General features: G+C 41.0%; 3 protein-coding genes and 3 long non-coding RNA genes across 9 annotated transcripts in view; 2 read left to right on the top strand and 4 right to left on the bottom strand.

The window, feature by feature from the left end:
- Positions 1-26,786: 26,786 nt before the first annotated feature.
- Positions 26,787-28,236, bottom strand: LOC133570791 (uncharacterized). 2 transcript variants are annotated; one of them, XR_009810243.1, is made up of 5 exons: positions 27,909-28,236; positions 27,588-27,771; positions 27,440-27,523; positions 27,027-27,222; positions 26,787-26,937 (listed from the first exon to the last, which is right to left on the bottom strand). It is a non-coding gene; the product is annotated as an uncharacterized lncRNA (long non-coding RNA). The 2 variants fall into 2 exon arrangements; XR_009810244.2 differs by having other exon boundaries at positions 27,930-28,236.
- Positions 28,237-30,227: 1,991 nt separating this feature from the next.
- Positions 30,228-31,908, bottom strand: LOC133571126 (uncharacterized). Its single transcript, XR_009810285.2, has 5 exons — positions 31,350-31,908; positions 31,029-31,212; positions 30,881-30,964; positions 30,468-30,663; positions 30,228-30,378 (listed from the first exon to the last, which is right to left on the bottom strand). It is a non-coding gene; the product is annotated as an uncharacterized lncRNA (long non-coding RNA).
- Positions 31,909-33,649: 1,741 nt separating this feature from the next.
- LOC133571125 (uncharacterized) lies at positions 33,650-42,911 on the bottom strand. 2 transcript variants are annotated; one of them, XR_009810284.2, is made up of 6 exons: positions 42,895-42,911; positions 34,793-35,082; positions 34,451-34,634; positions 34,303-34,386; positions 33,890-34,085; positions 33,650-33,800 (listed from the first exon to the last, which is right to left on the bottom strand). It is a non-coding gene; the product is annotated as an uncharacterized lncRNA (long non-coding RNA). The 2 variants fall into 2 exon arrangements; XR_009810283.2 differs by having other exon boundaries at positions 34,772-35,082; positions 42,895-42,910.
- Positions 41,710-49,833, top strand: LOC133571124 (uncharacterized). The gene is made up of 6 exons (XM_061924209.1): positions 41,710-41,889; positions 48,332-48,658; positions 48,796-49,033; positions 49,098-49,181; positions 49,397-49,592; positions 49,682-49,833. Exons 1-5 carry the CDS (start codon positions 41,806-41,808, stop codon positions 49,576-49,578), a joined length of 915 nt encoding a protein of 304 aa, XP_061780193.1. The 5' UTR covers positions 41,710-41,805; the 3' UTR covers positions 49,579-49,592; positions 49,682-49,833.
- Positions 49,834-64,290: 14,457 nt separating this feature from the next.
- LOC133571122 (cholecystokinin receptor-like) lies at positions 64,291-108,436 on the top strand. 2 transcript variants are annotated; one of them, XM_061924206.1, is made up of 5 exons: positions 64,291-64,572; positions 84,660-84,908; positions 94,731-94,992; positions 102,858-102,988; positions 107,607-108,436. In XM_061924206.1, the coding sequence occupies exons 1-5, from the start codon at positions 64,413-64,415 to the stop codon at positions 108,149-108,151; spliced, it is 1,347 nt and encodes a 448-aa protein (XP_061780190.1). In that variant the 5' UTR covers positions 64,291-64,412; the 3' UTR covers positions 108,152-108,436. The 2 variants fall into 2 exon arrangements, with proteins under 2 accessions (XP_061780190.1, XP_061780191.1); XM_061924207.1 differs by lacking the exon at positions 84,660-84,908 and having other exon boundaries at positions 107,607-108,433.
- A 15,306-nt stretch (positions 108,437-123,742) lies between these two features.
- The window catches only part of nalf1a (NALCN channel auxiliary factor 1a), a 20,674-nt gene continuing 16,050 nt past the window's right edge, over positions 123,743-128,366 (bottom strand). The window contains exons 2-3 of the mRNA XM_061924208.1: positions 125,980-126,151; positions 123,743-125,896 (exon numbers count right to left, since the gene is read on the bottom strand). Coding sequence (XP_061780192.1) covers positions 125,607-125,896; positions 125,980-126,151 — 462 coding nt within the window. The 3' untranslated portion in view covers positions 123,743-125,606. The remainder of the gene's footprint in view (positions 125,897-125,979; positions 126,152-128,366) is intronic.

Raw genomic sequence — 128,366 nt, 5'->3', positions numbered from 1 at the left:
GACACACGGGTGCAAAACAATTATGCAAAAATGTATTTGTGTGGACTATATTGAGTGAGAATTGGGAACAGATTCAAATTAAGTTCTCAAATTGCCATACCATGCCTTTTTGGAGTCCAAATTTGAACCAGCATGATTAATGGTGCATTATTATAATTTGTATAATTTATATTTGATATCATTTCTATTTCGTTTCAATTTCTATTTTTTACATATATATAGTCTCTATTTTGCTATTTATATATTTTATTCAATTTTATGTCGGTCACAGGTTGATTGAATAACAACATCACTGTCTCTTTAAATGTGTGTCCATTTTGGAGCTGATGACGTCATCCTGCTAGACTGCCGTCAGTGATAGCCTAGCCCCGGTCGGGGGTGCATCTCCACCGGCGGCGATGGCTGCCACTCACAAGTTTGTACTTACCATTGGCCTGAAGAAGACTTAATAAAGTCGAAACGTTGCCTGTTCACATGGATGGTAATTATTATATTTCATTTATTCATTTTTGAGCACTACACTAGTCTGGTGGAGGCTTGGGGCCTACTTAGCCCCACAGCTAGTTAGCGGTGTTTACACACAATTGGCTCACCAAAATCAATATTTTTGTCCTCTATAACCTCTTGCTGCTTCAAAGATAATGTTAAGAAGTTTTTTGACTGTGAAATGGCTGCATTTGGCACACTCAATGAGGCCATAGCACCACGAGGTCCGAATGAGGGTTGCCATGGCAACCCCCAAAATGGCCGACCCCTACAAGCATTTTAAGGGCCCTTAAGGTCAGAGGGCTGTCCCAATTCGCCCTATTGTTATTATTTGGACTTATTTTGAACATTAGCAGCAGTGTTGCAACACATTAGCAACTTGAACACCACAGAGGTTTCACTCACCAATTTTTTGCCACCATTTTTTGCTATAATGGATTAAACTTCAACATACATCAAGAATGTCAGCAAGGACCACCAGACTTTTAATGGACATTGAGCTCAATAACATACCTGCTACCCCGAAGCAAAGCCCAAATTGGCAGCGTGAGGGCAAAGGCTTACCGCAGCAAAAGGCCGGAAATACAATGGCGGCGCGAAGGGCCACCCACGACAAAAGGCCAACAATCCAACGTGGCAGCTCGAGGACGACGGCGATGACCTCTTGACCCCCGATGAGCGTCCCCCTGACGCCTGCTGCGCACCTGGAGGGGCGGAAGGACAGACGACAGCACGGCGTGTTTGCGGCTGACACTGCTGCAAGCCGCGCCCACTGACAGCACAGCAAACTTGCGACCGACCAAAACTGCCACCCCGATGCCAAAAAGCCAGAAAGGCAGCGTGAGGAAGATGCCAAGAGAGCCACCCACAGCAAAAAGCCACAAAGACGGCAGCGCGGGGACAAAACGCAGCGGACCCGCAGACCGGGCCAGCTGTCAGGACGGCAAACCTGCGGTGGAGGAGACCTGCGGACCGCCGGCTGGAGACCTACTTGGTGCTGCTTCCGATGCGCCGGGTGCAGCGGACGACATCCGGAGGGCCAGCGCAACTTGCCATCCTGCAACAGCCGTGATGCAATACAAGACACGGCGGCGCTCACCTACAAACGACTTTGCTGACATCCGACGACAACGAGCCCTCCAGAAAGGTCATCTGGAGAGGTCAGCACAAATCGACATCCCACGACAGCCGTGGTCAAGGTCCATCCGACTTGACACGGCCTTGCTGATCCAGGCTCCCTTCGTCGTGTGCCTGTTGTCTCTGGTCGGGGTCTCCCGGGGACCTTGCGTGCGGTTTGGGCGCCGTCCTGGCTTACCATAGACGGACCGTGCATACCCTCCCCCTTCCCCTAACCCTAACCCTAACCCCAACCCTAAACCTAACCCTAATTCCTAAACCTAACCCCCAACACCTAACCCTAACCCTAACCCCTAACCCCTAACCCCTAACCCTAACCCTAACCCTAACCCCCGATGAGCGTCCCCCTGACGCCTGCTGCGCACCTGGAGGGGCAGAAGGACAGACGACAGCACGGCGTGTTTGCGGCTGACACTGCTGCAAGCCGCGCCCACTGACAGCACAGCAAACTTGCGACCGACCAAAACTGCTACCCCGATGCCAAAAAGCCAGAAAGGCAGCGTGAGGAAGATGCCAAGAGAGCCACCCACAGCAAAAAGCCACAAAGACGGCGGCGCGGGGACAAAACGCAGCGGACCCGCAGACCGAGCCAGCTGTCAGGACGGCAAACCTGCGGTGGAGGAGACCTGCGGACCGCCGGCTGGAGACCTACTTGGTGCTGCTTCCGATGCGCCGGGTGCAGCGGACGACATCCGGAGGGCCAGCGCAACTTGCCATCCTGCAACAGCCGTGATGCAATACAAGACACGGCGGCGCTCACCTACAAACGACTTTGCTGACATCCGACGACAACGAGCCCTCCAGAAAGGTCATCTGGAGAGGTCAGCACAAATCGACATCCCACGACAGCCGTGGTCAAGGTCCATCCGACTTGACACGGCCTTGCTGATCCAGGCTCCCTTCGTCGTGTGCCTGTTGTCTCTGGTCGGGGTCTCCCGGGGACCTTGCGTGCAGTTTGGGCGCCGTCCTGGCTTACCATAGACGGACCGTGCATACCCTCCCACTTCCCCTAACCCTAACCCTAACCCCAACCCTAAACCTAACCCTAACCCTAACCCCTAACCCTAACCCTAACCCTAACCCCTAACCCCTAACCCTAACCCTAACCATTCACAAATAACGTTACCAAAAGTACCCGAAGTACCAGAGGCGGAGTTATGGGGGGGTGCATTTCCCACCTGCCACAGAATACACCCCCCATCTATCTCTGGCTAGGAAGATCCTAGAGACATGAAACTCACCCTGGTTACTCATCATAGCCCCCCGGGTATACACTGAAAACCATGTGATGATCGGACTACCAGAAGTGGAGTTATGGGGGGGTGCATTTCCCACCTGCCACAGAATGCACCCCCCATCTATCTCTGGCTAGGAAGGTCCTAGAGACATGAAACTCACCCTGGGTACTCATCATAGTCCCCTCTGTATACACTGAAAACCATGTGATGATCGGACTACCAGAAGTGGAGTTATGGGGGGGGGGTGCATTACCCACCTGCCACAGAATGCACCCCCCATCTATCTCTGGCTAGGAAGGTCCTAGAGACATGAAACTCACCCTGGGTACTCATCATAGCCCCCTCTGTATACACTGAAAACCATGTGATGATCGGACTACCAGAAGTGGAGTTATGGGGGGGTGCATTACCCACCTGCCACAGAATACACCCCCCATCTATCTCTGGCTAGGAAGGTCCTAGAGACATGAAACTCACCCTGGTTACTCATCATAGCCCTTTCCTTGCAGTGGGGGGGGAAATTGCTGTTCTAAAAATGTCTATATATGTGTATATATATATATATATATATATATATATATATATATATATATATATATATATATATATATATATATATATATATATATATATATCTATATGTATATATATATATACTGTATATATATATTACACACACGCACGCACACACTGCTGTGTCAATCCAAAACACACAATTTATTGGTCTCTTAACATGTTTCCAGAAGAAAATAAAATTATGGTTTCAAAGTTGGTTCTTTTTGGATGTTCCAATTCAGAAGAAGTGCAGTGTTATTTCTATGTAACACAAAATAAATAAAAACCTATACCAAACTTACTGCGTTTGTTTTTATTTGCCAATGATTTTGATAGGAAGCCATATAACTTCTCACAATTTACGTTTTCTTTTCTTGATTAAACTCTAGAGTACATTTGAATAAACTAATCATAGTTGATTTTACGTTATTGTGTATCAATGTATGTCTTTGTGTTCACTTTATTTGACGTTTGACTTTGAATATTGTATATATAAATTATTTAACTATTGGTGGATTTTGTTATTTGTTTGTATTAAAATAAATTGCATTATACCTTGTTTGATAAGAAATTATATTTCTTCTCCTCTGACCTGAAAAAACCTATTTAATTACGAGACTGGTTTCAGATTATATTATCGTAATACCGATGTATTTATGATGTTTGGTGTGACAGGGACATTATCTCTATTGTGAGGTAAACTTTGTTAGAGAAGTCCCATGTACCAAGAGCTGGGGACACTGTACATACCAAGAAAAACATAGGGGGTGCATTCTCAGGCAGCTGGCCTGAACGTCCTGCCTGAAAATGCAAATAACTCCACCTCTGGAGGTCCAATTTTCACATGGTTCTCACTGTATACAGGGGGGGCTATGATGAGTAACCAGGGTGAGTTTCATGTCTCTAGGACCTTCCTAGCCAGAGATAGATGGGGGGTGCATTCTGTGGCAGATGGGAAATGCACCCCCCCATAACTCCGCCTCTGGTACTTCGGGTACTTTTGGTAACGTTATTTGTGAATGTTCAATTTGAAACTTCTTAAAACCAAATCAAAGGTAGATATCAGATGCATTAATTTATTTATTCATCCATCCACCCATGAGCTCCTAATTAAAGTTAAAGAAAATGTCATATTTTTAAAATACGAGTATTGGATCACGACAACACGTCGAATGAAGCATTTAAAATACGAGTATTGGATCACGACAACACGTCGAATGAAGCAGCAAACATTCGTTCTTCTTGATGTCTCTAAAAAAGTACATATAGAGGTTTACTTTGGTGTACATATTCTTTACAGTATAGCTGTCAAGGTAGACAATACTACATTTTCGGGACAGCAAATATTCAAATATTAATTGGTTATTGTTTTCGCCTTATCTGATCTAATGACGGCGAAATCATTAAATGCTCACAATTTGGAATCCATCCACAAGTAAGGATCATTTCACTTTATGTACTTTATTATGCCGAAAGAGGCGATTTCAGCCACTTGAATGACGGCGAAATCATTAAAGGCTCACAATTTTTAATTCATCCACAAGTAAAGCACAAGTAAAGAAAACTTGGATTATTTCACTTTATGTACTTTTTTATGCCGAAAGAGGCGATTTAAAAGAGGCGATTTCAGCCAACAGCCGAGTTAGATATACTTTTCGAGACGAGTGACGCAACCGAGTGACGTAAGCGCGCTCCCGCGTCAGGGGGTTCATATTATGGCAGGGGTGCGTTTTCCGGCACAACACCGGACCCATCACTATCTTGGTGTACCTGCCTTCCCGAGGACATCTCCCGTTGTGTTTTTGAACTGCTTTCCTCGTTTCCCGCCCCCGGACTTTGACGTCTCTCTATGCCCCACGGACCCCTGCTCCCTCATCCAACAGTAGTGATGGGTCCGGCAACACTGATGCATCGGCGCATGCGTCGAGCTCATAGAGCAAAACCCTGTGTCGGTGCGCGTACCGCTTTTAGAAAGTCACGTGACCGATCATGAGCTGTTTTGGTCACGTGACCGATACGCCAACTGTGTCGCACTGACGCCTCCTCTGTGCCCTGTGAGCGGCTCTTTTCTACAGCCCGAGAAATAATAACTAAGAAGAGCAATCGTCTAAAATGTAATACGTCGGAAAAACTTTTTTTTTTTTTTTTTTTTTATAAAAATGTGTAAAAAATAAAATTAAAAAAATTCCCAGTCCACAATCATCCACAACACGTTCTCTTAGATTTCCATGTTATGATACATGTTCACATTATCTATTGACTGTATCTAAAAAATAAAAAAATATATTTTTATTTAAATGAAGATATGAAATAATCCTAAATGAAATACAATGACTTGGTTTATATTATTGTATATACTAGGGCAGGGGTCACCAACGCGGTGCCCGCGGTCACCAGTAAGGACCAGATCAGTCGCCCGCTGTCCTGTTCTAAAACTAGCTCAAAGAGCAGCACTTACCAGTGAGCTGCCTCTATTTTTAAAATGTTATTTATTTACCAGCAAGCTGGTCTCCGACATTTTTAATTCTAAAAGAGACAAAACTCAAATAGAATTTGAAAATCCAAGAAAATATTTTAAAGACTTGGTCTTCACTTGGAATAAGCGGTAGAAAATGGATGGATGGATGGGTCTTCACTTGTTTAAATAAATTCATTTATTTTTTACTTTGCTTCTTATTACTTTTAGAAATACAATTTTAGAGAAAAAATACAACCTTAAAAATGATTTTAGGATTTTTAAACAAATATACCTTTTTACCTTTTAAATTTCTTCCTCTTCTTTCCTGACAATTTAAATCAATGTTCAAGTAAATTTATTTATTTTTTATTGTAAAGAATAATAAATATTTTAGCTTCTGTTTTTTCGACAAAGAATATTTGTGAAATATTTCTTCAAACTTACTATGATTAAAATTCAAAAAAAAATATTCTGGCAAATCTAGAAAATCTGTAGAATCAAAATTAAATCTTATTTCAAAGTATTTTGAATTTCTTTTAAAAATTTTGTTCTGGAAAATCTAGAAGAAATACTGATTTGTCTTTGTTAGAAATATAGCTTGGTCCAATTTGTTAAATATTCTAACAAAGTGCAGATTGGATTTTAACCAATTTAAAACATGTCATCAAAATTCTAAAATGTATCTTCCATCCATCCATCCATTTTCTACCACTTATTCCCTTTTGGGGTCGCGGGGGGTGCTGGAGCCTATCTCAGCTACAATTGGGCGGAAGGCGGTGTACACCCTGGACAAGTCGCCACCTCATCGCAGGGCCAACACAGATAGACAGACAACATTCACACTCACATTCACACACTAGGGTCAATTTAGTGTTGCCAATCAACTTATCCCCAGGTGCATGTCTTTGGAAGTGGGAGGAAGCCGGAGTACCCGGAGGGAACCCACGCAGTCACGGGGAGAACATGCAAACTCCACACAGAAAGATCCCGAGCCCGGGATTGAACCCAAGACTACTCAGGACCTTCGTATTGTGAGGAAAAATTACTAATGATGTTCCATAAATTCTTAAAGATTCAAATAAGCTAGTTTTTCTCTTCTTTTTGTCGGTTGAGTTTTGAATTATAAAGAGTCGAAATTGAAGATAAACTATGTTTAAAAAATTTATTTTAAATTTTTTCTTGTTTTGTCCTCTTTTAAACCGTTCAATTAAGTGTTTTTTTCATCATTTATTCTCTACAAAAAACCTTCCGTAAAAGGGAAAAAAAATGTACGACGGAATGACAGACAGAAATACCCATTTTTTTATATATATATATATATATATATATATATATATATATATATATATATATATATACATACATATATATACATGTATTTATTTAGCTATTCTTGTTTAAATCACACTTACGTGTAACTTACAAATGACAATATATTTATTTATTTAAGTGTGTATCAAACTGGTAGCCCTTCGCATTAATCAGTACCCAAGAAGTAGTTTTTGGTTTCAAAAAGGTTGGTGACCCCTGTACTAGGGCATCAAATCAGTGTCAGTTGAGTCGGTCCATAGGTTGCCTGTAGGGATTTTTAATGTCCAGCAGATGTCAGTATTTAGTGACACAGTATCGACACAGTATCAATACAGTTTTGCAATGTGTCGAAACGCTTCATGATGCCTCATCAACCCATCACTACTCAACAGCTAACTACACACATAGTCTAACACCACTCACTAGGGTTTTGTCACACACTCAATTTCATTAGTTTAGTTTATATTAGTATTGTTTTATTATTATATATATATATATATATATATATATATATATATATATATATATATATATATATATATATATATATATATATATATAAATATAATAAATTGTATATACTGCCCCCTGGTGTCTGTTTGCCAGCACCTCCCCTCAGTAAACACAACAGTAAGTTCCCGCCAAAATTATTAAGGACCTGACGGCACAGTTCCTTAGCCCCGCCCCTAGTGACTTTCGTTCCGCCCCGTGACAATTTATTTATTTATTTATTTTTTTCTGCCTCTTGCCCCATTCACCATGTCTTTTTCTTTTTTTCACTCCACACCGGAGGAGTCGTCTTGTCCTGCCAAACTGTCGTGGAAAGGCATGTTTAGCAGTGATGTGAGCAAGGAGGAATTTACCCGTCGCCTGGACACCCTCCTCCCACCCTTAGTGACTGTTCCTCAGCCAGAAAGAAGCGTCTGGCATCCGCTTTCGGAGAGGGGGGGTAGTACTGGTGGCTGTGCTGATGGGGTGGCGCAGCTGCACCAAGACAGGCTACCCTCTGCCAGACTAATTCCACCTGTCTTCCGCTTTTCCCAGCCGCAACCACCAGTCCCCTGGCTAGCGTCCGAGCTAGCACCAGTCCCCTGGCTAGCGTCCGAGCTAGCACCAGTCCCTCGGCTAGCGTCCGAGCTAGCACCAGTCCCCTGGCTAGCGTCCGAGCTAGCACCAGTCCCCCGGCTAGCGTCCGAGCTATCACCAGTCCCTCGGCTAGCGTCCGAGCTAGCACCAGTCCCCAGGCTAGCCTCCGAGCTAGCACCAGCTCCCAGACTGGCCCCCTCGTCTCCGCCAGCTCCCAGGCCGGCAGCGCCGGCCTCTGCCCCTCAGCCGGCAGCACTGACCTCTGCCCCTCAGCCGGCAGCGCCGACCTCTGCCCCTCGGCCGGCAGCGCCGGCTTCAGCACCTCGGCCAACTCCTCAGCTGCCCTCCTCGGCGCCGATGACGTCTGCCGCTTGTATGTATGTATGTATGTATGTATATATATAAATATATATATATATATAAGTGTGTGTGTATAGGTATATGTATGAAATACTTGACTTGGTGAATTCTAGCTGTCAATATACTCCTCCCCTCTTAACCCCGCCCTCAACCACACCCCTGTCCTCCCCCAACCATATATTCAGTTATAAACATTCATTCACTTTCTTCTTTCCTTCATGGATCTAAACTTTACCGTTTTTTCTATGTTTTTATTTAATAAGTTGTAGGTGTATTTATTTCAGTATAAAAGTGTAAAAAGTGTTTTGCTTGGCTCTTGAAATGATGATAATGGTGTGCCTGGGCATACATACATTTTATATTTAACGCTTAAATCTCTAGAGTCAACTTCAGATCTATTCCTCATTTCAAAACGTTTGTTTTTTTATGTTGTTTTTTTGTTTGTTTGTTTTCCGCCCTTTTCTGTCAAACAAAACTATGTTTTTAATGGCAAACACACAAAATATGCACAATCTTCCACCAAAAATATTTTTCCAAGTGGAATATTTGATGTGAAGTAATGGGAACCTTGGATAGGACAATAATTCATAATAACATTGGTTTTGATTCAATATTATGTTTTGAGCAATGACAGTTTGAAAGAAAAAAAAAAACGGCTTTGTTTTCTTCGTCAACATTGCAACTTTTTCTAAATTACATTTAACCTTTAAGCTTTTTTATTTCACTTTTGTCATGTTTTTGTTTATTTTAAAAGTATTTTTAGAATGTGCCGTGGGCCTTTAAAACTTTAGCTGTGGGCCGCAAATGGCCTCCGGGGCACACTTTTGACACCCCTGCCATAGATAATAAAAAATGAAATGTGATAAATCTATGGATAAAAAGCAGAGCCTGGCGACGCATGCACGTTTATCATGACTCTCTCGCTCTCTCTGTCTCTGCCCCTCCTTCACGAATGCTGCTGTTTCTTTTGTTTTTAACCCCTTCTTAACCCTGAACGTACATTGAAAATACACGCAACCATAACTCAAAATGCCGGACATTTGAGGCATTTAAGAAACTCCGCCCAGACAGTCTGGACAGGCCCGCAAAAGAGGACATGTCCGGGGAAAAGAGGACGTATGGTCAGTCTATTACTATGCTACACTGAGGCTAGTCGGAATAAACACATTGCTTGTATAAACCGTCTGATCATTACAACCCATACTACGACAAACACTGATCAAAAGTGTCGATACCATGAATTGATTAACGTGGACCCCGACTTAAACAAGTTGAAAAACGTATTCGGGGGTTGAGACTTTTATTAGTAGATTGCACAGTACAGTACATATTCCTTACAATTGACCACCAAATGGTAACACCCCATTAGGTTTGTCAACTTCTCTCAGAGAAAGTCGCGGGAAGAAAGAGGAGAAAAGGCCTGAATTGAATGGGACACACAGGGCCCTGGAGGTCTTCCTTCAAGCCAGAACCTCCAAAAGGGGTACATATGTGGAGAGACACTGTCTAACGCAAGTTTGACAATTTGGAAGCTCTCAGAGAAAGTCGAGGGAAGAAAGAGGAGAAAAGGCCTCAATTTAATGGGTCACACAGGGCCCTGGAGGTCTTCCTTCAAGCCAGAACCTCCATAAGGGGTACACATGTGGAGAAACACTGTCTAATGCAAGTTTGTCAATTTGGGAGCTCTCAGAGAAAGTCGAGGGAAGAAAGAGGAGAAAAGGCCTAAATTGAATGGGTCACACAGGGCCCTGGAGGTCTTCCTTCAAGACAGAACCTCCAAAAGGGGTACACATGTGGAGAAACACTGTCTAATGCAAGTTTGACAATTTGGGAGCTCTCAGAGAAAGTCAAGGGAAGAAAGAGGAGAAAAGGCCTAAATTGAATGGGTCACACAAGGCCCTGGAGGTCTTCCTTCAAGCCAGAACCTCCAAAAGGGGTACATATGTGGAGAGACACTGTCTAATGCAAGTTTGACAATTTGGAAGCTCTCAGAGAAAGTCGATGGAAGAAAGAGGAGAAAAGGCCTAAATTTAATGGGTCACACAGGGCCCTGGAGGTCTTCCTTCAAGCCAGAACCTCCAAAAGGGGTACACATGTGGAGAGACACTGTCTAACGCAAGTTTGACAATTTGGAAGCTCTCAGAGAAAGTCGAGGGAAGAAAGAGGAGAAAAGGCCTAAATTTAATGGGTCACACAGGGCCCTGGTGGTCTTCCTTCAAGCCAGAACCTCCATAAGGGGTACACATGTGGAGAAACACTGTCTAATGCAAGTTTGTCAATTTGGGAGCTCTCAGAGAAAGTCGAGGGAAGAAAGAGGAGAAAAGGCCTAAATTGAATGGGTCACACAGGGCCCTGGAGGTCTTCCTTCAAGCCAGAACCTCCAAAAGGGGTACACATGTGGAGAAACACTGTCTAATGCAAGTTTGACAATTTGGGAGCTCTCAGAGAAAGTCAAGGGAAGAAAGAGGAGAAAAGGCCTAAATTGAATGGGTCACACAAGGCCCTGGAGGTCTTCCTTCAAGCCAGAACCTCCAAAAGGGGTACATATGTGGAGAGACACTGTCTAATGCAAGTTTGACAATTTGGAAGCTCTCAGAGAAAGTCGATGGAAGAAAGAGGAGAAAAGGCCTAAATTTAATGGGTCACACAGGGCCCTGGTGGTCTTCCTTCAAGCCAGAACCTCCATAAGGGGTACACATGTGGAGAAACACTGTCTAATGCAAGTTTGTCAATTTGGGAGCTCTCAGAGAAAGTCGAGGGAAGAAAGAGGAGAAAAGGCCTAAATTGAATGGGTCACACAGGGCCCTGGAGGTCTTCCTTCAAGACAGAACCTCCAAAAGGGGTACACATGTGGAGAGACACTGTCTAATGCAAGTTTGACAATTTGAAAGCTTTCAGAAAAAGTAGTGGGGAAAAATAGGAGAAAAGATGAGTTTGGGCCTAACTGTTTGAGTGAGTGGGATTACTAGGCCTGTAGAGGTCCACTTTTGCCACCATGCACCCCATGAATGCTACACATGTGGAGACTCACCACCTGATCTAGTGTTGAAAAGCAGAGTGTTCTCGGGCAAAGCGCTAGTGAGATATCTCAGAAAAGGAGGCGTAATTCCTCTCAGGTCAAAGGTCACCAGCATTCATATAGCCGGTGTGTGGCCCCCTTGGACCCTACATTTTGCACAGAGGTCATGTTCAGACCCCTCTGTCAGACGGCAGTGAAAAAAACCCAGGGTTGATGGCGTCCACAAATTTTGTCCTAAAACTTTCTTCAAAAAGCTCTTAAAGTCCTACACTCTAACAAGGTCCTGCTGGCCATTTTGAAAAAGTGTCGACAAGGTCACACGGATCTGATATTTTAATATGTGGTTTGGGAATGCCAGACGAGTAGTTTGACATCTGTCGGGTGTCGGTGGCACTTGTACTTTTTGATTGGCGGGTCATCAAACGCAAAAATCGTCTATATTCAAAACACCACCAATTGGACAAATGTTAAAGTAATTGGTTCAAAATTGCTTTAAAATTCCGAGAGATGGTTTTGGACAAGAGATTTGAGGTTAGGAGTCTCTAAATCTTTTTGTTAGCTACTTAGCTTTAGCAACGTGCTATCAAGGTGCAACAAAGGTTTCCTTCATTGGTGGACTAATCTGAGTGACATACCGTATTTTCCGCACTATAAGGCGCACCTAAAAACCACAATTTTTCTCAAAAGCTGACAGTGCGCCTTATAACCCGGTGCGCTTTATTACGATTCATTTTCATAAAGTTTCGGTCTCGCAACTTCGGTAAACAGCCGCCATCTTTTTTCCCGGTAGAACAGGAAGCGCTTCTTCTTCTACGCAAGCAACCGCCAAGGAAAGCACCCGCCCCCATAGAACAGGAAGCGCTTCACCCGCCCCCATAGAACAGGAAGCGCTTCACCCGCCCCCGGAAGAAGAAGAAAAAACGCGCGGATATCACCGTACGTTTCATTTCCTGTTTACATCTGTAAAGACCACAAAATGGCTCCTACTACGCGACAAGGATCCGGTTCATAAAAAGACGCAATCTCTCCATCCGCACACGGATTACTACCGTATTTCACAGCAACTGATATTCCTGTGAACTGCACTGTGGAACGGGAGCACGTACGGTGAATATTCGCACCACAGGGAATGAGAAGTCATCCTTCACTGTGGTTCTAGCTTGCCATGCTAACTTCCTCCCATGGTGATATTCAAAAGGAAGACCTTGCCAAAAGAGACCTTTCCAGCTGGCGTCATCATAAAAGCTAACTCGAAGGGATGGATGGATGAAGAAAAGATGAGCGAGTGGTTAAGGGAAGTTTACGCGAAGAGGCCGGGTGGCTTTTTTCACACAGCTCCGAAGGCGAACACACCTTCACTAAGACGGGCAGATAGCGCCGGTCGACATACGCCAACATCTGCCAGTGGATCGTAAATGCCTGGGCAGATAGTTTCGGTCACAACTGTGGTCCGAGCTTTCCGGAAGGCAGGATTCACAGAACTGCTGCACAACAACAGCGACACTGAATCCGATGACTTCGACGAGGCGGAGCCGGCCATTTTTGGATCCCACGCTTGCGCAACTTTTCAATTCGGACACCGAAGACGAAGAATTCGAAGGATTTACGAATGAAGAATAACTTCAGAAGGTGAGCGCTATGTTTATTTTGTGTGTTGTGACATTAACGTTCGAGCAACATTATGTTGCTATTTATTGCTCTACACCATTTTGAATTTTACTATGTTTGTGATTGCACATTTGCGTACATTTTGGGACAGAGTTGTTAGAACGCTGGTTTTCAATATATTATTAAAGTTTGACTGAACTATCTGACTGTTTTTTTGACATTCACTTTAGCGCAGCGTTTTTTTGACATTCACTTTAGCGCAGCGTAGGCGCGGCTTATAGTCCGGGGCGGCTTATTGGTGGACAAAATTATGAAATATGTAATTCATAGAAGGTGCGGCTAATAATCCGGTGCGCCTTATAGTGCGGAAAATACGGTAGTCAAAAATCATCTCAAACTTCCAAGGGAAAGTACTTTTTTATTGTGTTGAAATGACCACTGCAATGTCTTGACCTCTGACCCCTAGGGAAGGCACCAGCAACTCTGCACTCTGAAATTGTTTAGGAGTCCTACCAGTCAAAACCAGAGGACATAGAGCCTCTTCAGCGGCAGGGCCTAGACCGTAGAACAACCTCACATTATCTGTCAGATCCTCCCACTTCCTGAGCTCATTTAAATCTAGGATAAAAACATATTTTTATTCCCTGGCGGTCAAATTAGATTAGATGTCTTTATTTGTACCCGCAGTAAATGTGGCTCTCAGTGAGAGACTTTCATACAAAACAATATAATAAATAAATAAAACAGTAATTAAAATAATCAATAAAGAAACAAAATCCAGTAAGGCAGGATATATTGGTCATTATTTATATATACTGTACATTTATTTTATACATTTTTATTTATTTATTACATTTTAGTATTTTTATGTGACATCGCCTTCCGCCCAAATGTAGCTGAGATAGTCTCCAGAACCCCCCGCGACTCCAAAATGGACAAGCGGTAGAAAATGGATGGATGGATGGATCTTTTTGCACTTCTTTGAAGGTATATTTCACTATTGTAGTATTTTATATATCTATCTGTGTTACAATGTAAACGTGACACTGCTTGCACTGTTTTAAAATAGTTTCTTATGTTGGTACAGCACTTTGGCCAATTGTTTTTAAATATTTATATTTAAAGGAATACACTAAACTTAGCAAGATGCTATAAAGATGAAACACATTTATCCTCAATCAGTAGACAAATATGTGCAACATAGTACAAACTTCCAGGGAAATCCTGACTAAAATCAAATGTTGCCTGTGGCCCCTACCTGTAATGTTTGTTCTTTGGGGCCTGCAGGTAGTTACTTTATAAAGGATATTTAATTTAATTTAATTCAAGCAACTTGATTGGTTCCCAGTGAGGTAATTAAAGGCATAGTGACATATTAACACTACTGTAAGTAACTTTGACCTCTTATTGTTGAAGTCTGCTTTGGAAATGTGATGAGCATGAATGTTAAAGAAGTATAGTTTATGGGGAAAAGACATGAATCAGCAAAATTGATTAGGAAAAAAAATGCTCTACTGAGATACAAATGTATTTGCATCATGTTAAGTGTAATGATGCAGAACAATGTAGTGTATTTTATACATTTATTGATGAATGAATGTGACTAATGTGTTGTTCAGCAAACTTCAAACTGTTGATGGTGGGGGAGGGGAGAGTTTCACTCATGCAGTGTGGGGGAGGGGATCAATCAGGGTGATGCAAGGAGTCACAATATTCAAGACTTTCAAACTTAGACACAAGACCTGATTAAAGGCTGACATGTTGTAAATAAAACAACTATCACATCCAACAAAACAGTACAAGTAATAAGACCACAGAGGTTAAATTAAAAACCTTGATTAGGTAAAAAATAGCTTTAGATACAAATGTATTTCCTTTATATAAACTGTAATGATGTAGAAGTATGTAATGTATTTTGTACATTTATTGATGAATTCATGTTGAACACAACTAGTGTGTTTTTCAGCAAGTCAGTAAACTTCAAACAACTCTTGAGTGTGGGGGAGGGGCGCGCTTCAATCAAGCCACATGCAAGGATGCGTTCATGGCACAAGGAATTTTTTGCTTTCTTCATTGAGCCTTATTTATGCTTAAAAGCAGTATAGTTTGAGTTTCAAATGTTGGACTAATTATTTAATGAACCATTGTTAAACATAATCCTACTAGTTTACTGAAGAGTGTGGATTGTAATCAGTAGCTTAGTCCATGAAGTGTCACAACATCCGAGTGGACATGAATGCATCACCAGAAAGTGCGAGCCCGCAGATGCACATCAACACCACTGAAGCGGTGTGAAGAACTACTAACGCAAACAAAACAAGAAAACCACAAACAAATCTTACAACTAATCAAGGTAAGACATATTTTGTAAAATTATGCTTGTTAAGTGTTTAATATCTGTCCGTTACCATTTCTAACCGGAAGTAAAGCTGTGCTAATGATAGCTCATTTAGCTAACAATGGACAACATGCACACTAACTTCAGTTAGTGAGTAAAACTCCATCTCCATCCATCCATCCATCCATCCATCCATATATATATATATATATATATATATATATATATATATATATATATACATATATATACATACATACATATATAGGTATATATACATATATATGTATAGGTATATACACACATATATATATATATATATATATATATATATATATATATATATATATATATATATATATATATACATATATAGGTATATATACATATATATGTATAGGTATATACACACACATATATATATATATAGGTATGTGTATATATATGTAGCAGGTATATAATATATATGTTATGCATTCCACCAAAATTCCCTCACGTTTTATTTAATTGCTCTATTGTATTCATTGGCACTTTTATTTTGTAATTTTTTTCCAGCAAATAGTTCGTTTTGGGAGCATTTGTCATTTTATTTTGAAGTCCTACCTTCTTCCGGTAGTGACGTTGTCGTCCTCACTTGCTGTTGAGACATGCGGTGAGGAGGTGAGTGTTTTTCTCTTCTCTCGTGTTTTAAAGAGAATGTAACTGTGAAACGAGGTTATAAGTTACTCTTGTGCTGCTAATGTTGCTAACATGTTCATGAACACTTGTTTTGCTCAGAGTTTGAGTGTTTTAGCAAACGTTTTGCCAGTGTACTGTTCGGTAGCACTTCTCACTCACACACAGTGGCTGCGGCACTTCATTGAAGTTTTCCCTCCATTTTAGACTGGTGTGCTGCAGAGTCGTGTGTTAATGCTGCTGCATTATTTCCTGTGTATTTCATACAGGTATGTTTCTGTTGCTCCCAAAACTTTATTCTATTCTTCTGTACTATTTTAATTCATTGTTTATTTTGCTATTGTATATAATATTTGACGGTGGTATATTCATTTTCAGTGTATTTGTAATTGTGATGTATAGGATTTGTGAATGTTTTATATAGCATTTCTGGTCATTTAAGCTCACTGGCTGTTGAGACATGCCGTGAGGAGACTGGTGTGCTGCAGAGTCGTGTGTTAATGCTGCTGCATTATTTCCTGTGTATTTCATACAGCAATAAATTCGCCACCTGTTTCGGCTAAAGGCAACCACCGAGTCCCCTTGTCTTCCAAGCAACACCAGCAATACACAACGCAGACTCGAACCGGCTACATATATATATGTATATATATATGTGTGTGTGTGTGTGTATATATATATATTTATATATATATATGTTGTATTTGAAGTGACCTTTTGTAATCATAACCTTAAATAAGCTGTGAAACATGGGGAGCATATATATATATATATATATATGTTGTATTTGAAGTGACCTTTTGTAATCATAACCTTAAATAAGCTGTGAAACATGGGGAGCATATATATATATATATATATATATATATATATGCTGTGACTTGTTTCTAATTTTGTTGTGGCCTAGAACATGAAAAAAAATCTGCTCACTATTTTTACTGCACACTTTTCTAATTTGTTAGCATTGAGAAAGTGTTTATTTTATGGATAATACTTATGAGATGTTTTGGTAGATAATTATATTGTTTGTTTCAATCTTTCAATAGTTTTTATCTGACTTTTTATAAAGAATTCACAAGTTAGTTTAGCGTCAGTAAAATGTTTGATTTATTTCTTTATAGATGGACGGTGTTATAGATGGCTCTTTATCTGAATCCAGCAATGATCCAGAAAGTGACTACATGCCGTCAATTTCTGATAGTTCATCCTCAACAGTGGCACCTGGTCAAGAGTCACAAGTCAGTGGAAGTCAGGCTCAAGACTCAGATGGTAAGAAACTAATTTGGTTGAAACTGTTTAACTTGCATATTTTTTTATCTAATTATTGTCTCTAAATGTCATAAAATGAGACAGTTGTGTTGCCTTTTCCTCATCATGAGTGTATCAGGTACGTAGTAGTATCTAGTAGGGCTGGGCAATATCGTAAAAGGATCACAATTATTTTTGTTATCATCCCATCTCAATATCACAATTTGTAATCTTATTTTCAACCTGCCACTTTTAAAACATCTGTTCTAAAAAAACAAATAAACTAGAGATTAGTTCAACATTGTATTAACATGCTGAGTAAATAAAGTGAATTAAATGAGAAAAAGCACTTTAACATAATAATGTCATAAACTCTTTGAGTTGACATGCTTTTAAGTAAAAGAAATTACACACAAGGATACATTAGTTATTTCAACACTGGTGGCCAAACTATATCGTCTTAGAAGCTGTCCATTTATTGACTAACCAATGAAGACATTTAAACACACAGAAGATAATACAAATAATAACAGAAGAAATGAGCAAATTAAAAAGATGGTTTGACAAAAACAGACTATCCTTGAATCTCAGTAAAACTAAAATAATGCTATTTGGTAACAGTAGAAAAGAACATCATACACAAATACAAATAGACGGAGTAGACATCGAAAGGGTAAAAGAAACAAGATTTTTGGGAGTATAAATAGATGATCAAATGAACTGGAAATCTCATATACAAAACATACAACATAAGGTGGCAAAAAACATTTCAATAATGAATAAAGCAAAATACGTCCTGGGCCAAAAATCACTTCATATTCTCTACTGCTCGCTAGTGTTACCATATCTGAGTTATTGGTAGAAATATGGGGAAATAACTACAAATGTGCGCTACATTTGCTAACCGTGTTACAAAAAAGATCAGTTAGAATAATACATAATGTTGGATATAGAGAACACACAAACCCTTTATTTATTGAGTCAAAAATATTAAAGTTCGGTGATTTGGTAAAATTGCAAACAGCTAAAATTGTGTACAAAGCAAACTATAACCTGTTACCAAAGAATGTACAACAATTCTTCTCAACTAAAGAGGAGAAATATAACTTTAGAGGAAAAAATAATTTAAAACATTTATATGCACGTACAACACTGAGAACCTTTAGCATATCAGTATGTGAAATTAAATGATGGAATGGATTAAGTAAAGAAGTTAAACAATGTACTGATATGATCCAGTTTAAGAGGTTGTTCAAAATAATAGTGCTTACAAAGTACAAAGAAGAAGAATTATGAGAAATACTTTCAACCTTATTGAAAATAAGATATTCTTCATCTCAGTATGTTAATAATGACTGAATTAATTAATTACATATTACAAAACTGTTGTGTATACTAATTCACAGATGTTATTTTATTATATAAAAAGGTCAGTAAATGATTCTATTAATTTGTAAATGCTCTGAAGTGGGAAAGGGGTAGGATTAAATAAGCTTTGATTCTTCCTACTCCTTTTCGGACATGATGTAAAGTGAAATGATATGAAATTGTGTGATGTATTATACTATAAGTGTGGTCATGTTCGAAATAAACTAAAGAAAGAAAGTAGCAGTACAGTGTAAAAACAAGTTGACTTTATATGCTTAATTGTGTTTCATTGTATCCAGTAAACCATAACCAATTGTATTTAGAATCCACAAAGTATGTGAAAATACAGTCTAAAATGCCACAAATTCAGTCGGCCATTTTGAATATTCTGCTCCGAAAACTTTTGGTAATTTCCGTAGATTCTACGTCACTGGAGGAACGCTTCTGCACTTTGACCATTTTATTAGATCAGTCATACTGGAAATTCGTAACAATTGTAAAGAGATGTGCTGTTTATCATTCACAATCCTTATGTAAGACAAGAAAACACATGTTTTTATTTTGTATGCATTCTAAATGGTAAATAAATATCTAACAATTTAGTTAACAAATGCAGGGTCCTCTCATTATACTCTCTAAAAACATCCAAAAAGCACCAACAATACTCCATTTACATGTCGTGACTTGAAAATGAACCAAATATGAGTGATATTGTTATTATAAGCGCCAAGGCAGACAGACTATTTGGCGCATTAATAGCAGTGAGCTAATACTAGCTTATGCTGCTATTGTTGACACACTTTTGTGTGTCAACAAGTTTGGACTCAAACTTACTAAAAGTCAATTGTAGATTATAATTCATGCATCTCTCACCTGCTAGTAGACAAATGTGGCCATGGACCCACATGCTGACATTTATTTTGCTGCCCTCAGCTACATGTTAAGCTCCAAGTTTAGTCATTCTGTTTATTCTGCATAACTTGTAAACGAATGTTGGGCAGTAAAAGTTTGACTCTGATTGGCTGTTCCCTCATGTTAGATTGAGTTTATGTTTGTGCACAGCTGATCACCGTGATTGACCAGAAATGTATCACAATCATGTAATCGCCCAGCCCTAGCATCTATCCAGTAAGATAAGCTGATGTTAATGCTTCTTGTTATTTTCTTGTTGAACAAGACATTCTCATTCGAAAGACGTCACTATAAAGTAGAGCTGGACAATTAATCAAATTTTTATTTCAATTTCGATCATGGCTGCTTACTATCATGAAAATATAATAATTGAAGTGAATTATTTCTGTATAGTGCTTTTCTCGAGAGACTTAAAGTGCTTTACATAGTGAAACCCATTATCTACATATTTAAATTACACTTAAACCGATGTGGGTGGCACTGGGAGCAGGTGGGTAAAGTGTCTTGCCCAAGGACACAACAGCAGTGACTCAGATAGCGGAAGCGAGGATTGAACCTGGAACCCTCAAGTTGCTGGCATGGCTACTCTAACAACAATGCCAGGCCGTCCCAAAATAAAAAAAGAAAACAATTAATGTGCTGCGCAACGTGCATGCAAATTCCGGAACTGCTGACGGTAAAACAGACGAGGAGTGAGTGAGTGGAAAAAAAGAGCATGTCTACTAGAAGTGTGGGATGTCACCATTGTTGCTACCTTTTTTTGACACGTTAGTATGCCTAATTAATCATTACTAAACTCCACAAAAAAGTAAAGCATGATTTCCACGCACATGTAACTGCGGACTAAGTCACATAATTTGCCAATGAAACATAATTGGCTGTTAAACGCAGAAAATCAGTGAAATTGACATACATGTTAGTGAAATGTTGTCATTGTGATGAGAAGAAATACTGGTTTGGAAAATAATGTGTCTGGTAGCGCTCATTTATCCCCAACACACTCAACTGCCTCGTGCTAAACTAAACAATGTAGAAACGGCCCCTTGAAACAGCGACTGAACTAGGAAGCTAAAGCTAGCAAGAACAATCCATACACCCACAACACATCTCATCTGTTTGTGTTGTTGTGAAGGACATCATGGATGTAACATCAATGTACACACAATCATACACTCACAACACATCTCATCTGTTTGTGTTGTTGTGAAGGACATCATGGATGTAACATCAATGTACAAACAATCATACACACACAACACATCTCATCTGTTTGTGTTGTTGTGAAGGACATCATGGATGTAACATCAATGTACACACAATCATACACACACAACACATCTCATCTGTTTGTGTTGTTGTGAAGGACATCATGGATGTAACATCAATGTACACACAATCATACACACACAACACATCTCATCTGTTTGTGTTGTTGTGAACGACATCATGGATGTAACATCAATGTACACACAATCATACACACACAACACATCTCATCTGTTTGTGTTGTTGTGAACGACATCATGGATGTAACATTAATGTACAAACTATCATATACACACAACACATCTCATCTGTTGTTTTGTTGTGAATGACATTATGGATATAACATCAATGTACAAACAATCATACACACACAACACATCTCATCTGTTTGTGTTGTTGTGAAGGACATCTTGGATGTAACATCAATGTACAAACAATCATACACACACAACACATGTCATCTGTTGTGTTGTTGTGAAGGACATCATTGATGTAACATCAATGTACAAACAATCATACACACACAACACATCTCATCTGTTTGTGTTGTTGTGAACGACATCATGGATGTAACATCAATGTACACACAATCATACACACACAACACATCTCATCTGTTTTGTTGTGAACGACATCATGGATGTAACATCAATGTACACACAATCATACACACACAACACATATCATCTGTTTGTGTTGTTGTGAACGACATCATGGATGTAACATCAATGTACAAACTATCATATACACACAACACATCTCATCTGTTGTTTTGTTGTGAATGACATTATGGATATAACATCAATGTACAAACAATCATACACACACAACACATCTCATCTGTTTGTGTTGTTGTGAAGGACATCTTGGATGTAACATCAATGTACAAACAATCATACACACACAACACATGTCATCTGTTGTGTTGTTGTGAAGGACATCATTGATGTAACATCTATGTACAAACAATCATACACACACAACACATCTCATCTGTTGTGTTGTTGTGAAGGACATCATGGATGTAACATCAATGTACAAACAGTCATACACACACAACACATGTCAACTGTTGTGTTGTTGTGAAGGACATCATGGATGTAACATCAATGTACAAACAATCATACACACACAACACATATCATCTGTTTTGTTGTGAAGGACATCATGGATGTAACATCAATGTACAAACAATCATACACACACAACACATCTCATCTGTTGTTGTGAACGACATCATTGATGTAACATCAATGTACAAACAGTCATACACACACAACACATCTCATCCGCTTGTGTTGTTGTGAACGACATCGTGGATGTAACATCAATGTACAAACAATCATACACACACACAGCAATTATTATCCAGCCCTACTTAAAATGACCGAGAAAACGGGTCACCAGCTTATTTATAAACTGTCCCGATTTCCCTATTTGTTTATTTACAATATGCAGCAATAATTGAAATGACACTGAACAAAGAGAGCACAGTCTACCAAAAACATTCTTGGCCAATAAATCTGATTCTGATAATATTGAAATATATATGTTATTAGTAATTAATAACACATTTGTTTTTAAACATACATAAAACATTTGTTGTTTTAAAGAAAATATAAGCATCATTGCAAATCAATATGGCCTAGTGGCTTAGTGGTTAGAGTGTCCACCCTGAGATGGGTAGGTTGTGAGTTCAAACCCCGGCCGAGTCATACCAAAGACTATAAAAATGGGAGCCATTACCTCCCTGCTTGGCACTCAGCATCAAGGGTTGGAATTGGGGGTTAAATCACCAAAAATGATTCCCGGGCGCGGCACCGCTGCTGCCCACTGCTCCCCTCATCTCCCAGGGGGTGATCAAGGGTGATGGGTCAAATGCAGAGGACAAATGTCACCACACCTAGTGTGTGTGTGACAATCATTGGTACTTTATATATATAACCACACCACTAGCCACGCCCCCAGCCCCACATATCTAGGGGAAACCCTGTCATCCTTACACTGATGTGTGGTAACAATCCTGTTGTAAATACACTGTAAATCACCTTCAAGCTAAACTAGACTATGTATATTATTTTCCTTCTGCAAACTGACTTTAATGTTCTCTTGCTTTTTGTCTTCTCTTGAAGCATCCCCCAAAGAAAATATGTTGAGGAGGATTTCTGAGCCTGTTCAAGATTCTGATGGTATGAACTTCATTGCAGTGGCATGGTGATATGGTATATTAGTGTATTTGCTAGTAGGATGAGCTACACTTAATGATGATGCTTCTTTTCTTTCAGAAGAACTGGACATTCTGACTCAAAAGACCTCAACTCCAAGACCATCAGATCAGGCCTGCTGAAAAAGACTGAGAAAACAGGTAACCTCCATAAACTCCAGAATATTTCAGTAGTTTTTCAGCAGGTCTTGACCCTGAGTTTCTTCAACATTTCCATAAGCATAAATTCAGAGTGGAAAAATATTTACCAGTTATGCAGGACTGCTTGATTACCAGCAACTACCTTTTCTAATTTCTGTTTCAGGGAGCGATTGACATTACCCTCAAAAGAAGTTCCATGGTAGGCCTTGGTGTTGTGAAAAAAAGACGACAGTACGGCGACAGCACATCACTCTGAATAGAGTTCCTGGTAAAGAACTTAGTCTCAAGGCTCTTGATGCAGAACTGATACTCGCCACTGGAGAGATGTTAAGAACCAAATCTACAATTCCATCACATCCCAAAAAAGTCAAGTTTGAGTTTATCAGTCTATTGTCTAAAAAGTGTTAGGTAACACTTTAAAAGTGGTCAAGGAGGTTCTTTGCCTCACTCTTTGACTATTTCACTTCATGCTAAACTGCTGTTGATGCACTTAACAGTTGATGAATCTGTTATAGATCACTTGGTTACCTCATATTGATAGTAATGGCACTTTTTGATGACACTAATTAACCATGACCACGTGTATTGATGACACTTATTGATAATAATAATGGCAATTCTTATTGGTAATAGCGTTGATAATAAGACTTGATACTGACGCCGCTTATTGATAAAGTTAAAAGTTAAAGTTAAAGTAGCAATGATTGTCACACACACACTAGGTGTGGCGAAATTATTCTCTGCATTTGACCCATCACCCTTGATCACCCCCTGGGAGGTGAGGGGACTAGTGGGCAGCAGCGGTGGCTGCGCCCGGGAATCATTTTGGTGATTTAACCCCCAATTCCAACCCTTGATGCTGAGTGCCAAGCAGGGAGGTAATGGGTCCCATTTTTATAGTCTTTGGTATGACTCGGCCGGGATTTGAACTCCCAACCTACCGATCTCAGGACGGACACTCTAACCACTAGGCCACTGAGTAGGTAAAGATAAAGACCCTAATTGACAATGGCACTCATTGATAAGTACACAGACTACTTGACGACGATGACACTTATTGATAATAATGAGACTCATTGATAATATTGATGCATTGATTAAGACACTAATTGATAATGACCCTTTTTGATGATGGTTATTTATATTGATAATAGCACTTGACATAATGACACCTATTGATAATGACATTCATTTGTGATTACGACACTTAGTGATACTAGCATCGCTTATTGATAATGACACTACCGTATTTTTCGGACTATAAGTCGACGTTTTTTTTATAGTATGGCCGTGGGTGCGACATATACTCTGGAGCGACTTATGTGTGAAATTATTAACACATTACCGTAAAATATCAAATAATATTATTTATCTCATTCACGTGAGCGACGAAGCAAATGGCAGCCATCGTCACACACACGTCAGCAATCGTCACTCACACGCCAACCAATAAGAATTCGGCGGGGGCGGGTCATGGCTGAAGTGCATTGTGGGTCATAGAATGCTAACTGCTATATGCTATACGCTACTGCCTGAGTTATTAAAGTGGATCACATCAACATTGGCGGTAACTTATAAAAACTGAGAAGGACTGAACTAAAATGGCACTGAAAGGGAAATCATATACTGCAGATTACAAGCTGGACGTAGTGAAATATGCTGCAGAAAACTGCGATCGAGCAGCAGAAAGAAAGGAAATCATATACTGCAGATTACAAGCTGGACGTAGTTAAATATGCTGCAGAAAACTGCGATCGAGCAGCAGAAAGAAAGGACGCTAGTGGCGCATACCAGGAGCGACACTGGGGAGGAAGATTTCATGGGATTTAGCGATCGGGAGTGACAGATTGTTTGGTAAACGTATAGCATGTTCTATATGTTATAGTTATTTGAATGACTCTTACCATAATATGTTACGTTAACATACCAGTTGGTTATTTATGCCTCATATAACGCACACTTATTCAGCCTGTTGTTCACTATTCTTTATTTATTTTAAATTGCCTTTCAAATGTCTATTCTTGGTGTTGGATTTTATCAAATACATTTCCCCCAAAAATGCGACTTATACTCAAGTGCGACGTATATATGTTTTTTTCCTTCTTTATTTTGCATTTTCGGCCGGTGCGACGTATACTCTGGAGCGACTTACACTCTGAAAAATACGGTAATTGACGATGAATCTTATTGATAATGATGCTTATGGATGAGGATGATAATGACACTAAACAATAATGATGTTATTACTAATGGCACTTATTGATATTGATGATCAATCTTTCTATTCATTATACAGGTAAAAGCCAGTAAATTAGAATATTTTGAAAAACTTGATTTATTTCAGTAATTGCATTCAAAAGGTGTAACTTGTACATTATATTTATTCATTGCACACAGACTGATGCATTCAAATGTTTATTTCATTTAATTTTGATGATTTGAAGTGGCAACAAATGAAAATCCAAAATTCCGTGTGTCACAAAATTAGAATATTACTTAAGGCTAATACAAAAAAGGGATTTTTAGAAATGTTGGCCAACTGAAAAGTATGAAAATGAAAAATATGAGCATGTACAATACTCAATACTTGGTTGGAGCTCCTTTTGCCTCAATTACTGCGTTAATGCGGCGTGGCATGGAGTCGATGAGTTTCTGGCACTGCTCAGGTGTTATGAGAGCCCAGGTTGCTCTGATAGTGGCCTTTAACTCTTTTGCGTTTTTGGGTCTGGCATTCTGCATCTTCCTTTTCACAATACCCCACAGATTTTCTATGGGGCTAAGGTCAGGGGAGTTGGCGGGCCAATTTAGAACAGAAATACCATGGTCCGTAAACCAGGCACGGGTAGATTTTGCGCTGTGTGCAGGCGCCAAGTCCTGTTGGAACTTGAAATCTCCATCTCCATAGAGCAGGTCAGCAGCAGGAAGCATGAAGTGCTCTAAAACTTGCTGGTAGACGGCTGCGTTGACCCTGGATTTCAGGAAACAGAGTGGACCGACACCAGCAGATGACATGGCACCCCAAACCATCACCCAACCATGCAAATTTTGCATTTCCTTTGGAAATCGAGGTCCCAGAGTCTGGAGGAAGACAGGAGAGGCACAGGATCCACGTTGCCTGAAGTCTAGTGTAAAGTTTCCACCATCAGTGATGGTTTGGGGTGCCATGTCATCTGCTGGTGTCGGTCCACTCTGTTTCCTGAGATCCCTTTGTATCGTGCATGCGCCAGTCTCAACGTGCGGGATATAACCTGCCAATAAAAACAGCTACAATTGTAATAAAGAGGTTACTGTTTATTTGCTTTTCAAATGAAAAGAACAGAACATTTTGAAGCGCATCAACGGTAGAAAAATAGTAACAGCTTTTTTTTTAAAAGAAAGTAGCTAAGGAAATTGAGAATGCCATCTTATCCGACTCCCGAACAAAATACGAGTGTGATTAAAGAGACTGAAGAAGTGGTGCCACATGGTACCACACCTCTCTGCAGCACTGAGCCCATGGTACCGGTCCTGGAAAAAAGATGACAATCAGAATGAGTGAGATGTACACAATTATGTGTATGTGTAAGTAGAGTTGTGTGTGTTAATCCTGCTGCTACCTTATTTGTTCTTGTTATTTTTTTGTGTCTTTTTTGGCCGGCGGCATCTCATCGTCCGCGTCCTGGCTGGTCCCTTCACTACTATCATCTTTCTGACGACGCTCTTTGGGAACTCGAGTGTACTTCTTTCTTTTTGCCTTTCCCAGGTCCTGGCTGGTACCTTGATCAGGGTCATCTCTCTCGCGCTCTCTGGGAACTTGAGTCGTGGAGAACAAAGTTATCACAAAATACTTCTCCTGGTTGAAGAGTATGAAAACAAATACTCATGGGCGACTGTCCGCATTTTCCTCCAAGTTGTGTTTGGTAAGATACAGAAATACAAGTTACAGTTAAGGTAAGACATAGAAATGCAAGTTACAAATGAAACAGTACATTATCAGGCCACTCAAGGAGCTGATGTTGACTTCTCATACCTTCTTTCTTGTCTTCTGGGCGCTCAACTTCATCTTCTGGGCACTCAACTTCATCAACTTCACATTCTCTCTGAATCAACTTCACTGCAAGAGATGGCTTAAACTTAATAATATTGTAATGTTAGATGGTAGAATCTACCTTCCTTACTTTCTAAGTCGATAACTTTCTTTTTTAAGTCGTTAATCTCCTTTGTCAAACTGGTTTTCTCCTCTGGGTAGTCTTTCACCCACTTCAAGAGATCTGCCTTCTCTTGGCGTAAGGCCTTGTTCTCCTTTTCAACTCGCTTTAAGGCCTCTTTCTCTTTCAAGGCCTCTTCCTTCTCCTTCAAGGCCTTTTGATTGATTGATTGAAACTTGTATTAGTAGATTGCACAGTACAGTACACATTCCGTACAATTGACCACTAAATGGTAACACCCCAATAAGTTTTTCACACTTGTTTGAGTCGGGGTCCACGTAAATCAATTACCTCTTCTTTCTCCTTCAACACCTCTTCTTTCTCCTTCAACAGCTCTTCTTTCTCCTTCGCTGTTCGGTCTAAGGCTTCTTCCTTCTCCTGCGTAGCTTGGCGTAAGTCCGCTTTGCTTTTTCCGCCGCGCACTCTTTTTCCTTCTCCTGCAAGGCCGCATCATTCTCCTTCGTAGTTTGGAACTGGAAATCTGAAATCTCCTTCCTAGCGTTGAGAGAGGCCACCCGCTTCTCATACTCCAAATTATTAATGTAGGCCACCATCTTTTCCCTTTGGGTTAGGGTTAGCTCATCCAAGATCTGTTGAATGTCCTGTTCAACACCAATACACACACACACACACACACACACACACACACACACACACATTCACATCTACCTTTCATCAATAAAGATGATTAAAGGATTCTCTGGCCGGAATCTGTCCATCGTGTCCCAATAAAAGAACTACTATCCCTTCCTTACACAATGCGTTCAGATTTGATGCCCAATAATAATTTTTGAACATTGGAAGACCCAGTCCCCCTTCCTTTGTAGATCTGAATAAGTGCTTTTTAGATATTCTGCGTTTTTTATATCCCCACACAAAATCTAGAACTAAAGATTCAAGTTTTTGGAAAAATTCTGAAGGAATTAGATAGGGCTGAAACGACGCGTCGACGTAGTCGACGTCATCGGTTACGTAAATACGTCGAGGACGTTTTTGTTCGTCGACACGTCGCATATTTACGTCACACTACCGTCATGGCGGAGCGCAAAGCAGACGATGCGAGCGAGGGGAAAAAAGCACGCCAAAAGTCGTCAAAAGTGTGGGAGTATTTCAATAAACGGCCTAAGAAGAAACGCTACTTTTACTCCGCTACTTTTATCTACATTCAGCTCGCTACTCGCTACTAATTTTTATCGATCTGTTAATGCACGCTTTGTTTGTTTTGGTCTGTCAGACAGACCTTCAAAGTGCCTGCCTTACTGGTGACGTTTCACTTCGTTCCACCAATCAGATGCAGTCACTGGTGACGTTGGACCAATCAAACAGAGCCAGGGGTCACATGACCTGACTGGCTCCGAGCTAACTTCGGGTGTTACCATTTAGTGGTCAATTGTACGGAATATGTACTGTACTGTGCAATCTACTAATACAAGTTCCAATCAATCAATCAAAAGTGTGAAGGAAAAAAGACCCTTTTTTTATTTCAACCGTAAAGACTGACTGACAGTTCCTGTCTTCACAATAAAAGTCCCGCCGCTCCATCGCGCCTGCGCTTTCAAAATAAGAGTCTCCGAAAGCCAGCGCAAACAAGCTAGCAAGCTACGGAGTTTGCCGCCAATGTATTTCTTGTAAAGGGTATAAAAACGAATATGGAAGGTGGACAAATAAGATGCCAAATAACAACCACTTTCATGTGGTATTAGACAGAAAGGAGGAACTTTTTTTCTCCTGCATTTGAAAACGTGGACGTTACCAGCACTGCTTCCTGATTACAATCAATGCAAGTCATCAGAATCAGGTAATACACCAACTTATATTCTTGTCTTCATGAAAGAAAGGAATCTATATGTTAAACATGCATGTATAATTATTAAAACACCTTTAACATGTAAACAAAAACGGCAAAATAAATAAATATAAATTATATACTGTATATATCAATATATGTATATATATATATATATGTGTGTGTGTGTGTGTGTGTGTGTGTGTATATATATATACACATTATATATATATATATATATATATAAGGTCAGGGGGAGTTGGCGGGCCAATTTAGAACAGAAATACCATGGTCCGTAAACCAGGCACGGGTAGATTTTGCGCTGTGTGCAGGCGCCAAGTCCTGTTGGAACTTGAAATCTCCATCTCCATAGAGCAGGTCAGCAGCAGGAAGCATGAAGTGCTCTAAAACTTGCTGGTAGACGGCTGCGTTGACCCTGGATTTCAGGAAACAGAGTGGACCGACACCAGCAGATGACATGGCACCCCAAACCATCACCCAACCATGCAAATTTTGCATTTCCTTTGGAAATCGAGGTCCCAGAGTCTGGAGGAAGACAGGAGAGGCACAGGATCCACGTTGCCTGAAGTCTAGTGTAAAGTTTCCACCATCAGTGATGGTTTGGGGTGCCATGTCATCTGCTGGTGTCGGTCCACTCTGTTTCCTGAGATCCCTTTGTATCGTGCATGCGCCAGTCTCAACGTGCGGGATATAACCTGCCAATAAAAACAGCTACAATTGTAATAAAGAGGTTACTGTTTATTTGCTTTTCAAATGAAAAGAACAGAACATTTTGAAGCGCATCAACGGTAGAAAAATAGTAACAGCTTTTTTTTTAAAAGAAAGTAGCTAAGGAAATTGAGAATGCCATCTTATCCGACTCCCGAACAAAATACGAGTGTGATTAAAGAGACTGAAGAAGTGGTGCCACATGGTACCACACCTCTCTGCAGCACTGAGCCCATGGTACCGGTCCTGGAAAAAAGATGACAATCAGAATGAGTGAGATGTACACAATTATGTGTATGTGTAAGTAGAGTTGTGTGTGTTAATCCTGCTGCTACCTTATTTGTTCTTGTTATTTTTTTGTGTCTTTTTTGGCCGGCGGCATCTCATCGTCCGCGTCCTGGCTGGTCCCTTCACTACTATCATCTTTCTGACGACGCTCTTTGGGAACTCGAGTGTACTTCTTTCTTTTTGCCTTTCCCAGGTCCTGGCTGGTACCTTGATCAGGGTCATCTCTCTCGCGCTCTCTGGGAACTTGAGTCGTGGAGAACAAAGTTATCACAAAATACTTCTCCTGGTTGAAGAGTATGAAAACAAATACTCATGGGCGACTGTCCGCATTTTCCTCCAAGTTGTGTTTGGTAAGATACAGAAATACAAGTTACAGTTAAGGTAAGACATAGAAATGCAAGTTACAAATGAAACAGTACATTATCAGGCCACTCAAGGAGCTGATGTTGACTTCTCATACCTTCTTTCTTGTTTTCTGGGCGCTCAACTTCATCTTCTGGGCACTCAACTTCATCAACTTCACATTCTCTCTGAATCAACTTCACTGCAAGAGATGGCTTAAACTTAATAATATTGTAATGTTAGATGGTAGAATCTACCTTCCTTACTTTCTAAGTCGATAACTTTCTTTTTTAAGTCGTTAATCTCCTTTGTCAAACTGGTTTTCTCCTCTGGGTAGTCTTTCACCCACTTCAAGAGATCTGCCTTCTCTTGGCGTAAGGCCTTGTTCTCCTTTTCAACTCGCTTTAAGGCCTCTTTCTCTTTCAAGGCCTCTTCCTTCTCCTTCAAGGCCTTTTGATTGATTGATTGAAACTTGTATTAGTAGATTGCACAGTACAGTACACATTCCGTACAATTGACCACTAAATGGTAACACCCCAATAAGTTTTTCACACTTGTTTGAGTCGGGGTCCACGTAAATCAATTACCTCTTCTTTCTCCTTCAACACCTCTTCTTTCTCCTTCAACAGCTCTTCTTTCTCCTTCGCTGTTCGGTCTAAGGCTTCTTCCTTCTCCTGCGTAGCTTGGCGTAAGTCCGCTTTGCTTTTTCCGCCGCGCACTCTTTTTCCTTCTCCTGCAAGGCCGCATCATTCTCCTTCGTAGTTTGGAACTGGAAATCTGAAATCTCCTTCCTAGCGTTGAGAGAGGCCACCCGCTTCTCATACTCCAAATTATTAATGTAGGCCACCATCTTTTCCCTTTGGGTTAGGGTTAGCTCATCCAAGATCTGTTGAATGTCCTGTTCAACACCAATACACACACACACACACACACATTCACATCTACCTTTCATCAATAAAGATGATTAAAGGATTCTCTGGCCGGAATCTGTCCATCGTGTCCCAATAAAAGAACTACTATCCCTTCCTTACACAATGCGTTCAGATTTGATGCCCAATAATAATTTTTGAACATTGGAAGACCCAGTCCCCCTTCCTTTGTAGATCTGAATAAGTGCTTTTTAGATATTCTGCGTTTTTTATATCCCCACACAAAATCTAGAACTAAAGATTCAAGTTTTTGGAAAAATTCTGAAGGAATTAGATAGGGCTGAAACGACGCGTCGACATAGTCGACGTCATCGGTTACGTAAATACGTCGAGGACGTTTTTGTTCGTCGACACGTCGCATATTTACGTCACACTACCGTCATGGCGGAGCGCAAAGCAGACGATGCGAGCGAGGGGAAAAAAGCACGCCAAAAGTCGTCAAAAGTGTGGGAGTATTTCAATAAACGGCCTAAGAAGAAACGCTACTTTTACTCCGCTACTTTTATCTACATTCAGCTCGCTACTCGCTACTAATTTTTATCGATCTGTTAATGCACGCTTTGTTTGTTTTGGTCTGTCAGACAGACCTTCAAAGTGCCTGCCTTACTGGTGACGTTTCACTTCGTTCCACCAATCAGATGCAGTCACTGGTGACGTTGGACCAATCAAACAGAGCCAGGGGTCACATGACCTGACTGGCTCCGAGCTAACTTCGGGTGTTACCATTTAGTGGTCAATTGTACGGAATATGTACTGTACTGTGCAATCTACTAATACAAGTTCCAATCAATCAATCAAAAGTGTGAAGGAAAAAAGACCCTTTTTTTATTTCAACCGTAAAGACTGACTGCACAGTTCCTGTCTTCACAATAAAAGTCCCGCCGCTCCATCGCGCCTGCGCTTTCAAAATAAGAGTCTCCGAAAGCCAGCGCAAACAAGCTAGCAAGCTACGGAGTTTGCCGCCAATGTATTTCTTGTAAAGGGTATAAAAACGAATATGGAAGGTGGACAAATAAGATGCCAAATAACAACCACTTTCATGTGGTATTAGACAGAAAGGAGGAACTTTTTTTCTCCTGCATTTGAAAACGTGGACGTTACCAGCACTGCTTCCTGATTACAATCAATGCAAGTCATCAGAATCAGGTAATACACCAACTTATATTCTTGTCTTCATGAAAGAAAGGAATCTATATGTTAAACATGCATGTATAATTATTAAAACACCTTTAACATGTAAACAAAAACGGCAAAATAAATAAATATAAATTATATACTGTATATATCAATATATGTATATATATATATATATGTGTGTGTGTGTGTGTGTGTGTGTGTGTATATATATATACACATTATATATATATATATATATATATAAGGTCAGGGGGAGTTGGCGGGCCAATTTAGAACAGAAATACCATGGTCCGTAAACCAGGCACGGGTAGATTTTGCGCTGTGTGCAGGCGCCAAGTCCTGTTGGAACTTGAAATCTCCATCTCCATAGAGCAGGTCAGCAGCAGGAAGCATGAAGTGCTCTAAAACTTGCTGGTAGACGGCTGCGTTGACCCTGGATTTCAGGAAACAGAGTGGACCGACACCAGCAGATGACATGGCACCCCAAACCATCACCCAACCATGCAAATTTTGCATTTCCTTTGGAAATCGAGGTCCCAGAGTCTGGAGGAAGACAGGAGAGGCACAGGATCCACGTTGCCTGAAGTCTAGTGTAAAGTTTCCACCATCAGTGATGGTTTGGGGTGCCATGTCATCTGCTGGTGTCGGTCCACTCTGTTTCCTGAGATCCCTTTGTATCGTGCATGCGCCAGTCTCAACGTGCGGGATATAACCTGCCAATAAAAACAGCTACAATTGTAATAAAGAGGTTACTGTTTATTTGCTTTTCAAATGAAAAGAACAGAACATTTTGAAGCGCATCAACGGTAGAAAAATAGTAACAGCTTTTTTTTTAAAAGAAAGTAGCTAAGGAAATTGAGAATGCCATCTTATCCGACTCCCGAACAAAATACGAGTGTGATTAAAGAGACTGAAGAAGTGGTGCCACATGGTACCACACCTCTCTGCAGCACTGAGCCCATGGTACCGGTCCTGGAAAAAAGATGACAATCAGAATGAGTGAGATGTACACAATTATGTGTATGTGTAAGTAGAGTTGTGTGTGTTAATCCTGCTGCTACCTTATTTGTTCTTGTTATTTTTTTGTGTCTTTTTTGGCCGGCGGCATCTCATCGTCCGCGTCCTGGCTGGTCCCTTCACTACTATCATCTTTCTGACGACGCTCTTTGGGAACTCGAGTGTACTTCTTTCTTTTTGCCTTTCCCAGGTCCTGGCTGGTACCTTGATCAGGGTCATCTCTCTCGCGCTCTCTGGGAACTTGAGTCGTGGAGAACAAAGTTATCACAAAATACTTCTCCTGGTTGAAGAGTATGAAAACAAATACTCATGGGCGACTGTCCGCATTTTCCTCCAAGTTGTGTTTGGTAAGATACAGAAATACAAGTTACAGTTAAGGTAAGACATAGAAATGCAAGTTACAAATGAAACAGTACATTATCAGGCCACTCAAGGAGCTGATGTTGACTTCTCATACCTTCTTTCTTGTCTTCTGGGCGCTCAACTTCATCTTCTGGGCACTCAACTTCATCAACTTCACATTCTCTCTGAATCAACTTCACTGCAAGAGATGGCTTAAACTTAATAATATTGTAATGTTAGATGGTAGAATCTACCTTCCTTACTTTCTAAGTCGATAACTTTCTTTTTTAAGTCGTTAATCTCCTTTGTCAAACTGGTTTTCTCCTCTGGGTAGTCTTTCACCCACTTCAAGAGATCTGCCTTCTCTTGGCGTAAGGCCTTGTTCTCCTTTTCAACTCGCTTTAAGGCCTCTTTCTCTTTCAAGGCCTCTTCCTTCTCCTTCAAGGCCTTTTGATTGATTGATTGAAACTTGTATTAGTAGATTGCACAGTACAGTACACATTCCGTACAATTGACCACTAAATGGTAACACCCCAATAAGTTTTTCACACTTGTTTGAGTCGGGGTCCACGTAAATCAATTACCTCTTCTTTCTCCTTCAACACCTCTTCTTTCTCCTTCAACAGCTCTTCTTTCTCCTTCGCTGTTCGGTCTAAGGCTTCTTCCTTCTCCTGCGTAGCTTGGCGTAAGTCCGCTTTGCTTTTTCCGCCGCGCACTCTTTTTCCTTCTCCTGCAAGGCCGCATCATTCTCCTTCGTAGTTTGGAACTGGAAATCTGAAATCTCCTTCCTAGCGTTGAGAGAGGCCACCCGCTTCTCATACTCCAAATTATTAATGTAGGCCACCATCTTTTCCCTTTGGGTTAGGGTTAGCTCATCCAAGATCTGTTGAATGTCCTGTTCAACACCAATACACACACACACACACACATTCACATCTACCTTTCATCAATAAAGATGATTAAAGGATTCTCTGGCCGGAATCTGTCCATCGTGTCCCAATAAAAGAACTACTATCCCTTCCTTACACAATGCGTTCAGATTTGATGCCCAATAATAATTTTTGAACATTGGAAGACCCAGTCCCCCTTCCTTTGTAGATCTGAATAAGTGCTTTTTAGATATTCTGCGTTTTTTATATCCCCACACAAAATCTAGAACTAAAGATTCAAGTTTTTGGAAAAATTCTGAAGGAATTAGATAGGGCTGAAACGACGCGTCGACGTAGTCGACGTCATCGGTTACGTAAATACGTCGAGGACGTTTTTGTTCGTCGACACGTCGCATATTTACGTCACACTACCGTCATGGCGGAGCGCAAAGCAGACGATGCGAGCGAGGGGAAAAAAGCACGCCAAAAGTCGTCAAAAGTGTGGGAGTATTTCAATAAACGGCCTAAGAAGAAACGCTACTTTTACTCCGCTACTTTTATCTACATTCAGCTCGCTACTCGCTACTAATTTTTATCGATCTGTTAATGCACGCTTTGTTTGTTTTGGTCTGTCAGACAGACCTTCAAAGTGCCTGCCTTACTGGTGACGTTTCACTTCGTTCCACCAATCAGATGCAGTCACTGGTGACGTTGGACCAATCAAACAGAGCCAGGGGTCACATGACCTGACTGGCTCCGAGCTAACTTCGGGTGTTACCATTTAGTGGTCAATTGTACGGAATATGTACTGTACTGTGCAATCTACTAATACAAGTTCCAATCAATCAATCAAAAGTGTGAAGGAAAAAAGACCCTTTTTTTATTTCAACCGTAAAGACTGACTGCACAGTTCCTGTCTTCACAATAAAAGTCCCGCCGCTCCATCGCGCCTGCGCTTTCAAAATAAGAGTCTCCGAAAGCCAGCGCAAACAAGCTAGCAAGCTACGGAGTTTGCCGCCAATGTATTTCTTGTAAAGGGTATAAAAACGAATATGGAAGGTGGACAAATAAGATGCCAAATAACAACCACTTTCATGTGGTATTAGACAGAAAGGAGGAACTTTTTTTCTCCTGCATTTGAAAACGTGGACGTTACCAGCACTGCTTCCTGATTACAATCAATGCAAGTCATCAGAATCAGGTAATACACCAACTTATATTCTTGTCTTCATGAAAGAAAGGAATCTATATGTTAAACATGCATGTATAATTATTAAAACACCTTTAACATGTAAACAAAAACGGCAAAATAAATAAATATAAATTATATACTGTATATATCAATATATGTATATATATGTATATGTGTGTGTGTGTGTGTGTGTGTATATATATATATATATATATATATATATATATATATATATATATATATATATATATATATATATATATATGATATGTGTGTGTATGTTACTCAGTACTTGAGTAGTTTTTTCACAACATACTTTTTACTTTTACTCAAGTAAATATTTGGGTGACTACTCCTTACTTTTACTTGAGTAATAAATCTCTAAAGTAACAGTACTCTTACTTGAGTACAATTTCTGGCTACTCTACCCACCTCTGCTAATGTTGTTGTATGCACACTGTGTCGAGCGGAAATGGCCTATCATAGCAGCACAACGACAGCGTTCTTGCCATCACCATCAACTAGTCAATCGTCCGCGTGAGTATACGTTGTCATCATTACACAAAAACATGAATGTGTCATTTGTATCTGCGTTGTAAATTCATAAACGAAAGCACCGCTTCGCTCTGAGAGGAGCGTTTGGCGTGCCTGTTCAGTGTTTACAAAGACGCGCTCCTCTTTAACGCTAACGTTAATTAGTTGTGCAAATACCTTTTACAACATTAACAATTACGTATACTATGTACAAACCAACAATTAACTTTCACTTTAATCATACTATCATTGTTGTGTTATTAAGCAAAATAATCAAAAGTTTTACTTTTGTTGAAATGTTTACACTGTTGTTACAGAATATTTCGTTTTGCACTTTTTTGTATTGGATGTTTATCTTTATTTTTGCACATTTTAGCAAATAAGCAATACTTTTACTTTTGTTGAAATGTTTACACTGTTGTTACAGAATATTTCCGTTTTGCACTTTTTTGAATTGGATGTTTATCTTTATTTTTGCACATTTTAAAGCAAAATAAGCAATACTTTTACTTTTGAAATGCCTATACTATTGCAGAATATTAAAATTTGCACTGGATGTTTACTTTTATATTTGCACATTAAAAGCAAATAAGCTACTTTTAATTTTGTTAAATGTTTACATTGTTACAGAATATTTTGTCATGTTGTTGTCAATGTTGACTGAGTGGCCATACTTTTTTTTTTGTAAATAAAAGCCATGCCTTTTGAAAAAACTGGCCTACATTTATTTTTTCATCTTCATTTTAAATAAAAAAAATAATCGGTAAAAGGAAAAATAATCTATAGATTAATCGAAAAAAATAATCTATAGATTAACCGATTAATCGAAAAAATAATCTATAGATTAATCGATAGAAAAATAATCGTTAGCTGCAGCCTTAGAATTAGAATTGGTAAATTTTGAAAAAGATAGGTACATTTTGGCAGGGTAATCATGTTGATAGCATTCACTCTACCTAACATAGGGAGAGGTAGGGTCTTCCAATACTCTATACACACTTTCAGTTTCTCAAAAGCTTCAGTAAAGTTCAATTTTAGTAATGATTCATAATTTTTAGGTATTTTTAAGCCGAGATAGGATATATAGTTTTCTGCAACTTTTACTGGGTTTTGGCTGATCTTAACATTATCTCCTAGGAACATAAGCTCGCTTTTGGACCTGTTTATTTTATAACCAGATATTCTACCAAAAGAGTCTACATATTCCAAAAGAAGTGGTAATGCAATTTCTGGCTCAATAAGTGTAACAAGTATATCATCTGCATAAAGTGAGATGAGACTCTCTGATGTGCCCACTGAAAATCCTTTAATATTAGTTAATTCTCAAACCAATAGCCAGTGGTTCTAGGGCCAAATTGAAAAGTAAGGGCGAAAGGCAATTGCCCTGTCTCACGCCGCAATGCAATTCAAAACTATCCGATATTACATTATTAGTTATGACATATGATTTTGGTGCAAAATAAATTATTTTAACCTATTTTATAAAATTTTCTCCCAAGCCAAATAATTTGAGAACATGAAATAGGTAAGCCCACTCAATTGAATCAAAAGCTTTAGGAGTATCCAGAGTCAGGACGGCTGCCTTTTAGGCTGACTTTTTGTTTCCTATGCAGTCCGAGTACAACAAGTTCAATAATCTCCGTACAGGTCTGTCCGGGATGAAACCGACCTGATCCGGATGCATAATTTCTGTTATGTGGTTGCTTAACCTTGTTGCGAGTACCTTATGGTCTAGATCAGGGGTCGGCAACCCAAAATGTTGAAAGAGCCATATTGGACCAAAAATACAAAAACAAATCTGTCTGGAGCCGTAAAAAATTAAAAGCCATATTACATACAGATAGTGTGTCATGAGATATAAATTGAATTAAGAGGACTTAAAGGAAACTAAATGACCTCAAATATAGCTACAAACGAGGCATAATGATGCAATATGTACATATAGCTAGCATAAATAGCATGTTAGCATCGATTAGCTTGCAGTCATGCAGTGACCAAATATGTCTGATTAGCACTCCACACTAGTCAATAACATCAACAAAACTCACCTTTGTGCATTCATGCACAACGTTAAAAGTTTGGTGGACAAATGAGACGGAAAAAGAAGTGGCATAAAACACGTCCTAGCAAGTCGGAGAAAGTTATATATGTAAACAAACTACGGTGAGTTCAAGGACCGCCAAAATTAGTAGGACAAAACGGCGCTCGCCAAATACTCGAATCAGTAAGGCATGTTTAATATAAACAGTGTGCTTTATAACAATTAGGGAGGTTTGTGTCACGTTTGTCCTCCTACGGAAACCATGTTAAAACAATTTTTCATACATTTTTGAAAAAGCTCCAGAGCCACTAGGGCGGCGCTAAAGAGCCGCATGCGGCTCTAGAGCCGCGGGTTGCCGACCCCTGGTCTAGGTCGAGCAGGGCGATAGGCCTATAATTGGCTGGATCGAGTGGATTTTTTCCCTTTTTTGGTATTATACATATATGAGCTTCATACAAGGAGCTTGGAAGTTTATTGTTTACGAAAGAGTCATTTAACATTCTTAGTATTATAGGGGACAGTATTTCACTAAAAGCTTGATAAAACTCCGCACCAAGTCCATCTGGACCAGGGCTTTTATCCATGGAGAAAGATTTCAGTGCTTTTAGCAGTTCTTCAGTTGAAATAGTATTGTTTAAAGAATTCTGATGATGTGGACTCAGTTGAGGTAGGTTTAATGGAGTAAAAAAATAATTTAAATCATTAACTGATATAACTGAACTACATTTATATAATTCTGAACAAAAGTCTTTAAAGACATTGTTGATATCCTGTAAATCTGTACATGTTTCACCTGTTTTTGAGCATATTTTGTGGATAGCAGCCTTAGCTTGATCTCCTTTGAGCTGTCTAGACAAAAGTGTTTGTGGTTGATCAGATATTTCAAAATGTTTTTGTTTATTTTTCAGTAAGAGTTTAGATACTTCCCCGTGAAGAAGAGAATTGTATTCATTTTTCATTTTCAGCATCTTATTGTAGTCAGACTGCAAAAGAGAATTTATATGAATTTCTTCCATTTCTTTAATTTCTTTTTCCAATTTTTTATGCCTTTTTCTTCTCTTTGTTTTGAGATTTCAAATGAAATGATATATCCTCTCACAGTAGCTTTAAGGGCTTCCCACAATATAGAGTCTGAGACCTCTGCGTTATCATTCACCTCAATAAACTCTTGGATAATCTTGTTCATATACTCTTTAAAATCTTCATATAATAATAATTGTGGATTAAATCTCCATTTTTGTTCGGTTTTAAGGAAATCAATTTGGATATGCAGACTCACAGGGCTGTGATCTGAAATGACTCTACTGTGGTAGAGTCATACCAAAGACTATAAAAAAATGGGACCCATTACCTCCCTACTTAACACTCAGCATCAAGGGTTGGAATTGGGGGTTAAATCACCAAAAATGATTCCCGGGCGCGGCCACCGCTGCTGCCCACTGCTCCCCTCACCTCCCAGGGGGTGATCAAGGGTGATGGGTCAAATGCAGAGAATAATCTCGCCACACCTAGTGTGTGTGTGACAATCATTGGTACTTTAACTTTAACTTTAACTTTACTGACATTGGAGAGAGCAGAGGCTTCCACTAAAAAGTAATCGATTCTTGTGTAAGAATTGTGTACAGTGGAGTAAAATGAATACTCCTTTTATTAGGATGGTTTGTTCTCCATATGTCTATGATATTTCTTGATCTCATAAGATTATTAATGGTTTTAGTTGAATTAGCAATTACATGAGATTTAGTTGACAATCTATCTAAAGTGGGATCCAAAAGGCAGTTAAAATCACCACCAATGTAGATATGAGAGGTTATTGTAACTGCATACATAGATGTAGTGTTATTGTTTAACTACATACATAGATGTAGTGTTATTGTTGAACTACATACATAGATGTAGTGTTATTGTTGAACTACATACATAGATGTAGTGTTATTGTTTAACTACATACATAGATGTAGTGTTATTGTTTAACTACATACATAGATGTAGTGTTATTGTTGAACTACATACATAGATGTAGTGTTATTGTTTAACTACATACATAGATGTAGTGTTATTGTTGAACTACATACATAGATGTAGTGTTATTGTTGAACTACATACATAGATGTAGTGTTATTGTTGAACTACATACATAGATGTAGTGTTATTGTTGAACTACATACATAGATGTAGTGTTATTGTTGAACTACATACATAGATGTAGTGTTATTGTTTAACTACATACATAGATGTAGTGTTATTGTTTAACTACATACATAGATGTAGTGTTATTGTTTAACTACATACATAGATGTAGTGTTATTGTTTAACTACATACATAGATGTAGTGTTATTGTTTAACTACATACATAGATGTAGTGTTATTGTTGAACTACATACATAGATGTAGTGTTATTGTTTAACTACATACATAGATGTAGTGTTATTGTTTAACTACATACATAGATGTAGTGTTATTGTTGAACTACATACATAGATGTAGTGTTATTGTTGAACTACATACATAGATGTAGTGTTATTGTTTAACTACATACATAGATGTAGTGTTATTGTTTAACTACATACATAGATGTAGTGTTATTGTTTAACTACATACATAGATGTAGTGTTATTGTTTAACTACATACATAGATGTAGTGTTATTGTTTAACTACATACATAGATGTAGTGTTATTGTTGAACTACATACATAGATGTAGTGTTATTGTTTAACTACATACATAGATGTAGTGTTATTGTTTAACTACATACATAGATGTAGTGTTATTGTTTAACTACATACATAGATGTAGTGTTGATGCTCGCTACTTTTGCCGTGTAGCTTGCGACAATTCTCTGGAGATAGCTTCCCCCGTAGCTTAGCTACATTTCATGGAGACTAACTTGCAGCTTACATGTTCCAGGTATCTTGCCCATCACTTGGAGCCCACACAAGTTTGCTGAGTGTCTGAGGACAGCAGAGGAGGACAAGCAAACATGAAGGTGGAGATGCGGAAGGTGCACGCCACGCTACAGTCGGCGCTGGATGGCAACATGGCGATTTTGACACCTCCAAATGTGGTAATGAAACATACAATGCATGTTTCCATGAAACATCTGGTGTGTCATGAATACAATACTTACAGTACAAACACTTTATAGGACGCAACAAAACTAGCAGGGTACCTTAATGGCAAAGACTACTTCCTGCATACTTAGTCTACAGACGCTTTACCTACCTGCTCCCAGTGCCACCCACACTGGTTTGAATGTAACTTAGATATTGGGTTTCACTATGTAAAGTGCTTTGAGTCACTAGAGAAAAAGCGCTATATAAATACACTTCACTTCATTTCACTATTGCCATTTGATTTGTACTTTATAATACCCTGTACCTTTTTTGGTGGTGGTGGTAGTTATAAAAGACGTTTAAAAAAATGTAATAATCTACAGAAATGCTTTTCTATTTATGCGACTATAGGACATGTCAAATAGGCAAGGCAAATTTATAGGCAGGGCGTTTACAATCTGGCCTGTGGAGCGTCACTTCAATTGTGGACAATAAGTTTATTTGGGGAAATTTTGAGGCCATACAGCACGTCTGCACTGTTAGCCATTAAAGCTGTTATATAGACAGCCTTTCCCTCCCATGGTCACATTCATCAAAAACCAAAAGGTAATATATATATATATATATATATATATATATATATATATATATATATATATATATATATATATATATATAGAGAGAGAGAGAGAGAGAGAGAGAGAGAGAGAGAGAGAGAGAGAGAGAGAGAGAGAGAGAGAGAGAGAGAGAGAGAGAGAGAGAGAGAGAGAGAGAGAGAGAGAGAGAGAGAGAGAGAGAGAGAGAGAGAGAGAGAGAGAGAGAGAGAGAGAGAGAGAGAGAGAGAGAGAGAGAGAGAGAGAGAGAGAGAGAGAGAGAGAGAGAGAGAGAGAGAGAGAGAGAGAGAGAGAGCGCGAGCGAGCGAACACCCCCAGGAGCAGAAAACACCCCCTCCCAAATATGCCCCCCCAGAAACAACTATGACCAAACAAGAAATAAAGACGGGTCACAAGTCTTACAGCTCTGTCGCTCGCTGGGACTGTACATTGTCAACAGTAGGCTTGGAGGGGACTCCTACCGCTCATCTCTAGGTAATAGCACAGTAGACTACTTTATCACTGACGTCAGGCTAGTGTCTCTCACACTCAGCCCAACAACACCCCTATTAGACTACTTTATCACTGACCTCAGCCTAGTGTCTCTCACACTCAGTCCAACAACACCCCTATTAGACTACTTTATCACTGACCTCAGGCTAGTGTCTCTCACAGTCAGCCCAACAACACCCCTATTAGACTACTTTATCACTGACCTCAGCCTAGTGTCTCTCACAGTCAGCCCAACAACACCCCTATTAGACCACAGCAAAGCCACTGAACAGATAAACACCAAATTAGGAAGTATTAAAAGCCAAACAAACTACACAATATTAAAAAAAATGCTACAAATGGAACAAAAGTAGTGTAGAAGCATTCCAAAATGCTATCCTGCAACAAAAGGTCCCATCATGCTTAGACCAATTCCTGGAAAAAAACTTCCAATGCAACAGCGAAAGTTTAAACAGAGCGGTAGAAAGCCTGGATAACATATTTGACCTTACAGCTCCCTATCCAACCTAAAGGCCTCCAATAGAAAACTGAGGAAAAATATTAATACGCACGACAAATGGTACGTTAATGATTGTAAAACTCTTAGGACAAAATGAAGAAACCTATCAAACCAAAAACACAGCGACCCAGACAACCAAAACACACGTCCCCAATACGGTGAAACCCTGAAACAATATAAAATTACAGTCAGGAAAAAAGGGACCAACATGTTAGAAACCAGCTCCTGTATACGATATAGAGGATTCCATACAAACAAACAACTTCTGGGAAAACTGGAACAAACTAAACAAACAAAAACATGAGGATCTACCCATCCAAAATGGAGATGTATGGGTAAACCACTTCTCCAATCTTTTTATCCCAATACAAAAAAACAACAGCATAAACACATACAAGATAAACTACAAAGCCTAGAGTCAACAATAAAAGACTATCAGAACCTGCTAGACTCCCCAATTATTACAGACGAACTACAGGACAAAATAAAATCACTTAAGACCAAGAAGGCCTACGGTGCAGACGGTATCTTAAATGAAATGTTAAAATTCACTGACTCCAAATTCCAATTGGCTATACTAAAACTCCTTAACATGGTCCTTGGCTCTGGGATCTTCCCCAATATTTGGAACCAAGGACTGATAACAGCGCTTCACAAGCGTGAAGACAAATTTGGCCCCAATAATTACCGTGGGATCTGTGTCAACAGCAACCTCGGAAAAATCTTCTGTATGATCATCAACCACAGACTTGTACATTTCCTCACAAGCAATAATGCCCTGAGCAAATCACAAATAGGCTTCCTACCAAATCACCGTACAACAGACCACATGTTCACTCAACACTCTATTTGACAAGCAAAATAACTAAAAAACAAAAGCACATTAGACTTCCAAAAAGCATTGGACTCAATCTGGCATGAGGGTCTGCTGTACAAACTGTACAACTGTGAAAGTGGCACTGGAGAGAGAACATATGACATCATAAAGTCAATGTACACCAACAACAAATGTGCTGTCAGGATTGGGGAAACACATACAGACTTCTTCCCTCACTCAAAGCCGTGGGGTTAGACAGGGGTGCAGTTTGAGTCCAACCCTCTTCAACATATACATGAATGAATTGTCAAAAACATTGGAAGAAGCTACATCACCTGGCATCCCTCTAGTAGACACAGAAGTCAAATGTCTACTGTTTGCAGACCTTCTGGTGCTGCTGTCTCCAAGAAAAGAAGGGCTACAGCAGCATCTTCATCTTCTACACACATTCTCCACCACCTGGGCATTGACAGTCAATCTAAATAAGACAAAAGTTATGATATTCCAAAAAAGAGCCAGCCTCCAGCACCACAAACACAAATTCATCCTAGGTACAATTGCCCTACAACACACACAAAACTATACCTATCTCGGCCTAAACATCAGTGCCAACTTCAACCAAGCTGTGAACGACCTGAGAGATAAGGCAAGAAGGGCTTTCTATGCTATTAAAAGGAACATCAAACTAGACATTCCAATTCAAATCTGGCTCAAAATATTAGACTCCGTCATAGAACCCCGTATGGTTGTGAGGTCTGGGGCCCACTTGCTAACCTAGCTTTTGCAAAATGGGATAAACACCAAATTGAGACTCTACATGCAGCATTTTGCAAATCCATTCTCCGCACCCAACGGAAACCTCAAATAATGCATGTAGAGCAGAATTAGGAAGATATCCACTAATAATCAAAATCCAAAAGAGAGCATTTAAATGTTATAACCACTTAAAAGAAAGTGACCATAACAAAGCCCTTACCTTTAGAGAGACCCTAGAGCAGTGGTTCTTAACCTGGGTTCGATGGCGGAGGTCAAAACACACCGACTCATCGTGTAGATAAAAACTTCTCCTCATCGGCGTATTAAGGATACGGCAACAACAGAAGTCAGACTGATTTGCAGGTGTGTCATTTGTTGTGAGTTTATGCACTGTGTTGCTTTTGTCGTTTGAACAAAGTGATGTTCATGCACGCTTCATTTTGTGCACCAGTAAAAACAACATGGTAACACTTTAGTATGGGGAACATATTCAACATTAATTAGTTGTTTGTTAACATGCAAATTAGTAACATATTGGCTCTTAACTAGTCATTATTAAGTACTTATTCATGCCCTATTTGGCATGGCCTTATTATAACCCTAACCCTCTAACCCTAACCAAATAAATCTAAATTATAAGTCTTTGTGTCAGGAGTTTGTTTTCCCGGAATGCAAAGGAAAGTTGGCGCGGGCAAGGCGTGAATGTAAGTACATGATTTATTAAAACACTAACAAACTACAACTGTGTACAACTGGACAACACTGTCATCAGCACAGTGGTAAATGATGTGTTAATAAAAGCATAATGTATATGTAGTATTGAACGATTAATGTTTATTACTACATGAACACACACCAAAGTACTGAAAATTGATACCATTGAGTACTGATGCAGATTTTCAGTTAAAATGGGAACGGTACCGAGCCCTATGAATGTTCAAATTTGCATCACTAGCTATGACTCGTGCAATTGTAATAAGGAGAGCGGCTTAAGTATGAAATGAATAATAATATCAAAATCAAAATACAGGATGTTATTAATGTAATTTACTCATTTTTCTCATGTGGGCCAGACTGGTAAAATCATGGCATGATCACTTAAAAATAAAGATGACTTCAGATTGTATTCATTGTTCAAATATAGAACAAGCACACTTACATGTTGCAGTTAAAAGTATATTTTAATTTGTTGTTATTTATACTTTCTGAGTAAATAATGTGATAATAATCATCAGTCAAATAGGTGGAATTGAGTTTGGCAGAGTTTTAAAATGCTCCCATTGGTGTTCATTTTCACAATATGATATCAAAATCAAATTACAGGATGAATAAATAAATAAATTACAGGATGTTATTAATGTAATTTACTCATTTTTTTCAACTGCTGTACATGTGTACTACAACACAACTTGGGAATTTGGACTCATTTAATTAATCACACATGAAGTGAGCAGGAGATACGTATTGTTATTTCAGTATATTTATGTACCTTTAGACCATATTCAATTGTATTTACAATCGGCAAAGTATGTGAAATTACCGTCTAAACCTCACAAAATGCCACAAATTTAGTCGGCCATTTTGAATATTCCGCTCCGAATATCTCCGTAGATTCTACGTCACTGGAGTAACGCTTCTGCACCCTGACAATATTATCACATCAATCATACCGGAAGTACGCTGTTTCAAGCGGTAGAAAATGGATGGATGTATGGAATCCTTATGTAAGACAAGAACACATATACTTGGCTTTTTATGCATTATGCATAAATAAATAGTTAAGAATTGAGTCAACAGATGGAGGGTCCTCTATTGCGCCCAGATAACCCTCTGAAACACATCCAGAAAACGCCAACAACACTCCATTTACATGTCGTCACCCTAAAATTAACCAAATATGAGTGATATTGTTATTATTATAAGTGCCAACGCAGAGGGACTATTTTAACGCCGCAATGATAGCAGTGAGCTAATGCTAGCTTACGCTGCTATTGTTGATGTACTGAGCCGGCGGATGCTTCTGCTTCGTCTCAAACTTGCTAAAAGTCAGTTCTAGATTATAATTCATTCATTCATTCACCTGCTAGTAGACAAATGCGGCCACGGACCGACAGGCCGGTCGACTTTCACATCCCTCGAAATGGTGAAAAAGACGTTAGTTGCGGCAACTTTGAAAAAAATATTTTTGTGAGGATTGTGGTTGAATCTTCTGAGAACCATTTATGTTCGGAATGTGTTGTTTACAGGAAATAAATATAATACTAGCATTCAGATTGTGGGTGGAAAGTACAAATTGCACATAGAAAGGTGTTAAACTATAAAATCAGTGCCTATGAGAGTTCAGCCACCTGTTTGACCTGCTGCCCTCAGGGAGGCGCTACAGGGTCATCAGGTCTAAGACAAACAGACACAAGAACAGTTTTTTCCCGAGAGCCATAACCACGGTGAACTCTTATTGTCAGGTTCAAACACTGATGACATCTAATAATCAGACAAGAAGCAAGGAATCATGCAGAGACAGAGTTCAATTTAGATGATTATACAAAAATGCAAATATGTTGACACTTGGTGCTATCGCCCAGTCTCTGCTCTGTCTGCGTCCCGGTACTTGATGTCTGGCCTTGGCAGTCAGCAGGGCGAGTCTGGACACAACACTGATAAAGAGGCTGGCAATCTTTTGGACTGCCAGCTCTGCACAAATACAAAAATACCACTTCAGCACAATTGACAATACTTTATAGCAACGGCCCTTAAGCATAAAGTTATGATGATAATAAATACATAATTATTCTAACACTCAAAGGCACTGACTTTATAGTTTAGCACTTTTCACCCGCTATTTTCTGCCCTCGCCGAACTCTATCGATAAATCCAAAGAAAGCTAAGAGCCTGAGATTCAAGAATTAGATGGGTTAGTGTGGCTGACACGGGGCTCATTTAGGCAAAATAATTATTCCTTGATATAGACAGGGTAACTGCTAATATAGTCTTGCAAATATAAAATCAATATGTCAAAATAAACCCACACTGTCTAGCTTTTAATGAAATTACAAGTACATACTAGCTTGTTTTATCAAAGCTACAAGTATGTGCACCAATATATAGTTTTGTGATAATATGATGGCAGTTATATATTTAAATATTTTCACACATTCATCATTCAGTCACTCTAATATGTGTGTGTGTGTATGTGTATGTGTATGTGTGTGTGTGTGTGTGTGTGTGTGTGTGTGTGTGTGTGTGTGTGTGTGTGTGTGTGTGTTGGTGTTGAACAGGACATTCAACAGATCTTGGATGAGCTAACCCTAACCCAAAGGGAAAAGATGGTGGCCTACATTAATAATTTGGAGTATGAGAAGCGAGTGGCCTCTCTCAACGCTAGGAAGGAGATTTCAGATTTCCAGTTCCAAACTACGAAGGAGAATGATGCGGCCTTGCAGGAGAAGGAAAAAGAGTGCGCGGCGGAAAAAGAGGACTTACGCCAAGCTACGCAGGAGAAGGAAGCAGCCTTAGACCGAACAGCGAAGGAGAAGGAAGAGCTGTTGAAGGAGAAAGAAGAGCTGTTGAAGGAGAAAGAAGAGCTGTTGAAGGAGAAAGAAGAGGTAATTGATTTACGTGGACCCCGACTTAAACAAGTGTGAAAAACTTGTTGGGGTGTTACCATTTAGTGGTCAATTGTACGGAATGTGTACTGTACTGTGCAATCTACTAATACAAGTTTCAATCAATCAATCAAAAGGCCTTGAAGGAGAAGGAAAAGGGCTTGAAAGAGAAAGAGGCCTTAAGCAGAGTTGTGGAGGAGAAGGAAAAGGCGTTACAAGAGAAAGAAGAGGCCTTAAAGCGAGTTGAAAAGGAGAACAAGGCCTTACGCCAAGAGAAGGCAGATCTCTTGAAGTGGGTGAAAGACTACCCAGAGGAGAAAACCAGTTTGACAAAGGAGATTAACGACTTAAAAAAGAAAGTTATCGACTTAGAAAGTAAGGAAGGTAGATTCTACCATCTAACATTACAATATTATTAAGTTTAAGCCATCTCTTGCAGTGAAGTTGATTCAGAGAGAATGTGAAGTTGATGAAGTTGAGTGCCCAGAAGATGAAGTTGAGCGCCCAGAAGACAAGAAAGAAGGTATGAGAAGTCAACATCAGCTCCTTGAGTGGCCTGATAATGTACTGTTTCATTTGTAACTTGCATTTCTGTGTCTTACCTTAACTGTAACTTGTATTTCTGTATCTTACCAAACACAACTTGGAGGAAAATGCGGACAGTCGCCCATGAGTATTTGTTTTCATACTTCAACCAGGAGAAGTATTTTGTGATAACTTTGTTCTCCACGACTCAAGTTCCCAGAGAGCGCGAGAGAGATGACCCTGATCAAGGTACCAGCCAGGACCTGGGAAAGGCAAAAAGAAAGAAGTACACTCGAGTTCCCAAAGAGCGTCGTCAGAAAGATGATAGTAGTGAAGGGACCAGCCAGGACGCGGACGATGAGATGCCGCCGGCCAAAAAAGACACAAAAAAATAACAAGAACAAATAAGGTAGCAGCAGGATTAACACACACAACTCTACTTACACATACACATAATTGTGTACATCTCACTCATTCTGATTGTCATCTTTTTTCCAGGACCGGTACCATGGGCTCAGTGCTGCAGAGAGGTGTGGTACCATGTGGCACCACTTCTTCAGTCTCTTTAATCACACTCGTATTTTGTTCGGGAGTCGGATAAGATGGCATTCTCAATTTCCTTAGCTACTTTCTTTTAAAAAAAAAGCTGTTACTATTTTTCTACCGTTGATGCGCTTCAAAATGTTCTGTTCTTTTCATTTGAAAAGCAAATAAACAGTAACCTCTTTATTACAATTGTAGCTGTTTTTATTGGCAGGTTATATCCCGCACGTTGAGACTGGCGCATGCACGATACAAAGGGTCCTTTCCGGCCACGCACACCCCCTTCCAGAGATATGTTTTCCAATCGCGTTATTCAGGTGTGTTAGTCCGACTTTTCAAAAACTTAACACAATTGGATTAAGGTGTTTCCATGGGTTGTAGGAGGCTCATTTAGAGCCGAACTATTTGAGGAATCAGACTAATTTAGTGTATGGACACGTACTGATGGGACACTGGCTGATAAACCTGTCAAGCGATGCGTCGTGTTCAAACACACAGAGTACTTACAAGCAGACAGCGTGTAGACAGAAAAGCAAAGAAGCATGTTCACACACACGAGTACTTACAAGCAGACAGTGTGTAGACAGAAAAGCAAAGAAGCATGTTCACACACACGAGTACTTACAAGCAGACAGTGTGTAAACAGAAAAGCAGAGGAGCATGTTGGGCAGCGCACACACACAGAGTACTTACAAGCAGACACAGTGTGTAGACAGAAAAGCAAAGAAGCATGTTCACACACACACAGAGTACTTACAAGCAGACACAGTGTGTAGACCAGGGGTCCCCAAACTTTTGACTCCGTATGTGTATATATATATATATATATATATATATATACATACAGGTATATATATATATATATATATATGTTGGGTTAGTTACAGTTACTAGTTTCTTTATTTCAAAAGTAACTCAGTTACTAACTCAGTTACTTACACCAAAAAGTAATGCGTTACTGTGAAAAGTAACTATTTAGTTATTTCTTTGTTTTCCCTTTTTTTTAAGGCTCCCATTAATGCCCTTTTAGCCTTCATGTCAGTACTGTTATTGCACTGAAGAATAATACAATGTGTTGATCATCTTGACATGCATTTGCATCACTCAACTCCGCTAAGCAATGTGCTCTACATACAACACACTAACAATGTGGTCTACATACAACACACAAACAATGTGCTCTACATACAACACACAAACAATGTGCTCTACATACAACACACAAACAATGTGCTCTACATACAACACACAAACAATGTGCTCTACATACAACACACAAACAATGTGCTCTACATACAACACACAAACAATGTGCTCTACATACAACACACAAACAATGTGCTCTACATACAACACACAAACAATGTGCTCTACATACAACACACAAACAATGTGCTCTACATACAACACACAAACAATGTGCTCTACATACAACACACAAAGACAAAGAGGTTTCAAAAGGCCAATTTATTTCAGGCCAGAACAAATTGACAAAACTATTTTAAATAGATGCAACATAATGGAACTTTAACTTTAAGTAGATAGGATCTTTGATCCTAGACACAACTTACATTTGACTAAAATGTTATTTTCTTTGTGCTCGACAAAAGAAAAGTAGTGAGAATGTTAAGACACTCAACTTCTGGCTTCACCATGATGTCATGTTAGTTGTTATGAGAGTAGCTTGTGTGTGTGGCCCTTTAAGATATGACAGCATGTGAGGTGAGTGACGTCAGTGAGTGAGTGGGCGAGAGAGGTGAGGGAGCGGCGACAGTGAGCGCGTGCAGGTGCTCTAGCTTGGTGGATGGCTGCGTCCAATAAAGTCACAAAGTTGCAACAAACCGCCAGGCTCGTCATTCACCCTCAGCTGTAAAGACCCACTTCCGGGTAAAGTAAAGGTTGTTAGCCCTGAAGTACATAGGTGCTGGAGGAACGTCTCCCCTGCGCCCCTCAACTACGGTCTGAGAGCACATTGTGGAAGGGGCGTGGTCCACGCGTTCCCTGCGGGCAGGGCATGTGCGGGAGCCGGCTGTGAAGCAGGAGACAGGTGAGTGGATATCTCATCTGGAACGAGTTATCTAATCACTTGTCTCTTTATCAGCAGCGTCGGAGACCATGCGAGGGGAAGAGACAGAGAGTGACAGCGGGCGGAACGGCCAACACAGAAAAGACCAGACTGCTGAAAAGCACACAAGAAGGGAAGAGCAAGACTGTTAGAAAAAGCACATGCAAAGAAGAAGCGTGAGACTGCTGCAAAGCGTAAAGACTTTAAAAATAAAAAGCTGTTGTCACTCTGCCAACGAAGGGTGTGACTGTGTATTGTTGGTCCTCGAAGAACCCAGAGTTAAGAAGAACGTTACAAGTGGTGCCCAACATAGCAGGACCACAAAAATGTCGAACCCAACCCCCCTGGAGGCGCTCGGTCGGGTCCTGGCGGAGGTGTCGGCGGCGATCCAGCAGCAGACGAGGGTGCTGCAGACCGGCGGGAACATCAGAAGCAAGGACGACAACCTCCATGCAGCGCATGGCTGAGGCGGAGGACCCCCACGCATACCTTGACGTGTTTGAGGCCACGGCGACAGCGTGCAGATGGCCGGAGGAAGAGTGGGGCGTGAAGCTGCTGCCGCCCCTGGAGCTGCGACCTCGCACGGCCGAGCCACCCGGGTCCCGCGAGCAGGTCCCCCACTCGGACATTCAGCACACACGCACACCCACATGCACCCACATCAACACAACAAGGGGGTGAGGGGGCACGGGGAAATAATGTGCCTCTGCTTGTTCTCTCCAGGGTACCGGCGCTGCGGAGAGGGGGCTTCCCTCGCAGATGGCACCTCGGACACCAGGGCCGGTGTGCTGGGTGTGCGGACAACCCGGACACGTGCACCGGGAGTGCTCCTTGATGGAGGTGGGGCAGGCGATACGGGTTGCCGTGCCCCCAGCACCCGCCCCCGATCTGGTGGAGATGTATTGTGTCCCGGTAAGGGTGCAAGGGAGTACATACCGGGTGGGGTGGATTCGGGCTGAAAACAGTCCATGATCCACCAAAACCTGGTTCGACCCGGGGCGTTGAGGCAGGCGACACGGGGAAAAATTGGGTGTAGTCATGGGGATGTGCATGAGTACCCTATTGTGCCAGTGGAAATTTGGTATAAGGGTCAAAAGCATAGTGTCAAGGTTGCCGTAAGCACGCACCTTACGCACCCCGTAATTTTAGGGACAAATTGGCCGGGATTTAACCATCTGGTGAGACAATGTGTGGGGATGCGTTCACGGACCGTAGGAAAGGGGATTATCCGCGCAGTTCTCAGTGGCGACGCGGGTTCATCCGACACTGCCGAGTGGGGACCGGCGGGGGCTTCGCGGGAGGCCCCCCCGGTCCCCTGTAGGCAACCTACGGAGGATTTCCCCCTCGAGCAGTCCCGTGATGAAACCTTGCGCGTGGCCTGGGACCAGGTGGATTACATCGACGGTCCGCTGGTGCGCCCGGGGAAAGCACGGGTATTCCCCCACTTTTCAATTATTAGGGATAGGTTATACCGAGTGAGCCGTGACACTCAAACAGGGGAGGAATACACCCAGTTGTTGGTACCAAAACGCCGCCGGGAAATGGTTTTTGAATCCCATGTCTGGCCACATGGGGTATGATAAGACATTTAATTGGGTCATGGTCTGGTTCTATTGGCCGGGCAGACGTGCGCCGCTGGTGTGCTGCCTGCCTGGAATGCCAGCTGGTGAACCCAGCGGCCACCCCAAAGGCGCCTTTGCGTCCATTACCGCTCATGGAGGTCCCTTTTGAGAGAATTGGGATGGACCTCATTGGACCATTCCACCCGAGCACACGGGGCAACCGCTTTGTGTTAGTCCTGGTGGATTACGCAACACGTTATCCCGAAGCAGTGCCTCTGTGCTCTATCTCTGCTAAGGGTGTTGCGCAAGCTCTGTTTCAGGCCATCTCCCGAGTTGGAATCCCGAAAGAGATTCTGACTGACCAGGGCACGTCCTTTATGTCACGCACGATAAAGGAACTATACGCATTACTGGGAATTAAGGCCATCCGCACCAGTGTATACCATCCACAAACAGATGGACTGGTGGAGAGATTTAATATAACGTTGAAAACCATGATCCGTAAGTTTACGTACAAGGACAAACCAGCTGGGAGGAGGGTCCGAGCGCCAGCAAAAATGAAATTCAGTACGTCATGGACATGCACGTGATTGCTGTCGTTTCACATGAAATGAAAAATGAAATTCAGTACGTCATGGTCATGCACGTGATTGCTGTCGTTTCACATGGTTTCCTGTTTCACACGTCACTTCCGGTTTGGAGTTTGCGCGTGTCTGGCTGGCTGTTTTCGACGTGGGGCTGTCGAGTTTGGCAATCGCCTTGTGCAAAGCCAGCACATCTTTTTGTACTTTTTTTGGCTTCGCTGTGTCACTGTGCCGTGACACGTTGCAGTTTGTGTCGATCGGTGCTGCGAGCTAGCGCACCGAAGCCGGCTAGCATTAGCAGCCTGAGATACGGAGGTGGGATTTTTTTCTTCTGTTGCTGGATGCATCGGCAGATAGACCATCGTAATGCCTGCACCAAGAAAAAGCCCGACATCGGAGGAGATGAGGCTTACTCTTCACTCCCGATGTGACTGCGGTAAGAGAGCACCAGGAGCAGCTTCTGAGCCTGCTGGAGGAGGTCAAACAACTACGCCTCCAGAACGTGGAAAAAGACCGGCGCATTGTGGACCTGGAGCGGCGAGTGGATGAGCTGGAGCAATACTCCCACATGAATGATGTGGTCATCACCGGCATCAAAATCAATCCGCGGACAGCGCGGAGCCCAGCGTGCAGGAGCAGCAGGTGGCTTCCTATCTCCAGAGCAGGGGAATAGAGATGGACCTGGAGCACATGGAGGCTTGTCACCCACTGCCCATGAGGAACCAGAGACCACCAGCTGTCATCATGAGATTCACAAACAGAAAAAAGAAAATCGCACTATTAAAGCAAGGACGCAAACTGAAAGGTACAGATGTTTTCATAAATGAACACTGTCATGTGTGGGGCGCATGGTGATGCGGGGTTTTGTTCTCCCAGGAAGCAAAGGACGAATCCGGACAGGACTTACAGGTGACGACATGATTTAATAGAAAAATAACACAAAACAGAAAACGAACCGACAGGATGAGGTGCCGAACGCACTGGAAGCTAAGGCTAACACTTAGCACAGACTATGAAACTTAGCAGGGGCTAGGAGACAAGAACGAACTTCTGTGGCAGTCGCGTGATGCAAAAACAAAGAAGGCAGAACGTGTAATGAACAAAGGTGGGCTTAAATAGCGTCTCTGATGAGCAACAGGTGCGCATGCAAGGCAGGTGAAAATCAAGTAACTATGGTGACGAAACAAACTCACAGGTGCACAAGTAATAACAAAAGGAGTCCAAAACTAACAGAAAACACAAAAACATGATCCGGACCACGGATCATGACAAACACTTGAGCAAGAAAAATGCTGACATGGCAAGAATCGCACGACAACTTAAAAGGCAAAGCAAGATTCAACAAGATCTTCATCAAACTAAATGGGACGCCGGAGGAAGCAAAAGTCTTGGTGATAAGGAAAATAGAAGATCTTGAGAAGTATTGACATTGATGCAGTCCTTGGTATCAATGTAGCTTGTGACTCTTACATCATCTCAATGCTACCCACACCAAGAACACAGACCACACCAAGTATTGATATGGACATTCCATTACAGAAGATCCTACAACATCAACAAAAAGAAGTGGACATGTGTGAGTATCAAGAGGACTGATATGGAGATAGACCCTGATAATAATTTGTTCTCTGCGATTGTTAAAAACTAATTATTTTACCCGTGAACAATATGAAAACAGTGTAAAATCAGAAGATAGTCAAAGCATAACTTTGAGGCTATCAAGGATTACTTGAAAGAATTTAGTCATCCATTTACCATTATTGCAATTACTGAAACCTGCTTCAACAATGATAAAGGTATTGATTTTAGTCTGAATGACTATGAATGAAGATACATAAACAGAATAAATAAAATAGGAGGAGGGGTCGCATTTGTTACATTTAAAGTTTTAACAAACATGACCATAGCAGTCGATGGATTATTTGAATGTTTAACAGTGGAAATCCTAAATGACAAAAAGACAAATATCTTCATGAGCTGTGTATATCGAGCACCTGGTTCAAGCATAGAAACTTTCAATGAGTGGATGGGTAAACTATTTTCCCCTGTGAACCATAAAACCATGTTTATCTGTGGTGATTTTAACATTGATTTGTTAAACTCAACCAAGCAAAAACATGTACCTCCACCCCAGATCACACCTCACTCCTACCCAAAGTGGGCTGGCTCAGGGTGGAGGACAGAGTACAACAACTTGCACTGAGCCTAGTCTATAAAATCCGCTACACCTCCCTGATACCGAAGTACATGTCAAACTACTTCCTTAACGTAAATGACCGCCATAACCACAACACCAGGGGGAGCTCCACTAACCACGTTAAACCCAGATTCCCATCTAACAAAGGTCTTAACTCATTCTCTTTCTATGCCACATCAATGTGGAATGCACTCCCAACAGGTGGAAAAGAAAGGGCATCTCTATCCTCCTTCAAAACCGCAATAAAAGTTCACCTCCAGGCAACTTCAACCCTAAACTAACACACTCCCCGGATTGTTAATAATCAAATGTAAATAATCAAATGTAGATACTCTTTCTTATGCTTTCTGATCTCTCTCTCTCTCTCTCTCTCTCTCTCTCTCTCTCTCTCTCTCTCTCTCTCTCTCTCTCTCTCTCTCTCTCTCTCTCTCTCTCTCTCTCTCTCTCTCTCTCTCGCCAGCCACTACTTGCTGTACATATCTTACCAAGTCAGACCTACACTGTTTCAATGTCCATTTTTCTGTTCTCAATTGTTGTTTACTGAAGTGATGATAACAACCAAACCTACCCTCCACATCCCACACCCCGGATTGTAAATAATTCAATGTATATACTCTGATGATTATCTTGTGTGATGACTGTATTATGATGATAGTATATATCTGTATCATGAATCAATTTAAACAAGTGTAAAAACTTATTGGGGTGTTACCATTTAGTGGTCAATTGTACGGAATATGTACTTCACTGTGCAACCTACTAATAAAAGTCTCAATCAATCAATGTTGATGACTTCGTTGACACAATGTACAGCTTGTCTCTATCCAACCATAACCAAAGCAAGCAGAATAACAACACATAGTGCCACAATCATTGACAACATCTTTACTAATATTATGGGAAATCAAGTCACCAGTGGCCTATTTATATGTGATATCACTTTACTTTATTTGACTGTCATCTCAAGAAAACCAAAGACACTATGGCAAAAATCTCTAAAGGAATAACAACTGAGGAAACAATCTGTGCCCTAAACAACAGTTTAGCAGTTCATGATTGAACTTCAGTAAACTGAGAACCAAATGTGGACAGTGCTTATTGTAATTTTTTAGACATCTTTACCTCCCTGCATAATAAACATTGCCCCGTGAAAGAATATTTTATAAAAGGAAAAAATAAAAATAGCCCTTGTATCACAAAAGGAATAATTAATGCCTGTAAAAAGAAAAACAATCTATGCAATTTTTTCATCAAAATAAAAACAAAAGAAGTCGAACAACGATACAAGAAGTACAAAAATAAATTAACTGCTATTATTGATTGATTGATATATTTTTATTTCAAATATGCATAAAAACAATAGCAAGCCTGATCCAATACAGCGCTGTAGCCTTAACAGCCATTATAACAAAATGAAAACAATGGAGAATAAAAAACAAAAACAAATGAGCATTGGACTTTCTTTTTTCTTTTTTACATATTTGAAAAGGAGTGAGAAGAAGTTTACACTTATTTAATCCCACCACTTTTCTTTAAATCATAAATTACTCTGAGCTAGAACTACCTGTTCACTCAATATACAAACTTAATGAACTTGTATATACATAAATGATAAATATATACATACATATGCACACTACACACATACATAGCCACACCATTACCACTAGCGATCATGGAAATGGTATCATACCACCACAGCAGCACCACTGCCTCAATGGGCAGCCCCACACTCTTCTGTAACATAAACAAGCCAATATCAAAGCCCTTCTTCATCTCGGTACCTCTGGAATACCATATACCTATACTTCTTTTTAAACTGCTTCATGTTTGGACATTGCTTTAACTCCACATTCAAACCATTCCATAATTTCACTCCACAAATTGAAATACAAAAACTTTCAATGGTCGTTCGATAACTAAGCACTTTGAAATTTAAATTCCCCCTTCAATTATAACCGCCCTCTCGTGTGCTGAACAATTTTGGAATGCTTCCTGGGAGTTTATTTATTTTGGCTTTATACATTATTTGTGCAGTTTGATACAAAATAATATCATTAAATTTCAATATTTTTGACCGTAAGAATAGTGAGTGAGTATGGTCCAGATATCCAACCTTGTTGATGATGCATACAGCTCTTTTCTGAAGTATACTTATTGAATTTAATGAGCTTTTATAATTATTCCCCCAGACTTCCACACAGTAGGTTAAATATGGTAAGACTAATGAAGGTAGGTTCATAGGTATATATCATGAGTATTGTTCTGCCACGGTTATTAAGATGACTTTATTTAGTGTGTGTTTATTTTCGAGTCATTTCAGTTGGTTCTGTTAAGTGAGCTGTACCTTTAAGAAACACGCAGATAGGTCACGTGTTTAGACTCAGGAAGTATTTCAGACAGGTGCGCACAACTCCGCCTCATTCCTCGTGTTTCTCAGCAAACTATCACATCTTATGCTGTTCGTGGCATCGTTGGTATGTACCCATATTTAATGTTTGTAGTACACAATGAGTCATATTTAGCTGTGAAATGTGTGTGTTTTATGATGTTAGACGATCGCTGATTGCATTACCTGTTCATGTCGGCTAACTTTCATTTGTTGTCATCTGCCGCCATCTAGTGGACGTTTGTTGTACTGTTACTTAAGACAATTTAAACAGTAAAAAGCTCATATGTCACGGATATTATTAATCATAACAACACATACAGTGGTGTGTGATAAAGTTAAACTTAGATTTAATTCAAATGCAATACTTGATAATCTGTGGTCTGTGATATGACATTATTAAGTTCATTTAATTCATGCATTTATATTTACAACGTTTGTGTCCTACAGTTTTACCCTTGCAATTGTCAATAAACCTGGCCTCCATCAGTCAACCTGGTGTTCAGAGTTTTGATGAGCGGAAGGTGTTGAACTTACTGCCTTCGTGTACAAGTGTGCTTAAGGAAGGCAGGATAGTAAAACAACGACTTCATCGCATAAGATAACACAGTTTCACGCTGAACATACATCATGGATTCAAAGGAGCCGTCGCTGAAGTCTAGATCCTACACATCACGCTCCACAAAATCATCTGCAGGGAATGCTGCGGCTTTAGCCCGTGCCAACGCAGAGGCAGCAAAAGCACGACTGAACTTTGCAGAAAAAGACATGATCCTAGCAATGGAAAAAGCCCAATTAGAAGCACAAATGATGAAACTGTCTCTAGAAAGAGATGCAGCTGTAGCTGAAGCGGAGGCTAAGGCGCTAGAAGCAGCGTTAAGCATGGACGGCAGTGTGCGAAGTAGCAGGAAGCTACCACTTCAAGAGATTCCCTGTGATCCTCTAGGGCGGACCAGAGAATATGTCACTGAACAGTCTAAAGAACATTCGTCTTTAGCATTAGAAGAATACGCTCAGGATGGTGCTCGTGAGCGAGGCACACAATCCAACGCCCCTCTTCACCCCTTCATCCAGGACAGTGTTGGTCAGCTACACACACATTCAACCCCGGCACTGCATCCACATCCTCATTTTCCTTCTCAAAATGAAAGCAGCCATCTATGTTTAGACCCAGCACCAAGAAACTATCACCATGCTCCCCAGTCCATAAAAGTAGATAGGCCAGCTGCTTCCAACATCACACAAACAGCAGCAAGCAGAGTAACTGTAAATCAGCCACAACCCTCTATGACCACGCCCCTACCCTTCAAGAATACTCAAGGTTATCATAACCCACAGGGATCAAGTAATAATGGTTTTCAGTATCCCGCCATGTCCAGTAACACTCCTCATAATGCTCATCATGACAGATCAGGTATGAGTGATGTCATCAGATATTTCGCTCGACGTGAACTGGTTACTACATGTATGACCCAATTCAACGACCAGCCGGAGAGTTACAGCGCTTGGCAACAGTCCTTTCAAAACGCAGTAAGAGGACTTCATCTAACATGCAGCGAGGAAATGGATTTGCTGGTCAAGTGGCTTGGGAAAGAGTCAGGAGAACATGCAAAACGTATTCGAGCTGTCAACACTAGCCAACCTCAAAGAGGACTTCAGATGATATGGGACAGACTGGACGCATGCTACGGAGCCCCTGAAGTTGTCGAAGAGGCACTCTTCCAACGCATCAGCAACTTCCCCAAAATCACCTACAAAGACTATGCAAAACTTCATGAGCTCAGTGACCTTCTTATGGAACTGCAGGCGGCCAAGACAGATGGAACTCTTCCCGGCCTTCACTACCTCGACACAGCCAGAGGAATAAGTCCTCTTGTCCATAAGTTGCCCTCTAGTCTGCAAGAGAAATGGCTGTCTGTTGGGTCCGATTACAAAGAACGTTGTCGAGTCTCATTCCCTCCCTTTGAAGTATTTGTGGACTTTATTTTCCATCAGGCTAAAATCAGAAATGACCCTAGTTTCAACTTTGCTGTTCAAGCTGACATTGCAATGACGGACAAGACCTTTAGAACAACCAAACCAAAAGAAATATCAGTCCACAAGATGGACGTCTCTCCTACAGAACACAGTGATGAAGCTGAGAACCCCGAACGTCACTGCCCAATTCATAAAAAACCCCACCTTCTGAGGAAATGTCGAGCTTTCCGAGATAAACCCATAGAAGAAAGGAAAGCATTCCTCAGAGAACACAAGATCTGCTTTAAATGTTGCACATCTTCAAAACACATGGCTAGAGACTGCAAGTATACGGCCACATGCACTGAATGTGGGAGTGAGAAACATAACTCTGCTCTTCATCCAGGACCAGCACCACAGACAGAGGAGCCATACCCCTCTTCAAAGCATGGCGGGGAGCCAACACCTTCAGAAGTTGCCAGCAGCTGCACTACAGTCTGTGGTGGTGATCAAAACGACAGGTCATGTTCTAAAATCTGTTTGGTTAAAATCTACCCCGTCAACCGTCAAGAGAAGGCAATAAAGGTCTACGCTATCATTGACGAACACAGCAACAGATCCTTGGCCCGGTCTGAGTTCTTCGACACCTTCAAAGTCCAAGGATCCCCCTCTCCATACTCTCTCCGAACCTGTTCAGGAGTAACAGAAACCATGGGGAGAAGAGCTACAGGCTACCAGATCGAATCCATGGACGGGAAAGTCAGTCTTCCTCTACCAAGTCTGGTTGAATGCAACGACATCCCTAACAATAGATCAGAGATCCCAACTCCCAATGCTGCATCTAATCACCCCCACCTGAAGTCTATTGCTCAATTCATCCCAGAGCTCGAACAGAGTACACCCATTCTGCTTCTCCTAGGGCGAGACATTATCGCAGCCCACAAAGTTCGCAAACAGTTGAACGGCCCTCGAGATGCTCCTTATGCACAGAAACTCGACCTGGGATGGGTAATAGTTGGTAATGTCTGCTTGGGAGGTGTGTACAAGCCAGACAGTGTAAATGCCTTCTATACCCAGACAGCAGAATGCAAACGCCCCTCCATCTTTCAACCATGCCCAAACACCCTGCAGGTGAAAGAGAGGTGCAGTCAGTTTCAGTACAAAGACTATCCTAAGATACAGACAACAGGGATTCCTACATGCAGTCGAGAAGCTGAGGAGTTGGGCTCCACAGTGTTTCAACAGACAAGGGATGATGACAAAGTTTCTCCATCAATTGAGGACATTTCTTTCTTGAAAATCATGAGAAACAATTTAAAGAAAGATAAAAACAACAGCTGGGTAGCTCCGCTGCCTTTCAAGTCACTAAGGCGCCGTCTCCCCGATAATAAACTACGAGGCCCCCATCAGACACAGAAGATGGCCGACCTTCCGGAAGATTGCCTCTCTACTGAACCTCCATTCACAAATGTTGGCTTGGATGTGTTCGGACCGTGGGCTGTGTCTTCACGACGTACAAGAGGTGGCTTTGCTCAGAGTAAACGGTGGGCAGTGTTATTTACCTGCATGAGTGTTCGAGCTGTCCACATCGAGGTAATAGAATCTCTCGACACGTCAAGCTTCATCAACGCTCTTCGGCGTTTCCTTGCTGTTAGGGGCCCTGTGAAGCTTATTCGTTCAGACCGAGGAACTAACTTTGTCAGCGCGTGTAAAGAGCTGAAGATCTTCTCAAACATCATTAATGCTTCGGTCGAGAAGTATCTCTTGGATCAAGGATGTGAATGGAAGTTCAACGCTCCTCACGCCTCTCATATGGGTGGTTCATGGGAGAGGATGATTGGAGTAGCACGAAGGATTCTGGACTCCATGTTCCTCCAGCTGGGAGCTTCACGACTCACTCACGAAGCACTCACTACACTGATGGCAGAGGTTGCTGCAATCATTAATGCCAGACCTCTGATCCCAGGTCGACTGACCCGGACGACCCCCTCATCCTTACTCCAGCGACCCTCCTCACCCAAAAGGTGAGTATTCCTTCTGCCCCAGTCGGTGATTGGATCAAAGACCTTCACAAGTCCCAGTGGCGTCAAGTCCAACATCTTGCCCAAACTTTCTGGAGTAGATGGAAGAAACAATACCTTGCATCACTTCAACCACGGAGAAAGTGGATGGCCTCCACCCCAGACCTTCAGCTTGGGAGTATTGTCCTTCTCAAAGACAACCAGCTTGCAAGAAACGAGTGGCCTCTGGGCTTGATTACTCAAGTCTTTCCAAGCAAAGACGGTAAGGTGCGGCAAGTGGAGATCAAGGTCTACAGGAAAGATGGGACTAAACTCTTCCTGCGTCCCATTTCAGAGACAGTCCTCCTTCTTGCTCCTGATTAGGAACAATAAGAGCTGTAGGGACATTTAAGTGATGACATTTGATAATGCCAGGCGGGGAGTGTTCTGCCACGGTTATTAAGATGACTTTATTTAGTGTGTGTTTATTTTCGAGTCATTTCAGTTGGTTCTGTTAAGTGAGCTGTACCTTTAAGAAACACGCAGATAGGTCACGTGTTTAGACTCAGGAAGTATTTCAGACAGGTGCGCACAACTCCGCCTCATTCCTCGTGTTTCTCAGCAAACTATCACATCTTATGCTGTTCGTGGCATCGTTGGTATGTACCCATATTTAATGTTTGTAGTACACAATGAGTCATATTTAGCTGTGAAATGTGTGTGTTTTATGATGTTAGACGATCGCTGATTGCATTACCTGTTCATGTCGGCTAACTTTCATTTGTTGTCATCTGCCGCCATCTAGTGGACGTTTGTTGTACTGTTACTTAAGACAATTTAAACAGTAAAAAGCTCATATGTCACGGATATTATTAATCATAACAACACATACAGTGGTGTGTGATAAAGTTAAACTTAGATTTAATTCAAATGCAATACTTGATAATCTGTGGTCTGTGATATGACATTATTAAGTTCATTTAATTCATGCATTTATATTTACAACGTTTGTGTCCTACAGTTTTACCCTTGCAATTGTCAATAAACCTGGCCTCCATCAGTCAACCTGGTGTTCAGAGTTTTGATGAGCGGAAGGTGTTGAACTTACTGCCTTCGTGTACAAGTGTGCTTAAGGAAGGCAGGATAAGTATAAAACTGGAATATTGTGCACGCATACACACACAAACCCACGTGTGTGTGTGTGGGGGGGGGTGTTTGTAAAATATAGTCTAAATATTTTATTATTGTAAACCCCCTGTGGATATTACAATGTGCTCTGTATCTTTGCTACGTTTATGAAATTTGCATTAAAAATGTGTGAAAATCAAAAATGATGATGGATGAAATGTGCTGACACTTCACTAATCTGCCACAAGGTGGCAATATCGACTGGTTCAAGATGGCGCCCCCACGGCTCCTCAGGAGATGAGATGCTGGTTACTTCAATAACCGGAAGCCAGGCAAATGCCAGACTCCCCCCTGCTGGCGATCTGCAGAAAATACACCTTTTGAGTGCAATTCCTAGTTTGTCAGGTATTTTGGTGCAAACTTGGTGAAACAAATGAATTGCCTCATGAAACATGAATCAATACTACATACACATTGACAAAACACAATCACACACGCTTGATGTTATGATGCACTTCATGAGAGAGAGACAGGGGAGAGAGAGAGAGAGTCAGACAGAGAGAGGGAGAGAGAGAGCGAGAGAGAGATGGAGAAGTAGAGAGAGAGACAGAGAGAGGTAGAGAGACAGAGATGGAGAGAGATGGAGAGAGAGAGCGAGCGAGGCTGCAGTAGAGCAGGTTTATGACTTCAGTCTGCAGACGTCGTGCGTCGACATTCAGCTCCTTCAAGCTTGCCAGTCGATGTTCTACTGCCTGATTGATTTTGTTGCCACGTGGCTTGAAGTTTCTCTGACAAGGGCGTGAACATGTCCCTGCAGGAGGTGAACCTAAGGAACATGTCCCTGCAGGAGGTCCAGCCATGGAACATGTCCCTGCAGGAGGTCCAGCTGTGCAACATCAGCCTGACACTGAGCAGCATGAATACGAGCTGCACCAGCCAAGCAATAGTTCCTAAAGCCGCCAGAGGTAAGTCTCCTCTCTTCTCATCAAGCATTCTCCTCACTCCTTCCATTCATCCTCCATCACTCGCAATGCTCTTAAGAGTGAAATTGCAAGTTGACATTTCGTTATGGTGTTTTCATGTCATGCCTGTTTTAAAATGCCATCAGCAGGCCTTGTGTCATTTCACTTTTGGAGTAATAGCAACCTTAACATCTTTATGTTCCCCTTCACATTTGCAGCAAACATCTTTCGCTACACTCAATAAATGATTTATGTTGTGTGCTGCATCACATGTGCCGTATAGAAACAGAAACATCAATGATCTGCATCACATGTGCCGTATGGAAACAGAAACATCAATGATCTGCATCACATGTGCCGTATAGAAACACAGAAACATCAATGATCTGCATCACATGTGCCGTATAGAAACAGAAACATCAATGATCTGCATCACATGTGCTGTATAGAAACACAGAAACATCAATGATCTGCATCACATGTGCCGTATAGAAACAGAAACATCAATGATCTGCATCACATGTGCCGTATAGAAACACAGAAACATCAATGATCTGCATCACATGTGCCGTATAGAAACACAGAAACATCAATGATCTGCATCACATGTGCCGTATGGAAACAGAAACATCAATGATCTGCATCACATGTGCCGTATAGAAACACAGAAACATCAATGATCTGCATCACATGTGCCGTATAGAAACAGAAACATCAATGATCTGCATCACATGTGCCGTATGGAAACAGAAACATCAATGATCTGCATCACATGTGCCGTATGGAAACACAGAAACATCAATGATCTGCATCACATGTGCCGTATAGAAACAGAAACATCAATGATCTGCATCACATGTGCCGTATAGAAACAGAAACATCAATGATCTGCATCACATGTGCCGTATAGAAACACAGAAACATCAATGATCTGCATCACATGTGCCGTATGGAAACAGAAACATCAATGATCTGCATCACATGTGCCGTATAGAAACACAGAAACATCAATGATCTGCATCACATGTGCCGTATAGAAACAGAAACATCAATGATCTGCATCACATGTGCCGTATGGAAACACAGAAACATCAATGATCTGCATCACATGTGCCGTATAGAAACAGAAACATCAATGATCTGCATCACATGTGCCGTATAGAAACACAGAAACATCAATGATCTGCATCACATGTGCCGTATAGAAACAGAAACATCAATGATCTGCATCACATGTGCCGCATGGAAACAGAAACATCAATGATCTGCATCACATGTGCCATACGGAAACAGAAACATCAATGATCTGCATCACATGTGCCGCATGGAAACAGAAACATCAATGATCTGCATCACATGTGCCGTATGGAAACACAGAAACATCAATGATCTGCATCACATTTGCCGTATGGAAACAGAAACATCAATGATCTGCATCACATGTGCCGTATAGAAACAGAAACATCAATGATCTGCATCACATGTGCCGTATAGAAACACAGAAACATCAATGATCTGCATCACATGTGCCGTATAGAAACACAGAAACATCAATGATCTGCATCACATGTGCCGTATAGAAACACAGAAACATCAATGATCTGCATCACATGTGCCATATAGAAACACAGAAACATCAATGATCTGCATCACATGTGCCGTATGGAAACACAGAAACATCAATGATCTGCATCACATTTGCCGTATGGAAACAGAAACATCAATGAGCTGCATCACATGTGCCGTATAGAAACACAGAAACATCAATGATCTGCATCACATGTGCCGTATGGAAACAGAAACATCAATGATCTGCATCACATGTGCCGTATGGAAACAGAAACATCAATGATCTGCATCACATGTGCCATATGGAAACACAGAAACATCAATGATCTGCATCACATTTGCCGTATGGAAACAGAAACATCAATGATCTGCATCACATGTGCCGTATAGAAACAGAAACATCAATGATGTGCATCACATGTGCCATATGGAAACACAGAAACATCAATGATCTGCATCACATGTGCCGTATAGAAACACAGAAACATCAATGATCTGCATCACATGTGCCGTATAGAAACACAGAAACATCAATGATCTGCAACACATGTGCCGTATGGAAACAGAAACATCAATGATCTGCATCACATGTGCCGTATAGAAACACAGAAACATCAATGATCTGCAACACATGTGCCGTATGGAAACAGAAACATCAATGATCTGCATCACATGTGCCGTATAGAAACACAGAAACATCAATGATCTGCATCACATGTGCCGTATGGAAACAGAAACATCAATGATCTGCATCACATGTGCCGTATAGAAACACAGAAACATCAATGATCTGCAACACATGTGCCGTATGGAAACAGAAACATCAATGATCTGCATCACATGTGCCGTATAGAAACACAGAAACATCAATGATCTGCAACACATGTGCCGTATGGAAACAGAAACATCAATGATCTGCATCACATTTGCCGTATAGAAACACAGAAACATCAATGATCTGCAACACGTGCCGTATGGAAACAGAAACATCAATGATCTGGAGAAAATAACCCAATAGATGAATGTCAATTACATTGAAGTTGAATGTTCATTCCAATTATAATAAACCATCTCCAATGGGAAATAAATCTTTATTGTTGGAAAGCACTTCTACTAATGTAGTCAGTCCTCGTCATGGCGAAGGAGACAAAGACTGTTTACTCCAAAGATACTCATTAAAGATCCAGGAGCTGAAATAAGTCAATATGTTTCAAGGGCTGAAAATGTGGATGTTTGGTCAGAAAGTGCCTCCGCAGGTTCTATTTCAAAGTAAACACTGCACTGTCAATAAATACACGATTCTGCCCTCGCTACTCCTTTCCCGCGTGTGCAGCTACTTAACAGCATGGAGAAAAAGAAGCATTGTTGCCCTCTATTGGTCAAATGTAGCACTACATGTAGTAAATGAAGTTTGATTGTTGCTATCAGACGAAAAATAACACGAGCACAAATAAAAAAGACATGAAAAAGTCAGCAATGTCAATACAAAGCAAATGAAATGGCGTAACGCACAATGTGGGATTGCTTCAATGTGTCCGTGGCTCCAAAGGAAACAATCACCCTTGAGGTACAACATTCATACTTTGTTGTCCAGTCCTCGTTAAAAGTCGAACTTTTGCAATTCATTTGGATTTTTTTTCATGGTTGAATGAGTAATCTTCTTCTACTCACCTCACTGATGCTTCACTGTGACATATTTGCCTCGCTGTTGCCCCCTGTGAGGTGGTGGGAGTACTGCACACATGAGCCACCCTAGTTGGAGTTGTTTCATTTGCTGATGTTCACTGGGCCAAATGAAACGCTTTGGCGGGCCGCATGTGACCCGTTGAATAGGGAAGTAGGAATGGGAATTAATAAGATTTTCACGGTTCCAATTCCGCTTTTGATTCTTCTTAACGATTTGGTTCCTTAACAGTTCTCTTATTGATTCTTACTTTGAAAAAACAAGGTGGATTAGCATCAATTTAGTTTAGTTTAGAGGTAACATGACCTTACAGTGAGGTCTCAAGACGCACAATGTAGCTATAAGAAAACAAATATTTTTTGTAAATAAATACAAGCAGTAGAAAATGGATGAATATTCTTCTGGAGAATGTAATCCTTACACAAGAATGTAACATTTAGTAAGATGTGATATTAACTTATTACATGCAAAGTCAGACATGGCAACCTTTATTGGTTATCATTTTGATGATTACGGCTTACAGTGAAAACCTTGAATTTAGCTATTCCTTTACTTTATTTGTCGCCATGGAGGCGAGGATTAGTGATTCAGAAGTAGCTAAAACACTGCGGCTGGACGTTAACCACCATGTCTTAAAGCAGCTCTTCCTGAGGGTGTTTCAGTGTTATAACTTCACCTTTATCTTGACTTTTTACACCAAAATGTGTCCATTCTCCCTTTTTCTGTCTACACACTGTCTGCTTGAAAGTACTCTGTGTGTGTGCGCTGCTGAATATGCTCCTCTGCTCGTAAAACCAGTAATGTCACAACGTGACGACGACGCGCCGTCATGGCTGTTAAAAAAAAGGGGGGGTGGGTGGCTGTGAACCGGTACTTTTTAGAGGCGGTATAGTACCAGATATGATGATGATATATACTGTACAACCCTAGTTGATATACATCATTTTTTACAATATCTGAAATTCAAACTGCACTTTAATGTACTTTTATTAAATATAAGCACCAGAATTTGACTTTAAAAAAAACTCCACAATCTGGGTCATCATTATGTGTTTGTCAAACCATTAATGTAATCAAAGACGATAAATAATCATTTGAAAGTGTTGTTTAGTAAATGTTAACTTAAAAAGAAAAGTTGTATAGCATTGACTACACCAATGATACTTTGTTCACTCTAGAATGTTTGTGATGACAAACTAAATAACTTTGAGAGGAAGAAAAGCAAAAAGAAGCCAAACTAAAATGTAGCATATAGCTTACCTGTGCTCTGATGGTTGTCAGCAAGCATATATGACCTCCATCAAACATGGCAGAAATGTCTGTTACAAGATACTGCAGTAGTAAACTCACTATAATCCTGCACGGGACAATCCACCTTTAATTCAAACAAAATGGTTGCAAAAATCGACATTGGACGATGTGAAAAGAATAATTGCAATCATTTTTTGGGCCATATCGCCCAGCCCTAATTCCTATGCTATTCTATAAAAAGTATGTGTCTTCTTTGTTGTTGTTCTGTTGTTTGTTGAAGAGTGGAAATAAGCTTGAAGTCAAAACAAGTTTAATTTTTTTTTAAGTTGCAATTACATTCCAGTCCAGCAGGGGTGCTAACACACGACGAGGTGGTCAGGCGCCGTGTCAATAGTAGAAGAAGACTGAGAAGGGACAGAAGAAGAGTTAATTGCGCGGCATGTTTGAATTAGCAATGGAAAATCCTGGAGTATTAAATTGAACAACTTCTTGGAATAAACCACACCACTTTGAAAAGGTAAGGCTCCATTTTATTGTGCTTCTAATGCAATTGTTGAGTAGTTTTCTCTCCAAGGAAAGTCGTTCCTGAACCTTTTTCAAAACATCTTTGAATTAGAGGACGTTCAATCAATCAATCAATCAATCATCAATCAATGTTTATTTATATAGCCCTAAATCACAAGTGTCTCAAAGGGCTGCACAAGCCACAACGACATCCTCGGTACAAAGCCCACATAAGGGCAAGGAAAAACTCACCCCAGTGGGACGTCGATGTGAATGACTATGAGAAACCTTGGAGAGGACCGCATATGTGGGTAACCCCCCCCCCCTCTAGGGGAGACCGAAAGCAATGGATGTCGAGTGGGTCTAACATAATATTGTGAGAGTCCAGTCCATAGTGGATCTAACATAATATTGTGAGAGTCCTGTCCATAGTGGATCCAACATAATAGTAAGAGTCCAGTCCATAGTGGGGCCAGCAGGACACCATCCCGAGCGGAGACGGGTCAGCAGCGTAGAGATGTTCCCAGCCGATGCACAGGCGAGCGGTCCACCCCGGGTCCCGACTCTGGACAGCCAGCACTTCATCCATGGCCACCGGACCTGTGCCCCCCCCCCCCCCCCCCCCTCCACAAGGAAAAGGGGAGCAGAGGAGAAAAGAAAAGAAACGGCAGATCAACTGGTCTAACAGGGGGTCTATTTAAAGGCTAGAGTATACAAATGAGTTTTAAGATGGGACTTAAATGCTTCTACTGAGGTAGCATCTCTAATTGTTACCGGGAGGGCATTCCATAGTACTGGAGCCCCAATAGAAAACGCTCTATAGCCCGCAGACTTTTTTTAGGCTCTGGGAATCACTAATAAGCCGGAGTTCTTTGAACGCAGATTTCTTGCCGGGACATATGGTACAATGCAATCGACAAGATAGGACGGAGCTAGACCGTGTAGTATTTTATACGTAAGTAGTAAAACCTTAAAGTCACATCTTAGGTGCACAGGAAGCCAGTGCAGGTGAGCCAGTATAGTTATATATATATATATATATATATATATGTATATAAAGGTATATACAGTATAGGCGTAATATGATCAAACTTTCTTGTTCTTGTCAAAAGTCTAGCAGCCGCATTTTGTACCAATTGTAGTCTTTTAATGCTAGACATAGGGAGACCCCAAAATAATACGTTACAGTAGTCGAGACGAGACGTAACGAACGCATGAATAATGATCTCAGCGTCGCTAGTGGATAAAATAGAACGAATTTTAGCGATATTACGGAGATGAAAGAAGGCCGTTTTAGTAACACTCTTAATGTGTGACTCAAAGGAGAGAGTTGTTTTAGTAACACTCTTAATGTGTGACTCAAAGGAGAGAGTTGTTTTAGTAACACTCTTAATGTGTGACTCAAAGGAGAGAGTTGGGTGGAAGATAATACCCAGATTCTTTACTGAGTCGCTTTGTGTAATTGTTTGGTTGTCAAATGTTAAGGTGGTATTATTAAATAAATGTCGGTGTTTAGCAGGACCGATAATCAGCATTTCCGTTTTCTTGGCGTTGAGTTGCAAGAAGTTAGCGGACATCCATTGTTTAATTTCATTAAGACGTTGCAATGCTTGGCAAAATAGCTCAAAGTGAGCTTTTACAAAAATTCAGGAAATTAAAGTTTTTTTGAGTGAAAGTAATTTGGGAGTGCACTGCATCTAATTTCTTTTTAAGCTTGGGAATTATAGAGCAGGGGTGCCTACACTTTTTCAGCAGGCCAGCTACTTTTCAAATTACCAAGTCAAGGTGAGCTACCTCATCTTCATATATATATATATATATATATATATATGTATATATGTATATATGTATATATATATATATATATATATGTATATATATATCGTCACTGGAGGCCCCGCCTCACCTGCCATCATAGAAAGAAAAAAAATGTAAAAAGAAAAAAAAAATTTTAAATTGTTATATGTATCCAGTGATTATTCTATAAAGATTACTTTTATTCAAAATCGCTGAATTTTCACATTTGCCGTTCAAATAGTGAGAAGAGACTTGCGGTGAGTCAGCAGCCAGTTGTGCCTCACCATGGATTGCGCAATGACTGGGCTAACTGCTGGCCTGCTGTGCAGTGAGACTGTATTGCTATATGAATTATATTATACATTTCCATAGTTTAGTTAGCTGAGGTATATAATGTACAGTGTAATTTGTCAACAACTGTATGTGTGTAACGTATTTCTTGTGCTGAGCAAAAAACTGCTGCGAAGACGCACTGTGTGAGGCTCGCAGTAATCCCGCCTCCTTGTGCCGGTTAATGCTCCCCCGCCGTAGAATGCAACCTCTGACGGGAGTGTTATATCAACTAAAGCCCGCACTTAAACTTTCCACATGCAAGATTGAATCTACTGTAACCTATTTTTATGGGCTTTCCTCTTTGTGATGTTAAATTCCTGTTATACGCTGTTATACAGTATATGCCTTGCGCTCTTATTTTGAAGGCGCTAAGAGCGGAAGTGAAGACACGTTGGAGTGGAGCGGAGGTTTTTGAAAGAAGGTAAATAAAGTGGTCCTAACTGGAGCCTCCGTGTTTGTTATTTTGTAGCTTCATACAGTATAGACGACATTTATAAACCCTCGGTTACACTATTTAAAAAAGTTATTTAAAGGGAAACATTATCACCAGACCTATGTAAGTGTCAATATATACCTTGATGTTGCAGAAAAAAGACCATATATTTTTTTAACCGATTTCCGAACTCTAAATGGGTGAATTTTGGGGAATTAAACGCCTTTCTATTATTCGCTCTCAGAGCGATCATCGGGAAGCAATCCGCCATTTTCTCAAACACATTACAAATACCGAGTCAAATCAGTTCTGTTATGTTCCGTTTTTTCGACTGTTTTCCGTACCTTGGAGACATCATGCCTCGTCGATGTGTTGTCGGAGGGTGTAACAACACCAAGTTGCACCAGTGGCCCAAAGATGCCAAAGTGGCAAGAAATTGGACGTTTGTTCCGCACACTTTACCCACGAAAGCTATGCTACGACAGAGATGGCAAGAATGTGTGGATATCCTGCGACACTCAAAGCAGATGCATTTACAACCATAAAGTCAAAGAAATCTGCCGCCAGACCCCCATTGAATCAGCCGGAGTGTGTGAGCAATTCAGGGACAAAGGACCTCGCTAGCACGGCAAGCAATGGCGGCAGTTTGTTCCCGCAGACGAGCGAGCTAAACCCCCTGGATGTCTTGGCTCACACCGTCCCTTATGCCACCGAAGATGATCAAGAGAAGAATATGGACCCTAGCTTCCCTGGCCTGCTGACATCAACTCCAAAACTGGACAGATCAGCTTTCAGGAAAAGATGAGGGGCTGTATTCCATCAGGAGGTGGTGGTTTGTTTAAATCACGGGCGACACGATCCCAGCGGATGCATCCTGGTGAAAGTGTGAAAGAGTGATCTTATTCTCCACTTGGCATTGCTCAATGTGAGATCCCTGGCAAAAAAAAAGAGTTTTGTGCTGAATAATCTTTTTGCATCCTGAGAGTTGAATGGTATGTTCTAGACATGAACCACGAGACAGTGAGTGCTTCAGAGCTACTTTCTTCGGCGAGCTCCTTCTCTCGAGCCACAAGCAAAGGTGGTGGAGGGCTTGCAACACTTTTTTAAACCAATTTTAACTCTTGTGACAACGTGGCGCAGTGGAAGAATGGCCGTGCGCGACCCGAGGGTCCCTGGTTCAATCCCCACCTAGTACCAACCTCGTCATGTCCGTTGTGTCCTGAGCAAGACACTTCACCCTTGCTCCTGATGGATGCTGGTTAGCGCCTTGCATGGCAGCTCCCTCCATCAGTGTGTGAATGTGTGTGTGAATGGGTAAATGTGGAAGTAGTGTCAAAGCGCTTTGAGTACCTTGAAGGTAGAAAAGCGCTATACAAGTATAACCCATTTATCATTTGTAAGAGCCCTTCCACTTGAAACGAGTGTTTGAAGTTACAACTTTTTATAATTCTGGCACTGTGGTTAACAGGAATGTGTGTTTCTCCTGATGAGAATCCATTTCATCGTTCAGAGCCTTATTCCACAATTTTGATTTTGTCGACTGCATGACTCCACTATACGTTTGTGCTATGTTACACACCATCCTGTAACATTTTTTGAGATTTGGTCCTCACCTTCTACATCACATTCACAGTCTCCCAAGTGTTGAGGTTTCTTCCTTTCCCTCTTAGGATAATGTGAGCTTTGACTAGTTCCTTCTTGCTCTGTCCATAGTTGGTTGTCTCTTTGTAGTTACCCAGCATTCATTTCCTGTGTCCCCTTTGAATTTTTATCAGTCTCTTGCACTTTAGGTATGGGTGTCCTGAAACCTTTCCTCACAGTAATCATCTATCATCTGTGGGTCTGTCTGAGTTTCTTGTTCAACTGTACTTTTTACAATAAACTTTAAGAACTTTACCCGTGTCTGGGTAGTGGGCTATTTTTATTGTTTCCAACAAAAATCCCTTCCTCACATCCGAGATCTAACTTTTTCTTATCCTGTTTGTATGCGTAGCATACTGATCCAAAAGTTTTCTTTCCGAAAGATTAGGTCTCTTTCCGGTCCGTAAGAAGAATGGGGTCTGTCCTTCATGTCTATTGTAACATCGGTTACGAATAGGTGCAGCTGTCACTATGGCATAAGTTCAAAGTCGTTTTGATCAATTCTTCTCCAGTAACATACATCTTTCCATCTCAAATAGAGTTTGCCAATTTCTCTCAGCAGTCCCATTTTGATGGGGTGGATATGGCACTGATGTCTCGTGTTTTATGGCATTTTTCCTGAGTAGAGATTGAAACTCTTTTGCTGCGAACTTGCTGTGACCCTCGATGTCCGGCAGGTAGACCTTTGCAGCATTTCTCTGGAGTGCGACACCGCTTGTCCTCTTTCCATCAGGCAATTCCAGAAAATAATGTTCCGGCTTGAACGTTTCATCAAATTCTTTAAACTTGGCAATGTCGGTTATTATTTGTGATGTTGCGCCTGTGTCAACCACCAGCGATTAATCTGAATGCAAAGGTATGGGTGTCAGTTTCACGTTGTCTCTTTTCTACAATTGACATCTTTATGAGTCGGATTTTTGCAAAACTGCACCATTGTCTGTTTTACTTATACAGTCACATGCCTTGTGACCTGTCTGTCCACAGTTATAGCATGTAATATCTTGAGATACTTGTATTTTCTCTCCTCTTAGCTCTGCCGCATACCTTCATCACATTATCATTATTTGAGCTGGTACCGTACTTCTCCGTACTTTCGTAGCTGCTGAGCTTCATCTTGAAATCGCCAAGTGACATCGTCTCAACGCTCTGTCATGTACACAATAAACAGCTTAAAAGTGTCAGGCGAGACTTTTAGGATCGTTGCAATCAATAGTCCATCACTCAAAGTTTCATCTGCATTTCTAAATGCGGAAATTGCAGCTTCTGCGTGGAGAATATAGGCCGTAGCGCTTTCGTTAGCTCCTCTCTGTAGCAACGCTAACTCACCATAGAGGCTAACCACACGAGGCTTCCCTTGACCTGCACAGTGTTGTCGCAGTATCTTTAATGCTTTCCTTCCGTTGTCCACTGCTTCTCTCAGAATTAGCGATTGTTAGTCGTTCAAAACTTGAATTAACTCGCCGTCGGCTTCCTCGTTTTTCTCTGCATCGTAATCTTCGTCTCCATCCATAAGTTGCTCACTTAGCATTGTAGATTTGAGGCCTAGCAGGCGCATGTGCCCCAGAAACTTTGTCTCCCACAACTCGGAATTCTTCTCATCTCCATCGAAGCATAATCTGTTCCAATGGCCTCCAACTTCCCTTCTGGGCTCGGGGAGGAATAAAGGAAACTTTACCGGGACTCGAACAGAGGCACAGTATAAAAAACACACTCCTTCCAGTGTAAGAGAATACAGATTCCAACACCGTAAAAGAGAAAGGAACATATTATTGCCATGTTAAGGGTACACATCCCTCACCTCCCAGGGGGTGATCAAGGGTGATGGGTCAAATGCAGAGAATCATTTTACCACACCTAGTGTGTGTGTGCCAATCATTGCTACTTTAACTTTAACTTAACATACTGATTCAAGTCTTCCTCCAGATTTACACCAACATCTGATGTATTCTTCCGCGGTCCGTGTATTGTGTAAATAATATGTTGTGTGGTCATGATGTTTACACAAATTAAGAACATTTACATGAGCATTGCGGCCCTGAACGCTTTCAGTCGATGTGTTTAAAGGATTTGTAGTAATTTTAGCTTCTGCTTGTCTGCTTACCATTAAAAAGATAGAGATAGATAGAGCTCATGCACTGCACTTTGTTTATTATCCCATTTCCCAGTTAGCAGCCGTTTGGTGGTGGTATACACTCAAAATAGAAACGATTAACTCAATTATATCAATAAATATTGACTTTTTAAGTCATTAAATGCAGCTGAGCTTGTAAGCTCTGAAAAGGTCCACATAATGTTGGTTCAATGTATTTCTCCCAAGAGATGTCACTCGGGAAGAACTAATTGAGTTGGATAAGTTGTCTCAGCAGCAGCACTGATGTCAAGGAACTCATTTGCCACAACTTTAACACAAACCTACTGCAGAGATAACAAGAAGGCACATATGGTTATTGTACTAAGTACAAGCTGTGTTGAGTATTCAACTATGAGACTGGTTTATGAGGATATTGACCACATTGGTCAGAAAACTCATGGTCATCAGTTGGACTCGTCAACGTTGATGATGCATATTGGAATATACACAGCGATACTTTCATTTGGATTAGTATCTGTAATACACAAGTATCAATATTTCTCTTATCTAATTAAACAGTGATATGTATCTTATGCCTATAGATGTTATGTTACTAAAGGAGAGGTGACGGCTCAGACACCAGGGGGCAGTATGTACAATTATTTATTATATATATAGTTAACATATATATACATATATATATATATATATATATATATAATATTAATAATTAACAATACTAATAAACTAGAATGGGGTGTGACAAAAACCAAGAGGGCAAGGCAAAAGGAGTCCAAGATCTGCGAGGGGTCCGTGGGGCAGAGAGAGACGTCAGAGTCCGGGGCCGAGCGAGGAGTCGGGAAACGAGGGAGGCAGTCAAAATCCAGGGCAACGGAAGGTAAACACTGCAGAGGCACGGGAGAACAAACAAGGATGTCAGACACGAGGGAAACACGCAGAGAGAGAGAGCAAAAGCCTTACGGTATCCATGAGAAAACTAAGTTCCCACGCTGATCCTTGGGTCCACTGGTCTTTTATCCAGCTCGCCCTCATCAGTCCCAGGTGTGCAGATTGCCGGTGAGTGATTGCAGCTGGTGGCTGCTGCAGGGCGCGTCCCTGGATGTGTGCACCCGTGGGCGTGTCCCGAGGTGCGCACAGACAAATGAGCGGCGTTGGCAGGAGTCTGAGCTGTAACAATAGATATGTTTAAAATATATATGTACTAGAGAAATAATATAAAGATCATGCACAATCAAGCTGTAAATATGTAGCATGTGTGAACTAGCCACATTAGCAGCAGCGATGCGATCCTTAACAGTGAGATGTTAGCCGGTAGCTTCTTAACAACACAGTACCAATAATGCTCGTAAAACACCACTAAACATTACACAAACACAGTAATGTCTACATGAGTCTTATACAATCATCAGAATACTCATATCGTCAAAGACGAGAGCACCGATTGAAAGTAGCAGAAAGAAAACAAGTTAGCACACAAGTCCAAAAGGTCATCCAGACCTGCAGAAATGACTAAAAAAATACAATTGCCATTAAATGTCACTTTGAAGTCATAGCCAATAGACTAAACTTTAGAAAGGTCCATATATGGAACACTACCTCTGGGGAAGAATTGGCCCTCAGCCACACTTTGTACACCCCTGGGTGAGTGTTCACCAATATTTTTGACACCAAGATCCCTGGTCTTATGGTTTCAAAAGTTATACAACTTTGTTCTATTGTTAGTTGTTAGCTATTTACAGTGTAACATTTCAGATTTTTATATTTATGCCTTTTGCCCCATTTACTACTTTTGCTTGGGTTTTATTTGGTTTTATTTTATTTTGACAATGTACCAAGGGGCCAATAAAAATGTGGCGCTGGACCACCTGTGTCACACTTTGGATATCTCTGCTCAGGGTTGAGCATGTGTCTTGACATCAACTCTGAGCAGCTGCAACTTGTTAGCTTCCTCCTAATTACATCAAAAAGTAGAGTTCATGTAGATATCGTTAATCCATGAACAGTCCACCTTAAAGGGGAACTGAACTTTTGGGGGGAATTTTGCCTATCGTTCACAATAATTATGAAAGACATGACGACATATGGAATTGTTTATTTCATTCTAAATACTAAATAAAGCAGCACAGTCGAACAGGGGTTAGTGCATGTGCCTCACAATACGAAGGTACTGTGTTCGATCCCCGGGTTTGAGGTCTTTCTGTGTGGAGTTTGCATGTTCTCCCCGTGACTCCCACCTCCAAAGACATGCACCTGGGGATAGGCCCCTCCCACCTCCAAAGACATGCACCTGGGGATAGGCCCCTCCCACCTCCAAAGACATGCACCTGGGGATAGACCCCTCCCACCTCCAAAGACATGCACCTGGGGATAGGCCCCTCCCACCTCCAAAGACATGCACCTGGGGATAGGCCCGTCCCACCTCCAAAGACATGCACCTGGGGATAGGCCCCTCCCACCTCCAAAGACATGCACCTGGGGATAGGCCCCTCCCACCTCCAAAGACATGCACCTGGGGATAGGCCCCGCCCACCTCCAAAGACATGCACCTGGGGATAGGCCCCTCCCACCTCCAAAGACATGCACCTGGGGATAGGCCCCTCCCACCTCCAAAGACATGCACCTGGGGATAGGCCCCTCCCACCTCCAAAGACATGCACCTGGGGATAGGCCCCTCCCACCTCCAAAGACATGCACCTGGGGATAGGTTGATTAACAACATTAAATGGTCCCTAGTGTGTGAATGTGAATGTTGTCTATCTGTTTACAATGAATTGATTAACGTGGACCCCGACTTAAACAAGTGTAAAAACTTATTGGGGTGTTACCATTTAGTGGTCAATTGTAGGGAATATGTACTGTACTGTGCAATCTACTAATAAAAGTCCCAATCAATCGATCAATCAAAATCTGTGTTGGCCATGTCATGAGGTGGTGACTTGTCCAGGGTGTACCCCTCCTTCCGCCCGAATGCAGCTGAGATAGGCTCCAGCACCCCCCGTGACACCAAAAGGGACAAGCGGTAGAAAATGGATGGATGGATAAATACTAAATAAACATCAATAAAAGTGTGCATACAGCGCAGCCAATGAGAGCTCCACTCTTCCGCCCATGCAATCCGATAAATAAGCATTCAAAAAGCGCCAACAATACTGAATTTACATTTCATGACTTGACAATTAAACCAAGTATGAGTGATATTGTTATTATAAGCGCTAACAAAGACACACTATTCAGAGCCACTTCCGTGTCTCCTTATGTTTACACCATGGAGTGGTCTGCTGTTTCCTTGCTTCCCTGCTGCCTGTAAGTTTATTTTAGATCATAAATCATGCATCTCACCTGGACATGAGACATCTGAGTAGGTAATCTGACAAATTGTGACACTTTGACTTGGAACTGGTGAGAACGACACAAAAAGCCTTGAATTAGGGTGACTTTGGGACATCTGCCTGACCGCCATCTTGAATCAGGGTGCTCAGTCCAGACTTTGGGACATCTGCCTGACCGCCATCTTGAATCAGGGTGCTCAGTCCAGACTTTGGGACATCTGCCTGACCGCCATCTTGAATCAGGGTGCTCAGTCCAGACTTTGGGACATCTGCCTGACCACCATCTTGAATCAGGGTGCTCAGTCCAGACTTTGGGACATCTGCCTGACCACCATCTTGAATCAGGGTGCTCAGTCCAGACTTTGGGACATCTGCCTGACCACCATCTTGACTCAGGGTGCTCAGTCCAGACTTTGGGACATCTGCCTGACCACCATCTTGAATCAGGGTGCTGAGTCCAGACATTGGGACATCTGCCTGACCACCATCTTGAATCAGGGTGCTAAGTCCAGACTTTGGGACATCTGCCTGACCACCATCTTGAATCAGGGTGCTAAGTCCAGACTTTGGGACATCTGCCTGACCACCATCTTGAATCAGGGTGCTGAGTCCAGACATTGGGACATCTGCCTGACCACCATCTTAAATCAGGGTGCTAAGTCCAGACTTTAGGACATCTGCCTGACCACCATCTTGAATGAGGGTGCTAAGTCCAGACTTTGGAACATCTGCCTGACCACCATCTTGAATCAGGGTGCTCAGTCCAGACTTTGGGACATCTGCCTGACCACCATCTTGAATCAGGGTGCTCAGTCCAGACTTTAGGACATCTGCCTGACCACCATCTTGAATCAGGGTGCTCAGTCCAGACTTTGGGACATCTGCCTGACCACCATCTTGAATCAGGGTGCTCAGTCCAGACTTTGGGACATCTGCCTGACCACCATCTTGAATCAGGGTGCTCAGTCCAGACTTTGGGACATCTGCCTGACCACCATCTTGACTCAGGGTGCTCAGTCCAGACTTTGGGACATCTGCCTGACCACCATCTTGAATCAGGGTGCTGAGTCCAGACATTGGGACATCTGCCTGACCACCATCTTGAATCAGGGTGCTAAGTCCAGACTTTGGGACATCTGCCTGACCACCATCTTGAATCAGGGTGCTAAGTCGAGACTTTGGGACATCTGCCTGACCACCATCTTGAATCAGGGTGCTGAGTCCAGACATTGGGACATCTGCCTGACCACCATCTTAAATCAGGGTGCTAAGTCCAGACTTTAGGACATCTGCCTGACCACCATCTTGAATGAGGGTGCTAAGTCCAGACTTTGGAACATCTGCCTGACCACCATCTTGAATCAGGGTACTCAGTCCAGACTTTGGGACATCTGCCTGACCACCATCTTGAATCAGGGTGCTCAGTCCAGACTTTGGGACATCTGCCTGACCACCATCTTGAATCAGGGTGCTCAGTCCAGACTTTGGGACATCTGCCTGACCAACAGCTTGAATCAGGGTGCTAAGTCCAGACTTTGGGACATCTGCCTGACCACCATCTTGAATGAGGGTGCTCAGTCAGTGCAGCGCTCAGCCTTTCTCGACCTGGTCCTGTCACATGCTTTCACTCTCAAACTGAATGATGCTGTGCTTCTGTGTCCATGCTTTCCCGCACTCCATGATGCTTAAAGAATCAACCTTTGTGGAACTACGGTAACCTCCTGTTCAACAAGGTTTTACATACACCATGTCATGTAAGAGGCACATTCATAATAACAAGTCATATGGAAGTATTTTCATAATTTTAAGCATTTATTTCACAGACGCATCACAACGCCCGCTTGTTTCTTCAACTAATTACTACTTACTGTAGACATCACGAGAGACAATAAACATCAATTAATATCATTTATTGGACAATGTGGGATGCCGAGGGTTAGTATTTACTGTGTTTTTTTTTTAATTTATTTCTATTTACTGTTTTAATTGGTTTTACCCTTTAAAATAGTTTTTAATCATATTTATTTTTATATTGGTTTTATATTTATTTATTTTTTGTTTTTATTGAGTCATTGGTGGAGCTAAGGATAATGTTTGAATATTGTTTTTAATATTGTTTTGCAGCACTTTGGAAACATTTTTGTTGTTTAAATGTGCTGTATAAATAAAGTGGATTGGATTGGATTGTTCTCGTTTGGATGAAGAATGGCTCACAATCCTTTTAGTCTTTTTCACCATTTTTGGGTTAGGTTTAGGGTTAGGGTTAACCCCTAACGTTAACCCTAACCCTTTTACTATCAAGGTGAGAGACATGATTTTAAATCTACAATTAATTTTTGCGAGCTCCGAGGCAAGAAAGGAGCTCACCAGCTGATGATGTCAATATAAGAAGTTGCCTCTCTCAATGTGCTGCTAAATGTAAGTCCTTAATGTTAGCACTTATAAAACCAACATTGCTAACACTTGGTTACCGTATTTTCCGCACCATAAGCCGCCCTGGGTTATAAGCCGCGCCTTCAATGAACGGCATATTTCAAAACTTTGTCCACCTATAAGCCGCCCCGTGTTATAAGCCGCATCTAACTGCGCTAAAGGAATGTCAAAAAAACAGTCAGATAGGTCAGTCAAACTTTAATAATATATTAAAAACCAGCGTGATGTGGGCGCGCATGGAGTCGTATATCAACATGGACGGAGCTGCGTGAAAAAAGCCACCCGGCCTCTTCGCGTAAACTTACCTTAACCACTCGCTCATCTTTTCTTCATCCATCCATCCCTTCGAGTTAGCTTTTATGATGACGCCGGCTGGAAAGGTCTCTTTTGGCAAGGTCTTCCTTTTGAATATCACCATGGGTGGAAGTTTATGGCCATTAGCATGGCAAGCTAGAACCACAGTGAAGGATGACTTCTCATTCTCTGTGGTGCGAATATTCACCGTACGTGCTCCCGTTGTATCCACAGTGCGGTTCACAGGAATATCAAAAGTCAGTGGAACCTCGTCCATGTTGATAATGTTCTCTGGCCGGATCTTTTTTTCAGCTATCTTGTTTTTACAATATGCACGGAAAGTAGCCAGCTTTTCTTGAAAGTCTTTAGGCAGTTGCTGTGAAATAGTAGTCCGTGTGCGGATGGAGAGATTGCGTCTTTTCATGAACCGGAAACCTGTCGCTTAGTAGGAGCCATTTTGTGGTCTTTACAGATGTAAACACACAAAGGAAATGAAACGTAATATCCGCGCGCTTCTTCTTCTTCTTCTACGCGGGCGGGTGGTTGCTTACAGTAGAAGAAGAAGCGCTTCCTCTTCTATGGGGGCGGGTGCTTACCTTGCGGTTGCTTGCGTAGAAGAAGAAGCACTTCCTCTTCTACGGGGAAAAAAGATGGCGGCTGTTTACCGTAGTTGCGAGATCGAAACTTTATGAAAATGAATCTTAATATTAATCCATATATAAAGCGCACCGGGTTATAAGCCGCACTGTCAGCTTTTGAGTAAATTTGTGGTTTTTAGGTGCGGCTAATAGTGCGGAAAATACGGTAATATTTAGGTCACAATATGTAAATGAAGTTTTGTTGGCACTTTTTGGATGGTTATTTTTGGTTGAAACAGAAGCATGACTCCCATTGGCTCCATGATAAGTTTATTTACCAGTTAGAATGCGTGATTTAAAAAAAAGAGTGTGTTCTTGCCTCACATAAGGATTGTGAATTGTAGTCAAAATTCTACAAAAAAAGGCAGTTCCATTTTAAGGCCACTGTATTATTGCAGTAGTACAAAATACAGAACACTTGGTAAAAAAAAACTTTGTTGTGTGCAAAATGAGGTGACAGGAATGTTAAGGTTAAACACACTTACTGTAGTGGAACACAAAAATAATGTTGAAATCATATTTATTACTACAACAAATGGGTATTTTTACACGCGTCTAGTACTTCAAGTAACACGCAAATATAAAAAATACATACATAATACATTCAGTTGAGTGTCTTTAAACTATTCATGTAAACATCCACTGTAACAACAGGGAAAAAACGGATGTTCTGTTAAGTGTATTTGAACTTCCTAATAACCAGTTTCTTCTGCCCTGGACATTTTTGTATTAGTTTTGAAAATGCTGATTCTCTGCAAGTTCACTTAACAATATAAGTAGCTCACAAATTCATGTCTGGCTTCTTGGTTTTACATCAAGGACATTTTCCAGTGAATAATTCATCAAGTGGCTTCGCATATTACGCCTTTTCTCTTTTAGATGTCACAAAGTGCAGTTTCAGCAAACTTTTTTTTTGCATGTCTGTGTTTGAAAATGAAATAATTGCTAGTCTGCTCCTTCATTAGACTGACGAGAGACTCCAGCATGTTTTCCCCTTCATCCTTTTTGTGTTCATTGTAAAGCCAAAATGCGTCCACACTTGTGATGTAAACGTTGCAGTCGTTGTCTGCACAGGAGATGTCCTTTACTACTCAATAGCAGCAGAACAAACTACACTACCAAGTTCTTGTTCAACGTCGTGACGTTGGCACGGTCATTCTGAAATGGCAAAAGCGCAGTAATTGCAACGTCGTTACATCCCTAATATTGAGCTCAACTAAATGTTTTATTTGAATATCGATTTGAAAGTTAAACAAACACTTTCAAAAGCAATGTGCTGATTAGCCATGTTTTCTTTATCTTTCCCTTTCAAACTGGCAAATATTGTCATAAAGACACTTCAATCTATTGATTGTGCGACTTTGTACTCTTATTTTCCTGTTGAGCAAAAACATTTCCTCTGTCTCTTTTCCCCAGAACGTTTGTTATGAGTGTTTAGTAGGTGATGGATGTCTAACATATGCCTTAACCTAAAGACTATAAGAATAAATATACATTTTTCCCAGTAGAGATTAATTTTCTAATTTCATTTTGCCATTTTATTATTTGTCTTTGTCTGTCCTCACTGTGTCATATACTTTCTATAAATACTGCATTCTGTCCTCACTGTGTCATATACTTTCTATAAATACTGCATTCTGTCCTCACTGTGTCATATACTTTCTATAAATACTGCATTCTGTCCTCACTGTGTCATATACTTTCTATAAATACTGCATTTTGTCCTCACTGTGTCATATACTTTCTATAAATACTGCATTCTGTCCTCACTGTGTCATATACTTTCTATAAATACTGCATTTTGTCCTCACTGTGTCATATACTTTCTATAAATACTGCATTTTGTCCTCACTGTGTAATATACTTTCTATAAATACTGCATTCTGTCCTCATCGTGTCATATACTTTCTATAAATACTGCATTCTGTCCTCACTGTGTCATATACTTTCTATAAATACTGCATTTTGTCCTCACTGTGTCATATACTTTCTATAAATACTGCATTTTGTCCTCACTGTGTCATATACTTTCTATAAATACAAGCAAAATGAGATGCTGTCGATCACATATTTGACCATGTTCTCTCCCTAGAGATGGAATCAGTGCGTATTCTGCTCTACACGCTCATCTTCATCATCAGCGTATTTGGAAACCTCCTCATCATCACTGTCCTGATTCTCAACAAGCGTATGAGAACGGTCACCAACTCTTTCCTGCTCTCGCTTGCCCTGAGTGACCTGATGATGGCCATCTTCTGTATGCCCTTCACCCTCATCCCCAATATACTGGAGGATTTCATCTTTGGGGCCGCCATGTGCAAGATAGTCACCTACTTTATGGGTGAGAACACTTTGTTTACAAATTGGCTTGAACTAAACTGAGTGTTTTTCCTGTATTTCTTACATCATCAAGGAACGAGCATATTAATCGTGAAGAATTCTGTTTATTGTGTGAAACTTACTTTTGATAAATCGCGTGTTGAAACAGTTTGAATCACTTTAAATTGCAACAGTTTTTAGAGGGATGCAAGTTTGACTAATGAGTGTCCTATGTAACATTATTTGTAGCTTCATTTTATTTTGAAATAAACAAATGTAGAGGTTGCCCTCTAGTGGGTTCTTCAGAGCACCACACACTGCCAGGAATTCAGGGTATAACACTGTTTTATTTCGTTCTCGCGAGGTGCGAGCCTTTTGCTTCCCAGCAACAAGTCTTCTCTGCGTCTGCCCAGCAGCACCTCCAACTCCAAATACTCGTCTCATCACGGCTGCTGCTAATAAAGGCGACAGTTGATTAGATAACAAGGCCCACCTGGGCCATCTACGCACCTGTCGCTGTCTTCGAGGCCGGTCCTGGCGACACCCCGTTCTGCGGCAGGCCCGCAGGCCACACCCCCTCCACATACCTCCACTGCCAAACGCAGGCCAGGAAGCTGTCCGGTCGCGCTTAGTAGACGTCACACTGCCGCCGCGTTCCAAGGACGTCAGGCAGCAAGATTTTTTTTCTAAACTATTCTGTCAGCCTCCCTCTAAGGACATTCACTTAATTATTGCTGATTACCAGAAGATTTTTTTTGAGACGAGATCACCTGGTCAGTCCTCGCCCCCCAAGGACTCAAGCTCCGCCCACTTCACTGGCTTTTCCCTCCTTGTCTCCGCGACAATCCCCCATTGGGATTTGACATGGACAGTGTGGACTATCTTTAAAGGAGGAACACGTAAGCCACCTTCGAACATCCACCCTCCTACCCTTGGCGTCTGTTCCTGCAATCACCAGTAACGTCTGGTATCCGCTTCTTGAGGGGGGGTCTAGGGCTCGTAGCTGTGCAACGGGGGAGGCGATGCTGCATCCAGCCAGGCTGCTACCTACTGCTCGGCCCCCGCCGCCTGTCCTGCCTCCTCTACCTGATCTGCTGCGGCCTCCTCTGCCTGCACTGCTGCGCCCTCTGCATCCTCCTCTGCCTGCTGTGCTGCACCCTCCTCTGCAAGCTGTGCTGCGGCCTCCTCTGCCTGCTCCGCTACGGCCTCTGCGACCTCCTCTGCCTGCTCTGCTGCGCCCTCTGCGGCCTCTTCAGCCTGCTGTGCTGCAGCCTCCTCTGCCTGCTGGACGGCGTGGCGAAGTTGGGAGAGTGGCCGTGCCAGCAATCTGAGGGTTACTGGTTCAATCCCCACCTTCTACCATCCTAGTCACGTCCGTTGTGTCCTTGAGCAAGACACTTCACCCTTGCTCCTGATGGGACTGGTTAGCGCCGTGCATGGCAGCTCCCGCCATCAGTGTGTGAATGTGTGTGTGAATGGGTGAATGTGGAAAATAGTGTCAAAGCGCTTTGAGTTCCTTAAAAAGATAGAAAAGCGCTATACAAGTACGACCCATTTACCATTTACCATTCCACCGCCTTCTCTGCCTGCTGCTCCTCTGCCGGACACGCCTCCAGCCCAGCCGCCTGCTGCTCAAGCTTCGGACATGCCTCCAGCCCAGCCGCCTGCTGCTCAAGCTTTGGACACGCCTCCAGCCCATCCGCCTGCTCCTCTGGCTCCTCCCACGACCACGTCTTTGTCTTCATTGGCTCCTCCCACGGAGACGGCATCTTCTTCATCTCCAGCGGGTAGTCCCACGACATCACCGTCTTTCTCGTCTCTGGCAGGCCGTCCCACAGCGCCGTCGTCATCCTCGTCTTCGGCGGGCCATCCCACGACGTCAACATCCTTGTCTCTGGCGGGCCGTCCCACAACGCCGTCGTCATCCTTGTCTCTTGCGGGCCATCCCACAGAGCCGTCGTCTTCCCTGTCTCCGACGGGCCAGGCAGATTTGAGATAGGACGGAAATTATTTAAGTTGGTAGGATCTGCACCAGCTTTTTTCATGATTGGGGTTATTGCAGCAGTTTTAAATGATGTATGAACAGTTCCAGTAGTGAGAGAGGAGTGGATGATGGCAGAAATGAGGGGGACCAGAGAGGGGAGGCAGGATTTAACTAGGACTGTCGGAAAGGGGTCCAGCTGACAGGCTCTGAGAGGGTGGGGAGCTCAAAGGAGGAGAAGGGGTGGGTGGGTGTAGTTTGGAAGTGACACTGGAGGAGTTTGAACCAAGGTCCTGGTGGATTGTCTGGTTTTTGGTGTTTTGGCTGCCTGGCCTGAGTCTGGCGGTGGAGGCATGTGGAGAGGGGCGTGGTTCACGCGTTCCCTGCGGGCGGGGTGTGTACAGGGGCTGGCCATGAAGCAGCAGACAGGTGAGCTGGAGAGTGAGAGAGCGATGCCACCTGGAAGTGCTGAAAAGCCAAAAAACTTTGAAAATCGTGATCATTAAACCAATTGTAAAACGCTGCAGCAGAATGTTGTGCCCTTTCCTGTGGTCTAGAAGAACTCACACATAGAGACATCCTCACACACACATTCACAGACACACACAGGATCACGGTAAATAAAGGCGGATTGTTCTGTGCAGGATTCTACAAAGCATGGTTGCTTCCCTACCACTGTTTACTACCGAGGTAGCTTCTAACAGACATTTCCACCATGTTTTATTGAGGAAATATGCTAACAGATGATCACTGTGATCAAATTCAAATGAATTGCGATCAACAATCACGATCATACAATCTCCCAGCCCTACCTCAAGGCCACCTGCATCTTGGCTGCCCCTGCGGGTTCAATGTTTGGTGGTTCGTTCTGTTTTGAAGTGTTTGGCTGGAACCCAATATGTGAGGCAGAGTTTTGAATGGTTAACAAAATAAATATTTATTTACAAGTCCAGGAATTGCAAAAGTACAAGAAAAACGAGCACAAGGCTAGTCCAGTCAAAAAGGTAATGAACGAAGAAAAAGCGAAGCAAAATGCTTGAAGAGATGGTGCAAAAGTAAAAAGAGAAAATGTGGCGGCCAGGAGCAGGGAGAACTGGTGACAAACAGAATGCACAAAGCAAGTTTCCTGGAGAAACAAAGATACCAGCACAGAGAAACAAACTACAACCAGCAATCACAGCAGCAAGATTCAAAGGCCTAATTGCCAAAAGCCACACAGGTGTGTCCCCTGGCTATGTCCCCTGGCTATGTCCCCTTGCCTGCCATAGACCAATCTGAAAAAAAAGTTCAACAGAACTAGTAAAAAACCCAATATGACAAGCAGAACATAAACAACATTTAAAAAACAACAAAACACAAGTTCAAAATAGAACAGTTTCATTATTAAACATAGTCCAACCCAGTATGGGTCAAAATTTGCAAATGAGTTAAATATAAAGAAAAGAATAAGCAAAAATGTGATCTTGTTGCTAATCCTGGCAAAGCAAATCCCCAAACAAGAGCACATTTACCTGCTGTGTAAGTTCAATGCAAGGCTTGGTGCAGACCTCATGTCTTGATCATTGCACCACCAACTGACCTCAAACACATCTCCAAACCCGCAGCTCTCCTCTCCCATTTACGCCTCAGAGTTTGTTGCACGCTTAAAGTTAAAGGCATTTAACGCCGAGTTAAGTGGGGGGAAAGTGCTTAAGTCGTGATTAAAGGCAGTTTCATTATTAATGAGGACTTTTCCTTTTTTTGGAATGTGTAAAAATACTGGAACATGGAGGTTTCCTAACACTTGTAAATGTCTTTGAAATCCATAAAAAACATAACACTTTAAATTTGAAAAGGCTGTCCAATCCCGGGCTCGGGATCTCTCTGGGTGGAGTTTGCATGTTCTCCCCGTGACTGTGTGGGTTCCCTCCGGGTACTCTGGCTTCCTTGCACCTGGGTATAAGCTCCTCCCACCTCCAAAGACATGCACCTGGGGATAGGTTGATTGGCAACACTAAATGGTCCCTAGTGTGTGAATGTTGTCTATCTGTGTTGGCCCTGTGATGAGGTGGTGACTTGTCCAGGGTGTACACCGCCTTCTGCTCGAATGCAGCTGAGATAGGCTCCAGCACCTAACTGTCCCCGAAAGGGATAAGCGGTAGAAAATGGATGGATTCTTGATTTCCCCCCGGGGATTAATACAGTATTTCTGGTTTATTTTTGGATGGGATGTAGCAATGCACGCTTGTTGTGTGTACGTGTGTTGCCATAGTGATGTAGTGTGTGGATGCACAGGCAACAGCATTTTTGTTCCTGGCTAGATGTAACTCTGTATATAAAACTTTGTTTCACTTATTATTATAACCACACGGATGTGTGTTGTGTTGTGTGTGTTATTTTTAGTACAAATGTTTGAGAAGGTGTGAGGCAACAGGATGAGCTGGACAGCTCTATGTGTATATTTGTGTGATCGTGCTTGTGAGGGGGAGCTCATGGGAGAATAGTTCCCATTCAAGAGCAGATTGTGACATGCTGTCAAAAATGCAGACAAAAATATCTAAAGAATCAGACAAAAAGGAACCTTTGGTGTTGAGCAGAACAGCTGATCCTATCAAAGCAACTGCCTTTGTCTTCCCGCACCTACCCCAACAGTGCTGGGATGGTACAACATCCATAGTACAGTATGAGTATATTTTGCAGCAAACCAATGTGGTCCAATAACTGGTTCAAAGCCATTGCATCTCTAACTGGCTCACATACCAGAAGAAAAACTCCAAAAAATTCCAACCAACAGGACTTGACATATATCTTCAGGAAATGAAGCAGAACACACTGTGCCAACAGCTGCTTGCTCAACAAACTGGTAATATCAAAGGTATGTATGATAACATTAAAAAGATCTTGGAACATCAAACAATCATGCCTCTGAAATCATCGTCAAGAGAAATCATCTCTAACGAATCTGAATATTTTAATGGCAGGATAAAACACTACTCTGTTCTCTGTTCCGTCTCCGATGCAGCACCATTTCATGTCAAACATCTAGGTGACCTGCACGTTGAACCAAGACCAACATTTCATGTCAAACATCCAGCCTACCTGCACGTTGAACCAAGACCAACATTTCATGTCAAACATCTAGCTGACCTGCACGTTGAACCAAGACCAACATTTCATGTCAAACATCTAGCTGACCTGCACGTTGAACCAAGACCAACATTTCATGTCAAACATCTAGCTGACCTGCACGTTGAACCAAGACCAACATTTCATGTCAAACATCTCGCTGACCTGCACGTTGAACCAAGACCAACATTTCATGTCAAACATCTCGCTGACCTGCACGTTGAACCAAGACCAACATTTCATGTCAAACATCTCGCTGACCTGCACGTTGAACCAAGACCAACATTTCATGTCAAACATCTAGCTGACCTGCACGTTGAACCAACACCGCAGGAGCGAGGCAGAGCCCTTGTCAGCCTAACCGGCTGTCAATCACTGGATCAAAGCTGAAGTCAGAAGCCTGCTCTGTTTGGCCATCTCCTCAGCTTGTGTGGGAGAGAAAGCGATGTCCCACAGGAAAAGAGAAAAGAGAAAGGGAGACGGACAGCAGTGACTAAAAATGAACACATGCCTCTTTACAGTCAATAAACACAGGAGTAGCAGGAGTGACGCAATACGTAGGACGAGTGATCCAAGTAGGAAACCTAGACATCATAGACTGTAGACATTGACCAAGTAGAGGCGGGAGAAGAAGAGGAAGGTACAACCGAGAAAAGCAAGCAGAAATATCGGCACCAGGCTTACAGAAACAAATGGGAGGAAAGCAGCAATTCTACATGGTGGGTATAACCTGTTACTTGTCATTTTTGCAACGTGCAAATGATTGCTGAGATCACTGTTCTAAACAAACTCCTGCCTCTTCTACACATCTGAATAATTAAGACGGTTTAAGTTGAGCCGGGGGCGGCATGGCGTAGTGGGTAGAGCGCCCGTGCCAGAAACCTGAGGGTTGCAGGTTCGCTTCCCGCCTCTTGATATCCAAATCGCTGCCGTTGTGTCTTTGGGCAGGACACTTCACCCTTGGCCCCAGTGCCGCTCACACTGGTGAATGAATGATGAATGATCGGTGGTGGTCGGAGGGGCCGTAGGCGCAAACTGGCAGCCACACTTCCGTCAGTCTACCCCAGGGCAGCTGTGGCTACGAAAGTATCTTACCACCAGCAGGTGTGAATGAATGATGAATGTAGCTTACCACCAGCAGGTGTGAATGAATGATGAATGTAGCTTACCACCAGCAGGTGTGAATGAATGATGAATGTAGCTTACCACCAGCAGGTGTGAATGAATGATGAATGTAGCTTACCACCAGCAGGTGTGAATGAATGATGAATGTAGCTTACCACCAGCAGGTGTGAATGAATGATGAAAGTAGCTTACCACCAGCAGGTGGGAATGAATGATGAAAGTACCTTACCACCAGCAGGTGTGAATGAATGATGAAAGTAGCTTACCACCAGCAGGTGTGAATGAATAATGAAAGTAGCTTACCACCAGCAGGTGTGAATGAATGATGAAAGTAGCTTACCACCAGCAGGTGTGAATGAATAATGAAAGTAGCTTACCACCAGCAGGTGGGAATGAATGTTGGCTTCTCACTTCTCTGTGAGCGATTTGAGTGTCTAGAAAAGCGCTATATAAATCTAATCCATTATTACTTTCTTTGTGGGACATTGCATGCAGATGCACGATGTTGAACGCTATTCAGCTGTTTGAGGCTTCCAAGTAAGTCAATTCCCACGTAGTCCTAGTTTTTGTGCATTCCCAATTGCACTAATGTTTGTTTGGCGGGCACCTCCCTGCACATTTGCTTTACTGTGTTTGGTACCTGCACACTGTCAATTCAATTATTCATATCAATAATATGTAAATATGTCAGCTTTTAGCCAAAGGTAAATAAAGGAAAGTTAAAAAACAGGTAATGACTTTGAAAATAGAAATAAAATAGAAATAAAAAAGAGGAATGTATATATATTGTATTGCACATATTCTAAATTAAATGTCAGGATATAAAAAATATAGATGTGTATATGATGTGCTCATATTATGACCTTGATTACATTACTTTTGATCATTGTGTTTATTTGTGTGATCACAAATAAATTGGCTATTGTTAATGACTAATGTAATGTTGATAACTTAACTAGACCAAAAAAACATCGCAGCACAAACGACAGAACCTTTTCACATAGTTGGGGGTGATGTTACATGCAATATCAATACAACAATTTAATGTACTGTCAGTTCACCCTCTCAATCAGTAAGTGAAGTCCATGCAGAAGAAGTCATCAGTAGGACGTCTTCTTGACCTATATGTTCCTGTTTTGCAAGTAAGCAAAGTTTCAGACAATAAATAAGTAATTAAGAAAAGATTGGAAGTTCCTTGGTGTGTGAATGATGACGTGAACTGTCAACAGATCCATCATCCATCCACCACGTGTCCCTCTAGGGTAACAGGGGGGCTGGAGCTAGGGTTAGGGTTAGGGTTAAAATGGTTCTAACATTGATCAGACACACTTGAATAACATAGAAATGTGCAGTGAAGAAGAAATGCTGGTGAGGGAAGGATGCAGCCTGTATTGGCCACACCACTCCGTGTGAGACCCTGCAACTGCTACTGCTCACTGACTTGAGTCAAACGGTCCTACCGCTCCAAGAATATTACAGAAACATCAGTTTTTAGTTAACCTCATTATGTCGCCCATTCAGCAGCGTGAAGATGAATATAACAATCTCAGTGAGCTCTTATTTAGGCTTCTATGTTGTGCATCTCCTTTAATGTTCTCCCACCTGCTCTGGGTGTTTATTTGTCTTTACCACATAATACACAGGATTGTTTTGTCATGACATGCTTACGTCACTTCCTGTCAAAGACGTAGAGAAAAAACTCCCCTCTTGCTATTTTTAATATAAATGTTCCTGACCTCTGATTGTGGTCTCGGGTACCGAGGAATTTTAGGACATCTTCGAACTGCTGTTGGTCCTTGAGAGGCACAGATTTGCTGAAAAGAACAAACTAGAAGCATCACTGAGACTAGCGGCTAAAGCAGTTGCCTAGCAACCCAAAGCCACGCGAAGATCAATCTGCAGGAGTTTGGGAGTGTTTTCTGACCATAGAGAGTGATCTCGTTTGACAACTCCAATTGAGCTCTGATCAGCGCAAGGCACCAAACTGAAATGTACAAGTAAAAAGTGTCGTAAAGTGTTTTCACTTTGTTCAAAGCGCTGAAAACCGCCATATACTGTATTTTTCGGAGTATAAGTCGCACCTGCCGAAAATGCATAATAAAGAAGGAAAAAAACATATATAAGTCGCACTGGAGCCTGGCCAAACTATGAAAAAAAACTGCGACTTATAGTCCGAAAAATACGGTACAGCAAATAAGGTAGTGTGTCATTAATGGCAACTAGCTAGCCTTACAGATTAGCCTTCAATGATTTTGTAGACTTAAAACAGATCAGGATGAATATAATTCAAATATGGGAAGCCAACCTTTGACCCAGCGCACTACTTTTAGCACTCGAACTAGACAAGGACTTTTTTCACATATATGAAAGAGTAATGGGAAACCTTGAAATGATTTCAGTCATGACAAGTGTCTCTACTTTAATTACATTGCCCCTTTACTTGCTACATAAACACTCTCTGCCATTGTTTGGGTGCACAACAACGTCATCTTGGCCTGGGCTTTTGTAAAAAAAAAATGTAATACTTTCTTTTTCATTTAAATCTTTCAGTCAACTGGGACAGGTGTAATACAGTCAGCTGGGACAGGTGTAATACAGTCAGTTGGGACAGGTGTAATACAGTCAGTTGGGACAGGTGTAATACAGTCAGCTGGGACAGGTGTAATACAGTCGGTTGGGACAGGTGTAATACTGTCAGCTGCTCACATGTGGTCCAAAGAATGCTCAGGTAGCTTCTGTGTTTGCATGAGAAATTAGGGGAAACACTACATGAGAGATGAGGGGAAATACTACATGAGAAATGAGGGGAAACACTACATGAGAAATGAGGGGAAACACTACATGAGAAATGAGGGGAAATACTACATGAGAGATGAGGGGAAACACTACATGAGAGATGATGGGAAACACTACATGAGAGATGAGGGGAAACACTACATGAGAAATGAGGGGAAATACTACATGAGAGATGAGGGGAAACACGGCTCTGTTCCCATTCACACAAGATTTGAAGAAATCCAGTACACCAAATCCACATTCCTCCTCCTTTGCTGGTTCCTGCTATTTTAGGTAATACATGCATTTTAGTAGGTGATTGATTAACACAACTTGTTCTTAATCCATTTTCATAAAGCAATCCTGAGAACAGTTTGTGCAATATGGAGGGTCATTGATCAGTCCTCAAACATGTTTCTAGAAAGGCCTATGGCAGTTTTCTATTCCTCTCATGCAAAGATGAGAGAAAGTGTGTGTAGCTTGGAAAGGATGTACGGTAGAAAGAGACATCAGCAAAATACTGTTGAAAACATGTCGCAGCCAAAGATGATGCTGTAGGATTATTGTGGTTACTTGTCTCATTTTGCACGAAAGGAATGACTGAGTTTGCTTTGTCAGCCTTTTGGGTGCCTTCATTGAAATGCAGGAAGTTGTACTAACATCCGTACAGGAAGTATTACCCCGCTATGCAGTGGGGAAGAAGTGAAAGGATTCATGTTATTCTTTGTTGAGGAGATGACTGAAAGGAATGTTTAACATTCTGAAGCCTCTCAGAGGGAGATAGACCTTTTAAACAATTAGATGTCCCTTAAATCAAGCCGGGTATTGAACATATTGCCTGTTTTTTCCACCCTTTAGGACTCTCCGTCAGCATCTCTACCTTCAGCCTGGTGGCAATTGCCATTGAGCGATATAGTGCCATCTGCAACCCGCTGAAGTCCCGAGCGTGGCAAACCAAATCCCACGCATACCGTGTTATTGCTGCTACCTGGGTGCTGTCACTCCTTATCATGATTCCTTATCCCGTCTTCAGCATCATCAAGACTTTCCCCAAGACCAATGACACTGTGGGCCGCATGTGCCGCCTCCACTGGCCCAGTCAACAAGCTGAGCAAACTTGGTATGTATGCATTATCCATCCATCCATCCATCCATCCATCCATCCATCCATCCATCCATCCATCCATCCATCCATCCATCCATCCATCCATCCATCCATCCATCCATCCATCCATCCATCCACATTTTGTGGGACACACTGTGTTAAAATCACATTTGTAGATTCCGCAGTATTGCACTTTCAAAATCCTCACAATAATACCATGACGTATCAAATGAAAACTTGGTCAGTGTAGTTTTTTTCTGGCTCTTTTGCGTTGGCCGGTCTTAAAAGAAACTACTTCTCACTACGCCCTGGAACGGCGTAAAGAAAGTAAAAGGAGGAAGAAAGTGGGAGAAGTGTGTTTGTAGTCGATAAGAGGAATTGTTTTTTCTAACATGATGGACATTTCATCAAAATCAGTCCATAACTTTGTGAGTGATGTTGCTAACTAACCTGGAGAAAACACAACCTCTTTGGCGGAGGTTATAAAGTCTGCGTACTGCAAAGCAAAGCGTGCCACCTTTTCTCCAGCGTTTCCAAGCCGTCACAGAGCCGGTGATGGCGCACAGGAACACGCCCAGCGGGAACGCTTACACTGCACACCGCGGGAAGCACGAGTATTACCAGAAGGGACTTGAAAAACCAAAAACTCTAAACTGAACATTATTGTTCAAATTTATGTTTACATTTTCAATTTAAAAGACACGGAACTCAGGTTTTTTTTTGGTAATATTTGCAGTGGATGTTTCTGCACAATTATTTGCTTTTAAAAATACATGTATTAGGGTTGCGCGGTATACAAAAAATAAATATATGTAATAAAGTATATAATATTATAAAGTACCGCAGTACTAATGAATAAAAAACGGTACTATACTGCCTTTGAAAAATGACCGGTACTACGGAAGTGCCACGCTGCAAGCTGTGCAAGCGCTGCTTTAAAACATGTCTCGCCAAAGGTGGCATTAAAGTATTGTGGTCTGGTATGGTCTTTATTGTCATTGCACAAGTACAACAAAATGTTTGTTTTCAGCACAAACCCATTCAAGATTAGACAAACAAACAGTGTACAGGGTTACAGAACAAGAACGCTGATGGGTCGCCACAAGGCGCTCCGTAAAAGATGGAAACAAGGTACAAACCCTGTTTCCATATGAGTTGGGAAATTGTGTTAGATGTAAATATAAACGGAATACAATAATTTGCAAATCCTTTTCAAGCCATATTCAGTTGAATATGCTACAAAGACAACATATTTGATGTTCAAACTCATAAACATTTTTATTTTTTTGCAAATAATCATTAACTTAGAATTTCATGGCTGCAACACGTGCCAAAGTAGTTGGGAAAGGGCATGTTCACCACTGTGTTACATGGCCTTTCCTTTTAACAACACTCAGTAAACGTTTTGGGAACTGAGGAGACACATTTTTGAAGCTTCTCAGGTGGAATTCTTTCCCATTCTTGCTTGATGTACAGCTTAAGTTGTTCAACAGTCCGGGGGTCTCCCTTGTGCTATTTTAGGCTTCATAATGCGCCACACATTTTCAATGGGAGACAGGTCTGGACTACAGGCAGGCCAGTCTAGTACCCGCACTATTTTACTATGAAGCCACGTTGATGTAACACAAGGCTTGGCATTGTCTTGCTGAAATAAGCAGGGGCGTCCATGGTAACGTTGCTTGGATGGCAACATATGTTGCTCCAAAATCTGTATGTACCTTTCAGCATTAATGGCGCCTTCACAGATGTGTAAGTTACCCATGTCTTGGCCACTAATACACCCCCATACCATCACACATGCTGCCTTTTACACTTTGCGCCAGATGGTTCTTTTCCTCTTTGGTCCGGAGGACACGACGTCCACAGTTTCCAAAAACAATTTGAAATGTGGACTCGTCAGACCACAGAACACTTTTCCACTTTGTATCAGTCCATCTTAGATGAGCTCAGGCCCAGCGAAGCCGACGGCGTTTCTGGGTGTTGTTGATAAACGGTATTTGCCTTGCATAGGAGAGTTTTAACTTGCACTTACAGATGTAGCGACCAACTGTAGTTACTGACAGTGGGTTTCTGAAGTGTTCCTGAGCCCATGTGGTGATATTCTTTACACACCGATGTTGCTTGTTGATGCAGTACAGCCTGAGGGATGGAAGGTCACGGGCTTAGCTGCTTACATGCAGTGATTTCTCCACATTCTCTGAACCCTTTGATGATATTACGGAGCGTAGATGGTGAAATCCCTAAATTCCTTGCAATAGCTGGTTGAGAAAGGTTTTTCTTAAACTGTTCAACAATTTGCTCACGCATTTGTTGACAAAGTGGTGACCCTCGCCCCATCCTTGTTTGTGAATGACTGAGCATTTCATGGAATCTACTTTTATACCCAATCATGGCACCCACCTGTTCCCAATTAGCCTGCACACCTGTGGGATGTTCCAAATAAGTGTTTGATGAGCATTCCTCAACTTTATCAGTATTTATTGCCACCTTTCCCAACTTCTTTGTCACGTGTTGCTGGCATCAAATTCTAAAGTTAATGATTATTTGCACAAAAAAAAAAAATGTTTTTGAGTTTGAACATCAAATATGTTGTCTTTGTAGCATATTCAACTGAATATGGCTTGAAAAGGATTTGCAAATCATTGTATTCCGTTTATATTTACATCTAACACAATTTCCCAACTCATATGGAAACGGGGTTTGTAGACACTGGGGGGGATGAGTAAAAAAATACAAGAGAGCCCAGTCTGGAGTGAGAAACAAATTCTATAGCAAAGCACATATACACAAAGCACATATTGCAACATACATCTCAAGACTTGCAACAGAGGGGAGGGAGTGGGGGCTACGGTGGAAGGCTGCAGCTCTTCAGTCGCTGCCCATCCATCCATTAAATGGTAAATGAGTTGTACTTGTATAGCGCTTTTCTACCTTTTTAAGGAACTCAAAGCGCTTTGACACTATTTCCACATTCACACACACATTCACACACTGATGGCGGGAGCTGCCATGCAAGGTGCTAACCAGGACCCATCAGGAGCAAGGGTGACGTGTCTTGCTCAAGGACACAACGGACGTGACTAGGATGGTAGAAGGTGGGGATTGAACCAGTAACCCTCAAATTGCTGACACGGTCACTCTCCCAACTTCGCCACGCCGTCCCGTCCCGTCCGTCCCCCCGTTACCCCTAAGGGATTTGCGTCAAGGGCTTTGGATGGGGGGTGGGGTATGTGTGTGTGGCGTATATTTTTTGTGGATGCATGTGTGTGTGTAAGCCTGCCACGTGTCTTTGTTCCGCGACCTTGGTGTTCTTGCAGCCGCCAGTCAGTCCAAAGTCAACAACAACAGGTGTGTGTCCATGAGAGACAAGAAGGGAGTTTGTTGTGTCTTCACTGCACTGTCCTTCAGGAGAGTCTCCAAGACAGGGAAACAATCCCAATTAGAATGATTTGTTTGCGAGTGAAAATAATTTAACTTTTCACTCTTAATTATCTATGACTGGTCCTCAGATTCATCCCGCAGGGCAGACAGTCCGATGTTATCCAAATCCCAAGAGTGTCCACAGTTCTTCCCGCATCCTCCAATCATTTGTGGCAGCTTTGGGCTACTTTGAAGACTGCCAGCAACTTCCAATTTGTGGACAAACCACAGCAAGGCTTACTCCAATCAGCAAATGTCATCATTCCCAATAGGTGATATCTTCACCTCCTCCACTGAAAGGGTCGCCAGGCACGCGGCACTCCTTCTCCCAAGAGTCTGTGGTGTGTCCAGCAACAACCGCTCCGTCACGGCAAGCAGGTTCTCCACACCCAAGATCTTGTCAATTTTGTTGAGGGCAGTTAAATAGTTTCATTGAAATAACAATCAAGCAGACCTGCACAAGGAGTTTAAAGATGTGTATGTGTTTGTTGTCAATTATTAGCACAGTCCAAACCGACGACATAGCGTTTACTAATGCTTGTGACATGACTTCATTTTGTTACAAATTTGAGTTTTATCTTTAACAATGCTACATGTCTTAGCTGTGTATTCTACTGCTTGCTAGTGTTACATATCTGAGTTATTGTGCAGAAATATGGGGAAACAATTACAAATGTGCACTTGATTCACTAACTAAAAGATCAATTAGCATAATGCATCATGTTGGATTTAGAGAACATACAAAGCCTTTATTTAATGAATCACAAATGTTGAAATTCAACAAGCTAGTGCATTTGCAAACATCTAAAATGATGTACAAAGCAAACTATAACCTGCTAGCCAAGAATGTACAACAATTCTTCCCAACAAAAGAGGAGAAATATAACCTTAGAAGAAAAGTTAATTGAAAACATTTGTATGCACGTACAACACTTAAGACATTTAGCATTTCATGTGGAATTAAATGATGGAAGGGATTAAGCAAAGAAAATGAAACAAAGCAGCAATATGATTCACTTTAAGAGACTGTTCAAACTACAAATGTTCACAAAGTAGAAAGAAGAACAATAATCATGAATATCTTGAACCGAGACATTGACTATTTATGTATTTAATATCTGTTCACTTACTTATGGTATATTTATTAATTGACTGTTCTGTCACTAACAGAACAAAGAGATGGGATTAGACTGCTATTGTATAAAAAGGGGAAGGATTAAATAAACTCTGCTTATTCCTACTCCTTTTTGTAATGAAACAACTGGAAATATATGATGCATTACATTGTCATGTAATTGTATGCATGTTCCAAATAAACTGAACGGAACTGAATTGAACTATTTAGTTTGTTTAGTTCCCCTTTAAGGAAGACAAAACTGATTATTGTCTGCTGTAACCACACAACAAACGTTAGGAAATAACTTATATCTAGCAAAACTGCTCATTGCCTGCCGTACAAACCCAACTCGGTGTCATCTGTCATAGAGTTTTAACTTGCACTTACAGATGTAGCGACCAACTGTAGTTACTGACAGTGGTTTTCTGAAGTGTTCCTGAGCCTGTGTGGTGATGTCCTTTACACACTGATATGTTGAAGAGGTTCATTTAGCCTACTGATGTGTATTTATATATGGTTGATTTATATAGGCTAGTAAGGTCAAGTTTGGACTACCTTGCCTCTGCAGCCTTCATCAGAGGTGTCACATGATGTTAGCGTGACGTCGTCTGTGACATCTTATATGGATAGGTGTCATGTTATATGATATGACATCTTATATAGATAGGTGTCATGTTATATGATATGACATGTTATATGGATAGGTGTCATGTTATATGATATGACATCTTATATAGATAGGTGTCATGTTATATGATATGACATGTTATATGGATAGGTGTCATGTTATATGATATGACATCTTATATAGATAGGTGTCATGTTATATGATATGGATAGGTGATGTTAGCGTGACGTCGTCTGTGACATGTTATATGGATAGGTGTCCCCTAGTGTGAGCCGGGGGTAGTGTGGGGCGCCCCCTGTCGTCTGGATGTCTACCAAACAGACGGGACTGTGTCCCAGGTGTGGGATGGTTGGTAGGCTCCTTCGTCCCTGTTGACAGTCTTTGGGGCCCGCTTCCTGATTTCAAGCGCCTCTTTGATCCAGCATCTCTGATGAAGGCAAGGTAGCCCAAACTTGTCAAGTACAAAACTTCACCTTACTAGCCTATATAAATCAACCATTTATATTTACACACTGATGTGGCTTTTTGATGCAGTACCGCCTGAGAGATCCATCCATCCATCCATCCATCCATATTCTTCCGCTTATCCGAGGTCGGGTCGCGGGGGCAGCAGCCTAAGTAGCTCTCCCCAGCCACTATGTCCAGCTCCTCCCGGGGGATCCCGAGGCGTTCCCAGGCCAGCCGGGAGACATAGTCTACCCAACGTGTCCTGGGTCTTCCCCGTGTCCTCCTACCGGTCGGACGAGCCCTAAACACCTCCTTAGGGAGGCGTTCGGGTGGCATCCTGACCAGATGCCCGAACCACCTCATCTGGCTCCTCTCCATGTGGAGGAGCAGCGGCTGTACTTTGAGCTCCTCCCGGATGACAGAGCTTCTCACCCTATCTCTAAGGGAGAGACCCGCCACCCGGCGGAAGAAACTCATTTGGGCCGCTTGTACCCACACCACAATTTTTCAGAGAGTCTTGTATTTCAGCTGAAGTTATTTGTGGATTTTTCTTTGCATCTCAAACAATTTTTCTGGCAGTTGTGGCTGAAATCTTTGCTGGTCTACCTGAATCCCTCATTTTTCACTTCTTAATCAGCGTTTGAACACTGCTGATTGGCATTCTCAATTCCTTGGATATCTTTTTATACCCCTTTCCTGTTTTATGCAGTTCAATGACCTTTTCTCGCAGATCCTTTGACAATTATTTTGCTTTCCCCATGACTCAGAATCCATAAACATGTGTGCAGCACTGGATGAAAGATGCAATGGTCTGTCAGAAGCCCAGAAACTCACTGACCTTTTATACACACACATGAATACATTTATACACACACATTCATTACAAACAAACATGTCACAGGTGAGGATTGGAACCTTGATTAGCCATTCAAACCTGTTTGTGTCAACTTTTGTGCATGTTATCAGATCAAAGTCACTGGGGTATGTCAACTTTTGATCAGGGTCATTTGGGTACTTTCTTTTGTCATTTTGATTTAAAACGAGTAAACACAGTTGTTTGTCAATAAATAGCTTCACACAACCACTAAGCATGAGTGGAAGAAAGGTTTTTGTGTTGTCATTCAAATTATCTGAAGAATGGCCAAGAAATCATACATTCTCCCAAGGTATGTAAAAGAAATACTTGAATTTCAGTGAATTCTAGCTATAAATATAAGCTGAATTTAAGCTGCTAAGGACCGTTGTCCCGTGCAGAGTTCCAGCTAAGAGCTTCCAGCTCATTCAAAGCTGCCCCTGTTACTGGACACTCCATCGCCGCCAGACTTTTGAGCTCGGAGACTCAGGTAAAGAAGATACCTGCGCAATGATGGTTTTTAGCGTGGCATGAGCGGTGCGCTTTTCCCAACGCCACTGCCTTGATTGTAAGGAGATGGTTCCAGTGGCAAGGGAGACCCTAGACGACCGGCATCTTCTTACAACTGCAGGAAGCTGCTGGAATCCAGGTTTTTGGGAAACCGCCTCATAGCGTGCCGTCACCAGCTCGCTTTTCTGTCAGGGTGTGCTCCCTTAGCCTTCGTCCGCTTTTACAGCCATTGTGGTGCTTTTCACTGCTACCATCTTCTGCCTGCTCAACCTTTGAGGTCTTCAGGATCACTCTTAGTCTGGACTCTACCATTCGACCTGTTTGGCTTGGGTAACCCTAACCCGGAGTACAAGACTCCAGCCAACAAAGCTCTAAGGGTCATGGAGACGCGCAAAGTGCCCCACCACGATAAGGTGGTGATCCCGTCGGGACACACACACACACACACACACACACACACACACACACACACACACACACACACACAAACAGTAGTTTTCTTAAAGTAGGGCACTTTCAGGAATTTTGCACCCTATGACATCACCCCCAACCCCTCAAATCCTCCTGCTTAGAATTGTTGGTGAACTCTCAACTCGTTCTTGTGAGCCCAATTGTTTCCTCTCGTGAGATGATCGTATTGTCTAACAAATATTCTACATTTCGTTTGTTCCATCATGATGCGTTCATTCAGTCATACAATCATCTTACCTTTGATTTCTAAATAACTGATAAGCATTAAGACATTTTGGCTGCTCTTCATAGAACCGAGGAGTAAATATATTCTAGAAATAACCAGACATGTTCCCCAGTACAAATCCAGTATTGGTTCATTTTTGTCTAGATTGTACTTGAAGCTGACAAATCAATATTGACTTCATCCTTTTGTTATTCTGGCTTTCTTGCAGGTATGTTCTCTTGCTATTCCTTTTGTTCTTCATCCCTGGAGTGTTGATGGCTGTAGCCTATGGTCTCATCTCAAGAGTGCTCTACCGAGGCATGCAGTTTGAGACAAAGCAGAAGAACACAGAGACGTCTGGTAAGAAAAGTGTTTTTAAAACCATACCAGGTGTCATCAACTAAAAAGTTAGTGGTTAACTGAAGAAATGTTTCCTAAAATCAAAGTCCTGATATTTAATGAATTGTAACTCAGTTCCAAATATTTGTATTTGTTGTTGATTATTCCTCACTTGTAGTAGTAGTTGTGGTGGGTGTGTGTGTGTGTGTGTGTGTGTGTGTGTGTGTGTGTGTGTGTGTGTGTGTGTGTGTGTGTGTGTGTGTGTGTGTGTGTGTGTGTGTGTGTGTGTGTGTGTGTGCGTACATGTTGTGTGTTAAGTTTGCTGTGCGATGATTCCTACATGCCATCAAGTAGTGGTGGCTGTTGCTCACACTAATAGCGTATCGGTCACAGCGTGGTAACGTATGTAAAACTAATGATTTAGATGACAGCATCAGTAACTTCATTTACTTTTAACACTGGCTGGAGCCTATCCCAGCTGACTATGGGTTAGTCAGAGGCAGGGTACACCCTAGACTAGTAGCTAGACCAGACCTGGGCAAATGAAGGCCCGGGGACCACATGCGGCCTGTTAAGCTTTTTAATCTGGCCCGTCAGACATTCCCAAATAATGTTTTTAGATGTTTAAGATGTAAAGTGTAGCTGCCATTATGATGTGCACTCATCTTTTAGAATGACCGGAAGTCTTCAACTACAAACCCCGTTTCCATATGAGTTGGGAAATTGTGTTAGATGTAAATATAAACGGAATACAATGATTTGCAAATCCTTTTCAAGCCATATTCAGTTGAATATGCTACAAAGACAACATATTTGATGTTCAAACTCATAAACTTTATTTTTTTTGGCAAATAATCATTAACTTAGAATTTGATGGCAGCAACACGTGACAAAGAAGTTGGAAAGGTGGCAATAAATACTGATAAAGTTGAGGAATGCTCATCAAACACTTATTTGGAACATCCCACAGGTGTGCAGGCTAATTGGGAACAGGTGGGTGCCATGATTGGGTATAAAAACAGCTTCCCAAAAAATGCTCAGTCTTTCACAAGAAAGGATGGGGCGAGGTACACCCCTTTGTCCACAACTGCGTGAGCAAATAGTCAAACAGTTTAAGAACAACGTTTCTCAAAGTGACATTGCAAGACATTTAGGGATTTCAACATCTACGCTCCATAATATCATCAAAAGGTTCAGAGAATGTGGAGAAATCACTCCACGTAAGCGGCATGGCCGGAAACCAACATTGAATGACCGTGACCTTCCATCCCTCAGACGGCACTGTATCAAAAACCCACATCAATCTCTAAAGGATATCACCACATGGGCTCAGGAACACTTCAGAAAACCACTGTCACTAAATACAGTTGGTCGCTACATCTGTAAGTGCAAGTTAAAGCTCTACTATGCAAAGTGAAAGCCATTTATCAACAACACCCAGAAACGCCGCCGGCTTCTCTGGGCCCGAGATCATCTAAGATGGACTCATGCAAAGTGGAAAAGTGTTCTGTGGTCTGACGAGTCCACATTTCAAATTGTTTTTGGAAATATTTGACATCGTGTCATCCGGACCAAAGGGGAAGCGAACCATCCAGACTGTTATCGACGCAAAGTTGAAAAGCCAGCATGTGTGATGGTATGGGGGTGCATTAGTGGCCAAGACATGGGTAACTTACACATCTGTGAAGGCACCATTAATGCTGAAAGGTACATACAGGTTTTGGAACAACATATGTTGCCATCTAAGTGCCGTCTTTTTCATGGACGCCCCTGCTTATTTCAGCAAGACAATGCCAAGCCACATTCAGCACGTGTTACAACAGCGTGGCTTCGTAAAAAAAGAGTGCGAGTACTTTCCTGGCCCGCCTGCAGTCCAGACCTGTCTCCCATCGAAAATGTGTGGCGCATTATGAAGCGTAAAATACGACAGCGGAGACCCCGGACTGTTGAACGACTGAAGCTCTACATAAAACAAGAATGGGGAAGAATCCCACTTTCAAAGCTTCAACAATTAGTTTCCTCAGTTCCCAATCGTTTACTGAGTGTTGTTAAAAGAAAAGGTGATGTAACACAGTGGTGAACATGCCCTTTCCCAACTACTTTGGCACGTGTTGCAGCCATGAAATTCTAAGTTAATTATTATTTGCAAAAAAAAAATAAAGTGTATGAGTTTGAACATCAAATATGTTGTCTTTGTAGCATATTCAACTGAATATGGCTTGAAAAGGATTTGCAAATCATTGTATTCTGTTTATATTTACATCTAACACAATTTCCCAACTCATATGGAAACAGGGTTTGTATACTAAGTCTTTACATGCTTGGAATCTGCATCATATACTAGTTACTATGCTCATCTAATTAGTTACTATGCTCATCTAATTAGTTACTCTGGTCGTCTAATTTGTTAATATGGTCATCTAAATAGTTAATATGGTCATCTAATTAGTTACTAATCAATTAACTAACTAATTAGTTATTAGTTGTGGATGGCGTGGCGTGGTTGGGAGAGTGGCCGTGCCAGCAACCTAAGGGTTCCTGGTTCTTCTACCAACCTCGTCACGTCCGTTGTGTCCTTGAGCAAGACACTTCACCCTTGCTCCTGATGGCTGCTGGTTAGGGCCTTGCATGGCAGCTCCCTCCATCAGTGTGTGAATGTGTGTGTGAATGTGGAAGTAGTGTCAAAGCGCTTTGAGTACCTTGAAGGTAGAAAAGCGCTATACAAGTATAACCCATTTACCATTTACCATTTACTATGGTCATCTAATTATTTGCTATGGTCACCTAATTAGTTACTCTGGTCATCTAATTTGTTACTATGGTCAGCTAACTAGTTTCTGTGGTAACTTATTAGTTACTATGGTAATGTAATGTGTTACTAAGGTAATCTAATTAGTTACTATGGTAATGTAATGAGTTACTATGGTAATGTAATTAGTTACTATGGTAATGTAATGAGTTACTATGGTCATGTAAGTCACAGCAGCTCAGACGAGGCACCAAGCAGTGTGGGTGGGGAGTGTTTCCACAGAGTGTGAAATGTGGGTGTCAGGGACAGACGTGGAAGGAGATTTTGACAACAAAGTTGTAAAGCTTAGTGATATATCACATATATCAGATTGTAGGTGGGTTTGTTTACCCTTCATGTTCATATTTCACTGTGTTTGTTGCATTTTTGTTGTGTTTGGCTTGATTGTAAAATATGTGTATGGAGAGGGGGTGTGACGTTCATATGTTGTCAATATTCAGTGTTTTATTCTTCATAGTTAATATTGTAACATTCTTTATTTCCATGTACATTCCGAGTGTCTCATTCAGTGAAAAAAATTTAAATTCCATTCTGTTTTTTAAGGCGGTCTGTCAACGCTTTTAGCTTTCAATCAGACATTATTGTGAGGTTTTGTATTAGTGTTCCTAAAAATAGGACCCAAGCACACATACTGTACAGCATATATATATATATATATATATATACATATATATATATATATATACCGTATTTTCCGCACCATAAGGCGCCCTGGGTTATAAGCCACGCCTTCAATGAACGGCATATTTCAAAACTTTGTCCACCTATAAGCCGCCCCGTGTTATAAGCCGCATCTAACTGCGCTAAAGGAATGTCAAAAAAACAGTCAGATAGGTCAGTCAAACTTTAATAATATATTAAAAACCAGCGTGATGTGGGCGCGCATGGAGTCGTATATCAACATGGACGGAGCTGCGTGAAAAAAGCCACCCGGCCTCTTTGTGTAAACTTACCTTAACCACTCGCTCATCTTTTCTTCATCCATCCATCCCTTCGAGTTAGCTTTTATGATGACGCCGGCTGGAAAGGTCTCTTTTGGCAAGGTCTTCCTTTTGAATATCACCATGGGTGGAAGTTTCTGGCCATTAGCATGGCAAGCTAGAACCACAGTGAAGGATGACTTCTCATTCCCTGTGGTGCGAATATTCACCGTACGTGCTCCCGTTGTATCCACAGTGCGGTTCACAGGAATATCAAAAGTCAGTGGAACCTCGTCCATGTTGATAATGTTCTCTGGCCGGATCTTTTTTTCAGCTATCTTGTTTTTACAATATGCACGGAAAGTAGCCAGCTTTTCTTGAAAGTCTTTAGGCAGTTGCTGTGAAATAGTAGTCCGTGTGCGGATGGAGAGATTGCGTCTTTTCATGAACCAGAAACCTGTCGCTTAGTAGGAGCCATTTTGTGGTCTTTACAGATGTAAACACACAAAGAAAATGAAACGTAATATCCGCGCCCTTCTTCTACGCGGGCGGGTGGTTGCTTACAGTAGAAGAAGAAGCGCTTCCTGTTCTATGGGGGCGGGTGCTTACCTTGGCGGTTGCTTGCGTAGAAGAAGAAGCACTTCCTCTTCTACGGGGAAAAAAGATGGCGGCTGTTTACCGTAGTTGCGAGACCGAAACTTTATGAAAATGAATCTTAATATTAATCCATATATAAAGCGCACCGGGTTATAAGGCGCACTGTCAGCTTTTGAGAAAATTTGTGTTTTTTAGGTGCGCCTTATAGTGCGGAAAATACGGTACACATCTAAATGCACATCTTTTCATAGATTTGAAGAAAAGATGTTCAGCTCATGTCACCTCAATAATCCAACTGCTACTTTCTTCCCAGAGCTGAAGAACGGGGCGGTTGCAGAGCAGCCGAATGATGGCGATGACGGTTGTTACATTGAAGTTTCCAACAAGCCCTCTTCCACCGTGGAGCTGCCCACCCTCTCATCTGGTGCCAAGACTGAGTGTTCTCGCAGGAACACCTCGGAGGCCAAATTACAGGGAAAAAAACGTGTCATACGGATGTTGATGGTGATTGTGGCCCTCTTTTTTATCTGCTGGATGCCTCTGTACTTTGCTAACACCTGGAAGGCTTTTGATTTAAGGTCAGCCTCTAGAAGCCTTTCAGGGGCACCCATTTCCTTCATACATTTGCTGTCTTACACCTCTGCCTGTGTCAATCCTGTCATATACTGCTTCATGAATACACGCTTCCGCAAGGCCCTCCTGTCCACCTTTGCCTGCTGCTGGCGCTGCCGTTTCTGCCGCAAGTGTTGCTGTTTTAAGAAGCGGGAAAGAGGAGGAGACAATGGCACTACCATGGGGGCGACAATGGCTACCACTGTGTCAAAGTACAGCTACGCCACTGTCAGTACCACCGCCTGATTCAGCTTCCATCCTTCAAATCATGCAGCCGTGTCACTATAGTCTCTGCATGCTGCCAAATGGGACTTCTGTCTAATTGTTCAGTTCCTTCATTTGCTCATATTGACACAATTAAATGTTATCTATAAATACTTCTGTCTAATTGTTAAGTTCCTTCATTTGCTCATATTGACACAATTAAATGTTATCTATAAATACTTCTGTCTAATTGTTCAGTTCCTTCATTTGCTCATATTGACACAATTAAATGTTATCTATAAATACTTCTGTCTAATTGTTAAGTTCCTTCATTTGCTCTTATTGACACAATTAAATGTTATCTATAAATACTTCTGTCTAATTGTTAAGTTCCTTCATTTGCTCATATTGACACAATTAAATGTTATCTATAAATACTTCTGTCTAATTGTTCAGTTCCTTCATTTGCTCTTATTGACACAATTAAATGTTATCTATAAATACTTCTGTCTAATTGTTAAGTTCCTTCATTTGCTCTTATTGACACAATTAAATGTTATCTATAAATACTTCTGTCTAATTGTTCAGTTCCTTCATTTGCTCATATTGACACAATTAAATGTTATCTATAAATACTTCTGTCTAATTGTTCAGTTCCTTCATTTGCTCTTATTGACACAATTAAATGTTATCTATAAATACTTCTGTCTAATTGTTAAGTTCCTTCATTTGCTCTTATTGACACAATTAAATGTTATCTATAAATACTTCTGTCTAATTGTTCAGTTCCTTCATTTGCTCATATTGACACAATTAAATGTTATCTATAAATACTTCTGTCTAATTGTTCAGTTCCTTCATTTGCTCTTATTGACACAATTAAATGTTATCTATAAATACTTCTGTCTAATTGTTAAGTTCCTTCATTTGCTCTTATTGACACAATTAAATGTTATCTATAAATACTTCTGTCTAATTGTTCAGTTCCTTCATTTGCTCATATTGACACAATTAAATGTTATCTATAAATACTTCTGTCTAATTGTTAAGTTCCTTCATTTGCTCATATTGATGCAATTAGATGTTATCTATAAATACAAAGCAATCAACACCAGAAGCAAAGCTTACTGAAGCCTTTTGCTTTTTTATCACTAGTAGCGACTAGTGTATCTCTTTACTCAAATATTTGTGCTGTTTTGCACCTTTGCATTTAGTTATATTACAGCCCTATTAAAAACATGTTTGAATTATCTTTTCCCTCAAATGCTAGATTAAATACCACATCCGTCCATCCATTTTCTCTCGCTTGTCCATCCCGAGTCAAATGAACATATACAAACTACAAAAGCAGTGAAGTTGTCAGGTTGTGTAAATGGTAAATAAAAAGAGAATACAACAAATCCTTTTCAACTTATATTCAATTGAATCGACTGCAAAGACAAGATATTTCATATTCACACTGAGAAACGTGTTTTTTCTTTTGCAAATAATCCGTGAAACAAGCAGGAAGTTGGTGGCTATAGCGGGGCGTAGGAGGTCTGTGTCCAAGCGGGAGGTTGAGATCCGAGAGTCAGTCCAGGAAGCAGAGGAACAAGGAATGACGAGACACACAGCTCATCAACACGGGAACGAAGGTCTGCAGTTGGAGCAACAAGGAGGACATGAGAAAATTGATAACACGGGGAAGAAAACAGAGAGCAAGAGTGAGCATAGAGCAGGCCTGGGCAATTATTTTGACTTGGGGCCAAATTTAGAGAAAAAAATGTGTCTGGGGGCCGGTATATCTATTTTTAGGAGAACTAATACAAAACCTCACAATAAAGTCTGATTGAATGCTAAAAATGTTATGACAGACCGTCTTAAAAACGGAGCGGGATTTAAAATTTTTCTATGAAGGATAAAACCCTGAATATTGAGAACATAAGAACGTCTCAATCCACATATTTTACAATCAAGCCAAATGCAACAAAAATGCAACAAACACAGCGAAATATGAACGCGAAGGGTAAAAACACAAAAAACGTACAGTCTGATATCTGTGATTTATCACTAAGCTTTAGAACTTTGTTGTAAAAATCTCCTTCCGCGTCTGTCCCTGACACCCACATTTCAGGCTGGCCGCTCTGGAAACACTCTGTGGAAACACTCTCTGGAAACACTCTGTGGAAACGCTCCCCTCCCACACTGCTTGGTGTCTCGTCTGACCTGCTGCTGTGACGTAGATTACCTTAGTAACTAGTAGGGTTGTACGGTATACGGGTATTAGTATAGTACCGCGATACTAATGAATCATATTCGGTACCATACCGCCTCTAAAAAGTACCGGTCCGCCACACCCTAAGATTTTTTGTTAAAATAAAACCAATAATGCAATTTTTTCTGGTCCCCTTTATTTAGAAAAGTACCGAAAAATATCGAAATAATATTGGTATCAGGACAACACTAGTCACTAAAATATCATGCAAAAGCGCAGATTCCAACCATTGAAATACGTTGTATAGTTCAAGACTTATGGTCATTTGAAAACATCACTGCACATCATAATGGCAGCTACAGTTTCCATCTTAAAGATCTAAAAAGGTTATTTGGGAATGTCTGGTGGGCCAGATTGAAAAGCTTAACGGGCCGCATGTGGCCCCCGGGCCTTCATTTGCTCAGGTCTGGCATAGAGAATGACGTGGCTTACTGTACGCGAACAGAAGATTACGTTCTGGCCCGGAACGCAGGTCTGCACTGGCTTAAGAAGTCCAGGAAGCTCATCAGTCACAGGTGCGCAGAGTGCAGATTAATTGCAGGAGATGAGCGGTCGTATGATCATATAGTAGATGTAGATGATCATATAGTAGATGTAGATGATCATATAGTAGATGTAGATGATCATATAGTAGATGTAGATGATCATATAGTAGATGTAGATGATCATATAGTAGATGTAGATGATCATATAGTAGATGTAGATGATCATACAGTAGATGTAGATGATCATATAGTAGATGTAGATGATCATATAGTAGATGTAGATGATCATATAGTAGATGTAGATGATCATATAGTAGATGTAGATGATCATATAGTAGATGTAGATGATCATATAGTAGATGTAGATGATCATATAGTAGATGTAGATGATCATATAGTTGATGTAGATGATCATATAGTAGATGTAGATGATCTATATCTGCTGTACAAATTGACTTTACAATAGAGAAGTGTAGGATACTTCTCTTGTTGCCTTATTTGTATTTGACATTATTAAAGGGATTTATATTATCATTTGGTGCAAGAAAGAGAAAAAAAAGAAGACAGAGGGGGAAATTGTGGGGACAAGAGGTGGATTAGACAGAGAGACATCAACAACAACAACAATAACAACAACAACAACAACAATAGAACAACATCAGCAAATAGGATAAGTACAAATATGATGTTAAAAGTGATAGCAAAGAAGCAGTTATTGAAATAAATAATAATAAAGAAATGACAATGAGCATTATTACACTACAAATGAATCAATAGAAATAGCAATAGAAATATCACTATTGATAATGAACAATACCAATAATTGACCTCTATTATCAATGCAACAATACATATATGTCATGATAACTTGTACTTTGAGTCCAGCAAGGCACAACAAAGCACATACTGTCCTAATAACAATATGGATATAGGACAATTGTATCTTATCATCTTGACAATATTTGATCTTTATAAAATGATATGAACATCAAGTTGTTGTGTGTTTTCATTTACAAGCTATTATTATTATTTATTATTATTATTATTTCTCCATGTTGGACACTTTGCCAAAAACTTATCTGTGTCATACGTGTAACTATGCGCTCTATCGTCAGCCCAGGAACAAGTCTTTATTGAACTAAGTCTTTATTGAAACTAGGCATTATTGAACTAAGTCTTTATTGAACTAAGTCTTTATTGAACTAAGTCTTTATTGAACTAAGTCTTTATTGAAACTAGGCATTATTGAACTAAGTATTTATTGAACTAAGTCTTTATTGAACTAAGTCTTTATTGAAACTATGCATTATTGAACTAAGTCTTTATTGAACTAAGTCTTTATTGAAACTAGGCATTATTGAACTAAGTCTTTATTGAACTAAGTCTATTGAAACTATGCATTATTAAACTAAGTCTTTATTGAACTAAGTCTTTATTGAACTAAGTCTTTATTGAAACTAGGCATTATTGAACTAAGTATTTATTGAACTAAGTCTTTATTGAACTAAGTCTTTATTGAAACTATGCATTATTGAACTAAGTCTTTATTGAACTAAGTCTTTATTGAAACTAGGCATTATTGAACTAAGTCTTTATTGAACTAAGTCTTTATTGAACTAAGTCTTTATTGAAACTAGGCATTATTGAACTAAGTCTTTATTGAACTAAGTCTTTATTGAACTAAGTCTTTATTGAAACTAGGCATTATTGAACTAAGTCTTTATTGAACTAAGTCTTTATTGAAACTATGCATTATTGAACTAAGTCTTTATTGAACTAAGTCTTTATTGAAACTAGGCATTATTGAACTAAGTCTTTATTGAACTAAGTCTTTATTGAACTAAGTCTTTATTGAAACTAGGCATTATTGAACTAAGTCTTTATTGAACTAAGTCTTTATTGAACTAAGTCTTTATTGAAACTAGGCATTATTGAACTATGTCTTTATTGAACTATGTCTTTATTGAAACTAGGCATTATTGAACTAAGTCTTTATTGAACTAAGTCTTTATTGAACTAAGTCTTTATTGAACTATGTCTTTATTGAACTAAGGAGGTGCTCAAGCAGCACATCACAACTCCACCTCTCCAAATTGACTCACTCTTCCATTGTGAAGTGAAGGAAGGCAGGGTTACAAGTGAAGGAAGGCAGGGTTACAAGTGAAGGAAGGCAGGGTTACAAGTGAAGGAAGGCAGGGTTACAAGTGAAGGAAGGCAGGGTTACGTGTGCATTTGCAGAAAAGTACTATTTGATGTGAGCAAAGCCGCACATCTAAAGTGCTCATGTTATACGCTAAACTGATAGTGAGTCACTGTGAAATGTGCCTAGTAAATATGTTGGTACAGTAATAGGAACGTTTGTGTTTGTTATTGAATTTCACTTAAAGTGTCACGTCTGTGTGATCATGTTTTGTTTAAGTTATGTTCTGCTTGGTTTTGGACTCTTTTTAGTTCCTGCTTTTCACTCCCTTGTTTATTGTTTATTGTTTATTGAATGGATCCCCATTAGCTGACGCCAAGGCGACTGCTAGTCTTCCTGGGGTCCATATAGGAGCATACAAAATAAAAATGCAAATAATACATGCAATAACAGACATTATACAATGGAAAAATACAACATAAGATAAAAAGCTAGTTAAAACCAGTATTAAAAATTCTCGTCATGTGGGCAGCTGCAATAGGTGTACAGGTAAAAGCCAGTAAATTAGAATATTTTGAAAAACGTGATTTGTTTCAGTAATTGCATTCAAAAGGTGTAACTTGTACATTATATTTATTCATTGCACACAGACTGATGCATTCAAATGTTTATTTCATTTAATTTTGATGATTTGAAGTGGCAACAAATGAAAATCCAAAATTCCGTGTGTCACAAAATTAGAATATTACTTAAGGCTAATACAAAAAAGGGATTTTTAGAAATGTTGGCCAACTGAAAAGTATGAAAATGAAAAATATGAGCATGTACAATACTCAATACTTGGTTGGAGCTCCTTTTGCCTCAATTACTGCGTTAATGCGGCGTGGCATGGAGTCGATGAGTTTCTGGCACTGCTCAGGTGTTATGAGAGCCCAGGTTGCTCTGATAGTGGCCTTCAACTCTTCTGCGTTTTTGGGTCTGGCATTCTGCATCTTCCTTTTCACAATACCCCACAGATTTTCTATGGGGCTAAGGTCAGGGGAGTTGGCGGGCCAATTTAGAACAGAAATACCATGGTCCGTAAACCAGGCACGGGTAGATTTTGCGCTGTGTGCAGGCGCCAAGTCCTGTTGGAACTTGAAATCTCCATCTCCATAGAGCAGGTCAGCAGCAGGAAGCATGAAGTGCTCTAAAACTTGCTGGTAGACGGCTGCGTTGACCCTGGATCTCAGGAAACAGAGTGGACCGACACCAGCAGATGACATGGCACCCCAAACCATCACCCAACCATGCAAATTTTGCATTTCCTTTGGAAATCGAGGTCCCAGAGTCTGGAGGAAGACAGGAGAGGCACAGGATCCACGTTGCCTGAAGTCTAGTGTAAAGTTTCCACCATCAGTGATGGTTTGGGGTGCCATGTCATCTGCTGGTGTCGGTCCACTCTGTTTCCTGAGATCCAGGGTCAACGCAGCCGTCTACCAGCAAGTTTTAGAGCACTTCATGCTTAAGTAATATTCTAATTTTGTGACACACGGAATTTTGGATTTTCATTTGTTGCCACTTCAAATCATCAAAATTAAATGAAATAAACATTTGAATGCATCAGTCTGTGTGCAATGAATAAATATAATGTACAAGTTACACCTTTTGAATGCAAGTTTTTCAAAATATTCTAATTTACTGGCTTTTACCTGTATGTCACCTACCTAACTACTACTTACTTCACTTCAACTCTTTCAATATCAAAATGTTCATCCAATGCAGGAATTATTGCAGTTTCCTTATTTCAAATTCCAAAATTCTGACTTGTTTTGCTATTCTACATTCTTCAAAATTCTGATAATAGTTACTTTTCAGATCTCTCAACATTCCCATGTCATTTCTACAGAAATTGCCTGTGTTTTATACATGTCAGACCTTATACAGATCAGATAACATTTTATAACCTGGACATTTTCATGGGCCTGCTATGTGTGTCCTGGACTTCTGGCCGGGGGTCGCTGAAAGCCGTCGTGCTTTGAAGATGGTGCCGAGTGTCCGGATCACAGAGTTTTAGGTGTAACTGTACCACAGAGCTAGCCTAAAACAGTAGCATGTTTCCATAGAAATGCTAACACTAAGCATGTGTGCTAACGATAGCATGATAACAATTAGCATGTTTCATATACCAAGTTATATGACTCAAATGTGTATTGCTGCATGAATTAAAAAAAAAGTGTAAAACTAGATGAAGAAAATAGCTTGCTAACATGCTATTGTTTGCATACTAACAATTAACAAGTGTCACATACCAAGTTATATGACTCTGGGTTAAACAGTTGCAAAACTGGCGCAAAAAGTTAGCATGCTAGCAAGCTAGCGTGAGCATGATAATAGTTAGCTTGTGTCACATACCAAGTTATATGACTCTAAGGTGTACGGCTGAAAAAAAGAGTACAACTAGCTAAAAAAGTTAGCACTTTAATATTAGCATGCTAATATTAGCACTTTACCGAGACCTTTCCGACGGTATAACATATGTGGGGGTTTTGTGGCTTATATTGGCAAGAGTTTAGGATAGAAAAACAATAATACAACAACAATATGAACCGTGAAGTATGAGCAATAATAATATGGGCCTGCTTGCATTGGCAGCATGTTGGCATTGCAGCAGGCCCATAATTAGTGGGTCATGATTTTTTGTTTTATTTACACAAAACGTGTGATGTTATGTTCTCAATATATTGCATTATTTGTTTTACTTTCCATCGGTGTCAATTCTTGATTGAATAAAAGAAAAGCAACAACATTTGGCTGACTCTTTACTTGCAGGGAATCGAGCAGATGTCCTACTAGAAAAGTCCCAGGCCTTGCAAGGCATCTAAAAAGAAGAGGTTGACAGACGGGAAGAGCAGCACCCGAGGCGCTCCATGTACCTCCGGTATGTTAATGCTAAGTCAACAATTCCTATTTGACAATTGGCTCAGGAAAAATCAACAAGATCATTCATTTGTTTAAGCTTTCTTCTTAGCGAGCAGCAAGGAAGCCTGCAATAAACAACTAATCACTAATCACTAATCACAGGTGTATCAAAACAAGCACTTAGGCATGGAGACTGTTTCTTGTGAAAGAATGGGCCGCTCTCAGTGATTTCCAGCATGGAACTGTCACAGGATGCCACCTGTGCAACAAATCCAGTCGTGAAATTTCCCAGCACCTAAATATTCCAAAGTCAACTTTATTCTAAGAAAAGTGAAGAGTTTGGGAACAACAGCAACTCAGCCACAGAGAGGTCAGCATAGTGCAAAGACTTTCTGCACAGTCACTTGCTACAGACTTCATGTCACCTTCCAATTAGCCCACGTACAGTACGCAGAGAGTTGCATGGAATGGCCGAGCAGCTGCATCTAAGCCATACATCAGCAAGTCCAATGCAAAGCGTGGGATGCAGTGGTGTAAAGGACATCACCACTGGACTCTAGAGCAGTGGAGACGCCTTCTCTGGACTGATGAATCACACTTTTCCATCTGATGGACCAGTCTGGGTTTGGAGGTTGCCAGGAGAATGCTACATTTCGGACTGCATGGTGCCCAGTGTGACATTTGGTGGAGGAGGAATTATGGTGTGGGGTTGCTTTTCAGAAGTTGGGATTGGCCCCTTAGTTCCAGTGAAATGAACTATGAATGCTCCAGGATAGCAAAACATTTTGGACAATTCCAGGCTCCCAACCTTGTGGGAACAGTTTGTAGCGGGCCCCTTCCTCTTCCAACATGACTGTGTCCATAAAGACACGGATGACAGAGTCTGGTGTGGATGAACTTGACTGGCCTGCACAGAGTCCTGACCTGAACCCGATAGAACACCTTTGGGATGAATTAGAACGGAGACTGAGAGCCAGGCCTTCTCCACCAACATCAGTGTGTGACCTCACCAATGGAAGAATGGTGGAAACTTGTTATAAAGACACTCTGCAACCTTGTGGACAGCCTTCCCAGAAGAGTTGAAGCTGTAATAGCTGCAAAAGGTCATATTGAACCCTATGGCTTAGGAATGGGATGGCACTTCAACTTCATATGTGAGTCAAGGCAGGTGGCCAAATACTTTTGGCAATATAGTGTATCTAAAATCCTTTTTTCTTTTATCATTCATGCCACATTCAGGAATATTCTGTATAATTAAATCCCAATGTTTCAGTGTGTGGTGATAGAATGACCTCTCCTGGATATTTGAGCACATCTTCTAGGCATAGAACTGGAAGCCTTGGTGCTCTGCTGCCCTCTGCTGGCCAACATGCTGTACCTCACCCTCTCATTCACAGACACTCACAAAACATCATTGCCTAACATATTTGATATTTATTTTTCTTTTAAACAAAATTCTTAATAAATACATTTGTTTTACGTCCAAAAAAGATAATGACTTGTAGAACGCATTTTATAAATAATTTCATTCAAGTCTTTTGTAGAAAAGAAAAGGAAAATAGCAAACTAAAGTATCTCTAACATGACAATATGACTTTATCATCATTTCTTCTCTACATTTCAACCCTTTTCTCAATTCAAGTATAGTTTGTGTACGTTTTTCTCAAGAACTCTTCATGGCGTCTTTTGAAACATCCACTTTAGTCCTGCTCATCAACTCACACCACAGAAGAATGAGGCAATAAACATCTCCAAAGAAAAGACATTGGTGGGTGAGGAGGGGAGGAAAAAGAGGAATGGTCATCTCTAGCCACATATTTACAACCAAAAAGACAAGAAGGTTCTGGTCAACTTCTGCATGCTTGCACAGAACATCCACTGCTGTCTTCCAGCAAGAATAAAGAACTTTTGAGAAGAGTCCATGAAGGCCCTCTCAAATGATGGACAGTCACATGGTTAGGTGGTTGTTGGATTAGACTAAAATGATGGACAGTCACATGGTTAGGTGGTTGGTGGATTAGACTAAAATGATGGACAGTCACATGGTTAGGTGGTTGGTGGATTAGACTAAAATGATGGACAGTCACATAGTTAGGTGGTTGGTGGATTAGACTAAAATGATGGACAGTCACATAGTTAGGTGGTTGGTGGATTAGACTAAAATGATGGACAGTCACATAGTTAGGTGGTTGGTGGATTAGACTAAAATGATGGACAGTCACATAGTTAGGTGGTTGGTGGATTAGACTAAAATGATGGACAGTCACATAGTTAGGTGGTTGGTGGATTAGACTAAAATGATGGACAGTCACATGGTTAGGTGGTTGGTGGATTAGACTAAAATGATGGACAGTCACATAGTTAGGTGGTTGGTGGATTAGACTAAAATGATGGACACTCACATAGTTAGGTGGTTGGTGGATTAGACTAAAATGATGGACAGTCACATAGTTAGGTGGTTGGTGGATTAGACTAAAATGATGGACACTCACATAGTTAGGTGGTTGGTGGATTAGACTAAAATGATGGACAGTCACATAGTTAGGTGGTTGGTGGATTAGACTAAAATGATGGACAGTCACATAGTTAGGTGGTTGGTGGATTAGACTAAAATGATGGACAGTCACATGGTTAGGTGGTTGGTGGATTAGACTAAAATGATGGACAGTCACATGGTTAGGTGGTTGGTGGATTAGACTAAAATGATGGACAATCACATGGTTAGGTGGTTGGTGGATTAGACTAAAATGATGGACAGTCACATAGTTAGGTGGTTGGTGGATTAGACTAAAATGATGGACAGTCCCATAGTTAGGTGGTTGGTGGATTAGACTAAAATGATGGACAGTCACATAGTTAGGTGGTTGGTGGATTAGACTAAAATGATGGACAGTCACATAGTTAGGTGGTTGGTGGATTAGACTAAAATGATGGACAGTCACATAGTTAGGTGGTTGGTGGATTAGACTTGGTACACTTTTCAAAAGTTGGAAAAGAGGAGAAAATAAGTGTGGTTGCACTGTTTTGTGTTAGGGTCACAGAAATAGAGAATATTCTGTATGAAAATGTTTAAATGCAAGGAAAATGAGCCTCTTGGTTGTATTCTATTTCTAGATCTAAGCACGCTTTCTTCAAAAAGCAACCTCTGCTTTTCATCAAATGAACTTGTTTGCATTCAAATGCACTAGAAATAATTTAGAAAGTCCATTCATTTTCAAAATGTACAAATCTTGGAGAGATCATTTGTATTATGTGTTGATTATGTCATTGTATTTTGCTTTCTTCATTTATTGCAAACTACTCAAAAAAGTGAATTATTTGGAGCTCTTCATGTTCCAAAGTTACTTTGGAGCAAACTATATCCAGCAAAATGGAGCTGCACTTATGGGAGTTGAACTACATTGCCTTGAATTTGAGGATTATTTAGCCTAACTTGAACTTGATAGTGAAGGTGTTAGAGTTATTCTGCATGAGCATTATTTAGCCTAACTTGAACTTGGTAGTGAAGGTGTTAGAGTTATTCTGCCTGAGCATTATTTAGCCTAACTTGAACTTGATAGTGAACGTGTTAGAGTTATTCCGCCTGAGCAGAGTTGTACTGAATGCATTTGTCATGTCAGCTTCATAGCTTGATTGTTGATTTATTTTAGTCCCTTGATTTCTCCCTCACCTCTTGGCCATTATTAACATGTTAGATTTTAAAAAGAGAATGGAAACTGGTTAACTTAGCAAGTATTTATTTCATGAATGTATTCCCATTGTGAAGTTTACAAAGAGCAAATGGCAATAAGTAATCAACATACAAGTGTGATGGATCAGCCCTTGAAAGCTCCTCACATGTTCAGCCCTTAGCTCATCATTTTGGCAAACACAGGTTTATGTCTTTTTTGGAGGGGGGGGGGGGGGGGGGGGGGGGGTAATATATTGCTCCATTGCCAGTACTAGTCGCACTAATGGTATACAACATAGAGGCACTGAAGTTCTGGGGTCTCAATGATCAACTAGTAAACAACAATGTGCATCTTTTTGTAATGTCTGTCATTTTCAATCATTAATTGGTTTACATTTGCTTTTAAATAAGATTTTGTGGAAAAAGGAACATGCTGGGAAAAAAAGAAAAAGGGGCTTTTGCCTTTTTTTTAATTTTTACTGGTTGAGTTGTATTTGAGTTATTTGTTGAAAGAATGAATTGTAGGAAAGGTACTGAATGATGTTGCTGGATAGTATTTGGACTTTACTGCTCTTTCTACTGCACATCTTTCTTATTGCTACTCCCCACACACACACCCATGTCAAAGAAAGACAAGTGGGAATAAAAGTGGGCTCATTACACACACACACACACACACACACACACACACACACACACACACACACACACACACACACACACACACACACACACACACACACACACACACACACACACACACACACACACACACACACACACGTGTCAAAGAAAGACAAGTACACAATGTGTTTGGCTGGATGTAACTCTGCAGATGAAAACGTTTGACTTGTTGTCATAGCAACCCTCATGTTATGTGTGGTTTGAAGTAATATAACTGTAACATGAAATGTTGACAGGGTTTTTCTCATTTTAAGCATTACCTAAACTCCTTTCCCTGGTGCATTCATTATTTTGAAAGGCTACTTTTGAAACATTTAAAATAAGAGAATAAAACATTTACAATGTCTGCGCTGACTGGGATGCCGACTGATGGGGTGTTGTTTCGTTCTTCAGCTGCTAAATTCACAATAATCTTCACTCCTCAGATGAAAAATGCTTCCTAACGATTTTGCGATGCAGCAGCTGAGGACTCCTTGGGGGCCCACATTGGGTTTAAAGAATTTGGCCGGGGGCCGGGCTATCTATTTGTGTGTGTGAATACATTCATACAGTACATCTATTTATGTTCTATTATTTATATATATATATATATATATATATATATATATATATATATATATATATATAGATGAGGTTGCTGTGGTTTATCTGTTAAACAGTGCTCAATCCAGGAGTAGAGCAGAAAATTTGGTTTTGTATATGTGTGTATATATATATACATATATATATATATAAATATATATATGTATATATATATATATACACACACTCACATATATATATGTATATATACACATGTATATATATATATATATATATATATATGTATATATATGTACAGTATGTATGTATATATATATGTATGTATGTATATATATATATGTATATATGTATATATATGTATGTATATATATGTATTAGGGCTGCGAATCTTTGGGTGTCCCACGATTCGATTCAATATCGATTCTTGGGGTCACGATTTGATTCAAAATCGATTTTTTTCGATTCAACGCGATTCTCGATTCAAAAACGATATTTTTCCGATTGAAAAGGATTGTCTATTCATTCAATACATAGGATTTCAGCAGGATCTACCCCAGTCTGCTGACATGCAAGCAGAGTAAAAAGCTTTTATAATTGTAAAGGACAATGTTTTATCAACTGATTGCAATAATGTACATTTGTTTTGACTATTAAATAAACCAAAAATATGACTTATTTTATCTTTGTGAAAATATTGGACACAGTGTGTTGTCAAGCTTATGAGATGTGATGCAAGTGTAAGCCACTGTGACACTATTGTTCTTTTTATAAATGTCTAATGATAATGTCAATGAGGGATTTTTAATCACTGCTATGTTGAAATTGTAACTAATATTGATACTGTTGTTGATAATATTCATTTTTGTTGCTTTGTTGTGTGTGGTGTTTGTGTCTCCTCTCAATTGCTCTGTTTATTGCACTTCTGAGTGTTGCTGGCTCAGCTTTGCTTTTGGAATTGGATTGCATTGTTATGGTATTGCTGTGTATTGTTTTGTTGGATTGATTAATTTAAAAAAAAAAAATGAAAAAAATAATGAATAAATAAATAAAAAAAATCGATTTTTTAAAAATGAGAATCAATTCTGAATCGCACAGCGTGAGAATCGCGATTCGAATTCAAATCGATTTTTTCCCACATCCCTAATATGTATGTATGTATATATATATATATATATATATATATATATATATATTTGTATATGTATATACAAACCCCGTTTCCATATGAGTTGGGAAATTGTGTTAGATGTAAATATAAACGGAATACAATGATTTGCAAATCCTTTTCAAGCCATATTCAGTTGAATATGCTACAAAGACAACATATTTGATGTTCAAACTCATAAACATTTTTTTTTTGTGCAAATAATCATTAACTTTAGAATTTGATGCCAGCAACACGTGACAAAGAAGTTGGGAAAGGTGGCAATAAATACTGATAAAGTTGAGGAATGCTCATCAAACACTTATTTGGAACATCCCACAGGTGTGCAGGCTAATTGGGAACAGGTGGGTGCCATGATTGGGTATAAAAGTAGATTCCATGAAATGCTCAGTCATTCACAAACAAGGATGGGGCGAGGGTCACCACTTTGTCAACAAATGCGTGAGCAAATTGTTGAACAGTTTAAGAAAAACCTTTCTCAACCAGCTATTGCAAGGAATTTAGGGATTTCACCATCTACACTCTGTAATATCATCAAAGGGTTCAGAGAATGTGGAGAAATCACTGCACGTAAGCAGCTAAGCCCGTGACCTTCCATCCCTCAGGCTGTACTGCATCAACAAGCAACATCAGTGTGTAAAGGATATCACCACATAGGCTCAGGAGCACTTCAGAAACCCACTGTCAGTAACTACAGTTGGTCGCTACATCTGTAAGTGCAAGTTAAAACTCTCCTATGCAAGGCGAAAACAGTTTATCAACAACACCCAGAAACACCGTCGGCTTCGCTGGGCCTGAGCTCATCTAAGATGGACTGATACAAAGTGGAAAAGTGTTCTGTGGTCTGACGAGTCCACATTTCAAATTGTTTTTGGAAACTGTGGATGTCGTGTCCTCCGGACCAAAGAGGAAAAGAACCATCCGGATTGTTCTAGGCGCAAAGTTGAAAAGCCAGTATGTGTGATGGTATGGGGGTGTATTAGTGCCCAAGACATGGGTAACTTACACATCTGTGAAGGCGCCATTAATGCTGAAAGGTACATACAGCTTTTGGAGCAACATATGTTGCCATCCAAGCAACGTTACCATGGACGCCCCTGCTTATTTCAGCAAGACAATGCCAAGCCACGTGTTACATCAACGTGGCTTCATAGTAAAAGAGTGCAGGTACTAGACTGGCCTGCCTGTAGTCCAGACCTGTCTCCCATTGAAAATGTGTGTCGCATTATGAAGCCTAAAATAGCAGAAGGGAGACCCCCGGACTGTTGAACAACTTAAGCTGTACATCAAGCAAGAATGGGAAAGAATTCCACCTGAGAAGCTTCAAAAATGTGTCTCCTCAGTTCCCAAACCTTTACTGAGTGTTGTTAAAAGGAAAGGCCATGTAACACAGTGGTGAACATGCCCTTTCCCAACTACTTTGTCACGTGTTGCAGCCATGAAATTCTAAGTTAATTATTATTTGCAAAAAAAAAATAAAGTTTATGAGTTTGAACATCAAATATGTTGTCTTTGTAGCATATTCAACTGAATATGGCTTGAAATGGATTTGCAAATCATTGTATTCCGTTTATATTTACATCTAACACAATTTCCCAACTCATATGGAAACGGGGTTTGTATATATATATATATATATATATGTATATATATATATATATATATAAATATATATATATATATATATATACTGTGTGTGTGTATATATACATATATATATATATATATATATATATTAGAGATGCGCGGTTTGCGGACACAGCCGCAGAGTCCGTGGATTATCCGCGAGTCGGGCGGTTGAAATAAAAAAAAATTAGATTTTAAATAGATTCAGGCGGGTGGCAGTTAAACCAATTGGTAAATATATATACATAGTTAAATGTTGTTACCCACATACGAAAAACGAGCAGGCACCTGCAGCATATGCCACAACAGAAGAAGTAAAACAAAAGAGACGGCAACGCCGGCAGCAAACGTGGTACGCGACAAACTAAAAAAGGGGAAAAAAAGGCCAGAAAAGTTCAGCGTGGACTCGTTTTTATGAGGTTGTAAATCAGGATGATAGTAATGCTGGCTACGTGATTTGCAAGAGCTGCAACGCTGTTTATGTCTACGACAGTCACAAAAGCGGGACATCTAACATGGTGCATCACATTTGTGCAAAACCCCGAACCTCCACAAACACCCTGAGCATGAGCAGTTTCGTCCGCCGTGATCCCAGAAGAGTGCCACAGGATGTTAAAACAAGATAGAACGCAGCTGCCTGCAGCAGTTTGAGTGGCGCGAGCGCGCTTGGAGGTGCGCTCAGCGCGGCTCCCAGATGATTGCGCACTGGTGTGCGTCTGGGCCGTGACAGCGTGGCACGCATTGAATGTCTCTGCTACATTGGATCAGTCTCCTTTCTTTAACAGGCAAAAGCTTTACAACCTCACTAATGCCTTGCATCGTCTATATCAGATAAATAACAACGGGTGGGTGGCGGATGGCGGGCGGGTGCGGTTTTGATTAAATGTTAGTTCGGGTGGATGGCGGATGGTTGACGACTTTTGTGATGCGGTTGCGGATTAAATAATTGCCTATCCGCGCATCTCTAATATATATATATATATATATATATAAATACTGTGTGTGTACATATATATACAGTATATATGTGAGTTCAAATACATATAGGAATAAAAGTCAAGGGGGAAATATGTGCAAACCGTTATTGAACTGGAGGGGCCCACATTTTAGTTATTGGACTGGGGGGGGCCACATTTAAGGTTGTGCTACACAGATTGACATCTTGGATGAAGTCGTGCAGTGACAGATTGAAATCTAAGGGGAGAATCTGCACATTTGTGCAGCTTTTTTCACTGAAGTGCATGCCAAAATAGAGCCCATAGTGCCAGACTACAAGTATCATTCATATTATTCTTATAAGAACATCTTCTACACAGCAAAATATGTTGCCCCAATCCCTGCAGGCAAAAGGGGTGGAGCCAATAACAAGGTGAAACGCAGGTGTACTGAGAAATCTGTGTACTAAATATAGACATAGAGTTAATTGTGTGTGTGAGACTTTGGTTGTATAAAAATAAGCATAATAAAGAACAATTGTAGTTGATAAATGAGACCCCTACACTTTTGGCTTTATGGTGAGGTCAATTTAAGACTAGCAGGCACATTCAACCTTACGTATGCACTTGAGGCCCAAACATGTCTAATCAAAGGGCTTGGGGGAGAGAAGGGAAACATCTATGAGCTGAACCTTACAATCTCCAAGAATCAGGTGTGTTGAAAGAAGAGCCACATGAATAATGCAAGGTAGCACGGAGGAGAAGTCATGTGGATGCAGCAAGTCAAAAAGGCTCGGCAGAGAAGCTGAAAATGGTAAAGACTTGATCAATGCCCAGTTTGAAGTGTAATCTAGACCCACAATAGAGAAAAATAGACAAAAGGAAAGCAAATATAGGGAGGAGAGATGATATTCTCCAAAAACTATGAATGGAATAGAAACAATGAGCAGGGTTTAAGTGGGACGAGGTCAGAACTTTAGAGGAGTGGTCCTGTCCACCAAACAAGTCCTACCAATTCCTGTGCTGGATGTTGTGTTGGCAGCAGACAATTCCTAGATGCCAACATCATTTGTGAAAAACAATATCATCGAAGTTCAATCGTCATTGGAGGTGGTCTTCTCTAGTGAAAAAGAGACAGCGATGGTGGAATTCTGGGAGGCTGATATAATAATGACAGTGTGCAGAAGGACCAGAACCAGAAGGCAGATCTTCAGCCGCCCACTGCACAGTCTGGGGCTGGCGATGGAGGTGACCGAGGTTCCCTTGGGCTGGCAGGAGGAGGCAGTCCTTTGTTGGGCCTCGCCTGAGGGGCCATTTATGTTGGAGTCCCATCGGACGTCACAGCACACAGCTTTGCTCTCTGGCCCATTCTCTCTCAACAATCCTGAAATGGGGTGACAAAGACATCTTTCCATTAGCATTTGAGAAAGATGAAGAAAGTCAAATGCATGGACATCTAACATGAACCTGTACAGATGAAACTGGGGGTGCCACCGTGGATTAAATCCTCGTTATCGGGCAGGATGAATGGACAGCTCTGTTGGACCTCCAGACAGTACTGCTGGCATGACACCTTCCTCCGACATGACTGCTGGCTTGTGTGGAAATACTGAGCACACAGCCAGGGCTTGTACGCTGTCTGTCAACAATTCATCACAACAAAAAGACATGATGAGCTATTTGACACATGAATGCTAACCTTCACAAAGTAAGAAACAAGTCTTGAAGTGAATTCATGAACTCATAATATGTTTTGCATATGGTGAAGGTTTATATTCACCTTGGAGAAAGCAAACCACCAAGTTGAAGTAAATAGTGGTATTTCAGTTTGAGCACATAATAAGATAAGGCCCCTTAGTTTGACATACACAGGTGGATTGGATCACTTCTTGCAGTAGTAGTAGTAGTCCTATTTGGGACTTTGGAATGCAAAAGTGATAGTCCTATCCTTGAGAAGAGACTACATGTTCGGCTCAAGCCAAACATTTAAGTTATGACTTAAAGCAGTTGTTTTCCAGACACTTACACACAAACTTCTCCTTTTATGGTCAGAATGTGCTCTCCTGACTTAGCACACACACAGAGACAGGAAGGAGGAATATAAAAACTGGCTTTGGCTTCTCCAAGTTAGGAGTGCCTCATTTTTGACTTGACCTCCTCCAGGAACTGCAGTCCTGTATAATGTACAATTTGGGACGGCGTGGCGCAGTGGAAGAATGGCCGTGCGCGACCCGAGGGTCCCTGGTTCAATCCCCACCTAGTACCAACTTCGTCATGTCCATTGTGTCCTGAGCAAGACACTTCACCCTTGCTCCTGATGGGTGCTGGTTAGCGCCTTGCATGGCAGCTCCCTCCATCAGTGTGAGAATGTGTGTGTGAATGGGTAAATGTGGAAGTAGTGTCAAAGCGCTTTGAGTACCTTGAAGGTAGAAAAGCGCTATACAAGTACAACCCATTTATCATTATTTATCATTTATTTTTACAGATTGTCCCTCATAATGTAGACAAAATAATATACTTGTTTTTACCTTAACAACTCTCAATCAGCCTCTTAGGTGGCTGAACGTGTCTCTTAGGTCTACACAGTCTATCAAGAGCTGGTTATGCAGACACTGCTGTCAGACCTTGGTCAGTAAGGTCAGGCTCGGTATCAGCAAGTTCTGCAGGTCCTGCTGAGCCTTTTCCTGAGCTGCATTGTTCCCTTCGGTCAGCTGTAGTTGAAGATCTGTGCGGTTCCTTCTCAGAGACAGTCCATTTTCCATGTGTATCCAATAGGAACGTGGAGCAACTTCCTCCTCCACCTTTTGTCTCCATGTGCCTTTAGAAATGTCTCTGAAAGGCACTATGTCTCCAGGCCTCAGCATAGCCAGGTCTTTTGCCATTTTATCATCCGCTTGTTTGTCCTCCTTTGCATGTCTGACTCTGTCTGCGCCTTTGGGTGTCAGCAAGTCCTCATTAACTGCTAGGTTGGAGCGACTGTGCCTACCCATCAGCATTTGGGCTGGTGACAGTCCCTTTTGTAGGGGTGCACTCCGGTAGATCAGCAGACTTTTCTTCAAGTCGTCTGTGTCCTGTGACAAGTTTTTACTGTTTTTACAGAGCATTCTGCCAAGTCATTGGACTTTGAATAAGCTGGACTCGACGTGGATTGTTGAAACCCCCATTCCTTGGCAAAGGCAGCAAACTCAGAGTCAGAAAACTGGGGACCATTATCTGAAAACATTTCGCATGGGACTCTACTTTGCTCGATGTTGACTGCAACGCTCCAATTTCAGGATAGTTTGAAATGTACCACGTAGCTTCTTACATCATGGTCATTTTGTAGTCAGGTCTGTGAGGCACTGGATTAGTCATCAGTGGCTCAGCTTGTTCGGCAAAGTCCACATGACGCTGTTGTCTGGCTAATATCTTGATTGATCCTCGGCCAGTGCATTACTTCTCTAGCTCTCTATTTACACTTGACTTCTCAGAGGTGGCCTTGGTGTATCTTTTGGAGCACATCTGCTTGCGAAGTGAGGACGAAATAACACATTTTCTTCCTTTTAGCACTATTTCATCCACCACTGTGATCTCAGCTCTACAATTCCAATCGTCTTGTATTTTCACAGGGCAGTCCTTTTTGTTGTCAGGCCATACTTTCTATACTGTGCTCTTGAGTTCTTTTATAGTTTCATCTGCAATAGTCTCTCTCCGCATTTCTTGTGTTCTGTCTGCAGTCACAGGCAAAGATGTCACAACTAGATATGCCTGTGTCTCTGTGATGTTCTCACTGTCTGCAAGTTCTTGCTTATCCACTGCTCTACACAATGTGTCAGCTGTGTACATATATTTTCCTTGTGGGTATATCATGTTCA

The sequence above is a fragment of the Nerophis lumbriciformis genome, linkage group LG28, assembly GCF_033978685.3.
Source record: "Nerophis lumbriciformis linkage group LG28, RoL_Nlum_v2.1, whole genome shotgun sequence".
In the NCBI taxonomy this organism is placed as follows: domain Eukaryota; kingdom Metazoa; phylum Chordata; class Actinopteri; order Syngnathiformes; family Syngnathidae; genus Nerophis; species Nerophis lumbriciformis.
The sequence above is the reverse complement of the archived record's forward strand: the minus strand, read 5'-3'. Positions and strand labels throughout refer to the sequence as shown.

Excerpts from the sequence above, each read along its gene's own strand:
- LOC133571122 (XM_061924206.1), top strand. The coding sequence starts at position 64,413 with ATGTCCCTGCAGGAGGTGAACCTAAGGAACATGTCCCTGCAGGAGGTC. Across the intron at positions 64,573-84,659 it reads AGTTCCTAAAGCCGCCAGAG|AGATGGAATCAGTGCGTATT; the intron begins GTAAGTCTCCTC and ends TTCTCTCCCTAG. Across the intron at positions 84,909-94,730 it reads GATAGTCACCTACTTTATGG|GACTCTCCGTCAGCATCTCT; the intron begins GTGAGAACACTT and ends TCCACCCTTTAG.
- LOC133571124 (XM_061924209.1), top strand. The coding sequence starts at position 41,806 with ATGAAGGTGGAGATGCGGAAGGTGCACGCCACGCTACAGTCGGCGCTG. Across the intron at positions 41,890-48,331 it reads TTTTGACACCTCCAAATGTG|GACATTCAACAGATCTTGGA; the intron begins GTAATGAAACAT and ends GGTGTTGAACAG. Across the intron at positions 48,659-48,795 it reads TGTTGAAGGAGAAAGAAGAG|GCCTTGAAGGAGAAGGAAAA; the intron begins GTAATTGATTTA and ends ATCAATCAAAAG.